General features: G+C 41.7%; 13 protein-coding genes and 2 non-coding genes across 29 annotated transcripts; 6 read left to right on the top strand and 9 right to left on the bottom strand.

Moving 5' to 3' along the window:
• Positions 1-423: 423 nt before the first annotated feature.
• Positions 424-23,133, bottom strand: per1a (period circadian clock 1a). 2 transcript variants are annotated; one of them, XM_042093271.1, is made up of 19 exons: positions 23,116-23,133; positions 11,825-12,402; positions 11,120-11,376; positions 10,649-10,770; positions 10,204-10,405; positions 9,616-9,807; positions 9,250-9,328; positions 8,964-9,070; positions 8,492-8,645; positions 7,833-8,070; positions 7,502-7,613; positions 7,095-7,254; positions 6,628-6,743; positions 6,173-6,343; positions 4,717-6,029; positions 4,327-4,516; positions 3,960-4,143; positions 3,368-3,518; positions 424-2,844 (listed from the first exon to the last, which is right to left on the bottom strand). In XM_042093271.1, the coding sequence occupies exons 2-19, from the start codon at positions 12,145-12,147 to the stop codon at positions 2,611-2,613; spliced, it is 4,305 nt and encodes a 1,434-aa protein (XP_041949205.1). In that variant the 5' UTR covers positions 12,148-12,402; positions 23,116-23,133; the 3' UTR covers positions 424-2,610. The 2 variants fall into 2 exon arrangements, with proteins under 2 accessions (XP_041949205.1, XP_041949204.1); XM_042093270.1 differs by lacking the exon at positions 23,116-23,133 and adding an exon at positions 14,048-14,176.
• A 1,350-nt stretch (positions 23,134-24,483) lies between these two features.
• Positions 24,484-35,644, bottom strand: vamp2 (vesicle-associated membrane protein 2). The gene is made up of 5 exons (XM_042093291.1): positions 35,293-35,644; positions 31,129-31,234; positions 30,608-30,766; positions 29,620-29,671; positions 24,484-29,236 (listed from the first exon to the last, which is right to left on the bottom strand). Coding segments are annotated over exons 1-5 (336 nt in total). The 5' UTR covers positions 35,295-35,644; the 3' UTR covers positions 24,484-29,219.
• ap4m1 (adaptor related protein complex 4 subunit mu 1) lies at positions 32,975-53,067 on the top strand. 2 transcript variants are annotated; one of them, XM_042093274.1, is made up of 16 exons: positions 32,975-33,174; positions 46,573-46,634; positions 46,750-46,835; positions 46,915-47,021; positions 47,174-47,270; positions 47,435-47,545; positions 47,737-47,817; positions 48,101-48,163; positions 49,535-49,601; positions 50,215-50,268; positions 50,634-50,740; positions 50,925-51,016; positions 51,121-51,165; positions 51,528-51,578; positions 51,916-52,033; positions 52,562-53,067. In XM_042093274.1, exons 2-16 carry the CDS (start codon positions 46,577-46,579, stop codon positions 52,751-52,753), a joined length of 1,329 nt encoding a protein of 442 aa, XP_041949208.1. In that variant the 5' UTR covers positions 32,975-33,174; positions 46,573-46,576; the 3' UTR covers positions 52,754-53,067. The 2 variants fall into 2 exon arrangements, with proteins under 2 accessions (XP_041949208.1, XP_041949207.1); XM_042093273.1 differs by lacking the exon at positions 32,975-33,174 and adding an exon at positions 46,227-46,382.
• On the bottom strand, positions 36,082-36,163 carry trnal-aag. Its single transcript has one exon. It is a non-coding gene; the product is annotated as a tRNA-Leu (tRNA).
• On the bottom strand, positions 38,527-38,608 carry trnal-uag. The gene has a single exon. It is a non-coding gene; the product is annotated as a tRNA-Leu (tRNA).
• and3 (actinodin3) lies at positions 38,834-41,905 on the bottom strand. 2 transcript variants are annotated; one of them, XM_042093284.1, is made up of 5 exons: positions 41,867-41,905; positions 41,372-41,448; positions 40,868-40,912; positions 40,473-40,624; positions 38,834-40,234 (listed from the first exon to the last, which is right to left on the bottom strand). In XM_042093284.1, exons 2-5 carry the CDS (start codon positions 41,430-41,432, stop codon positions 39,437-39,439), a joined length of 1,056 nt encoding a protein of 351 aa, XP_041949218.1. In that variant the 5' UTR covers positions 41,433-41,448; positions 41,867-41,905; the 3' UTR covers positions 38,834-39,436. The 2 variants fall into 2 exon arrangements, with proteins under 2 accessions (XP_041949218.1, XP_041949219.1); XM_042093285.1 differs by having other exon boundaries at positions 41,372-41,435; positions 41,867-41,903.
• A 159-nt stretch (positions 53,068-53,226) lies between the features above and the next one.
• arrb2a (arrestin, beta 2a) lies at positions 53,227-64,307 on the top strand. 8 transcript variants are annotated; one of them, XM_042093277.1, is made up of 17 exons: positions 53,227-53,501; positions 54,264-54,387; positions 54,769-54,799; positions 54,919-54,979; positions 55,109-55,153; positions 55,766-55,962; positions 56,889-56,948; positions 57,267-57,334; positions 57,491-57,626; positions 58,049-58,133; positions 58,410-58,482; positions 59,464-59,601; positions 60,699-60,782; positions 62,158-62,181; positions 62,491-62,567; positions 63,237-63,291; positions 63,863-64,307. In XM_042093277.1, the coding sequence occupies exons 2-17, from the start codon at positions 54,359-54,361 to the stop codon at positions 63,948-63,950; spliced, it is 1,251 nt and encodes a 416-aa protein (XP_041949211.1). In that variant the 5' UTR covers positions 53,227-53,501; positions 54,264-54,358; the 3' UTR covers positions 63,951-64,307. The 8 variants fall into 8 exon arrangements, with proteins under 8 accessions (XP_041949211.1, XP_041949214.1, XP_041949217.1 ...); XM_042093275.1 differs by having other exon boundaries at positions 53,229-53,501; positions 63,860-64,307; XM_042093280.1 differs by lacking the exon at positions 62,158-62,181 and having other exon boundaries at positions 53,228-53,501.
• A 507-nt stretch (positions 64,308-64,814) lies between these two features.
• Positions 64,815-69,032, bottom strand: si:ch1073-143l10.2 (uncharacterized protein LOC565165 homolog). Its single transcript, XM_042093288.1, has 6 exons — positions 68,612-69,032; positions 68,457-68,517; positions 68,263-68,350; positions 68,034-68,107; positions 67,454-67,705; positions 64,815-65,624 (listed from the first exon to the last, which is right to left on the bottom strand). The coding sequence occupies exons 1-6, from the start codon at positions 68,697-68,699 to the stop codon at positions 65,510-65,512; spliced, it is 678 nt and encodes a 225-aa protein (XP_041949222.1). The 5' UTR covers positions 68,700-69,032; the 3' UTR covers positions 64,815-65,509.
• Positions 69,033-69,417: 385 nt separating this feature from the next.
• rnasekb (ribonuclease, RNase K b) lies at positions 69,418-71,280 on the bottom strand. 2 transcript variants are annotated; one of them, XR_006032012.1, is made up of 4 exons: positions 71,094-71,280; positions 70,599-70,681; positions 70,159-70,363; positions 69,418-70,047 (listed from the first exon to the last, which is right to left on the bottom strand). XR_006032012.1 is itself a non-coding variant. In XM_042093292.1 (3 exons), exons 1-3 carry the CDS (start codon positions 71,169-71,171, stop codon positions 70,219-70,221), a joined length of 306 nt encoding a protein of 101 aa, XP_041949226.1. In that variant the 5' UTR covers positions 71,172-71,280; the 3' UTR covers positions 69,418-70,218. The 2 variants fall into 2 exon arrangements, 1 of the variants encoding a protein (XP_041949226.1); XM_042093292.1 differs by having other exon boundaries at positions 69,418-70,363.
• Positions 71,281-72,777: 1,497 nt separating this feature from the next.
• c5h17orf49 (chromosome 5 C17orf49 homolog) lies at positions 72,778-75,611 on the top strand. Its single transcript, XM_042093289.1, has 6 exons — positions 72,778-73,210; positions 73,347-73,441; positions 73,565-73,666; positions 73,944-74,170; positions 74,301-74,402; positions 75,346-75,611. Exons 1-6 carry the CDS (start codon positions 73,190-73,192, stop codon positions 75,408-75,410), a joined length of 612 nt encoding a protein of 203 aa, XP_041949223.1. The 5' UTR covers positions 72,778-73,189; the 3' UTR covers positions 75,411-75,611.
• Positions 75,612-77,099: 1,488 nt separating this feature from the next.
• si:ch73-362m14.4 (wiskott-Aldrich syndrome protein family member 3) lies at positions 77,100-95,146 on the top strand. The gene is made up of 9 exons (XM_042093272.1): positions 77,100-77,530; positions 82,816-83,019; positions 83,955-84,089; positions 85,090-85,243; positions 86,020-86,137; positions 89,921-90,096; positions 90,676-90,927; positions 91,183-91,574; positions 92,243-95,146. Exons 2-9 carry the CDS (start codon positions 82,887-82,889, stop codon positions 92,398-92,400), a joined length of 1,518 nt encoding a protein of 505 aa, XP_041949206.1. The 5' UTR covers positions 77,100-77,530; positions 82,816-82,886; the 3' UTR covers positions 92,401-95,146.
• Positions 86,721-88,281, bottom strand: LOC121709699. 2 transcript variants are annotated; one of them, XM_042093286.1, is made up of 5 exons: positions 87,968-88,280; positions 87,637-87,708; positions 87,415-87,534; positions 87,260-87,313; positions 86,721-87,151 (listed from the first exon to the last, which is right to left on the bottom strand). In XM_042093286.1, exons 1-5 carry the CDS (start codon positions 88,227-88,229, stop codon positions 86,778-86,780), a joined length of 882 nt encoding a protein of 293 aa, XP_041949220.1. In that variant the 5' UTR covers positions 88,230-88,280; the 3' UTR covers positions 86,721-86,777. The 2 variants fall into 2 exon arrangements, with proteins under 2 accessions (XP_041949220.1, XP_041949221.1); XM_042093287.1 differs by lacking the exon at positions 87,415-87,534 and having other exon boundaries at positions 87,968-88,281.
• A 2,253-nt stretch (positions 95,147-97,399) lies between the features above and the next one.
• LOC121710034 (G-protein coupled receptor 12) lies at positions 97,400-100,696 on the bottom strand. The gene is made up of 2 exons (XM_042093862.1): positions 100,149-100,696; positions 97,400-99,544 (listed from the first exon to the last, which is right to left on the bottom strand). The coding sequence occupies exon 2, from the start codon at positions 99,540-99,542 to the stop codon at positions 98,547-98,549; it is 996 nt and encodes a 331-aa protein (XP_041949796.1). The 5' UTR covers positions 99,543-99,544; positions 100,149-100,696; the 3' UTR covers positions 97,400-98,546.
• Positions 100,697-111,792: 11,096 nt separating this feature from the next.
• Positions 111,793-119,453, top strand: si:ch73-362m14.2 (Nance-Horan syndrome protein). 3 transcript variants are annotated; one of them, XM_042093660.1, is made up of 5 exons: positions 111,793-112,071; positions 115,160-117,196; positions 117,290-117,431; positions 117,565-117,574; positions 117,678-117,861. In XM_042093660.1, exons 2-5 carry the CDS (start codon positions 115,309-115,311, stop codon positions 117,729-117,731), a joined length of 2,094 nt encoding a protein of 697 aa, XP_041949594.1. In that variant the 5' UTR covers positions 111,793-112,071; positions 115,160-115,308; the 3' UTR covers positions 117,732-117,861. The 3 variants fall into 3 exon arrangements, with proteins under 3 accessions (XP_041949594.1, XP_041949592.1, XP_041949593.1); XM_042093658.1 differs by lacking the exon at positions 117,565-117,574 and having other exon boundaries at positions 111,795-112,071; positions 117,678-119,453; XM_042093659.1 differs by lacking the exons at positions 111,793-112,071; positions 117,565-117,574 and adding an exon at positions 112,090-112,372 and having other exon boundaries at positions 117,678-119,453.
• Positions 119,454-125,743: 6,290 nt separating this feature from the next.
• Positions 125,744-138,822, top strand: LOC121709085 (retinal guanylyl cyclase 2-like). The gene is made up of 18 exons (XM_042092157.1): positions 125,744-126,494; positions 127,462-127,763; positions 128,230-128,584; positions 129,046-129,130; positions 129,694-129,790; positions 130,678-130,803; positions 131,835-131,915; positions 132,227-132,403; positions 132,688-132,844; positions 133,283-133,432; positions 133,726-133,874; positions 134,077-134,240; positions 134,875-135,067; positions 135,524-135,698; positions 136,295-136,393; positions 136,526-136,620; positions 136,944-137,029; positions 137,829-138,822. Exons 1-18 carry the CDS (start codon positions 125,744-125,746, stop codon positions 137,965-137,967), a joined length of 3,381 nt encoding a protein of 1,126 aa, XP_041948091.1. The 3' UTR covers positions 137,968-138,822.
• The last annotated feature ends 1,826 nt before the right edge of the window (positions 138,823-140,648 follow it).

The raw sequence follows: 140,648 nt of genomic DNA on the forward strand, positions 1-140,648 counted from the left end.
AGACGCATGCCAACACACCAGAATTCTTTCCAGCAGTTGAAGATCTGCTGCAAATGTTAAAATATTTAAAGTATGTTTGTGCGAGTGCCATGGTAATGAGGCAAATGTGATCGTAATGAGAACATATGCACTGCAGATCAATACAGCGCTCCTGATGAGGACTTAATCTTAACATCAAAGTGCAGAGTAAAAAAACATCGCCCCCAATTAGTGTTGAGGCACTACACTGCCATCTAGTGGTAGGAACACTAATTCAGCTGGACTGATCAAACCAATGACTACACAAATCATTGGATCAAACCAGTAAAAGATCTTTTTTAAGCTTTTTCTCATTCTCTCTCTCACACACACACACACTGACATACATACATACACTTAATGCGTAAGGACCATTAAATAACATCACAAAGAACACTTTCAATGTATAGAATCAAAAAAACTTTATTTCAAAATGGAAGTCAGTCAGGAAAAAAAAGAAAAACAAATCTCAGTTTCTCTCAGGGGCTGTGTAGCAAAGTGCTACACACAATTGACGCCCCACACATACAAAAAACAACAACACAGTACAGTAAACCTTTCGAGATGCGGCCCTGGTATTGGACACACTGGGGCAGTTATCCTAGGCCTCATGTACACTGGGGCAGTTATCCTAGGCCTCATGTACACTGGGGCAGTTATCCTAGGCCTCATGCAGACACGGTATGAGAGGAGCACGTAAAACAACACAGACATCATCTCCAGTGATCATCACACACTACATGTACAGAATGGTCTCTAAAGATACCATCAGCAATAACTTGTCCAGGTGGGTGTTACACGCTAAATTAGTCACGGAGAAGTTTTACCCAGTTAAATATACATATATAGCACTGGGCGTGAGAGAAAATCACTATGACTGTCCTGTGTTGTTTATCTACAGACCCCGGGCCACGGACACGACTCTCAGCATGCTGCGCCACAGCAGGTGTCTGAATTGTGGGACACAGCAGCTACTGTTTGCGTCACGAATAAAAAGCAGACGCGTGTTGGTTTAGCTCAACCCCAGCACGTGGCCTTGACATCTCAAGCGGCTTTTCTCTTTCACTCACACACACACACACACACACACACACACACACACACACACAAACACGCACACACATACACACACACGCACACAAACGAAGTACGTCACCTTGAGAAAAGAGAGATTCTTTCTTCCATTTAGTTTTTTTTTTCCTTACTCAAGCACCGCTGTCTACTCAGCAACACAATGGCGTTACCATGGGAACGCTTATCTAAGCTCCTGAGAAATCGGAGGCTCTGTCTATTTCTGTAGTCTTGTCCCTTTGTCCAAAAATGAAAACACAAGACAAGCATGCACAAAGGCCCATCCTCTGTGATGAAAAGTACAAAAATATCATTTGAGAGCTTCAAAAGGGAAAAAAATGGAAAAAAATTACGAGAACATCTGTACAGAATCATTAAATTGCCCATATTATACCGCATCATACTTTTCTGGGGATAGGACTTTCAGTATGAGATATGGTCCTGAAATAAATAAAATAAAAATAAAAAAAACTCAGATGAACATAGTCTAAGAGATGGACCAATCCACCCTCAGGCCCACCAACTGGGCATCGTACACATATATACACACACAGATAGCACAACATTACAACCTTTACAAATGTAAATTACAATAGATTATATAACAAACACATATTTAAGATTTATGATCAAGTTGTTTTAAAGGAACATCTAAATAAAGTAGTTCCAAAAATTTCAAGCAAGCACCCCCACCCCCTTTACGAAAACATGGTAAACATGGCAGGTTGATTTTTTGTTCGAGTGTTTAACGGAATATGGAAACAAAATCTTAACCCAGTGCCGGTGCAGCATTGGCAGTTTGAAGGGGCCATGTGACTGGTTGGAGACCAGCTCCCCAATGCAATTTACTGCAACAAAGTAAACTTCAACAGGAAATTCAGGCACCCTCAAAAACTTTCAAGCAAGTTAAAACATTTTGTGTCTTCTTTGTCTCCATCTTCTATGTCTTTAATTCAAGTACACTCAAATATGTTCAGTGCACATAGGAACCATAGTAATAGTTACTGAAGACCGTATTATTTTGGCCTCTGTGCAAAGAGATTAAACTTTGACATTTAAAATCCATAGCAACATTTAGTCTTTTACTAATGAGCACACAGATTCTTTTATATTGTTTTTTAAGGGCACATCCTTAAACCTTTACACTTGACATGTGCTTTTTCACATATATTTTTACACTTTTTTGCAGACTTTTGTCAAGCTGACAATTGACTTGGTCCACGTAAACCCAGCACCTCTAAACTTGGGCTACTCTGACTCAAAAAGAACCAATCCTTCCCAGGACTTTGGATCTATAGATTTACAAACTGTAACTAACCAGTGCATTCACTGCAGGGGTCAGTATCTAACTAGTCCAGGTGGAACAGCCCACAGCTGTAATATTACCAGTCCGTATGCAATGTGGGTGGAGCTGGGCCTGGACCTTGGCTCTAGGAGGCCTGGCGGTAGGTCCATCGCGTCGGGTCACTCTAGGTTCTTGGGGACTCTGGAAACGGCGCTCACGCCAGTGCCGCGTGCCCGTCACTCCTCCGCGCACACCTCCACGGACGACGTCACCTCCAGCTCCTCGTCACTTGGAGGCCCCAGACTGGGCCTAGCGGCCCGACGCTCTGCCCCCTCCGCTGTGGTGTCTGAAGCCGTTTGGGCGCCGCTGTTGTCGACCTCCTCGGGCAGCCGGAGGTCGCTGTGGGGCTCATCCTTGTGGACAGGCGATGACGCAGGTTCAACTGCCGTGCCACTGCAGTCAATGCAGGACTGGAAAACAAAAACACACACACACACACATTTCATAAGTGACACTGTCTTAAGCTAATGATAGCAAGGCCATTTCCTGATACACTATCCTTTGGGACAACTCAAAACAACATACAGAAGACATAACAAGGCCTTGAGGTTCACCTCTCTAGAAGACGAATGCAGCCATTTCCTGCTAATGGAAGTGCTACTACTCAGAATTCTAAGAGGTGGCAATATACCTCGATCATCTGAGTATGTATGTGTTTGGGGACTCTACTTTGTTTGTCATGTGTCCCGACATGACTTTGTATGGCAGGCTATGCGGTAATACCACTGCATGCAAACTAACGGCAATTTGATTACTCTGCAAGATTACTTTGCTAATTTAATACCATGCTATTACCCTACACACAAACATGGGTGGGTCAACACCACACAAACACGGGAAGTTCTCAGTAACCGAATTCCTTTTTAAAAAAAAAAAAAAAAAAAAAAGGTCACGTTTTTTTGAAAAGTACCACGTTGCTGTGTGCGGACTCACCGTGATGTTGATGGCGTCGGGCAGGCCTCCGGTGAGGATCCACGGGTGCTCCTGACCCAGCTCCTTCCTTTGCTGCTCGGTGAAGCGCGGCTGCTGCTTCTGCAACGACTTCAGAATCGCCAGGTCCTGCTGCAGAACCGTCTCCCTGTCTCTAGAATCACAAACACACACACACACACACACAAGCGATGAAACCTTATGTAGTAATGTCAAATACTGAGTGTGCCCCACCCAATAGCCATGTCCCAACCTACTTAAAGCACTCCACCTTTTATAGGAATCTCATTTCCTTTGCCAAAGAGACGTTTTTATTGCAGTTGCAATCTGTCTGTTTCTTTCTCAGCAGGACTCATTTGATGCTGGATAGGATCCCAGTCAGGGACGGATCCAGGAATTGTTTTTTTGTTTCCTTTTTTTGGTTAACATTATGCGATAGGGCAAAACTGGCCTTGGCAGAGTGCCCTTCTACATGATGAGCAAAGAATAGCTAGTGAGCCAAGCTTCGACTAGAGCGCAGACCAGACACAGAGTACCCCCCATCCACACTGGCCCGTGGGCCACAGCCCCGTAACCATGGCAACGGCCGTCTCACCTGCTGGGCAGCTGGTAGGTCATCATGACCTTGTCGTCGGTATTGGCCATCAGGAGCCAGATGGGGTCCTGCAGGACGTACTTGATGAACTGGTCATCTGCAGCGCCCCCTGTTGGCTGCTTGTGGGAATGGGAATTCTCAGAGGAGTCCACGCTGCCAAAGTATTTGCTAGTGTTACTGCTGCCTGTTAAATCCAAGAAAGAGGGGGGAAAAAAACACATGTCAAGACATCTGCAGGATGGGTTACCATTATTTGGTTTGTCTGTGGGCTTCTTATTGTTTATGAACTGCTAAGGCTTTAACGCCAAGGTTACGGTCTAAAAGCGGAAAGCAGAGACGTGTCTCAGACAAGTCAGCGGGGACTCACCAGTTGTTGTGCCGCTCCCTGTAGTGCTGCAACCATTGGAACCAGAGCCTGAGGATCCAGAACCGGAGCCAGAAGATCCTGACCCAGAGGCGGCAGACCCGGTTCCTGAACGTGCATCCTCCTGCAGCAGTAGGTCCAGAAGGTCACTGGAGGTGGACATGGCATCATGGTTGGAGTCATTTGTTTCCACCTGAAGCAGAACAATGGGAAAAGGACCGGAGTTGTTGGTCAAAGAGTAAGTGTGATGAGTTTGCAATGTTGAAATTGCAATGTTGACTTATCACATTTCTGCATGTGCAAAGGAAATCAGAAAGATGCTTTCAGCCTGTGATGTATCTACACATAGCTCTTCGGAGCTGCATAATATGTTTAAAAAGCCGGAGGACTCACGTTATCGTCTCCTTTGGGGTCTTCGGAGTCGCTGCGGATGACGGAGGTCGGGACTCCCGGCTTCCCCTGGGAAGCCACTCCGCAAGGGGGCGGCGTCTGCCGCAGTCCAGCCGCTGAGCTCTCGGCTCTGGTGACGGCCAGCTCCTCCAGCTGCACCAGGTTGAGGGGCGAGGAGCAGCGCGAGTGGAAGAGGGGCGAGTCCGTCTCGTCTCGCTCTCCATTGGCTAGCCCGCCGGACTGGGGCGTGCAGGAGCGCGAAGGGCCGTGGGCGAACGGGACGCCAGGGGTGGGGACCGCGGGAGTTGCGTTTGGGAACGGGGGGTACATAACGTTGGGGTTGTAGAAGGGCTGCGGGACAGCGGGCATGGCAGGGTTGAACGGCATCATCGACGGCATTAAATTGGGCTGGCCAACAGCTGCTGGGTTCAGAACTGGGTTCATCGAGTTCATCTGTGGAATAGCGGTGTTGAACTGGGGGGCAAGAAAGTTCATCTGGGGTGGCAGCTGGGGTGCGCCCCCCATGTTCTGGCCGAGGTTTGGCATGGGAGCGTTGAGCTGAGGGTACATGTAGTTGGGCAGAATCAATGCCATCATTGGCGGAACCATGGGGGGCATGACTTGTGAGGTGGGCATCTGGCTGGGGTAGATGGGGTAGTAAGGCAGGCACCCCGGGGCAAACTGGGGGAGGCTGGGCGGTATGCTGGCCTGGGAGCCCACAGAGGCGGGCCAGGAGGACGAGGAGGTCTGGGGGCCCATGGGGAGGTGCAGGCTGGTGGGGAAGCAGCCATGATTGGCCATCTTGGGCAGGGCCGCGGGGGCTCGGGGAGGCATGGTGAAGGGTGGGGGGTAACTGCCCAGCTGGGAGCCCTCGGGGTGGTGCTTCCGCCTCTTGCCCCCTCGGCCTCGCTTTCGCCCGCCGGGCCCTCCCGCTGGGTAATCTTGAGAGCTACGGACACCTGTACCTTTGGCTGCAGGCGTTGTGGCTTGCCGGCGTGGAGGGCTGGGAATGGGCTGAGGCACAAGCAGTTCGCTCAGGTCCTTGAAGCGGTTGAGGAAGGCCCGCTCCTCTTGCTGCGTGTGAGTGGACAGCACCTCCTTGGTCAGGCCCACTGGAACCACACCTGCTCCTGTTCCTGCTCCTCCGCCCGGTGTGGATGCCGATCCAGTCCTGCGGTTGTCTTTGTCTGGGAGCGTGGAGGTGCAGGCCTGGGGAGGTGGCTGGAGCGTGCTGCTGGCGGCCGGGGTCGGTGTGGAGGGGGTTGGGGTTGGCGTGAAGGTGGGGGTGGTGGGAGCCTCCTCCATCATGACAATATCTACAGGAGAACAAGGATACAGAGTGTGAAACGTTAGAGCAAGAGTAAATGCAACGCACTTCAGAGTGATCAGATTAAGATACAAAAAGTGAAGGACAGATTAAAAAAAAAAAGTGAAGGACAGACGCAGAATGAGCGGTTACCTGACTCCGGAGGTTTCTTGTCTCCGACATGGACAATGGTGCTGCTGAAGCTGCACAGAGAGGTGATGGAAATCACGCTCTCAGCCTTACAATGCAGAGCCAGCGGGGTCAGAGCATGAGTAGGACCCGGGGGCTTAGACCCATCAGCTGCCACCAGCGTCTTGGCTATGCCTGTTGGAGACGAGCACAGGGAACTTGATCGGTCGGAACTTACTCAGGTCGCATAGCCAAGACGCAAGACGCACGGGGAGTTCACTCAGGGCAGCCACACTAACCATCAGTACATTACGCACTCTGGTATTCAATATCGGTTTTTAGAAGTCAGTTTAATTACGATGCTAAGAGCCTTATTGTACCTGACAAGCTCTGTTGTACCTCAAGACTGTTATGAAATTTGTATTCTACACAGTTCCATTTAAAACTGCTAGAGCCTTAACCAGTAGTGTAGTAAGTACCTTTGACTCCACCGGCAGCGTCTTGCTTGTCGTCATCAGAGGTGGAGGAGGTGGTGCAGGAGGATGAGCCACACTTCCTCTTCACCGTGTTGGGCACGTTACAGCTGTCCAGGTACCTGAGGAGGATGAAGCAGAAATAAATCAGACCCCGAATCATAATCTGTAGAATTAGACACAAAAAAAGCCAGAGGTGCATGGCTCCCAGTGGCCAAATAGCTCCCCAGTCTATAAGACCCTTTCAACAATAAAAACAAAAACAATGCTTGAACGTTCTATTTGGTTCCCAATCTACTTCCTCTGCATTAAGATAACATATGGAATGTTAAAACGGAAGCTTTGTGGGGCCAACTATGATGCTGATAATGGAACTCTCTTGAAAGGGTCTAAACGTTCAAGCATTGTTTTTGTTTACCTTGTTGAAAGGGTCTATAAGGTCACACTAGAGGAAGACACTCAAACTGGCTTACCGTATGATACTGTCCAGGCAGTTGAGCTGCTGGTACGAGTAGCTCGCAACCTGTTCCTTCCTGGGAGGGGAGGTTGGTATCTGGGGGGCTTTCAGAGCAGGTGGAGCCAGCTGGGGTCCCTCTTTGAGAATTTCTGCAGATTTCTGAGTCACTCGAGCCACTATAAAATACACAGACATAAAAAGCATTAACAACAAAGTTCAGAAACCTCTGAAGTGATATATCTCATAAAATCACTGAGCCTTTATAAAGGAAACACCATTCTCTTTTGGATGTGATTTTAATTTTAGACTGAAAGATACAAAATAAAATGTACACTTCTGGCAAATTCATCCTACACTTTACTAGGTTCACTTCTAGAATTTTGTTACTTTTAAGTCTGTTTACAACATAATAGTTGCCATTACCTGTGTTAGAATGTCTACAAGGTTGAGGTCTGTTTCGTGACTCCATAAAGACATCCTGACCATTTCTTTTTACCATGTGTATGTCTTTACACATCTGTTGGAAGGTCATCATCTGAAGGACAAAAAAGGGGCAAACAGTTTTTATGAGGGTGAGTAGACAACAACAGGCCATGACAGTGTGTGTTAATGTTAAAGTGCATATTTCATGAGCAACTATGGATGTCTCAGTCTGAGACTAAATATGGCCAATACTGCAACTTTTAGCACTTAGCACTAGACAAATAATGTATTAGTGTGTGTGTGTGTGTGTGTGTGTGTGTGTGTCACTTACGGGACTGAGCGGCTGGTTGCGGAGCTCCTTGACGGGCCCGGTGCTCTCGCTGGAGGAGCCGGTGCTGGCGTGGTGCTCGGTGCCGCTGCCCAGGCTGCCGTAGCCCTGCGAGCTGCCAGAGTGGACAGGCTGCACCAGCACGCGGTGGATCTGCCCGCTCAGCTGAGCCACGTCGGGGGACACGCTGCGCACCTCACTGCCAGCAGGGGGCGTGAACACATCCTCGTTCAGTGGACTCCTGCAGGAGGGGGAGAGACGAGTTTATTGAGAGGATACTGGGCAACTGAGATATTTGTGAGAAATGTTTTAACACATGTCCAGCATTTGAGATATCTGATGAATAGACAAGTCCACAAGGTAATTATGGGCCCCGAGTATTTTGTACAATAACTTTGTCCTTCTGCATTTCTATTTATCATTTTATCCTTTTTTTTATGACATTTTCTAAATATGGACTTATTCATTTGATTTGTAGTATTCCCATATGTGATGGTTACAAGTTTTCACAGGGTCAAACAATGTGTCAACAGATTCTGAAATTATTTGAACAAAACTGCTCCCATTGGAAACAATTCTTTTCTGATGCTGTTGATAAAATAAAAGTTTGAAGTAACCGAATGACTAATCTCACACACAGCACAAGGCGCCATATCACTCACGTTCTGACTTTGTGCCGTCCCACGATGAAGGCCACTTTGCGGCTCCAGGGGTTGATGAAAGAGGACCAGCTGGTGTCGATGTAGAGATACTCCCCACTTCGCGCACACATGCGCAAGGAGGAGTGATCAAACGGCTGGCCGGCAAACTGAAGAACTAAAGTACGGGGGAGGCAGAGGGAAAGAGGGTTCAGGACAGGCCCCAGCACAGGTCAGTCATAACAAATTATTCTTCGAAACATAAAGGTCAATCTCTTCTACAGTATAAAAAGAAACTACAAAGACATGACTGCCCCACTTACATGGCCAATTTGTATAAATGAGCAGTGCTGCACTATATTATTATTATAGCAGGTGGAGCCTGAAAATACTGTATTTTAAATCGCAATCAGTTTGCTCCAATGACCACAAGAGTGGACTCCATAGAAGCACCATGTGGCAGCCACAGGTGAATGAACAAAGAGTAGACACTCACTCTTCTTATGAATGGCCACCATCAGGGGCCTATCCTCAGGATGAAGGTAGTACAACATGGGATTGCCCACCAAGTCCTGTGGCAGGTAGCCTAGCAACGGTACAGCCCTAACAAACACACAATAAACATACATTATTAATAACAATGCACATCAGTTTCACTGTAACTCCATAACAGAACAGCAGAGGCGTGATATGATCACATGTAGTTATTAATAATCAAACATCCAGAGTGTTTGGCACAATCCAACTGCTTTGATCTGATGCTATAAAAAGGGCTCACTGACCTTTCATCGACCTCTTGGAAGAGACAGCTTGGGCTGTGGCTCGTAGTAAAGATTCTTTTATCATCAGGGATACGAGGAGCTGGAGGGAGATAGAGAAAGAGCATGTGAGTGATTAAAAAAAGAGAGTGAGAGAGAGTGAAAGAGGAAGGGAGAGTGTGTGAAACAATGAGTAAATGAATTTGTGGCTTTGTTTTGGTGCTGCGGTGTGTTTAAGTACAGGGAGATCCTCAGCTTTAAGGCAAAGAAAGCTTCCTCTTATGGGTTCAAGGAGAGGTGAAGAGAGTTTATGTTTCTGTGTGTGTGTGTGTGTGTGTGTGTGTGTGTGTGTGAGAGAGAGAGAGAGAGAGATAGTGTGTATCCTCCTACCTTCGTATCCAGAGTGCACTCTCTCTGCGATGAGGAGGCAGCAGGGCTGGGGCTGGGAGATGTCCGAGTCCCTCAGGGTCAGCTGGTACGGCGTCAGGCGGAAGGGGTGGTAGCGCACCTCAGCCTCGGTCCCCTTCACACCGCTGATCCGGCAGAACATGGACTTCTCCTGTGCACAGTCTCCTGGGGAGTCTACACATACGCACACACACTTTAATCCCCTATTCAAATACCAATTTGTTTGTTGGAACACAGTTGTTAAAGGTTAATACCCCTGCCTTGTGTTCTGAGACTTATACTCAAATGTGTAAGCTCTCCTGATTCCTCCCACTGAATTAACAGCATGCAGGTTAGCTGAGCTGGAGATGTGTGTGGGAGTGTATCAGCCCTTTGATAGAGTGCTAACCTTTAGATTAACAACACCACGTTTTGCAGCACAATGACGAAGACATTATATTTTCAAAGCTTTTTGGTATAAAGTTTTTATCTGTGTTCTAAGTAATCTGTATTAACTCCATCACTCTCACCCTGACCCATATAAAAGGCACGCACACACACACACACACACACACACACACACACACACACCTGAGCTGTTGCAGGAGGGCCAGGCAGGCAGCTTGCAGGGTGAGGTGCTGCTGTAGAAGGTGCTGACGTCCTGTGGCGCCAGTAGCTCTGAGAAGAGCGCCCCCTGCAGGTGCTCAGGCTTACAGCACAGCCGGGATGAGGCATGGGGAGAGATGTACACCACCTTGCCCGACAGGAAGGACACTGCCACTGAGAATGTGTCCTGATGGAGGAGAGGGTGAGGAGAACAGGTGGCGTAAATATCACAAGTTATGGTACTTGTCCAGAGCTCATGGGTAGAATGCACAGGTTTTGAAAATATAGACAAAACTTGTTGTTTTTTTTTAAAAAAGAGCAGAAATTTGTAAAGCACTAATAAGATACCAGAAATGTGGACCATGGATTAAGAAATGTGCATGTCATCAACCCCAAATGAAGTAGCTGATATTGGGTATTGGTTTCTCACCGTGTTTTGGAGTGTGTACTCAGAGGTGATGTTGTCCAGTTCCTCAACAGTGAAAGTGGAGAGATCCAAACAGCATCCGTGGGTCTCCTCAACATTCCACTGGTGGTAGTACTCTTGGTTTGCTGTAAAAACACAACAAGACCCAAACTTTAATGTAATAAAACATAAACAGATATAATACATGCTATGTTCTGTTTAACCATGCCCCACTCAAAAGCCGGCTCTCAACCACAAACTAGTACTGCATACCTGATACTCTTACTTCAGCATTAACACAGTTTTGAACATTACCTCCAACTTTGCACCATATTACCTCACACCTCTAAAACTATTTAATATTATTTATTTTTTTTACATTCATAAATTAAAACACTATGTTCTGGGAATCACTGAAATCCAGTCAGTGATCCCCTTTGACTACGCAGGACCTCGAGCCTTGCGTTACATAAGAGAGCATTCCGGTAGACTCACCGCGGACTTGCTTGACGCAGTTGAGGGCGTACTGGAGAGAGGCCAGCGTGCTGGATCGGCCCTTGCCCCTGTGGTCAGCGGGCATGCGGATCTTGAGCTCACGCAGGGCCTTAAGCAGCTCGCGCTGGGTCTGCAGCCGCGCCGGGTGGTCGCTGCTGCAGCCGCTGGTGCTGGGGGGATCCTGCTCCGAGCTGCCGCCGCTCAGAAGGCTGTAGGCCAGCGAGCTGCTGGGGGGAGACGGGCTCTGGGAGTTTGAGCTGTAGTCCAAAAGAGGGGTGGTGAGAGGGGGTTAAGGCCACTACTCCAGTTTGACATGTTTGCTCTGGAACTGTTTTAATTAGAAAATTATTAGTCATCAATTTCCTTTTGGTACCCACTTAAGATTGAGAAGCAATTTTGTTTATCAACAAATTGTTTATTGTGATGAATTTTTTTTTTTTTTTTTTTTAAACGACCAATAGTGGTTATCACTGGACCCAAGAGAGTCCCACAGATATATACTTCCCTCGTGAGCCAGTATTAATAAGCAAATAGTTGGTGTAATATTAATACTCATGCTAATATTTGTTCATCTAGGGCCCAACTTCTGAATCATAAAATCCCAATCAGGGAACTGGGAGTCCTACTGGCATTAAACATTTTAGTTTCAATTTAATAGAGGCTGCACTTGGAGCTCTCTGTGTGCAATTTGGTTCTGTGCCTCACCTCTTGCTTTCTGTAGTCTCCATGGCCGAGTCTTTCCCGTTGTGCGAGCTGCATGTGGAGGCCTCTCGGCCACCATGGCTCTCGCTTTCCCTCTCTGCCGAGTCATTCCCGCTGGACAGGCCGTCCGTGTCATCAAGGTTGGCTCGTCGAGGAGCCCTGGTGTCCCTTTTCCCATTGGATGTCTTTTTCTTCCCACTGGACAGCGAGCTGCCAGTCAGCCCCGGGGAGCTGGCCTCATGACTGGCATCATCGTCCTCTTCTGCCCTGGCCACCGCACTGCTGGCATTGCTACTGACAGTGGCCTCAGAATTGGCATTACTCATAATAGTGAAAGGATGAATTGGAGTCTTTAAGTGTTATAACAAGTCTCTAACTTGCTGGAAGTGGTGTATGTGGAGGTCTTTTGACTGAGCATTTATTTGGACTGGACTGGGCTGGCCTTCAGGCCAAAACGTCTCCTGAGATGACACCTCTCCTTGCAGATTGATTCAATGTGTTAGTCAGAGAAAACAAGAACGGACTGCTTGCTTTGTTGTCCTGTAAAGATCTAGACTGTTCAGACTTGGGTCATTTTCAACCTGAGGGTGAAAAAAAAAAACAATTAGTGGTGGCATGCGGTAGTGACACATACAATCTCAAGGCAGCAGAGGTAATAGTCTCAAACAATCTTATTCTTTATTATTTGAGAATTACAGTACATGATACATATGCTATAAATCAATTGTTACACCAAAATTAACTTAATAAATCTGTTTATTAATTGCATGTGCTGCGTTAATTTTTATTGTATGTTAACCAGCAAACTAACACTTGCAAGTGCATATGGAAGGAGTATTAAGGGTCACTAGGTGAGGCCAGACAAAAAATATTTTGTTGCCATATATTTTCAGGGTTCTGTCACTTGGGAAAATGCGCTTGACCCCTTCATTGATGCCTGCGTGTGGCTATGCATGCATACTTTAACCGCAACAAGACTGTCTATGAAATAGGCGTGTTTTACGGCAAGTCATAACATTGCAGTGTCCACGTTATCAGTCGGATACTGCGCGCACACAAAACAAGACCTTGAGTCCGCGAATCTTGAGAACGTTTGTTGATATTTTAGCAACTAGCAATCAAATTCATTTTTTAAAGACAGTACTGGATATGAACACCGCCGTTTTTGAGCGCACACAAAACACAACACAAGATACCGCGACAGGATTGGTTATTCACTGAGTGACTAAAAGTGCAGTGGATTAGACTTGCGGTCACTATCTTTAAGATAAACACCTGTGACTAAATTAGGACGTTTGTGTCTATTAATCAGTAAATGATTAACTGCATAAAAAGGAAATGATAGGGGGTATAGGAAATAGGGTTAACGTTAGTTGTTGTCATGTTAGATGATGTACGTGGCATTAACGTTACCACCAACCAAGCTCCGCACTGAAGAAATATATCTATTCCATATAGATATAATAATCTACGTGTAAAATGAGGAAACACGACAGACCTATTTCTAAGTTAAGGTTACATTTATCTAGTTCATCACCCGTATGTACTGTATGTAGAGCCAACATTAGCTAGCCAGCCGTAAATCGATTTAGAACTGCACAAAGGCTTAACGTTAGCGGTTAACGCACGCCACTGTTGACAAATGCATAGTTTAACAACTCGATTAAACGATACGCTAACGTTACAGCAAGTGCTATACCGAATGATAATAATCATTATGACCTCTATTTGGTTAACAAATCACATTACCGACATGATTTTCGATCGCTAACGTCAGTGAGGACGTTGACTTTAACTCGCTTACGTTAACGTTAACCACAAGCAAAGTAAAGTTATCGTTAGCCAAGTGAAGTTACCTTGTAAAATTGGAACATACCACCGTCAAAACATCACCTCTAACGTTATACACACAACCTTAAATGACATATCAGCACCACATGCGAGATTTTTAATTCGTGATTTCCAATTATCAGAAACTTCCTGATAACGCAATGTGATGCAATTTGCATTGTTAGCACTTAACTGGCTTGCGACCAACACAGATAGCTAAGATTAGAATTTACACGGATATCTATCAATAAAACATGCACGACCCATGCTTCAGCTATAACTTTACCCCACATCAACAGCAACTTTACATCTACAATTAATAGTCCATGTCTCTATCAGAAGTATCAGAATAGTCAGACAAAAGAAGACACACAGACAGAAGCGTCCAGTACTTACAGCTTGCTTGGGCGTTTCTGACACAGACCGCGAGTTCCTTGTACTAGATGTGTGTACCTACAGCATTCTACACGCATCGGAACACGTGCGGGAGGAGCCATGAAGTTGCGATGGGGAACATCATGTTCCCACCGAGGAGGGGGTACGAGGCAGGAACCACCCTCGCCCACGGTGATTGGTTTCTAAACTAGTCCATTACCGCCCAATAATATCAGACCGCGCCCAAAACCCTGCCCCAAATCCTTATTTGTAGATCTGGAGGCGGAGTTCTCCAGCACGGGGCTCAGTAGTCACGTTGCGACGGCACAGTGTTGGAGTTCTGCTTGAATCCTGAGAGCATGTACACACACTTGCCTTGGACTAATACGACTCTAACTGTATGCTGTAGATGTCACTTGTGTGCCACATACTTCTTTTATTTAGCATTATTATACATGCATTCCAACGTATTAAAGGCCTGTATGAGACACTGTAATGGCAATGAATTAAATATACATATAAGAAAAACTATAGGTTAAACTGTTATTGACTTTTTTTTGTCTGTATTGTGGTGGTGATGTCTGTAACCTGTGACTGTTTAGCCTAACTTGTTTTGCCATATTCGGCAGCATTTATCTCTTTTCAGTCTTTGCACTGATACATTTCACTATGATTGCAACAAAGTATTTATTTGCATGCACATGTTCCATGACCCTCTGAGGTGGCTTTGTGTGAACAAAGCTGATAAGGTCTCTTCACAAGCAAAGGTGGTCATGGTACACAAACAGACTGGCACATTGAAATGTCCTTTTTTCTATCCTGCACATGGACTGGATCTGTCACAACCAATCAAATCCATTCAATGACCCTCAACACTCCTCCTGGTGGCATACGCGATCACGACGGCTACTTAAATATCCACAAGGGGGCATTAGTTAGTTAGACGATAGCAGTTGCAGCTCTACAAAAATAATGTAGGCCAGAGAATGTCTATTAAGGGGAGAACTGCCACTCTCGGAAGACTTCCGGTTTCTGAACTGGTTGCAGTTCCTTCTGTGGTTCCACATGAGGGCGCTCGTCCACGAGTGCAGAATGCATGGAGGTCTATGGAGCTGTACCCCTCAAAATCCACTTTTCTCGGGATAGAATTTTTCAAGTAATTTGAATATTGTATTCGAAAGGGGAGGCAAAGAAAATACACTTGGTGGAGTATTATATTTTTTAAAGTCACTTAATTGTTCTAAAAAGCCTTTCAAACATGTCAATGATGTCACTCATTAGCACAATGCTAGCGTGTTATGGGCAACAACGACCCAAACTGTAAGAAATCAAAAGGACATAAGTACTCGTTCATTCAACTTTTGACCTATAACCCATGTTGAAGTTATACAAACTATAATCAAATCTGAGATTTGTCAACGACAATCAGGTGAAAGAGACAAATTTAGCCGTCTAGCTCCATTGACTCCCATTCATTCTGCACTCATGGAGATTGCCCCCAGTGGAAATCTGGTGGAACTGCAACCAAAATTCGGTACAATGGGACTTAATACGGAGTGGCCAGGCTCTCCATAGACGGGCTCTGGGTAGGCCCAGAGAATGTCTAATAAGGGGAGAACCTTCACTCTCGGAACGCTTCAGGTGTGGTACTGCATCTAGGGGCGCTCGCGGGCGAGTCTAGAATGAATGGAGGTCTATGGAGCTGTACCCCTCAAAATCCACTTTTCTCGGGATAGAATTTTTTTTCAAGTAATTTGAATATTGTATTCGAAAGGGGAGGCAAAGACAATACACTTGGTTGAGTATTATATTTTTTAAAGTCACTTAATTGTTCTAAAAAGCCTTTCAAACGTGTCAATGACGTCATTCATTAGCATGATCATAGCATAGTATAGCATCAATGCTAGCGTGTTATGGGCAACAACGACCCAACCTGTAAGAAAACGAAAGGACATGACTCCCGGATTATTTCACTTTTGATTGATAATCCATATCCGTTTTGCGAAAAATAAAATAAAATCTGAGGGTTTCAGTTGTTAAATAGGTGAAAACAATAAATGTAGCCATGTAGCTCCATAGGACCCCATGTATTTTGGACTCGCCCGCGATCGCCATCTAGGTAAACTCTGGTGAACTGCAGCCAAGTTCAGTTTGTATGGGATTAATAGAGAGTGGGGAGGCTCTCCGTAGACGGGCTCTGGTAGGCCTATATAGAGCATCACAGTCCCCCTCCTCCGAAATTTCTCATTCATTTCTCCCTTGACGTTTTGGAAAAATCCGTATCTAAAGAGTTTTAGAGCATGTCTTAGGTTAATCAGCTACGGCGTAACTCATAAGCATACAACATATCATTTCGATTGAAAAAAACGAAGAGAAAGTCCAAAAAACGTCAAAGGTACAAGACTGTGTACATATTTTCATTTCCGAGCAAAGGAACTATTCATCCCATAAACCACCGCGCCTCACTGAAAAATATATAAGCAGCACGAACCAGCGCGAAATCATTTACAACCTGCGACAGCACGCGAACCCTTTCCTCTAAACAATGATTTTTATATAGTTAATAGCAGTTATTTCAGGAGTAATCGTGTAAATAATAGTGTTTTGGTATTGAATGTTATATTTACCATCGTGTATTTTATATCGTGTGTGTGAAACCGGTTAACGTTAACGTTAGCAGTGTGCAGTGCTTCATATTGTGCAGTGCTTTATATCTGACTGCCATCCTGATACAAAAATGTGATATATGGCAATATATGAACATATATGTCAAATAACAGGGACTTATTATTTTACTTATATGGACATATATGTGATTCAAATATTTATGTCAAACATATATTCAAAGCTATATGTCCATACATGCATACAAAATATTTTAATTTCCCATATAAGATGCTATATATCTTCATATACTATATCCAATTATTTGTTTTCCAAATATATGGAGAAGTTTATGTGTGAATATGTGACAGACTTATATGTAGTCTCTATATATGGTGGCATACATATCCATACACTTGATTCCATTACTTATTAAATGGAGAACAGTGTGAATTTGTTTATGTCTTGGCGTCACAGGTATGATGTCGACTATGCTGCTCAGCATCTTTTGCCTTATGTGTCAATGTTTTGTGTGGAGCGCTTTGGGTTGCACTATATGCATACAAAAAATGTGTGAGGCCACAGCTACTTTAAATATAACGGATGCTTATCTCATCTTGATATGCGCATGCGCACACAGCAATACCCATCCCCCACCCTTGACTGACTTTTGAAATCCAACCCACGGTGACTTCAACCGTCACTTTTCTGTCCTGTCATGCATCTGACTGTGTAGGCTGTACAAACTCTGCTGTCATCATATCCAAGGTAAGAACAAAGATTGTTAAGGCGGAGCAAGATATTTCATCAGGAGCCAATTCCGGGAACCCGGATCGCACGAGGGGGGGTCAAAATCCCCCTTTATGCAGAGCAGAGGCAGCGACTGCTCCATTGAAGTCTATGGGCATAGCTCAGAATTTCACCACATATGCTAAGGTCTTGGTTCTATAGAGTTAGGAATGTGAATTTCGGGCACATTTTCATGATCCTCAAACCCTTCTGAACATTTCAGGTACATTTTTAGCATTTTTGAGCAATCCAGTCTGGAGAAAATCAATCTTATATCAGGTGTGCCCCGGTTATTTCTGCCGCTGCTGTTGGCCGGTTGCAACTTACACTCGTCAATACGTCATCGACACGCCTCTTTATGCAGACAGGATTCGATCCCCATTTCGCGCCCATAGACATGAACTACGACGAAGTATCTTGCTCCGCCTTAACAATCTTTGGTAAATAGGAATTAGTTAGAAAAATATTGTTTTTTATAATGTAATGTTAACCAAATCCGTTTGTTAACAGTCTAACCATCATGTTAGAATTAGCTAACGTTAATGTTATCAATTAGCTATCGATAACGTTAGCGAGCTAATATTGCTAACGTTAGCGATGTTAGCTGTTAATGTTAACTTTTCCATTAACTAACTTTACCATTATGTGAAATATCTAGAATGGTAGCTAGTTAACATCATATCCAACAAAAAGCCTGTCTGAGATGTCGTTATGAATATAAGTTTTAGTTTGAATGAAATATCAGGTGTGAGTAAGTTAGCTAGCAGCTAACCTAGCTATAACTTACATTTAAAGTGGCTGCTAATAACCATGCAGGCTAACGTGAACATTAGTAGGCCTAAATGGATCTTTAGTTTGTGAAGGGTAGTGTTAAGCCATCCTTACAACAGAACATTTTGACAAGATCTGGGAAAGATTCTTGAAAGATAATCTTTTGAGTAATGCTTGAATGGGGGCATTAGTTAAAAGACTCCAATCTTTCAAGAATCTTTCCCAAATCTTGTCAAAGTATTCTGATGTATGGATCATTAGGCTACATGTTCATCTCATAGCCCTTATTTAAGCTTACTTGTGCCAAGGCGTGTGTTTATTAAAGATGCATGTGAAGGTAGTAGTGCTTCAGTGATGGTCTTTTCATGTTCTGTGTGTTTTACAGCATATTAATCTTCTCTGTTCCCTGTTTGCAGGTGGTGATTTGTGAGGACTGCTGCCCTGAGAACACTGAGTGCATTCTGCATGCCAAATCAATGTGTGCCACTTCCATACAGGGACAAAGTTTCTACCTGGAGAGTGTAGCCTACTCACTGTTTGTGTGGAAATATTAAACTTTAATAAAAGGTTAAACAAATATTTTGTGTGTTTTCTTTGGAACATCAACAATGTTATATTTCTGAAATATACATATATTGTGACATATTTCTATAACTGTGACATAGCAGAACATTACATATATTTTGCAATATATTTTTGAGTGCAAATATAAAATATAAAATATTTGCAATATATTGGTATCCCTAGTATGCGTACAAATACATAACTTATCATATATTAACATATATGCAACTGACATATATTTGTATATCTGGGAAAATATATGTGACATATATAAAAAGGGCCAATTTTGCTATATTTTGAAATATATTTGACATGTATGTGTATATATGTGACTTATATGTGTGAGACATACATTGACATATACATAATATATGTACTTTACATATATTGCCATATATCACATTTTTGTATGGGCGACCGGTGCATGGTCTGCTCTTGGACCACCATATTCAGTTTATTAACTTGCTGTGAATTATTACACAAAATGTTCATTAAATGTACGAAGAAGTATTTCTAGATTAATGATTGATGATATGGCTCGTACAGTATAAAGGCTACAGTAGCCTAGCTAATGTTAACTAGCATTACCAACCTCCCTGCAAAGCTCACCACACAACTTCGTAGGTTTGATAGGTCTTGTCCCTCATGCTGGCCCTTACAAAACCCACAAGCTGACCCTCGACACACAACAGTCAATAATGTGACCCGATTTAAAGTGGTTTTCACCCCTTTGGACACTCTTGATTTCGTCCTTGAAACAGTGAAATATTCACGGGGGCATGGACGGTTTGCTAACCATTTTACTGCAGTGTCTAGCCGGTGGTAGCATCCAGCTTGTGCTATCAGCTAGCTAGTTCAAAGGTTTAAGTACTTAATGGGGATATACAGGGCTTTTTATGCCTCGACTAAGTTGATGTTTCATATAAACAACCATTCATATTCATAGAAACAACAAGGTCACTAAAACATAATATATTTCATACCTGTGTTGCAGCATGTAGGCTAATGTTAGCAGCATTATAATGACATTCTAATGTCTGAAAGGCTAATGATTAGCCTATCGGCTACCTGAAAAGTTAAGTGTTCAAACCAGAGCCATATAAAGGTAGAGTTGCGACAATGGGTGTTCAAAATTCGTTAAGGTCACGTGGTTCATGTAAACTTCAAATAGTTCCCGGAAGTGATTGACAATGGATTAGAATGCATTAAATAGGCTACTGTTCAATGATAGACAGAGCCACGATTTTGGTTAATTGACAGTCAATAAATGCATTGATATACAATATTTATAACACAGTGTAATTATTGTGTAACCTATGTAGTTATCCTACCATTACAACAATATTAAATTAAATTCCAGACCTTATATCTTAGCCTGCTATATAAGGTGACGTTTTTTCCGCCCTTTTACGTATGTGTCACTTAATATTAATTTCTGTACAAAATCAAGACGGGAGATTCTTTAGAAAACGCAATTGCACCCACCCCATAAGTGTATCTAAATTATCGCTATATAAAATAAATGACCTCGTACAGTGTGACTCTAAGCTGTAAACAGTGTTTTTGAGACTGCGTGTAGCCTACAAAAGCGCATGGAGCTCCTGTTAAATTTTGATTGCAACGAGAAACTGTAACACAGCTAGTCTAACATTACTTGTTTGAGCTTTCTACCCCGCGTTTCCTCTGGTAGTCACTGATCTGAGCTAATGAGCGAATTACATAGCCAAGCCTAGCCTATCGTCGCGGCAAAATAAAAAAAAGTTTAAAAGTTTTTTAACATCTCCAGTGTAATGGTGGGCATTCTAAGTTAACCGTAGCATTAGACCTACCTATTTAGTAACCCCATGGTAATGCGAGTGATCATAATAAAATATAAAACGTGATGTAAGTCCTTCGATAAATAACCAGGATATGAACAGCATTTTGTCATCGTTTGTCATTCACCGTGCTGTGAACAGCAGATGCTAGGCTAAAGAACTTGAGATTCAGACAGGTGAGCACCTGGAAATGGTGTGCATTGTGTCAGAAAATAGCAATTTGATCAGTGATCATGCATCATCAGCGCAAGCTTGGTTTGAAACTTTCTGGGGATGGGGATTTTAAACGATCCTTTATCACTGGGCTAGTGTGCCCTGCTGTGTTAATATGACCTGCTGATGCTAACAGCTGCAGCTCCCTCAAATCTAGGTTCTCTCATACATAGGCTAGCTTTTGCCAATGAAAATGAATGCAAAAAAAAAAAAAAAAAACAGTCCTGCTCCTAACTGAAGAAACGTTTACGTTACCAACAATGTTAACAACAAACTCAGTTTCACTGCTGAAGTAGGCCTACAAAGTTGGCTGTAAATATGCTTCGCCATATTTAACGAACCAGCTAGCTTTGTGATAACAAAATCTTACCTTTTATGTGTTTAGTCCACTGAAAGTTATCCACATATCAAACGATTAAATCCACAGTTATGGAGGAATTGTTTTGGGGAAGCAGTTGCACTTTATCCCACTTTTGCTGCCCTTTTTAAAATTAAACCACTTAAATCCATAGCCTAGATGAGCATTGCATAACGTTACAACTATGTTGACATGATGGTAAAGCTAAATGCCCAAGACATGTCACGTCATAAAAGTTGTAGGCTACAAACGCAAAAACTTAATGACAGCTAGTTTGTGGTGTTGCCTAGTGCTGCCTAATTGAAATGGTATAGGCTTATCTTATATTAGGTTATTATGTGTGGCACATTTATTGGGCTTTAGCCTCTTTTAATGTATTTGATAAGGAACTGATAAAAACTGAGCAGCAGAAAAGCTGTCATAGTCGATACATAAATAGTTTATTATTATAATTAGGTTATTAATACTATTACTTTACTACTATTACTGTTGTTACTGTTATTATTATTATTATTCGGATGAGCCAATAATGTAAATCTGAGTCTGAAATGTTGGCTACAAACAGTCTGTAACTGCACTGCTGCTATTATAAATTGTTAACTTTCGGGAACTATTTGAGGCTTCCATTAGCCGCCATTGTTGAAAAAAAATGGAACATTAGCTTCAATGGAGTTGTCGCAACTCTACCTTTATATGGCTCTGGTTCAAACTAGCATTTCCAGTGTTCTATTTGATGGTGTATAGAGTGTCCCAGTGACTTCCGTTTTACTTCCGCTACAAGGGAACTGTCTTTCAAAAAAATATGAACGGGAGTTAATGGAGAGATAACAATTATTTTTTGGTCCAGTTTGAATTGTGCCACGAATTTCACATATGATGTGTGTGAATTTAAAAGATAATTTTTCACATCAAGAAAGTACTGTTGTTCGATAGACTTCAAAAGTTATGTTGGTTTTGTGCGAATCCGCTCAGTGGACTACATCTCTCGTCTCGAACGATGTACGTCACCAACGTAATGAAACGATAAGATTAACATGCTAGCTGTTATGCTAGTTAACGGTTGCATCTTGCTGCCTGCTATGTCACTTAACAGTATCTAATGTACAATATGGACGAATACAACTTACCTGATGTGTTTAATCCTCTGACTCATGGTATTTTCATCGGCAAGAAAAGCCCAATTAAGATCTGTTGCTGGTATGCTTACACACTCTAGTGTGGCTGTGAATGAGCTAACGTCACTAGCGCGACTGATGGGTTTGTAGTCGTTGGAATTACGATCTTTCACAATGTTGTAATTCAATAGTTACGAAACAAACTGCAAATGTCTTTACATGAAAAATTGTCTTTAAAATTGACAAACATCATATGGGTAATTCAAGGCACAAGTCAACCGGGACCAGAAAATCATTTATTTTTCGCCATAGACTGGCGTTCAAAATTTTTTGAAAGATAGGTCCCATGGAGGCAAATGGAAGTGGCGTCACTGGGACACTCTATTGGCCCTGACTAAGTTCATGTGATATATAAACCACAATCCTTGTTGATACAAGTACCAATGTTCGTCTAGAAAGTTTTTATTCACATTAAGAATTTCGCCATAGGCAGTAAAAGACTCCGCCATCTTTGTCAATAATTTTCCCTGATAAAGTCAAAGATTGTTAAAGGAGAATTCCGGTGTGATATTAACCTAAAGTGTGTTGAAACATGATACCGAGTGTGAACGTATGTCTCATAGCCCATCTCGGGTTGTCCCCTGCACTCCAAAATCTGGCGCTAGTTAGCCAATGCTACCAACAGCTTTTTCAATGGTGGTGCTTCGGCATCGGGCTAGCCATGCAAATAAATCACTGTTTTACACCATTTACGAGGCTCAATGTATCTCCACACTTCATTGGTAGACTTCCGAGGGCCCTGACATTTAAAACGAGACATTGAAAACTTTGAAAAAAAAGCACTGGTAGTTCACTTACAAGACGATTTATACAGACAGTATCTTCACGAAGTTTAGCGTTTGCAGCCATCTTGAATTTAGTCACGATATGTCGAGCGACGAGTAAGAATGAACAGGTATGATAAGGGATCAGATTCCAAAAATAATTCAGTGGAAATGCATGTATTCCAGTTTCTTCCAGTAGCAGCAACTGGAATCCATGCATTTCCACGGAATTATTATTGGCGTCTATATGAGCATACACAATCGCTTAGTACAGCCGTAGCTGGTTTTGAGTCTACCATGTGCAGTTAAGTTTTTATGGCTAATACCCGAATTGTCAATGGAGAAATTGCATTGATTTCTTACTTCCGGAAACTCCTGTGGGCGGGACAGTGATGCTCTATTCGCCTTATTCACCCGGCGGCCAGAACGAGGCTAAAGGGTAGCCTATACTTGCCATTACACCTCAATCTAGCAGATGGTGGTGGTAATGCACTCCGTTTGCAAACTGCCAAAAAAAAAAAGCTCACCAAAAAAGAAGGGTTCACTGGCCTGTTTTTTTTTGGCAGTTTGCAAACGGAGTGCATTACCACCACCATCTGCTGGACTGAGGTGTAATGGCAAGTGTGCGTGTGACATTTAAGTAGTGTTGATAAGCCATAGGCCTACAAACACAGTGTGTGTTGTGTGATGTTATAAACGTACAACAAAGATATATAGCAATATACATTGCCTACATGTAATACATGCATAATAATGAATATCTGTCCCATGTTGTAACCATGGAAAATGGAAATGTGGCAGGTTCAAAAACACTTAAAACAATTAATTTACTTAACTTGGGCAATGTAAGTGAGGATTGGAGCAGGCTTTACTCAATGCATATTTTCCCAAACTATTTGAGTGCTGGCCTGAATAGTCAGATTACGGAAAGTGGAGAGAGGTTGCATTATGCATAAATACTTTTATTTGCACAGATGCGGTTCGGCACGTGCCTTCTTCAGTTTGCAGATTTGGGCAAGCAATCAAAACTTGGGCAAGCAATCTAAAGCACAGTGTGGGCGGCCCAAATCAACAATTACTAGTAGGGATTGGCCAAACTTGCACTTTCATTGTAAGTCAGGGTTATGGTTATTCTTATATTTTGCAACTGGTCAACAATGATTGGGTGATATGTTACTGTCATCTGCAGTGTGTCCAGCCAACAGCATATTAGGTTGGCCGGTTTGAGTGTTATTTGAGTGTGATATATTTGATATTTATCTCTTTCGTCATACAGTATATGCTCTTCATTTGTGTAAGGAAACACTAAAACAAGTGATGACCACTTGTTGATTTACCACTTCAGTAGTACAACAATTGACAAAGGAACTTTTTTATCATATATTTTGTTTATTTTAATGTCATTGTTTTCAAACACACACACATTTTGATTTTCTAACTCCGAACAATAAACACAGGTCATTATAATTATTAATTTGTCCAATATATATATATTTATATATATTTCCCATGATGTTCATCAATATAATAAGACATTGACAGGTTTACTCTACAACTGGTTTATGTATGTCTGGTTCTCAAATGGTCATCTGTCTCATTGTAATCCATTCTGTCAATCCATTGGAAACGAAGACACAATAAATATGCAAATAAATTAATGTATATAAAGGAGGATAACATTACAAGTGGCCATCCCACCTTGTCCCTCCTATAAGGCAAGATGAACAAGCGTAATGTTGGCCTTAAGAACTTTGCCTGTGTATTCCCCCCTAACTGAAATGAAGAAAAAATAAAACAAAACAAAAAAATAAATCGATACATTGTTACATCAATACAGCAAATATGGCTCTCAGTTCAATGCCTTCCTTGACATTCTGGACATTGCTCAGCATGATAGATACCCAGGATGTGGAAAAGCTCCACCTGCCTCTTTCCAGCTTCAATCAACTGTCCTCTGTCCTCCACTATCTTGGCATCATTACTCTCCGTTTTCCACTGTTCAAACTCACTTACTTAAAAATGACAGTAACAATGTGATAGGGCAGATGACAACACTCCACAATGTTCCAACACTCTAACCTTTAAGTGGATGGGCTTTGCTTTTTTTTGTTTATTACATTGTCTCATTTCAGGTATTCCAACTAACTGAATAATAATAATAAAAAAAAAAAACAGCTATCTCCCTCCTCCAACCAAAACACAAACTAGCTTGTGCCATTTTGCGACACTGTTAAGCCATAGCTAATTTTTCTTTGAAGTAAAGTACACAATGGTTTAATCAAAAAGTAAAGTTCCTGACAAGAAGATCATTTTTGAATGTACAGCCAACCCATGAGAGCTCTAAGTCTTCTTAGGTTCCCTCCTAATTTGAAAACATTGAGCAGGTCTTACAAGTTGGCATTTGAAAATGATCCTAGTTAACTATTCCCCTCCACCTATTTAAAACCTTCAGTAAAGGAAATGAAAATTATACATAAAAAGATGCAACAGCCCACTCCCACAACAAAATAATAAATAAATAAATAAAAAAATACACAAACATCAAGTTTTATTAGTCTTCTTTTTATGACCTTTACAATTTGTTGAGCACTCTATAAATTTGCCTCAAATGATTTGTCCATTATGTTGAAGTCCTACCCCCATAAAATGGTCTTAAATTACACCCACCCCCTCAGTGTGTTTGGACCTGGACTGCAGATGGCCTGATATCTGCTTGTCTCGTTATCAGGGGTTTGTCTTAATTTGCCTTTTTTCATTTATCACTGGTGTTGAATCTCCATTTGATTTTAAATATATATTTGCTTTTTAAAATGTTTCTACCAGATAACATAGGACCCCCCTTTCTCCAAGGTACACCTCCACACTACAACACCACACAATATACGGTAGATTTTTTTGTTATTTTTTTTAACAGTATTTTCTAACAGCTATACTTCAGAAGCTTTTCGTCCATGTTTTGTTTTCTTGTCAGCATAACAGAGACAGACAAAAAAGGAACAGTTGTGCTATTATTGGTCGTGGAGAGCATCAGGCCAAAGGGATACACCACAACCAGAGGGAGAGTGAAGACAGGGTCTCTGAAGCTCATTTAGTTTTCTTTTTTTCCCTCAATGTTCAGGATAAATGCACACACCTCCCCCGTTTTCCTACTGCCTACCATGTACCTAAAGTCACAGAAAAAGTTCAAATGCCACATCTTACAGGTGATTGACAATAGGGGTGAGCTCTTTGTAACATGAGGTACATCTTCTATCTCGCTAACTTGGGGGCAAATGCGTGTGTGTCGTCTCTCAATTCATCTTCATTGGCAGTTGGCAGCATAAGCAAGACAATGCGGTCTTTGGTAATTTACTTGTGAATTAGTTTTGCTCTGTTTTCAGGGTGGGATTAGGTATGACAAGGGAAGTGTGATGATGATGATGACAAATGAAATGTTCTAAGGCCATCTCTTGTTTTAATCAAAGAGAGAGTCATATTTGAAATGATGAGTTAAAGGGTGAATATCCCAGAGAAACACATTGACTTGAGTTCAGGTAAGTTGTCTCAACATGTTCTCTCAGACATACCTCCTCTGTCTGCATTGTGTGAACCAATGAAAGCTTTTGAAGGAGCACAAAAAGCCTTTTTTGTGACAGAGGTGCACACCTGAGCACTGACGACAGTCTCACACTTTCCTCTCTGTCACACCTAACAGCCAGCTCTCCCTCTTAGTCCTTGAGTGACTGTAATTGGGGCAGCTTGCCCTCACCTCAATTTTAAACGGCCTAATCTATGGGGATAAACCAGGGATATTCTGCAAGGGGCCAGAAGTTCACCAACAACACACATACACACACATACGCACAAACAAACAAACAAACATACACCTAAGAGACACACAGGTACATGTACAAGGACACACCGAATAAACTGGCCATGCAAGACATCGCAAAACATTACAATATGGCTTCCCCATCTTCTCTAAGGATTGAGGTCTTCTCATGGGTGAGACAAACGCCTAAGTCTTAAATCCGATCAGGCTGAGCTTCACACCTTCTCATTGATTCATTCAAGGCAGACAGCTTAAGTCATTAGGGAGAGAAATGGATCCCAATAGGAGAGGGGATGGAGCACGCGCAAGAGCAAACCACTAAGAGCAAACCGGTAAGGGCACAGAATAAACAACAAGAAAGTAAGACAGCAGATCAGAACAGAAGATCGAATCTCCCTAGTTGCTTGGCAGTGTATAATCTACAGCGCTTTAACTGACTGACAGACATAAAGACAGATAGGGCAGGGGCACAGTGGTTGCTGCAGAGGCAGCGCTGAGTCCTGAATGAAGCCGCCCCCCGCCCTGTCCGCTTCTTACACACAAAAATATATTTAATATACAAATATAATCTGTCTCTAAGTAAAAAAAGAAAAAGGCAGTATCTAGAGAGAATAATAGAAACAAGAAACAGAGAGAGAACCATGGCAATAGCAACAGGCTTGTACCAGCATATACGGCAGTAGCATATAAGGACCCAGTGGTAAGTGTGCTTTTGAGTCGTTTATAATATCCTTGCTAGACACCAATAGGAAAGTCATAAGAACAAATTTTAGCCATTTTGGGGTTGTCCTTCCCATGAGCGTGCCTGGGTAATTTGTGTGGGCATCCTGGTGCAGTAACCTGGTTCAATTAGCAATAGAGCATGAGTTCCTAAAGGCCTGCTAGATGGGAGCTGCACAAGGTTCTTTCTCAGTCTGAATCTGACAGTCACTGAATCAAACCAGTCAGAAAGCGCTGTCAAAAACAAGGATATTGTGCATGATAACAACCCCCCCCCCCAACATAAAAAATGTAGAAAATGGAAATCCACTGGCAGTAAGCAATACGAGCTAGCCCAGTTGTGAGATAAAGACAGCAACTTACTTAAAAAAATTTACCTCACATAAATAGTCTATTTTTTTATATTTAAACATCTACAGAGCACTAGAGCATTGGTTATAATGCGGCAATATACATGTTTGTTGGTAACTCTCATGTTTGTGCTACATTATGAGAGAATAGATACAATTCTGCAAATAATACAAGACATTAACCAATTGTCTTGGTTTATATTTTTGCCTTAACCATCCCTGCTCCTGGCTTTCACTACTCTGTATTTTGGCGATAGTATAGAAGTTAACTTCTGTAAGCCTATTTATTTAAAAATATCTGGACACACATATTGTGTGTTTAGCAATATAGACAGTATATTACTACACTGCTATGAAGGAATGTTTAAGAGATAAGACACTAAAGACATTAAAAAAACAAATCAAGTCTACAGACATTGGTCCAGCTCTACTGTGGCAGTTCATAAAAAGAGTAAGATTAAGAGCATGGCTGAAAGAATGAAAGAAAGAAAGAAAAAAAAGACAGAATTGCTGGCAGAAACAATGGTAGAGAAGAAGATATGCACAGGCAAGAGAAAGAGAGAGTAGCGAAAAACATGTGAATGCTGAATGCTCAAATTCCTCTTCCAAGGGAGGCTACTCCCCATGTGCAATGATACACTTAGACTCTGCAAGTTACAGAGAAAAACAGAAAAAATAAAGAACGTGCAAGTTATACAGACTTTGAACAATAGGCAGTAGTTCCGGTTAGAAGCATTAAGTAAATGAATAGAAAAAAAAAAAAAAAATACAAATGCACACCCACGCACACACAACCTACAAAAAACATTATATCAGAATAAAACTCTACAAAGAACAATATATATCTATATATATGTATCACATCTGGTGTACAGCAATAATTGCCGGGCGGGGTCTTTTTCTCTTTTTTTTTCTCCACATTGTTGCCATTGGCATAATAACCAGAGCTACTGGAGTTGGAGTATGAACAATATATAAGAAAAGCAAGTTATATTTACAGAGGATACATGGCCACACGCTCACAGAACGAAGATTGACGAAGGTCCAAATGTGAGGCAGTGGAGGCGTAGGGGTCGGGGGGCCAGGTAGGTGGGGCAATTTTCAAATTCTTCAGGGGGATTAGTTGTAGTGGTGGTAGTAGAAGTGGTGGTGGTAGTAGTAGTCATTTTATCCTCATCTCTCTTCTCTTTCTTTCTCCATAGAATCTTCTGGAAATCGGGAGGTCTGGAGTGCAGCCTGGGGTAGGAGCCGCCCTTCTTAAGAGCTGAAGTAGACTGTGAACAGGATGGAGTAAAGGCTTATCAAAATGGGATGCACATACAAATCATACACACATAAGCTCTATACAAATTTCCATCCAAATATGTCTTTCTCTCATGGACATCTATCATAGTGAAACATTCTATTCAACTCGGCTTGTGCTGTTGACTTACTGTCAACACTGACTGTTATCGCAAAGGATGGTGGGATTGCATTTCTCACAAACAAAGCTGCAGTGGCCTTAATATTCAGCATCGGCTGTAAACTGTAACAGCTAGCAATATGGACATTGCACAGTACATTTTAATTTGTTATCTTTTTAAATCAGAGGGGAAAAACTTTAATAAGACCTAGGTGTATATAAAAGGTTTAGTGCATAACCAGAGCTACCCCTTACCAATGATAACGATGAGGATGATGACCCCTATCACTCCCAAGATTATCATCATCTAGAAGAACACAACACAGAAAGGTTGACAATCAGCTTGGAGAGATGGAGAAAAGGACATTGTGTCATTATAGACATTACTCAGACAATTGTAAAAGTGTTCAAGGGCATTTATATGTTTTTCTTTTCTTTTCAGTGCTGGGAACATGCAATGTCTCTAAGTTAAGATATATATAGTACATCTGAGTCACTGTCAAATTTAAGAGAGGAGAAAAAGTAGGCTCAATGCTTTTACAAACATTCAAAGTTTGTTCATAATTGGTTACAACTTTTCCAATAAAAAATCTTTCTGATTTCCAAAGTGATCATTTCTCTGGACTTCACCTCATTGAGCCCTTGACAGTTATTTAGAAATAACAAAACCCTTAGTGTCCCATTGCTTCAGTTTCCCCCACTGACTGCAGTGGCTAGTTCCAAGTGATCTGTTCTGTGGCAGATAAGGTAACAGTGGTCTAACCAGGAGCTAAACTATACCAAATTGTTCTAATGACATACAAAATTATTTTCAACTTGTCAGATTGCATGGCCAGAACTGAATGTATAACAAACATCACATCATCATTAATCAGAAGCTGAAATCTAACATTTTATTGTACATGACCTTTACCTCTAAAATAACATGTAAACATTAACATTCCAAAAGATTAAAGTGCACCTCTAACTTGTTGTGCATTATTCTACCAGGGATTATTCACAGTTCATAGGATAACAATTTAATTCAGCATTGCTATTCATATATAGGCCTATCCTTAACACAACCATTTTCTGTGAGGCACAATACCAGTTCCCTCTACAAACCTCTACTTTGTTATAACACTGTGCACTGAAATAGTGTACTTGAGGAATATACCACCACAAACATAAATCTATGTTGCCTACGTCTAAAGAGGGAAAGAAGATGAGATACAACAAAATGTCTCTGATACATTTCACTTACCTTGGCATTTTTCCACCAGTACTTATTCTTGAGCTTGGCAGCACTGGTTTCAAACTGTGAGGCCCCAGCCTGAAGAGCATCAGCACGGTCGTCCAGCTCTGAGAGCTTCTGGTCCCTCTCCAGGACCTTATCGACGTTCACACGCATAATGTCCACCACCTGGGGGAGTCCATAAAGGATTGGTAGAAGGTGAAGTCAACTGCCTTCAGTTAAAACGATGACTGAAGGCAAATGTTAGTGTTTGCCTCTATCTGTACAACGTTTGCTATTGTCATACAATTTCTGCTTTGTAACCTCTTCTCACATGCTGCCCAAGTCATCAGTCCAAGGACAAGTTTGCTGATATTTCCTCTAACCACAGGGATGCAGTACAACAGAGGGTGTGTCTAGGCCTAGGGATTATTTTCACACCTGAGCAAGAAAGCTGGAAACAAACTAACACTAACAAACTAAGAAACTAACAAAGAGGTAACAAAGACTAAGATGGGTTTGATAGTATGTCTGGAAGGTGTCCCTCTCACCTCATCGACCTGAGCCTGTGTCTGCTGCAGACGGCGATTGCTGGTGAGGTTGGGAGGCTGATTCGCTCCTTCTGGGGCAGCGCCACCGGCTGGGGCTGGAGCAGACCTAGGAGGAGAAGACGGGAGGCGAGAGGGTCAAATCATGCCACCATATGTCCCATTTTGAATACCAATATTATCAAAATGGGACTTTGGTGAAGTAGACTAATGTCATCAGACACTATTTTTATGTGTTTAAATGAAAACAAAGGCTTGATATAATTCATAAATACCAACAGGTTTCAGAAGAATGATAAAAAGGTGCTTTGAAAAGATCATACATGAATATTCAACAATGGTTATACAAATATGCTTTTTGATACTAGGGTCCTAGAGGCCATGTTGACACAACAAGCAATATATATATATAGTATAACATGTTTAACAAAATGTTAAAAAACATATTTAAGAGACAAAAGTGTGAATGTATTTGTGCTAGCTAGAGGATAAAATTATTATTTAATTTTCATCCATATTGCTTAAAAAAGGGCAATGATAGACCGAAACCTCTAAAGCATTCAGAATCATAGATCAGTGATACCAGAGAATGTCTAGGCTCTGGTGATACCAAATGAATGAATAGTTATTCACAGATGACCCTGGGAGAGAAAAAGCCATTACCAGGCATTACCAAGCCTTTGCTTTTCATATTGGCACAAGCTCCACACGAATGAATGCTACTGAGGACAAAAGAGACCATGAATCTTTGTCTGTGCAAACAGTAATGCACATCTTTTCATAGCTCTCTTCAACGAGTGCCCAGAAGCTATCTCAAATCAACTCAGTCCAAGTCATGCTTAGCAAAAGCAGCTATTTCATAGATCCACAAGGATTCCAAGCAACAATTAACGGTCTGATAGTGCTGTAAATAGCACTGGTGCACATTGTAACAGGATCTCCTAACTGGTCATTGTGTTAAAACTTTTTACTGATACCTACATTTCCGACCTTACAAATCATTATTTTATCATTGAATGTGATAACCTTCACCCCTATAATGCATTCTTTAGAAATATATAGTGTGAGGAGGATCCAGTTATACATAGGCAATTATGACGACTTTTAAGGATCAGCTGAACATTAATAAAGAGGTCAGAGGGAATGACATGACCATAATGACAAGTGATTCTCTTTTCGAACTGAACATGAGCAGCAATGGCAACTCATTAATAATGAGTATAGCATAGTCGGGACACATTTATTAAGACCAGAATAATAGGTTCTGGTGGTTCAGACGATACACATCCACATTCAGTGATCACCAGTTTTTCCTGTAGTAATTTGAATTGTGATTTGAAATGCCTTCTTCTTGACCAGTTTGATGTAGTAGAAATTTAAATTCCCCCCAAGATGGTATGGTAATGATGTCAAGGTCATAGGTTCACATTAACCAAATGGCTACTGAGACTGCATGAATAACGCTGTAGTGCATTTTTTGGCAAAGCATAAAAGCACTTTAATCTATAAGGAATTGAAGCATTATGTCTGACATGCTTGTAGGCTATAACAAGTTGTGGTTAAACTAATCTAGAAGATTCTGTGACATCAACCTGTTGGAAACACAATCTAGCATCATAAAGTATTAAACTCAAAGAGTTCCTTAGAAGACAGAGCAGAGAGGCTGTTTAATGGGGACTTGTTTGCTCATGTGCTCCCTGTCACCTAATGAATCCTTTATTTGGTAGATGTCAATATGTCTGACAGGATGCCAGGCCCAGCTGTGGGACAAACGGCTTCACCGGAAGGAGACACAACTCTCAATAAAGGTCACCTTTGAGAGCGGCAGAATATATAAATCACTCCTAAGGTTATATTTCTTGTTCGTGCACTTCGTGGTTAATGTTATGTGGATGCAATGCAGACAGTACCTGTCATGACACATAGACCTATATGAATATGATGTGGATTTTCAACCGTCCAACATAGCCTGCTTTAGCAAAAGGATGTGGGAGTAAGCCACAACCGCGAAGATGGCCGAAGTCCATGTTCATCAGAAGACCTCACATGGTAAATCGAAGTTATGGCGTTTTTCTACTTTAGCCTAAATCATAATGGATCTTTAACATGACATTGTTTCCAGTTAGGTCATCTAGCATTATTCAACATATTGCTTTCACGGATAGGCCTATTAAAATGATTTAATTTCGAAGCCTTTACAGTCATGTGATGAGTGTAGGCCTAGTCTACTCCACATATTTACACCCACGACAATTAGGCCTACTATTAAAACACGGCTGTATTAATATACATTCAAATTATAATTCTGAACCGTGGTCGGTGGGGATTGGGGATATCGGTTGGAGAACATAGGGGCGAGGCCTTGGTTAGGCCTAGAACGTTGCTTCTTTGGCTAGCGCATAGACCCACATTGTCTACAAAGTAAGACCACTGTGGTTTACCTCTAAAAATGTAGGTAAAGAGTTTGGTATTTATAAGTGGTCGGAGCTGAGGACAATTTGTCGCTGAGGCGTGACATCCGACCAACTCTAGCCTTGCCATGATGGCGACGCAAGAGACCACGAGAGCCTACAGAATTAAAATGTGGATAGTGGACACACTCGCATTCAGTAACTGTAGACGACAAACGTTTAACACGATGAAAGTTTGTTTCTTAGACATACTCAGTAACATGTTTTCAATAACACCATTGATTCATTCATCCATGCGTACAGAAGATAACAGGTTTTATTGGACAACACCCCCAGGAACATACACGAACATGATGCCTGTGCGCGTGCGTCAGAGCGCGCGAGCGAGAATGTCGCGCGAGTGTGTGCGTATGTTTGTCAACCCCCTGCTGCCAAATTGTCATGACATGCATTTCGACAGTTTTCCTGAAATGCAAAAACACTCTCTAATACTCATTTTTTTAAATCGATGATTTAACAGTTAGCCTATACTTAGCCTATACGGTTTTACCATGTCCACAAGCCTGTAACCTAGATGTCGTGTTGATGCGCTGGCCTTTCCACATATCACACCTTTCTTTCAAAAGGTAAATTTTAGTAGAATCTATTCACCACATTAAAACTGTATTGTGAGCAGATGTGAAAACATATCTTAAGTGAAAACGTCTGGGAAAAGACATCCACGGCCATCTTATCGTAGCCTACAGTGAGACACCTGCGCCCTTTGTGCAAGCCGCTTGCCAATACCCTCGACTGAATAAACATGTTTTCAAATATAGTAGCTAATCATAATAAAGAGACGATCATCGAAGAAACGGTGAAGAATTTATCTGACAGGCTGGCCCATGTCTGCTATAACACGGTCGAGACAAATATGACCGCCAGATACCCCCACCCCCACAGTTTGTTGGCAATATCGTGTATCAAGATGGATGTACAAGGATAAATAGGCTACTTGGTCTTGCATCGCAATATCATGGTATTCTGTAAGCTTTACCGGCAAGCAGGATATTACATTTAGTCTAAATGAGGGATACTATGTGCTTTTAAGGGGCCAAATAGGCTATCTGCCCAGTGTCTTTTTTAACAGGGAGGTTCTCGCTTTCTACAAACTATCAGACCATTTGTTGATAATGTTGAAGGACCCGATTTTGCATAGCTAAATAAAACGACTCTCAAAATAAAAGAACATCGAATGGCTGAATGGAAGCAAACCAGTCCAATCCGGTGGAAACATACGCTTGTAGGTCCTTTTCGACTCTGATCAATGGAAAATAACATCATGGATAAAAATGTGGTCAGCTATTATACTGTTCTTAATGTAGTTTCAGTAAGGCGTGGGTTTTAGTCTATTGCAGCCTACAGTAGGCTAATCAAATATTACAGAATGCAATAGGCCAGGTGAACTGTGAAAGTATTACCAGTAGCCTATTTATAGTAGCCCGGCCATCATTTGATGAAGTACATTCATAATAAGGCTTTTGAAAATAACTGTGAAGGTCTATAACGTGTACGTTAACGTGACTGTTTAGGTCTATTAACGTGTAATAGACCTAAAATAAGTTCTTAGCGAAATTTGTAGAGCACAAGGCATGCCCTATGTCACTACATTCTGATATGATCCACAACGTGTTAGTAGTAAAATAACCGAACAAATCGTTGAAATATCATGCAGACGCGCCAACTTGCATCAAGAAATAACATTGTCAGTACTCACATTTTTTGTGTGGTTTATGTGTATGGAAGTCCAACAGGAATGTATGTCTGAATGGTTGGATGGACAGCCTTAGGCGTTTTCTCCTTTACCAATTTCTTCACTTGTTATTTCAAAAGCGTCCGAGTTCTCAGCCGGTGAGGATTATATTTATTTTGCCCCCCTTTTTTTCTTCGCGCGAAAGCTTGTTTGACGCGTTGTCTGTGCCGCGCCTCGTAAATGTCCCTTTATTATAGTGAGCGCGAGTCTCCTCGGTGTCACTATGTATCCTACACATAAAAAATAGACGCTTGGATTAGAGGAACAAAGATGGCTCGTTGACGTCATTCGTCATCCGGGAAGCTGGATGTTGGAAGGGGTGACCAAAGTGATGGGAGCGATGGAGAGGTAGCTTGGTTGCCACACAGATATAAATAAATAGGCTGACATAAACATGAGCGTCTTTTGCGTGCCATATTAACGAGAGAGCGCCATTTGGGAGAGAATTCGAGTCAATGGGCAATGTGATAACATCAGGGCAATTAGATATACCTTAACAAAATGGCGGTCCGTAGACGGAGTGGGATGTAAAACGTCGTCTCTTTCCAATACTGTGGGGTCGCGTGCAAGCTAATTGTAGGCCTAGAATGAAAGAGAAAGTGATGAAAACGTGAATGCATTCCACTCTCCATGCATCATCAGTAGCCAATGGCCAATAGAATGGAGACAGTGACCTTTGGGCCATTGTTTTTTTAGTATGGGTTTTATAGAAACATTCAAATGTATTGTATTATTTCAAATGATTAAAAGTGTTGGCAGCGGTGGGATTCGAACCCACGCCCCCGAAGAGACTGGAGCCTTAATCCAGCGCCTTAGACCGCTCGGCCACGCTACCATGTGACCCTACTGTTTACACACGATATTAAAAATGATGTCAGTAGAGATGGGATGTTTTATGTGTTTAATTTGTCTTTAATTGAGAGCAGAATATAGGCGCTAGCAAATAATGGTATAGAAAAATAGTCATACACAAACCGAAAGTTGTCCATATTGGGCGAGTCACGCAACTTCAAAGACAGGTATTTTATTTAAAAAAACAGTAGGCCTAGGCTATTCCTTGCCGCTGATCAGTAACGAATGTGTGGGGGGATCCTGCATCTGCATCGTCATGGATGGTGACCCCCTATCTTGAAGGCTGTAGGCTGAAGTAGCCTAAATCGGCTACTTTTGATGCGAGCGGACACGAACACGGGCAGGCCAACTAGATTACAATACTCTCCCGCCCCCTACCGGGAGAAAGGCTGAAAATGGCACCGAGAACATTACAATTTCTACACATTTTCCTCGGTGAAAGCGACGAGGTGGCCGAGTGGTTAAGGCGATGGACTGCTAATCCATTGTGCTCTGCACGCGTGGGTTCGAATCCCATCCTCGTCGGATGTGCGTGTTTTTAAATGTTAAACAGGCCCAATTTTAAACGATATTCGATTTCGTAGGAAAATAATCATGCGTGACTACCTAGAGTTGGGCTGCGCGTCTATGACATGATGAAGGAAATAATAGCCTACCAGAGAGATTATAAACACATGTTGCATGGAGATTTTGTGTTAATACCCAAAACATGTATGGAGAGACACGAGGCTAAGCGAACTTAAATGTTTTGTCTATACTACTCACAGCAGTAAACAATCACAGTAGACAGCTTTTTTAGCGTCTGTGTGCGCTAGCGCGTGCTCGCACATGCGTGTTTGTTCTAGACTGTATAAAATAGGGCGCTCAATTTACACGCCTTGTCATTTTCTGTTGTAGGATGAGCGGTTGTTCTTGTAAAGTTTAAATATCACTCCATACTGTTTCCTTAGATCAGAACCATATTTTCTTAGTTCAGCAGTTTAGAAGTAAGCAAGACCTGGCTCACTCTGAAAACGTCCAAACATCTTTGGATTTCTAGCTAAACATACTTTTAAATTATGACTATCTAGTTGTTTGATAACGTTTAAAACAAGTCAAAGGCATATATTTCATTATAGTAGGCCTATTATGTGCTAAAATTCCAACTATCCAAAGAACCTTTCTGCAGAAACCATAATATTTTGCAATAATAGTAATAATAATAAAAAATAATAACTGAATGCAACACATGTAAGGTGTCTTCAACATTGCGGAGGGGGGCAGGGACAGATACTACCCACCTCACTCCCCCACGCTTTAGTTATGCTTGTGAGGGCGTAACCAAGAGGCGTAACAATCGGGGCTTCTATAAAACACGCATGCACTATGCCTAAAACACGCACGCATGCATGATCTGTTAACTCACCTATTATCCAGACATCTACATGAAAACATTTAACTCGCAAGGGAAATGGACATGGCCATAGATTGCCCAAAACACAAAACAACAAATTACGTTTCGTGTGGACATCATAGTGTTAAAAACGGAGATTTAGAGCTATCCGACCAGCTTTCCAGTTTAGTGCATTATAACAGTGCACGGAGACCGTCAGGTTCTGCCACTGCCATGATCACACAGTGGTGTGCTTGCTTTGATAAATGGCGTGCTTTCTCACAAAAGCATGAAAAACACTGCTCAATTAACTGGCTACGATTAAGCATTCTCCTTCACCTATGAGGCAGCCAGTCACGTCAGTGGCACGTTGAGGTCCTTCTCATCTGCTGAGACAGCAACAGGAGAGTTCTGCTCATTGCCTTGATCAATAGCGGAGTGACAATCGGGAGTTCACGAATTCTTGGTGGGCCGTTGGCGTTTTGGGGCCGGGCTGATTATGAGCTAAAAAGCGCATGGATATATTGCTGGTTGAATATTTTTCTTTGCTCCCTTCGAGTTGCCTGCATTGTGCGACTGCAGTTCCTTTGGTTTTCAGAAGGTTCATTATATCCATAACCCAAGTATTTTCTCAGTGATTAAAAGGCATGAAAACGGCGCATGTGTTGTATATAATTGTTTCAGTATTTCTGCGTTCCTTTTGCAACTCGATTTTGGATTTTGTTTAGGCTATCTTGCTCGCGTAGCCCGCCGCTAGAATCATTGGCCAGTATAGGCTAGGACTGATTTGTCTCTGTCACTGACAATTTTGTCCGTCTTTTAGATTACAATGTGTGTGGGGGGAGGGGGGGGGGGGCAAACACCACCGTTTTGAAGGTTGAGGGTGACACGCCCTCCTGTTCACCCCCTAATAACGCCTCGGAACACGTGCAATAAATAAGTGTCTTTCTTTAGAAATTATAAAAAACGATTTATGGCAGCGGTGGGATTCGAACCCACGCCTCCAGAGAGACTGGAGCCTAAATCCAGCGCCTTAGACCGCTCGGCCACGCTACCGCGCTCTCTCTCGCCGCCAGATGGCACTAAGAATATGTATGTATTCCAGTTCTATTCAGGAATGATTTGCTCTGACTTGTGCCTTTAGGAAGTAGGCTAAGGAAAAATAACATAAATAGACGTTGTTTTGTAATGTAGACCAGTTATTTTCAGAAAGGAAGTGTCTATGATTATTGCCAAAGAGTATAAATTAGAAACTGCAAAACAACAAAACAATAAAATCTCCAGCGCTGATGGCATCAGTTTATTCATTTTGTGTTTACAAGCACTTGCAAATTACTCCAATATGAAAAACTAAGTCACTTCATTTTCAGATTAAAGTCACTTTATTTGTATTAACTCATATTTTCACAGTTCAGCTTGTTTGATCTAGAGGGCAATCTTTGTCATAGCAATGACAACAGCAAGTATAGGGTGTTGTCCAATTTGAAGACTATAAAACCAGATAATGCAGCAATAAGCTAATTGTCTACAACACTACAAAGAAGTGCCATACGTGCTTATTTTTTTGAATCAATGCTCTTCCTTTGTGCATTGACATGGAATGGTCCGTGTTGATTATCTGTTAGGTCTTGACTCAGCATTGCATACTGAGAGAGAGTTTTATTCAAAAGGGGATTTTTTTTATGGAAACTGAGATTCAGGTAGGCTGTTTGTTTAATAAGGTGATAATTAATCTCCTTAAGCGAGATCGAGCAATCCTCCTCACTGACTTACATACGTCACCATCTTTATTGCAAATCCTTTATTGCATCCTATTCCCTGTGCACGAAAGAATACTCAAATATTGTCAAACACTGCATACCCCTTTACAGTCTGTCAGGTCTTCTACTTGTCTTCAGCATCGTCTTGAGAGTAGAGGTATGGATTGAAGAGTTCACGGTGGTAATCATAAGGGTCAAAGAGTGGCTCAGCTTGGGGCGGACTATCATTTGTGAGTGGAGCTGGAGCTGTTGCTTCCTCCTCATCCACTTCCTCTTCCACTTTCTCCTCCTCCTCCTCCTCTTCCTCTTCCTTTGAGACACTGGGAGTGGGCGGAGGAGGGGGGGCCTTTGTAACTGGGGGAGGCGGGGCCGCCTCGGCTTTCTCCAGGATGGGCCGGGGTGGGTTATCGATCAGGCAGTCGGGGTCCCAGTAGGGGTCACAGTCATACTCCATGCCTTTGAAGATCAAGGCTGGTGGGGCTAGGGGGGTGTCAGACTTTTGGGGCGCGGGGGCGGCGGGCTCCTCCTCGGAGTCCTCCAGGACTTCAGGGACTTTAGGCGCCACAGGGGCGGCTGGGACGTCAGCTTCCAAGGCACCCTCCGCTATGGTGGGCTTGCAGGCTGGGTGGTGGCGGGGGTCACACAGAATGGGCACAGCGCCCATGGGCATGTACACAATGTTGGGTTTGCAGAGAGGGTCCTTGGGGTTGCAGAGGTACATGACTGGGGCGTTGGAGTAGGGCGCCGGGGTTGGCGGTGGCATGGTGGTGGGGGGAGGGGGAGTAGTGGGAGCAAGGGTGGGGGGAGGGGGTGTTGCTTTAACACCCAGGAGGTTCTGGTACTTAGAAGCGTCAGGCCCGTGTTCCAGTTCAAGGTGACGCATCTGCTGATACAGGATTCTGATCTTGTCAATCTCATACAGCTGTGGGTGAGAGAGAGATGACACACACACACCACACACACACACACACACAGAGATGGAGAAAGAGAAGAAAACAGAGAAAGATGTTGTATTTATACAGGAAGTTAGCGAAACAAAAAACAAAAAACAAAAATCTGAAATTCTGAATGTATAACAAATATTCACCATATAGTTTTACTCAGTTAGTTAGTTTTACCGCACCTAACTTCACACTGCATAAAATGACTTGTGTTCTCACCCCCTCATAGTGGCCTATGCTGTTATAGTAGCGGTAGTAGGACTGGAAGTCCGGGGTTTTGCGATACCACTTGGGGTCAGCAGCACGTCTAAGTCGGGGGCTGGACAGGAAGTCATTTGCTTTGACAGAGTCAATGCTGAGACCGTCCACAGCTGGATTGGGAAGGAGAAAATAGATCAAAGTAAGGGTTGCATGGCAATTACATGGCGTAACGCAATATGACAGCGCAGCACCATGTCACAGACTAACTAGGGTATTACAAATTTTCTGTCTGTGCACACACAGTAGGCTATGTGTATATTTTCATACGAATATGAACACAGTTTTGAAGTGGAATATGTAGTTATATAACAAAGAAAGTGTGTGGTGGATTGAGAATCGTCTCATTGACTTACCTCTCTTATTGAGGATCTTGGACAAAGAGGTGGCTTCCAGTAAAACTATAGGGAGGAAAACGAAAGTATAACGATATAATGTCTGCATTATTACGTAGGGCTGCAACAATTTATAAATTTATCTGTTTAGTTGTCAACTATTAAATCAATCACCAACTATTATTGTAATCGATTAATTGGTTTGAGTCATTTCATAAGGAAAATACCCCAAAATTCTCGGATTTTAGCATCTTGAACTTGAATATTTTCTGCTTTGCTTACTCCTCTATAACAGTATACTAATTATCTTTGGTGTGTTGACAAAACAGTGCATTTGAGGACATAGTCTTAGGCTTTGGGAAACAATAATCAGCATTTTTTCACCGTTTTATGATCAAACAATCCAGAAAATAGTACAGATTAATCGTTGAACATAGTTGCTAGTTGCAGCAATATTAAAATATTTCCCTGAATGTTGTGTCATGTATCTTGATAATGAGCCTGGTTATAAGATTTGTCTTTTACCTGGCAGCAGCACCAGGGAAAGCAGCACCACCGTGCAACAACCCCGGGAAGTCATCATCATAGTCTGAGGACGGACACTTTAACAGTTTTACACAGTTACTTGTGCACAGTCATTATTTTAGAGACATTTAAATGGACAGTCAGTTGGCTAAAGTTGATATCACAGTAAGACTGAGCTGATAAATTAAAGTAAAATAAAAGTTTTCAACACAAAATGGTACGTGTCAGACCATTACATGGAAAGCCAAACTAACTGGAAATCGTAACTTTCAGATACATAAACAAACAACGATAATGAATGAACACATCAGTAAATAACTATACAACTAGTTATGGCTCAGCAATATCTAGAGAAAGACTGAAAAAGACAGAAGCCTTAAGGTTTTTATATATATATTGTGGTCTCCATGGATACTCGGTCATTGTCCAATGTCCCTCCACTTATTTAATTTCTTTAATCCGTTGTCAGCCAACAAATGGTCAGTCAGTTCTTACCTTTACCTGCAGAATTCACCAGTCCAGGTTCAATGACAGACACAGCAGTCTGCCTAAATACTGATGTCAGTACCACTTATTAGCTTCACTTTTGCCATAGGCTGAAAACCTTGAAATGTCTCCGCCCCATGCCCATTCTCGCCTGAGGCTTCAAAACTGTAATGTAAGGAAATGCACCCTCATTAGAGTCCTATTCTGATATGACACATGTGCAAACGATTTTGGTTTTGTGGTTGGTGGGATTGAGGGCCAAACTATAAACTTAAACATCAAATGAAAGTCAACTGGCAGTAAAATATTAGGAGCAGACACCTACAGCGACCAGACACAGGCCTCTGCTTTCTATGATATATTCTACAGCTACTTTAGCTGGTCTCCCTTGAAGTGCATCTATTCGTTGCAAACTTCTATCTCAGTTTAGTGTCATGTGCATAGTCACTGGTGTTATGAGTTCTGTTCTCTTAAGAGAAATGTTGGCTCTATTCGTAGTTTGTTTTTCAAAGATTCTTCTGCAATGGTAATTACAAGAGTAGTCTTTGTGTGTTGACAATAACGGCAAGTCTCAACAGTGAAGTTAAAGGCCCCTCTAGACCAGGCGAAACAGCTGGAGTTTCTTTTTTTACTTAAACACAAGGAAGCAGTCAACCTGGTCCAAAGATGGTGTATTCCACTTGAAGTGGGCTATCTATAACTTTGCCACGTATACAGCAGCACATATTCACTCATTTGTACATGCCAGGCACAGAAATGGGCAGCCCTCATATTAACTACTATCAACTACTATAGCTGAGTAGAGCACAGATTAATTTGGCTTTCGATCAGAACCATCTGTTATTGGTGTGGTGTGTTTACTCATTGTTGTCATACAGATATTTACAGTAAGTAAAAAAGAGTTAGCAACAAAGTAAAAATACAATGTAGTTACTTGACATCCATAGAATTAAAAGTAAAAGAAAATAAATGCACATGTAATGGTTTGATGACTGGTTTTGAACAGAAAAGCTTAAGCCGGTGTGGTGTCTGGTGATGCGTTGAATTTGTGTCAGTGGGGATTCTCCGATACTGGCATTGGGCAGAAATCCCAGGAGGCGGAGATGGACGAGGAGGAGGCGTTCAAACAGGTGTGAGGGGGATGGCACAGGAATCTGAGATATGTGGGAAAATAAAAGGCGAGCGACATAGTAATCATACAGAATATGCGATAATTACATTTCAGCATCCGTATCCTCTGTCATTACCTGCCAGCTACAGCACTTACAGCAACACTTTCCAGATGGAAATACTGAAACAAAATTGTATTTGTTTGGACACTGCAGATGTGAAAAGAAATCCATGTACAGTGCCACACAATGTAACGGTAGAAATAAACATAACTGGATTGTGTTTAGGCTGTGTAATGTAACTTATGTTGTATATCACCTTTGTAGTCATATTAGACTTGAATTATTTGTTTTTCATTACTTTTTATTAAGGTAACAATATACCAACTTGGGCTATAGCTTAGATGGAAAGGAAAGGAAAATTTAAATTACACTGGGCATTTGGTGTGCTGATTTCTGGCTAAGTCTCCGCAGTCAGCGTTCTAAATTTCATAGTAGTAAGTTTTACTGGACTGGTTTTCATTAAGACATGTGCCCTTAAAATGCCTTTAATTGAGTAGGGTGCTGTAAAACCTCAAAGATCTCCGGATAAAACACAGGTAAGTATTTTCATGCAACTAAATATTTTATTGGTTATTATAAGGATGGCACTATTTATTAACTTAGGTATTGCCTTTAATCAATGACAGAATTAATGTTGCAGTGGGAAATCAAAGAACAGTGCCCTCACACATTTATTGAATATTTTGAGAATATGCCTATCCTCTGCCTTTAGATCATTAATCTACATGAAGCCACGCAGTAGCTTGCTTCTTAAGAGGGATTCAGTGTCTTGTCATTCCTTTAAACTTTGTTTGTCATATGTGCTCTGTAATTTATCTGACCCATTTGTTCTATTCATTTCTAAGTGCTGCTAAAATGTTTTAATCACAGTAATTTTCCCAAAGGGTTCAGTAATGTATGTCCTACAGTGTTTAATGAAAGTAAGTATGCAACTGATATAAGTATATGGAGTTATGGTAGTGCTATTACACCATGGAGAATCTTTGTTTTTCTGTTTATCACACTCGTGTGCGGTGCATGTGCGCGTAGAGGCACACACACACACACGGGGAGGAAGGATTACTCCATGAGACACGTTTCGAGGGCAGCTTTCTAAACTGCCAGATTAACAGTATCATTTGCTGATTAAAAGATCTGATTGGTCTTCCTTTAAGTGTTTGTTTCCTTTCCCGTGGAGGATACAGGAGGGAGGAAGTGCTGAAGAGATAGTTTTTCAGTGACCTACTGCAACATGTGCCACTTTGGACCCCCAAAGTTACAATAAGAATACGATTATTTGCTGAATATGGTTGTGCTGAGTTTCCAAAAATGACACTTATGACACATGAATAAATTATCCTAATAATTATTATGTTGAATACTTGAAAACTAATGTTTACTAAATTAATTTGACTTGTAGAGAGTTTGCAAGTGTCATCTTACAGTATTCTTTTTCAACCCCAGCAGTCTAGAGTGAATGCATCCACTATTAGCAGGGCAGACACTTCGGTCCACCATGATCCTGTTTCTTGCCTGGAGGGTGAATAGCAGCAGTACCCATGTGGAAGTGATTTGCTGTGTAGAAACAGCCTGTAGCCTATAGCTTCCAGTAGGCTACTCAGATGCTAAGCCATTGCCAAAATAAAGGACTGAGTGCTAGCAGTAAATACTGTAAACAAAAACTGACTGCGCAGAAATGGTGCATCAAACATCCTCACCTCAACAGAGTAGTACAGTACAGATAAAAGTACTGACATGACACTTTCTGCATTCTCCTCTTTGACTCACCCCAGTGTGTTTATGGAGTTTAGATCAGGGGACTGAGATGGCAATGGCCGAAGCTTCATTTTGTGTTCAGGAAACCATGTTTGATCTGGATGTTTGCTTTGGTTCATTGACCTGATAAATGATCCAATCATGACCAACTTTTAATGTCTTGGCAGAGATTGATTTCCTTTGAAAATGTTCAGGTTTTTCTTGGTGTTCATGATACCATGCACTGTAATTAAGTTCCCATGGCTTTTGGGAATAAAAACAGCCCAACAATAGCACAGCCTCTCCACCATAATTCTCATTAGGTATGGGGTTCTTTTCAGTATAGTCGTTCTTCTATGTATGCCAAACACACCTACAGTGTTTCTAGCTAAAGAGCACAATTTTCATCTGACAATTTCATCTGACAATAGACCACACTTCCAGACAAAGTTACTGTACCATTCAGTAACTCCTGCTGTTTACATTGGTAATTAAATGACAATCTTACCATCTTCCATAATGTACGTGGGGGCAAGATAACCTTGGGTCTTTGTCCAAGCATTTTGTCACATTTCCAGTTAATTGCAACCTGTTAATCATTGTTTTTACTGTAAATATAGGCATTTCTTTTTAACAACCTACCTAGTTTTTATAGACATCCCCTGACTTACAAATGTCAAAACGCTTTGTTTTTATTTAGATTCAGTGTATTCTCTTGTCTTTCCAATGTTGAAAAATTATGAGGATTTAGCCTCTGTGTCACTTTATTTTCATACCTTAGTGAAAAAAGAAAGTCATGAACTACTTCTGAAAGTTCAAAGACACTCTGATTAACTTAAATAAGTTGCTTCTGAAAATGCTTCTGTTAGTTTTTGTATAAGATTTTTCTAGGGGTGCCAATATTTGTGAGCAATGTGTTTTTGTTAAAAATATTTATTTCTTTATGAGATTCTTTATGAAATTTACTTCCCTTGCTTCCCTTCAAGGGTGGATTTTTCCTCATTGTTTTCACTGTGAGATTACAATAAATCACCAACAGATTATTTTTTTATACCTGTTTTTAGTCAACTTTACCAAAGGTGACAATAATTCCGGAGGGTACTGTATTTGGATATGTGAGTGGCCCAGACTGACTCAACCAAGGTGGGGTGGGCTTATTTAATAATAACAAGATTTACAAATACCCTACAATTTGGGTACTGACAATGAACTTCTCATTCTTTGCTCACTTAATTAATTTGCAAAACACATTATATTGTTTTTCGATAGATGCAAAAATAATGCTGTGTTTGTTTGCATATTGTAGGATAACCTATTTGTAAAAGAAATCATCTTTAAATTGAGCCCATACGAATTTTTGCTCCTGGTATCTGACAAATCATGTAGCAGATGTACTTCCTGTCCACATGGTGGCAGTAATCAGATGAAATCAGTGTAGTGTAATTGTCACAGCTGTAGAAGGAAAGAAAACAGGAAGTCATCCTGCTAGCTACTGCCGCACGTTATTATGAATATTTACGAATTTATGGGAATGTCTTAGATCATACTGGTGCATATACTTGACATTCAAAAAGAAGCCACACATCCATCATTATTTTACGTAAATAACGGAATGACAAGTAAGTGAGCATGTCTTCAAGTGTGCTAGGCAATTAGGTCGCTAATACTGTCGGTTTGACAACAGCAGCAACCCATAGCCTAACGTTAACGTTACTGTTTTGAAAGGGGTTCAGCTAGTTCACATTTCTTGTCACTCTTGGGGGGGTACCTGTCTCTGCCTGACTGCTTGCCCTTTCTTTCAAAATTCAGGACAATGATTTCGCAGGTATTCATCTTGACCTCTAAGGGTGATCATCTTATTTACAAAGACTGTATCCTTATTCAGCCTCCTGGCCCTGGCTGTTAGAAACAACTGCCCTGCCATGTACAGAACAGGAGAAGTTGTGCTACTGTGTCTTTCCTAAGTGCCTTAACTTGAAATAACAGTCCGTGGGGAAGCTGGAGTTGATGCCATCAGTGCTTTCTATGAAAGTGTGACAGCTTTAAGTGGTGATCAGCCTCCTGTTGTCATGGTAAGGTGAAATTAATTAGGACAGTGTATATTCATGTCAGAGGAGACTGGCTGACAGCATGTCAATATGTTTTTTTAAGACCCATAAAGGCATGCATTTCGTACATGTCCGTCAAGGAGGGCTTTACTGGGTTGCCTCTACTAAGACCAATGCCTCTCCATTCACCATAATCGAGTTCCTTAATAGGTGAGATTACATCATATTTCTGTATTCCAGTGTGTCCACTTTTCCATATGGTTTGGGTTTACTTCTGAATATGTTGTATATTGAGTTTATGTTTATGCCAATACATGAATTTGTGAGTACAGTCTCATAGTAAATATGTGTGTTTTTTGCAGATTAACAGCTTTGACAAAGGATTATTGTGGGACTTTGTCTGAGAAATCTGTTAGAGCGAACTTTGCTCTCATATATGAACTTTTGGATGAAATGGTGGTACGTATGGTGTTGCAACAATTTTCTTTTAATTATACCCTTCTTGGGAACCATTGCAGTGGATGGGGTCATGTGCCCAATGTAAGGACATTGACATTTTTCATGGCCTGCTTCTCCAATGATGTTCTCCACTCTGAATTTGTCACTTAATCCCTGATGCTCAGGATTATGGCTACATCCAGACCACCTCCACTGACATTCTTAAGAACTTCATTCAGACAGAAGCGGAGAGTTCCAAACCATTCAGTCTGTTTGACCTGAGTAACGTTGGGCTGGTAAGACTGATTTTTTTTCTTCAGTGTCAAGTGTTCATGTGTTGAGATACCTGAGAAAAAAGGTGTCTTCATCTCCAGCATCCGCATAGCTGTCTAAAGATTACCAGTTGCAATAAACATTTTTCATAAACAGGAAAAAATAATATGCATAATACAATAAAACAAAGTTATATGTGATCTGTTTCTTCCAGTTTGGGGCAGAGACACAGCAGAACAAAGTGGCCCCTAGTGCGGCAGCCAGTCGCCCCATTATGGCTAACCGTGGAGAACAGGTGTGTGTGTCTGTGTGTGTGGATAACTCAGGTCTAGGTCAGAGCAATGGCATTAAGTTTACAAGAGAGCCATCAGTGTTTATGTGTAGATTGCAATGTTTTGATTGCTTTGTTTAATTTATATTTGAATATGAAATGTAGGAAGTAAAACATGTTATAAACGAATGAGCTCTGTGTGGATTATAGATGATCGTCCAGTAGGCTATTGATATTTTTAAGCTGCATTTCTAGTTTTCTTGGATATGTGAACTAATAATTGCTCCCATTCTCCATTCCCCTACAGGGTGGAAAAAATGAGATATTTGTGGATGTGATTGAAAGGCTTGCCATGGTCATTGGCTCTAATGTAAGTGCTCTGAAGTAATACTTCTGTTTGATGAGTTGTTGTTGTTGTTGTTGTTGTTGTTTTCAGTGGAAACAGGGGCCTGTACTACGAAGCGGGGTTACTGGCTTATCTGGGTAACTTCGAGAGTAACTTGATCACGTGTGGCGTAAGTTCCCAATTAACCCGTACTACGAAAAGTGGATAGGTTTTAACCGAGGTTTGCTGCCATGGCAATTTACGCTGCATCTCAAACCTGCTCCGAGCAGGTTATGTTCTTGGTTAACCCGAGGTTTCTGTTAACCACACCCTTTATAAGTACCACCCCTCCACTTCGAATTCGTTATCTTTGTCAGATGATCTAGGCAGAAGTCTCTAATGTCACCCGTCATAGCAATGCCCTTACGTGGACATTCATGTTTTCCATCTAATCGGTGATGCTGAACATCTGAGCAAGAATACTGTATGTCCGAAAATAAATCGGACATAGGCCTAGCCTAGCCTACAGTATGCTGAACATCTGAGCAAGAATAGCCTAAAATAAATCGGACATAGCCTAGGCCTAATAAATTAAAATCACCATTTTAACAAACTTGTTGAATTGAATGTCATATTACTGTACCCTGCACATAAAGGCTACACATTTCCACAGCACCAGAATCCGACCGAATGCCTCCCTCAACCCCTTCCACTATTATTTGTGTTTCATTTTCACCTGCTGCCATGTGCGTTTGGCAATGGTGTTGCATCTGAAATGTTCACAGGATTAGGCATACACTAAATCAGTCAATGGGGACTACTTAAACATTCAATTATCCTATTACTGTAATCTATATGTCCACTTCTAAATTGTGTTGCATCTGTAGGCATTTCTATGAACTCAAAATAGGCAATTTAATTATTTTAACTCATTTCAGACATTCCGCAAGCTATTAATCCTCCGTAACACATATTTGAAGAACATGTGGAAATAAAACTTTTAGGCATTTAGGCTACCCGATCTGCAATACGTTGCCAACAGCCTTGCCTTGCTTTGTTCACTGCCGACGTATTTGATTTTTGTCGTTGAGTGGGTTTTAATTCCTCATAACTTGGCATAATAATTGTGCATTCCTCATCCGTAAAATAAGGTGATCGTGTCATCATTGAAAGTGGTGACTTGCGCTGCAACCCGCCCCTTTTATGTGAACGCGCACAAACTCCAATTAGGTTAACCCCGGCTCAACAAATCAACTTCATAATCAGCGTCGTAGTACCGATTAACACCACTTAAGATAACCAGGTTTTGTCAACCCCGGTTTAACAAAGTAACCCTGGGTTACATCTGGGTAGGTTAAGCTCCCTTCGTAGTACAGGCCCCAGGCCTTTTACTCCTGTTTTCTCTGTTTGAAACAGGGCATTATAATGAAAGCAGATATAGAAGGAGAGATCAGGGTGAAATGTTATCTGCCTAACTGTTCAGGTGAGTGGTACTGCAGAGGATGAGCCACTGCTAATGCAAACTAACTGTTGTTTAGCTGGTGGTGACCTTTAATTGCTTCACATAAAAGCTGCAGTTGGCAAGTCTGACAGATTGAAGGGACTTATAGCCAAAATTTTGAATGTTTACAACTGTCATGCCCCTCCCCCACTACCACCGAGCACCCTCTCATCGAGTTCGTTCCCATCAGTGCGCACCAGACTGTGATTGACAGTTAGATCTCACACAGCTCTGCTCTGATTGGACCAGAAGAACCAGGAGCTGTGGATTTTTGCAAAACAAATAACAGGCTCTAGGTGGAGGTAGAAGTGCAGTTTTTTTTCTAAAACCGGTTAATTTATGTTGTTCTGTCGGAGCATAGTGTCGGTTTCAGTGAAAATGATCCAAAAAATCTTGCCAACTGCAGCTTTAAGTTCCGTCTTTCTTTATCACACACACACACACACACACACACACACACTCTGTTATCTCCCACGGATTCCCCTCTCACAGAGTCTTCATTTTATTTTTAATGCCCTTACCCCACACCTCCTCCTACCTCCATTCTTTCCTCTTTTCTCTCTCTTTCTTTCTTTCTTTCTTTTCCTGCCTGCAGAGATGAGAATCGGGCTGAACGAGGAGCTCAGCATTGGAAAATCACAGCTTAGAGGTGAGTGCTCTTTATATTTTAGAGAGAGGGAGAACAAGAGATAAACAGATATCCCATCCGAAGACGTCCCATCATTTTCACGACTTCTCTAAAGATTCCCTTAAATCTGTGTATACTTACAAGTAACACTTGGCCTTAGGGCAAGCTAACAGTATATCAAATGGCATGGTGCCTGGCCAACCGTTTAAGTCCAGCTCTGTTGTGCAAAGTATTATGAGGATATTGTGTGTACTTATTAAAATAGCATTATAACCTTAGTAAACCCAGGCAACTCTTATCCTTATTTTATTACCCGTCCTGATTCTTTTCTTTTGACTGCAGGATGATGTACTGCTTTATTTGATCTCAAATGTGTACTTTCCCAGGCTATGGGTCAGCAGTGCGTGTGGATGAGTGCAGTTTTCACCAGGCAGTTAAATTGGATGAGTTTGACACATACAGAATCATAAAAGTTTGCCCTAGCCAAGGCGAGGTAATTATGACACACTTGACACACACCAGCACTTGATGAACCCCACTGTGGAGTCATCAACAATTTCAGCTTCTCACTCTCACCCCCCTCACCACCCCCCCCCCCCCCCCCCCCCCCCACACACACACACACACACACACACACACACACACACACACACCACAATATTATCTCTATCCTCCAGCAAACAGTCATGCAGTATCAGGTCTGTGATGACTTGCCGTGTGCGCCACCTTTTCGCTTGTTCCCCTCAGTGGAGAGGGACAGTGGGAATAGGTATGTAGTCGGGTCTGGGAGGCCTATGTGCAAGTTCTAATAGTTAAGCAATGCTTTCCATATATGCCAATATTTTAAGACTTTACCCTTTCCTCTGTCTTCAGATTATTGATGTACCTGAAGCTACGCTGTGATTTGCCTCCAAAGAGGTGTGTTGTGCTTTGTCATTCCTTTGAATTAAAGGATAATTCTGGTATTTAGCACTTTGAGTCCCTTTTCTGGTTTGTTTTGGATGAACTAGAGTGGTGGACACAGAAATGTTGATGATGGGTCCTGTCTGTGCCTGTAGCCAGCCACTCTGAAGCAGTCAAAGGCTGTTCTAAACGAGTCAAGTCGAGACAGGACCCATCAACATTTCTGTGTTCACCACTCTAGTTCATCCAAAACAAACCAGAAAAGGGACTCCAAGTGTAAATACTGGAATTATCCTTCAGGTTTGAGTAATTTCATGAAAATCTTTAAATTGATCTGAGCCGTAATTGTTTTTCTTTTGATATATTTACATTTGTAGTGCTGCTATCAATGTGTCCATCACAGTTCCTGTTCCAAAGGGTTCAGTAAGGTAAGTCCTAATATATGTAAGTCTATATGTAGGTGGTGTATCACTATTGAAATAAGTAAGATTATCCTATGCATATGGAACTGATGTATAAGCATTTCTTTGTTTTATTTTTCTGACGCACACAGACACACACACAGACAAACACACTCATGCACACCAGCTTCTTGCTACACTCTCTCAGCCCATCTTCCTGTTCCCCAGTGTCAGGCTTTATCTGTGTGTGTGTGTGTGTGTGTGTGTGTGTGTGTGTGTGTGGTGGGGGGGGGGGAGTGGATTCTTTGCTTAGGCACCTCAGATCCACTGATTATCTGCTGTGTTTGGGTGTCACCCCCACCAGTCTCTCCCAGGAACTGAGTAGCCCAGACCAGCGTGCGGAGCTTCAGCCCAAAAGTAAAGCCGTTCTCTGGGAGATCCCTCGCTTCCCGGGAGGCTCACAGCTCGCTGCACTTTTTAAGGTGAAGTTGGCCGCTGATTGGTGGACCGTAGCTTTTTAGTAGTGTTATTATTTCCTGTCTTGTCCAGAGCCTACAAATTTGCCCTACAATTTGACCTGTGTAGTCTTTTATTGTACATTTTTCATGACTTTGCACACTTTGCAACTTGTTGGTATTGTCCTGTTGTCCTGAAAACACAACACACTTCTGCTGCTCTTACATAACTTGCACCACCAGAACTACCTCAGCCATTTATTGGCCTGACTTTTGCACTATTATATTGACTGTCTATGCACAATTGCACAATTTCAACCCAATTTTGCTGCTCTTATTTCTTCATTGTATGTGCCTTCTTATTTACTTTTTATTGTTTACTGAATGTTATGTTTGTCTGTAGACTTAATTGGTAAAATATGTCTTGTCTCCACCGTGGGATAGTGGGAAACGTAATTTCGATCTCTTTGTATGTCTTGGCATGTGAAGGAATTGACAATAAAGCTGACTTTGACTTTGATCAGCCTAAGCAAAAAAAATCGTTCCATCCCGCAGCTGGAGGTTCCAGGACTCTCCTCAGCATCTCTACTGGAGGTGGGACCGGTCAGCATGTGCTTCGAGCTGCCAAAGCACACCTGCACAGGCCTTCAGATACGATTCCTCCGCTTGACCCCAACTCAGCCAGGACTGTCTCAGCGCTGGGTCCGCTATGTGACCCACTCGGACTCCTATACCATCCGAGTCTGACTCGAAATGAAAGGACACGATTGAACAGGAGTTCTCCTGTTGGTCTTGTGAAATGTTGGACTGTGTGGCTGCGTACTTTTGAGAATGAATGCTTGTTCTTGAAGGCAATATAGCCTACTACTTGTCTTGTATTATTGTATGCCTCTGGAAATCACATGGGGCCCAAATAAAATAGAATAAAATGTAACATTGAAACATTTTTCACTACAATGCTAAAAATAATATGCAGTGAATGTTTTTTATGCTCAATATCCAAGTAATATGTATAATATGAGGCAGCCATTTAATAAATAATTATTATTTATTGTATCATATTGAAAAGAGTCGTTTGTATTCATTTGTGGCACTGGGACAGATCACAATCCTCTATCTTGGTGAACAAACGTGCTTGCCGGATGTTCTTACATGTTGGCAAATGTTCTCAAACAAAAGCGCACACCGACTGATGTGTCGCGCGCACTTAATAATCTGGTCTGCATCACTGAACTGCAGAGGGGAGAGCACAACACACACTGAGGGCCACCCAAACTGATTTCAGCAGATGCAGGGCAGTCATGTCAGTGGAGGAGGAGCGAAGGAAGGGAAGTGTGGGGGTAGCACGTTCTGAAAGAAATACCGAGATAGAAAACCCGAATAGGCGTATTGTAAGCAGCACTTTCTGTTTGAATGTTTTAAACGGATCCACCGAGAAGTCGTTAAGCTCACAGCTTTAAGCTGCCCTGGAGATGGGGGACAAGGCGGGGACCAGGTAACGTTAACGATAGCTCATTGCAGTAGCGTCAACATATAATGTGGTTATGTATGCGCTGGTAGCTAGCTAGTTGAGGCGTGAACAGTCAATAGCCTAAATGGTAACGGTATCCAAGAGCAACTCCTGCTCGTTATAGTTGGCTACCAGCTGTGATTGCAGCAGGCAGAAATCAAGTGTATTGAGCATAGCAAAGCTCACATATCTGCGTTGCCACTGGAGAAATAATTTAACCATATACTGCTACGACCCAATCGCTAGCTCACGGTATTTTGTCAGGTTTGCTATTGTACGAGCGAAGCTAGCGCAAAGATCAAGAGCCTTGTTTTGATAACGTTAAGCAGCTAGCTGGCTAAGTTAAGTTAGCCAGATTGCTTCAAAGCATTTATCCCTGAAGACAATTTTGGTAATGTATTCTGTTGCAGCTGTGGACTCCTTTAACTGCACGTCCCAATTATCACTCGTATATTGCATTCAGTCTATTAACGATTTAGCCATCTGCGTCGCTGCACAAAATCAATGTCAGAATTTGCAAGCGTCGAAGTTAGCGCATACTAATATTTTTTGCATTGCAACACATATAAAATGCACCAGACGTTCTGAAGGTAATGAATGATGATGCATCAAAGGGACTAGAAGCTATTTGGGAAAGAATTCCTTTAACATTATGGCATTTTGAGGTCGACAACTACATTGTCCACATCTGGTCTGGGCTTTAGCCTATCTCGAGTGATGACTAAGTATGAAATGTAACACCTTTAGGCGAGGGTAAAATCCTCAGCCAGCAAAGACCACACCACTGATCTCAGCCATTAAGCCTGATCGGTATTGTTTTGAGTCTTGATGTTGAAACCAACATGACATCTGTGTATCCTGAAATTAACTGGTAGGAATTACTCAATTATTTCCTATTTAGGCGCAGGTGTATTTTGTTTGAATTAGAATGCACTAATTACTAAGTTGTACTTAATCACTGTCATTGTAGGCAATAATATTGATTGCCAAGGCAATTGCTGGGTTATATTTACAATGTTGTGTGTGATTGCTTGGCCTGGAATTTCAGTCAGTTTCTTGGGTAGTGATTTTGCACTTTGCAGCATAGGCTAGTCCCTGTTGCACCTGTTTGTATTTTAGTGACAGCCATTCTGTTAATCTAGTCAACTGATGTCATGTGTTTATAGATTTCAGAAGTTTTCACTTATGTATTTGCTCACATTTCACCTTACTACTTATTTTACACTGCCTTGAATTCTATTTGCCATAACAGGGTATTCAAGAAGTCGAGCCCCAACTGTAAGGTAAGTCATTTGTATCTGACTGCCCTGTCATGCACATGTGACTCTTTAAGTGGCCTTATTGTACTTCTCCATGTCTATTCAAAACCAAGGGGATAAAAGCAATGTTCGACTTCTTCTAGGTCACAGTGTACCTGGGTAAGAGAGATTTTGTGGACCATTTGGACCAGGTGGACCCAGTAGGCAAGTTGGCTCTGTCAGAGAATCACAAACACGTTTCATCTATTAAGGAGGATTTCAGAAGAGCTAGAAATAAACTTGTGTCTTTTCCTCTGTACCCACCCCCCGGCCCGGTTTCCTCTCCTTCCATAGACGGAGTAATCCTGGTTGACCCAGAATACCTGAAAGACAGAAAAGGTTTTTACCCTATATATTACTACTTCCGGGGTTTTCCTATCTGACTCAAAAGTGTTTCGGAATTTGTATGATCTAATGCAGGATTCTCCCAGTCAACACACTCTGTATTCAAGAAGTTAGAATTAGGAATCAGTCTTAGTGATCACCTTTTCAAGGTCACAGGAATAGAGGGTTGAATCTAAAGAGCACTCACTAGAATATGATGGAGGGCAGTGATCCAGTTTGCTCTTAGCCTGGATAGTTCCATCCCTTTGAGACTTCTCCAGGCTTAGGTCTGGGCTACCTGAATAGGCTGAAGTATAACTGGGCTGCAATGTTGTCAACAAAAGAATACTATACTGGTTTTTCTAGTGGATCAACATAAATGATACAGCCTGCTATTTGCCTTTGTGTAGTGTGATCATGTTGATAGCCACAGATTGTATTGTTATTTGCAAAGCTGTTGAACTGGTTAAGGATAGACCGATATCAACAGCCTATCATCTTTAGTAACATTGACAATGAAGCTCACTGCTTTATGTTCTGGGTGTTAGACTGGTTCGGTAGAACATGAGGCAAACGTGCTGAAATTTTCCAACTCCTCCTCTTCTCCTTTTTCCTTGTCCATCGCAGTGTTTGTGACCCTCACCTGTGCTTTTCGGTATGGCCGCGAGGACCTGGACGTCCTTGGCCTGTCTTTCCGGAAGGATCTGTACATTTCCACTTTTCAGGCGTTCCCACCAATCCCGGACGAGCGCAAGCCCAACAGTCGCCTGCAGGAGAGGCTGCTTAGGAAATTAGGCCAGCATGCACATCCCTTTCATTTCACTGTGAGTCCACACACACACACACACACACACTCACACACTCACTCACACACTAGCTGCCTCAGGATTTAGCTAACATCTGCAGCTATATATGGGATCTATTCACAGGCTTAACCAACTAGCGCTTCTGCAAAACAACAGGAAGTAGCACTGGTCCAAAATATAGACGTATATAACGCCTTAATTGGGTCATTGAGTGACTAGCCATAACGTGGTCCGTATTTCTTTATAATCATTAATGAAACTGACAATGAATGCTCCCCTCTGCCAGGTGACATTGGTCAGTGTATTTAGGGAGGTCATAAAGCGAAACATTGCATGCAACCACTTCTGCCGGAAAATAGTTCCTCAATTTTGGTTCACATAGGTTCACATACTATAAATGCATTTCCTGTTCTTAATGACCTCAGTAATCAAATGGGAAGTTCTTGTTTTCTTGGTTAAGGCAACTATCCAAATTATTAAAATATACCTTTTAAAGCTTCTGAATATCAGAACTGACCATGTTTTTTTCATGTTAGTCTGTTAAATCAATTAAAATTCATACTATAATGGAGAAGTGTCAAGTATAGAAACGCTGGCAGAGTTATCAAAAGAGATACAGGTTTTGACAAATGGAATTAATATGAATTAATAATCCATGACTGTGGTGGAGAAATGCATGGTATCAGTGCCTGCACTACCTTTGAACTGATGTGCTATAAACTCTAACCACAATGCCATCACCGTGGCCATGCCTAGAGAGCAAGTGGAAAAGATTATATTTGTGCAATGGTTTGTTTTGATACAATGTTTATTCTCACCACATAACCTGTATGGTTTAAATGAGCTCAAACTCAGTTTTGGTATGTGGGGTATAGCAATGTGTGTAGACTGTGTGGACGTAATGCCTGACGCTGTTGCTTTTGCTCATGTGTTTGTTCTGATAGATCCCTCAAAACCTCCCCTGCTCTGTCACTTTGCAACCAGGACCCGAGGATACTGGAAAAGTATGTACACACATACACACACACAAAGACAAATACATATCTACAACCCATTTGTCTTGTGGCATTTGCATATAAAATGCTGAACACAATATTTAATCTTATTTACATGATCGTACATATCAGGCACGCATGAAAAGCACAGAAGGATCGGTATTCCAAGTCATGTTTAATCCCATCAACATTTACTATGAGAAGATTTTCGATTTAGAGCCAAATTTATTCTGTTTAGATTATAGTTTAGAATACTTGCAGCCCAAGGACTGTTGTCCTATAATCTGTATTGATGGATGAATTTATCGTGTCCAATTCTGCCCGTAGGCCTGTGGAGTTGACTTTGAGATAAGAGCTTTCTGTGCCAAATCGGTAGAAGAGAAGATACACAAAAGGTACAGCGACGCTTTCTCTTGCCCTCTGCTATGTTCTTGTTTCTGTTGTTATTTTTATAGATCTGTCAGTGGAGTACATTCACATGTACACAAACGAGGTTTGTTTTCTAAAACTTGCAGTTTGTTGAAATTCTACTCCTCATTCACTTGATTCAGGAATTCCGTGAGGTTAGTGATTCGTAAAGTGCAGTATGCGCCCGAGAAGCCGGGACCCCAACCCATGGTGGAGACGACGCGCAGCTTCCTGATGTCCGATCGCTCGCTTCACCTGGAGGCCTCTCTAGATAAAGAGGTAATGATGGTGTGCAGACATCAAAACGGGACGCTGAACTGATAAGTGAAGCCCTACAGTCTTGACAGTCTAGTTATGTCAGTGAGAGCAAAGACCTATTTTTCTGTGTTATAAAGATGGGTAGCACTCAAACACTTGCATCATACTTCTGCACAAATATTAGTGCTGGCTTTCAGTATGGTTAAGTGTGGCTCATAGCAGTGAAGATACTCTGCAGTGGTACATGGACATTGTTTACTCTGCGGTTTGTTATGTCTGGACTTTATGAGTAATCTTCACATAGTTTTATATTAAACAGTTTTCTACCAGGAAGACTCCTTTGTTATGTCTGTGACTCACTGAAAGACTCCTTTGTTATGTCTGTGACTCACTGAAAGACTCCTTTGTTATGTCTGTGACTCACTGAAAGTTTCTGTCTGTAGCTTTACTATCACGGAGAGCCCATCAGCGTGAACGTCCACGTCACCAACAACTCAACTAAGACAGTCAAAAGAGTCAAAATCTCTGGTGAGATCATATGACCGGACCAGTCACTTACTGTGTTCTTTTACCATCTATCTAGTAGAGTCCACTGTTGTGTGTTGTTTTCATTTCTTTTTTTATCAAGACTAGAGCATACCTGGATAATTAAATCAGATAATCAAATAACTTAACCGTGAAATGCTATTAGAGACTATGATGAACGCATTAAGCATGAAATATAATTTGGAGCCATTTTTAGCCTGTTTGGTTGTTTGTGTGTGGTGGTCACTGACGTCCGACGTCCTTCCTCTTTCCTCTTAGTTCGTCAGTATGCTGACATATGCCTGTTCAGCACTGCACAGTATAAGTGTCCAGTGGCCCAGCTCGAGGCGGAGTAAGTTAAAACTTCCCTTTTTCTGTTAAAGGTCAGCCAAGCTATGGTAATACACAATGCCTGTTGTGCTATTTGTTTTTGTGTTCTGCCCAATGTGAATCGACCATATTGTGTGAACAGAACATGTGGTCTCCATGAGTGGACAGAGTTTGGGGAAGAAAAACAAGAAAAAGACTTGTTCCACTAACATTGAAAGAGTCAGTGAAAAGAGACATCCAGTCACCCAGGACAATAATCTTCCTGTCCTGGTCAAAGCATAGAGGAAGACTGTGTGGAGACTACTGAAGGGAAGGGCGTGTTCAGTCTCAAAATGACCAACTTCTGCAGGAAATGCTGACATTTTTAGTTTCACATTTTCTGTCATCTCTCTCTCTCTCTCTCTCTCTCTCTCTCTCTCTCTCTCTCTCTCTTTTTTTTTTTTTATGCCTTTGACTTCTTGAGGAAGTTATTTTTATTTGATTAGTGTTACTTATATGGATTTGTATCTTTGTGTTGGTTATATAAAGTTGTTTGCAGTGAACAACAAGAAAAGCTAGGGTTGCAAACAAACATAACTCTGGTTTAATAATCAGTAGTAGCTAGTAGTCGGAGGAGGAGGGATATTATTTAGATAAGTAGAAGTTCAGGAATTGGCCTAGCTCATGAAGATGGAATTGGAGAAATCTGAGGGTTTTTCAGATGGTGTCAGTCAGATGTCAGTTCCTCACCTCCCATCTTCTGCAGTCTAACCCGATAACAAAATGCTCCAGTGTTGAAGTGCTGATGTGTTAGTATGTTAACACCTTCCAGTTTCAGCTGAGCAGACACAAAAACACACCACACACACACACGTACACATACTGGTCATATTGCAGTAATTCAGTGTTTTGACCTTTTTAAGACACTTTATGAGCACAGGAAATGTCTCACTTGCACTTCATTTATTATTCATTGTATTTTATTTGTGTGTGTTGCTTTTCTATCTGCTTTTCACCTACACAGCGACCAGGTGTCGTCCAGCTCAACGTTTTGTAAGGTGTACACACTGACGCCCACACTGAACAACAACCGCGAGAAGCGGGGCCTCGCCTTGGACGGCAAGCTGAAGCACGAGGACACTAACCTAGCCTCCAGCACCATGTAAGCTCACCGTTATGGGCACCGCAGAACAGGGAGGCTGGCACCACAGCTGTAGACCCACCTGTTGAGTGTAGCTTCTACGCTAATGCTAATATCACTGCACTAGTTAAATCTGGGGGTCCTCACGGTCTGGTAGTTTATAATGATATGCTAGTGTGTGTGTAACAGTGTACATCTAGTCATATAGCAGATTCTTTTATTTTATTACAGTACAGGTATATATTCGTGTATATAAGAGTGTGTGTTTGTCCTCTCTGGGAATCTAACTCATGGCTTTATAAGCACTCTGCTTAGTTGACAGCCAGCTCTTATACATGAACTGGGGAGTTAACTTCCTGATTAAGGTGGATGCTTTAACACCGGCTATTAATAGTCAATTTTGTTATGGTAATATTAATGTGGTTACTTGTGCTATTTCTTAATGATGTCAGTACTTAAATGAAGGAATTTTTAATTCAGCAGTGAAGTGAATGTCAACGAACTTGGAGTGCCCCTCTATTGAGAAGTAACTTTAGGACGGCAGACATAGCGTACATTATGTGAGTCTTATCATATGTAGGCATCTAACAGGGAGGCTACACCGCACGCGTAATTGAAGCGTTCTGTTTGGCGACGCGTAGAAACAATTTTTTTCAAATGTACGTGCCGCTATCACGTCTGGTATAGCCAGTTCCATTAATCATAGTGAACGCTAATTATGGCAGCAGACGCAACGCAAATGGAACGCTTCAGTTACGCTCCCGGGGTAGCCCCCCCTATGAGAGTGAGGATTGTCTTAGGTTATTAATTAGTGATTGTAACATGGAAGCTGCTGTAAAACAGTTTGGAAATGCATCTCTAATGCATCCCCAGTGACTGTAACTAAACCATCAAAAGCATTTTCACAAACTGTTTTTTTGTTTGTTGGTGAAATGGGTCGTTCTATGCTTTTCATTTCCTGGGGAAAACACCCAGATATTATCAGGAAGTGGTAGAGCTGTGGTTATCAAATGTATACCAGTCTTGCTTTGCAAACCACTGTGGCATAAATATCAACCTGCAGGCAATAGCTTGCTGGAGCTGTGGTGCTAACTGTTTTCTTGGGGTGGGCCCCACAGTGCGAAGGACGTCAGCAACAAGGAAGTGTTGGGCATCTTGGTGTCCTATCGGGTGAAGGTCAAACTGGTGGTTTCGCGCGGAGGGTGAGCTTTGCCACTTATTTAGATGACTGCATGCGCACCAAGGCACTTAAGCTCTCATGATCCATCATTTCACTGTCTTAGACACACACACACACACACACACACACACATACTCAATTGTGTACACACAGAGACTCTCTTACATAAATATGCGCACACACACACATACACACATACACATTACCACTTGCTTCTTGCAACAGTAACAATCTCTATAAAGAGTTTGGCCAGTTAGCACAGATGCTGTCACAATCTCCTGAAATTGCCTTAAGACCTGCCTTATTGCCTTGCCTTAAGGTAAATCGCGATGCGTATGCTAAATTAACTTATTTGCATGGTCACCTCGCAGTATCTTGCAGACGGGAGTAGAAACGCCCCAAACTCCATATTCATTGAGGCATAGTACAATACATGTGAACTTGCACATTTGAAAGAAGCAATCCTCAGTGTGCACCATTAGAAGATCATCTTGCACATTTGTTTGGGGGTGATATGGAGTTTACACATATGTGTATGCACGCACACCTTTAGTAAATCGGCTCTATCTATAGTAACCTTTTCAGTATGATTGAGTGGGTGTAGTGCGGCCTAAGATGAAGTCATTGTTGGACGGCGCGTTTGCCAGTCACTTAAGTGATTAAAAACACACATCTCCTACTGTGGCTGAATACCAAATCACTGCATATGTTTAGGCCATTGCAGTGTCTGTAGGTATCATAGTGCATAGGAGACCCCAAAACACTTGCCTTACTGGCACACTAAAATGCACATTGTGGTCGGTACTGCTGTAGAAGCCATCACTGTTGTCAGAGAGTTCATGTGGACCTTGAAGCTCTCCTTAATGTTCATTCTGAATTAATCTCAGTCAAAATAACTAGTTACTCAATATGCTGACAAAGATTATTTGTCTACATTGTGCTATTAGTACCTGTAAACCTAGGTAGCTGCAAGCAACCCATGCTCGTTATTCTTTACAGAATTGGCATATTCAGGTAGATTTATGTAAATCTGAAAATGGTGCTGATCGTCTTTGTTTCATCTGAGAACTATCCATGGTGCTGAATGAGATGGCTAGAGGAGAGAGTCCACAGAGTTCCATTACTCATCCAATATACAACAGATACTTATTTCACATACATGCTCACATTCGCGTAACACCACACACACACACACACACACACACACACACACACACACAAGCTAGAGATGATGTGTATGTGCTTGGTTTTTTGGGCTTTTTTGTGTTTTAGTTCATCCCATTTCATTTCTCCCTCTCCTGTGTGTGTCTTCTGTTGATCTTTTCCTCCTGTCTGTCTCTGTCTCTGCCCCCCCTCCCCCTGTCATCTGTCTCTGTCTCCCTGGTGGGTTTCTTCAGGCTCTTAAGCGGATTGTTGGAGAGGTAATTTTACACCTGAGTGGTCTGTTTCCAAGCATCTTTGCCAAGCTCACCTGAGACGTTTGGGGGTGAACTGTGTGTGTGTGTGAGTGAGAGAGAGGAAGGGATGCCATGCTTGTACACCTTTTGGGGGTTCCCTAGTATCCAGGTCTCTTTTTTGATCCTTTTGCGTTTGCTTGTTTTTAGTTGGTTGATATTTTACAGAGATAAACGCTAATGCTAAAGTGTCCGAAATGTCTACCACAGGAACATCAAATGATTGAGCTGGGACATTGTTTGTTGCTCTCTCACCCTTTGTATTTGTTTTAACAGGGACGTGTCGGTGGAGCTGCCCTTTGTCTTGATGCATCCCAAACCCACAGACCTCCCAGTGTCTCGGCCACCATCAGGTACAAGCCTTGTTCCACAAACACGGTGCCCTCTTGAAACTCCTTCCTAGTTGAATGCGGCAAATTATGATTATATTGTATGCTGTATCTCAAAAAAAGAGGGAACATGTAAAGCTAAGAAGTGCATTAGAACTTTTGACTTGCACCATCTTGAAGAAACTCAAAGCAAAGGTTTTAATTGTTCCTTTCCATTGACCCATTTGTGTTCAGTATATGACTGTCTTAAAATGTGGTGACTGTTTCTTCTCTGTGTTGGGATGGGGCTGCACGATTTGGGGAAAATATCCAATAGTGATTTTTCTGACAAATATTGCGATTGTGGTTTGATATAATTTTTGAAAGTCAAGCTTCAGTTCAATATTCCAAATTGTGCTATTAAATTTGGTGAGCTTGATTGGTGAGCATGCCTAGTGCATGAGATGCATAGCACTCCTCTTGGGTGAGCTTCATTGTCTGCTACACAAGCAGGATGACATGAATATTGAAAACCCTAGATGTGACAAGATTAACCATTGGGATGGACGCACAGTTCATTTCAGCCTTTGTGATTAGCTAATTTCTTCAAATTGCACTTTCAATTAAAAATTAATTAATTGTGCAGCCCTATTGTGAGATTAATTTTGTATTCCGATGAAATATTTCTAGTGACGTTACTGTACATTTCCACAGCTGTCCCAGATGTGGATCCTCCTATTGACACAAACCTAATTGAGTTTGACACAAAGTAAGTTCACCATTTCTCCATGCTGAATGTCTTAATTCAATCATGTCCAGTTTGATTTAAAATTTCAAGGGGTATTGTTCAAAGGGTATTGTTATTCGGTCCATCCATCTTTGTGGATGGATGGAAGCTACTGATCAGGGGCGCGTTTCCCAAAACCATAGTTGCTATCTAAGTTAGCAACTATGTTGGTTGCAATGCCATTTCCCATTGCCAACCAACTAAGGTTTCGAGAAACGTGCCCCAGACGTACCATATGCACCATATCTTGGACCTACCACATGATCACTCACAGCTGACACAGAATGCAGATGCTGGGCTTTGGTTAATACTGCATGACTGGGGCAAGCATCTGCAGTCACCTCACTGCTCTTGGCTATTGTCATTAGCAGTAATTCAAATTAAGCGTCCATTCATGGATCCAAATCTGACCGGTGACCAGTGAGTTCCGTTGTGATTTACATGAATGATTGTGAATGCCAGAGACCTTAAAAGCAGCCATGAATCATTGTTAGTTCTGTGGCACTTGAGACCAGCATGTCACCATAATTTCCCCCTGCTTGTTCTGCAGCAGCTTCTCTCAAGATGACGACTTCGTGTTTGAAGATTTTGCCCGTTTAAGGCTTAAAGGAGTGATAAATGAAAAGGATGAAGACTGCTAAAGATATTTCTTTTTTTCTCTCTTTCTGTAACCCCTCTCCTCCCTTCTTTCTCTCCCACACACAATCTATATATCATTCATGTATAATGAACAGAGAATACAGTCTCTCTGAGACTGACACTGAAAAACCTGTCCTCCATCTCTTTGACTCATTTATTCCTGCTTAGGAGTTTTATTGAAACAAGGCAGCTTTATCATTTACAGGGACCCACCACACAGTTACTGTAACTAGAGAGAGAGAATCAAAACAGATGCTGGTGAGTTTTCACGTGAAGCGAGGCATCTGTTTTTGACCATGATGGACTCTGAGAAGAGACAAACCATTACAAATGACCCTTTTCCGCTTTTCTGCAAGTTTTTAATTCACTTGTTTGTCAAATAGCCTAACTTCTCCGTGACAGGGGGATTAAAAAATAATGATCGCAAAGGACATCGGGATCAGCATCATTTCAGCTCCCATATGCCGTCTTACTTAGAATGTGAAGATACCTGTGGAATCGTGGATTATGATGCCCTGTCATTTTACATATATGAAATCCTATTTAATAAGTGTCATTTGCATTGTGAGATCATGATCTAGATTTGAAGTGAAGTCGCAGATAAAATGATGGTGTGAAAAGGGTGACGAGAGAACACCTTTCTTCACACACCTGGGGAGTTCTCAACTGATGGCTTGCCCTAATGAGCTGCACGGCACAAGTGGAAATTGTTAGTGTTCGCTTTTGCATGAAGCTTTGACAGGTGTTAACCAAATTCAGAACAGTCTGTGCTTTCACTCCCGAGGGGTGGGGTGGGGTGGGGTGGGGATCATGTCAAGAATGGAGCATTCTGTGTTGCTGTGAAGGATTTTTTTCGTGTGTGTGTGTGTGTGTGTGTGTGTGCGTGCGCGCGCGCGTGTATGGATGTCCTGCAATGTAGAGCAATCCTGTACAAATGAATGAGACTGCTGCTTTTCTGTTCTGTTGGACACCATTGACAAAACAGAACAACGGGTTAAGATGAAACAAGCTGTTGATAATAATTATTGTTATGTTCATTTTCATTATCATCAGAAATGTGCTGTTGGCCAATTTTTTTTGTTTCAATTTCAGATTTTTATTTAATTTTCTAATTAAATGTGAGAAAATCTAAAACTTATGCTGAATGTTTTCATTTCGTTGTATTTTTAGAAAAACATTTTTCTAAGGCTCAGTGAAATGCTATCACTGCAGACTAAATGAAGAGAAATTAGCAAATAAGACCTATAACACTTAAATGCACAGAAGTGAGTAAGGAATTAGTACATTAGCATGTTTCTGACTTAAAACTAATCAAATCCATCATAAAAATAATAGTTGAGGTATCTGAAAATGAAATGAGGTATCAGCCATTTCTAACATATTCAGTAGTTAATGCACCTACTTACAATTGCAAAATTCACAAATACAAGTCCATTAAGCATGTCCAATAGCATACCCCATCCTGTAAATAAATATTTTAAAATGTGCAAACATACACAGGTAAAAACTTATTTTAAAATGTCCTGGTTATGCAACCACTACAAATTGCAACCAACTGAAATTAACTCTTCATGACAGAAGGTTCATCTTCCAGATCTTGTTCACCATCCGCTGGATGTAGCTGTTGAGCTTCTGGATGGGTAGGGGTGCCCATATGTTCAGCAAAACGATGCCACCTAGTGGATTATAGTAAGAACACAGAATTGACAGAGACTGGAAGTTGGTTGAGGAGGTTGTGATTTTTATCCATACAAAAACTCACTCACTTATTCTGTAAAGTGACAATGACAAATTAAGGGGTAGTTTGCTTTGAGTTCTAGAATATTTTATGCACAAAATAACCTTGGTGACCTAACAGTTGAATTAAAGGTTTAATGCATGTGCACCTGTTGTGGCTGAACTGAGAAGCCAAGTGGCTTATGTTTGTGACATTTTTTGGCACAACTTTAATCTTTGCCCATAAATGAGATTAGATTGGTAACTTGTATTAGTTAACTACTAACAGCATCACAGCAAATCCTAAAGGTACGATATTACAGTATTCTCAGGATATATTTGGAAATTAGTTAGCTACTAACAGCATCACAGCAAATCCTAAAGGTACGATATTACAGTACTCTCAGGATATATTTGGAAAGTACCAGTTAGCAGTCATTCTGTGTCAAGTCAGACAGAATCCAAGAAAATGCTTGCTGCACGGTCTCAGAATTTGCTCAAAGTTTGTCTACATAATGTTTAGATCCCAAAACTTGTAAGACCTGTAAAATACTATTGTTCCATTCCAGTGTTTTCATAAAAAAAAAAAAAAAAAATTGATTTATCAATTTTACACTCTCAAAAATGTCTGATCATGGCAGTTAATGTTTGGACATTAATATCTTTAAAATCTGTATTCCTAGCCTGCCCAAACTTTGTAGGATGGAAGACAAACATATTCTCACTATGACTGGACCATTAAACGTTTGCATGCCGATTAGTTTTAGCCTATATAAGGCCCTATATTGGCGGGGGGGGGGGGGGTCTCTGAGGTCTCCACAACAAATACACATGAAGTTATTAAGGATAAATCGAGGTGACGGAAAATCACAACCTTCCCATGTTTAATACTCAAATTCTTCAATCCCCATTATATGTGGAGCTCAAATATTTGCACAACATTAATCAAATATTGTATGTAAAGAAAAAATGATGATTGATACAAAATGCGCACAAAAAAAGTTATATAGTACCCGTAACGTCACTCTTGCACTTTTTTTCCAAATCTAACTCCTAATTCCTACTCCTTAAGGCCTTGTAGAAAATCAATAAGCATGCCGTACAAACTTGTAATGGTTCATTCATATTGAGATGTTTGTCTTCCACCCTACATAATTTGAGCTGACTATGAATAATACTTTTCATGATATTAATGCACAAACATTGCTTCCAAGATAAGGTGTTTTTCAGGCTGTAAAACTGAAGTAATTTCAAGGGCGGGAAATAATATGAAGACAGGATTTAAACAGAAAGATTTTACAGGCCTTGATTTTGGGACCCATTCATGATATAGACAAAGTCTAAACAAAATTTGAGATGGTGCAGCAACAACCATATCTGATTTGACACTCAATGACCCAGCTGGAATAGAGGGTGGGTGAAGCTAAACAATCAAAACATACTGAATGAATGAAGTTAAACAATCAAATACTACTTAAACTGATAATTGATGCACACTTTGGACTATCAAAGTAGACCATATATTAGTTAATGACCACAGAGCAGCAGAGCGTCTGTGTATGATCACATGCTGCCTTGGATTTAAAGATGTGGTCACTATGTATGATGGGTGAGATGAGCATGGCTTATTTTAGTTTATCCAAAAACATCCCTATCTGACCCAGAATGTTGTATCCCGAGGAATTCTGTCTCATGTTTTTTCTGTGTAACATACTAGTGGTGAAGTATGCATAGGGTAAGTTGAAAGAAAAAAAACATTTCATCAGCAAAAATACCTCCTTCATCTCACCTTTCTTGCATTTGATTGAATTTATTAACCCGGCTTGCCTCCAGTCTCTTTTCTTTCATCCAGCGCTCCAGAAGTTCCTCTTTCTCCTGCCGAACAGCAGAGAGCTCATTTCTTAGAGCCACCAGCTCCCATCTCTGAGAGGTCAGTTCCTTGGACTGCAGCTCCAGGGAGTACTCGTAGTCAGCCATGTTGGTCTTCAAAGTGGCCATTTCACGTCCAAATACCAAAGCTTCATTGCGGAAACGGACAACCCTAAGAGTCAGGACAAGATCACACTATTACAGTGAAAGACAGTTCACAATATGTAGCCTATACAACATACTGAGTTTCGTGATCAGTTTTCACATTGTGGGAATTAAGGGACCTGACAAAATACCATTTACAGCTGGAGGAAACTAAGTCAGATCTAAAACTTTGAGAATGGTGGTTGGTGGTTTGCTTGCATCTTAAATCTGCATTGTAGGCTAAATATTCTTGAAACGGACATGGCGTTGCAAATCTCTCATAAATAATATTGAACAAATCGATTTATACCAACAACAAAAAAAAACACACACACACACATGCACAGTTAACTCACTGTGCATGGCAGTACTGCAGTTCTGCCTCTTTGAGATACAAGGCCGCAGTGAGGTCTCTGAGCTGTTCTCTGAACTGCAATTAAGTCAGACACAATATGATAATGACTGACAAGCAACAAAAACTCACCACCAGATAAAGGAGATTATGGCTCTCCAATTTGATTAGGTAAATGATATCATGCATGTCTATATAGCCTGTAGAGAAGATATAGGCAAAACTGGCATGACCTTCATTCTGTCCTGTTCACTTTCCCTCAGTGCCAGCTGATGCTTGAGTGACAGATCATCGTTTGCTCCACATCCATGTCTTTCAACACTAACAAATGAAAAATGCAACAATAAATATATGCCCGAGCATAAAGTAACAATACTGGGTGAGAATTTAACATCTCCAATCAAATGATCAAAATCCTTTAACCTACCAACCCTGAAGACCGTCCAATAGTTTATCTCGGAGATCAACTTTTTCTTCCAAACTTGAAACTGTCATTAAGCAAATTTGGCAAACATATCTACTTTACAATCAGGAACTCACAATTATAAGAAAAAAATCGGGATATAACAGCAAATGACTTACGTGAAACGAATAGACCATGAAATGGATCTTTCTGAATGTAGTCTCTTTTGAACAATTCACCACGCACGTGACTCTTCCACTTCTCCATTGTTGATGTAGAGCCAAGTTGCCTGAATAGCCTACAGATTTGTTTTAGCCTCTTGCCTACGAAGCCAACGAGTATAGTCCTATATAGGCTAGTATCTTTGTAGACTCCACTCTTTTAAAATAATAGCCTGCGTCGGAAAAAATACAAGTTTTTCGCTCAACTTTATTTCGCCTTTTCGTTTACACTGTTTGACCTAGTAGACCTTCCTTCCAAGTGTAACTATCCAATCGCCTTCACTCTGCAAAATAGAAAATAGATCACCCACCTCTGCTCAGTCTGGACAGTTGTAGTTTAAAAACATGCCTTGCACATACATTTACTTTGCATATGCTTGTGTTCCACCTAAGGATAAGACAAACTACTTTGAATCAAAGCTGGACTGAATGATATAAATTCAGTCTTTTAATATAATTTCCAACACCAAACAGGTGTCAGAAAATCACAAGCGCAACGCTCATTTTAATAGAGGTGTATGGTTCACACGACAGCAATTCAGCTTCATTTGACATTTTTGATTAACTTTATATTTCGCTATTTGTTAGCTGTTGTCTTTCTAGGATCTGCTCTGTTAACATCCTGAGAGATTGAACATGTGATGACAACTCTTCAGAGTTATACAGCTAGTTTACTTGATATGAGGTTATTGTTTTTCTTTAGGCTAGTATTATTTCTAGAATTTGGGGGGACAGAAAAAAAGGCATAACAAAAAAAAAATCAGTTTACTTGATTGTTATAACCCATTCTGGACTTTAATTTGTGAATCATGTACAGTAAAGGACAATTCATTTTCGCAAAACAAACATAATATTTTTGTAATAATATATTTTAAAGAAATCCTCTACACACACACACACACACACACACACACACAAACACACGTTTCAAAGACATGGCTGCAGTTCACTCCTTGGTCTTCATAGACAGTTTCATTTTACACAGCAGACAAATAAGACATCTCAAGTATGTTTCGGCATACCCCATGGTTTCACAACACAAGACTGTCATAAAACATCGTGACCACTACAATAGTATATGATTTTGCATCACACTAGCACAGATAGAGAATTTAATGTGTGTAAACATTAACACCTGCCTTTCCTACAACTACTCTTGATCATCATTAACTACAGAGATTTGTATGTTGTGTCCACTTTGACTAGTCGGTCAGTGCGCCCTCCTGGATAAATAGATAGTCTAAGTTGTAACATTATCCAAATAATTATGTACAATCTAGCCTTTGTGTATCATACATGACAAGGGTTTGTATAAGACATAACAGGGTTTTGTATGTACAATTAAAAGTCTGGAAGGTTTGTTTTGCTTCAAAATATAGTTCACAGCATACATCCTGAAAGAAATATCATGATGAACTTTAACAAGCAGAACAGGAATGATGATTACCACAACACATGTACTAATAAATAAATAAACAAGGATAAGTGAAATTAGCAAATTCCACCTTTCCCTGCATAGAATCTGGTCTTCAATTGGCAGAACTGTGTCCAGCTTGGTGAGTGAGTTACTGGACCATGTATTCCTGACGCTTGTTCAACCTGAACTGTAAAAGAGAGACAGCCCCCACTGCCACATAGATGGCGGCTGCAATGAAACAGTTGATGCCCACTTGATTGTATAGGCCATATATTGTCCCTGGTGGGTTCTTGCTGCAAGGAGGACACAAAGGCATAAGGTTAGAGCAGCCAAATCAGAGACAGATGAGATCTTCAGCTGTTTAGCAGCAACCTTTATTTAGCTAAAGAGGTATCAAAGAGGCCATTTAGAAGTACATTCCTGAACATGAAGGGCTCTATTACAATCCTTAATCAAATTGTGTGTGTGTGTGTGTGTGTATGGGGGGGGGTGAGAGAGATCTTTAATTTAATGCCAACTTCTACTTACTCATTGCGGATATCTTCCTCAGTGAAAGGAACGTCTTCAATAAGCACGGCTGACTTTGCACTAAAGAAGATGCCCAGCATCACCTAGGGGAACAGGAATACAGGACGTCCGTCACATTACTTTCGAAATTAATTTGAATTCGTCTCAAATGCATGTACCAAGGCACAACACAGATTCAGAATTCAGATAAAATAAATGACAGGCTGCATTATAGCAACGGCTAACTAACCTAAACCTAGCTCATAGCATCACACGTCGACCAAACGAGAGGCACCTACGCCAAAACACCAGTTAACAATGAAACACATATCACACACATAACACTTCCTTAACGACTTATACGCATCAAGGAGATTCACATCAAGGAATCTGATAAAGGTTCACAGCATCTCGCTAACGCTTCTTTGCTAGCTAGCTTGGCTAGCAAGCTTAGAAAATGACAACTAGCCATCTTTAGCCAGCATTAACAGGGAAGGAATGCATACTTATTCTTACCAGCATGATAACTCCCCATATGCTTAACACGATCCCACATGCGGCCATTTTCGGACCGCAAAATAAAAGAGACGGCATTTTCTACAATATAACTGTAATTCGCTCAAATACGCGAAGAAATGACAGTCTCTCCCTATCCGAAGGACAAGTGGTGCGCGCTATTCTATCAGCTGACGCACGATTCACCAAATCGGTAATTTCCGTGAGTGTTCGGCCCATGCCATCTCGGAAGGGGACATGGTGTGTTTTGTCGCAATATCAGGGAAGTAAGAATTGAAGTTGCCAAGACATAAATGCTATACAGCTTTTATTTGAACATAATCATTTAATAACAATGCAGAAATGATTTACTGCAACTTCAAACGCATAGTAATACGCTTCCAAGAAACGAGCCCCCTCCTCAGAATTACTGTTGTCCAGTAATTCTCAGTCATGTGATGTTGATGGCACGATAGGCTACTTCTTTTACAGTCTATAGATATTTCCGATCTTTTGGAAGATACAATAAACACACTCAAGCATCCACTACCTATCAGATCATGACTGGCTCAGGGCCAGTTGAATTTAGTCGAAATACTGTTTTGAATGAGTTGCACAAACTTCAAACTTCAAACATGTAACAAACTTCAAGCTTCAAACATGTAACATATAATAGATAGATAGATAGATAGATAGATACTTTATTGATCCCCAAGGGGAAATTCAAAATGAGAATTTCAGAGAAATGTTGGTAGGCTACAAAGTCCATGTTTGTTATTATTTGCATTCTATTTGCACACACTGTTTAAATGCAGAATGTTCAGATCTCTACTGTAGAATGAGTGAGAATGTGAAGCTACTCCTCAGTAGGCTACGTCAGGAGGGAGCAGAGCATAGCGGACATCGCCCCTGTTAATACACTGCATATAGCCTATCTAGGCTATATTGTTCTTACTACTACTATAATGGTACTGCCACTACATTGCACATATCTGTACATGTTTGTTCAAACATTGTTCATATTACATAGCCATATTTATTCTGCTCTTATAAAGTTACTGCTAATACACTGCACACTGTGCTGAGTGTGTTTCACTAATTCACGGACTGGGATAAATGCAGGGACCAAGTTTCCCTCACGGGATCAAAAGAGTATATCTATTTCTACTTATATTCAATTTATAATCTAAACCACCTTCTGAAAACAACTGTATACTACTGTCTACACTGCACTATATATTTTGTCTTGTCTCAACTACTTTTTATATCACATTACACTTTTCTGCTTTTTTGCACTTCTGGTTAGACACAAACTGCATTTCGTTGTCTTTGTACTTGTACTCTGCACAATGACAATAACGTTGAATCTAATCTAATATATATAGAAAAATGCTCAAAAATTAAGGGAACACTTCACACTGGATCGGTACTCTGACACTGTTCTGAGTACAAGTAAAACTTTTGAGGCGAGTGTTTTATTTTGCAAGAACTGTCAGACATTCTGTGAATGTAGCTTGAGAATGGAGAAGAGGATTGAAGGTTTTAATTTTGTGTTCCCTTAAATTTTTTTTAGCAGTATATATATGTGGAGCAGAGGAGCAGAACACTCGCTATACACAATCTAGCCTCTAGATGGAGGTATTTTTCTCTCTCTGTTTTGCATCGCCTTGACTGAAAAAGAAGAAGAATCTTGACCAATCACTTTTTCAGAGGCGCGCAAAGGACGACGGGGAGTTTTTATTGCAAATCTTAACTTCGCGTATGCAAGGGTCTTGACGATTGATATTTTACAGCATTACTACATTTTAAAAATCAAAATCTTTCCTCAATTAAAAATCATTATAGTTGCATCTATCTAGCAGCCTAACTTGCAACATCTAAGTGAACCTGAGTTATTGCTCAGGAAGCTTGAAGTTCGCTTGCTAGTTAGCATAGCCATTGTTTATCCGCGTATATTGGCTCTCCTCACTTCAGTGGCGCTACCAATGGGTCCTGCATAGTGCGCTAATCTGCTGTTTGCTCAGCATATTGTGTTTACATTTTTAAGGGCATTTGCATTTATCATTTTTACCGACGGAGTATTCCACAAACCCAGTTCGAAGTAAGCACGAATAAATATGACTTCAGCCTCTGCAAAAGTAAGTGTGTAATCTTATAACGTTAAAGGTTGTCATGCAAGAAACATCGACGCATATTATGGACATATTAGTAGCTAACTAATTGTATTGCTTTGACGTTGCTATTGACGTTTTATGTTTTCTCGTTATCTCTAAGGTTGGCGAAATCTTCTCAGCGGCAGGTACTGCCTTCTCTAAACTGGGCGAGCTTACTATGCAGCTGCACCCAGTATCCGATTCTAGTCCTGCAGGGTGGGTTATGGTCTTCTGTTTATTCGAGATGTTTGTAATGAATGGTCAAAACTGTGGAACAGAAGTATCTTTGCGCTCTTTCAATCGTATTTCACACATATTTGTTCTATCTCTGTACATCAGAGCCAAATGGACAGAGACGGAGATAGAGATGCTTCGTGCAGCTGTGAGGCGTTTTGGCGATGACCTGAACAACATCAGTTCAGTTATAAAGGAGCGTACAGTGTAAGGACCTCTCAATTAACTTTACAGCTTTGTTAACTTCCCTGCAAGTACACTTCTCATCTCATCATTTATCAAGCAATGATATTAGACATTTTCGTAATTGTGTCAACTGTCAAGGGCTTTGAAAAATGTAGACGATTAATGTCATTGGTGTATAGAAAATGTGTTAAATGTGTAAGCCCATGTGTAATGTAGGTAATAATTGATTTTGACCCTTTGATATTACCCAATGGAAATAACCACTGTTAATATACAAGCCTGTTTTTTCCCCTGGCAGTGCCCAAATTAAGACCACAGTGAAAAGGAAACTATATGAAGACAGTAGAGTTCCTCTCTCACCTGAATCTCCTAAAAAGACGGTGAAGAAAACTGTGGCTTTGGCTGCTGCTCCTGCTTCCGTGGCTCCCACAGTCATCACCGTGCCAACGTCACAGGTTGTTGTGACCACGGGCCTCCAGAGTCAGTCCCCCATGCCACCCGCAATCAAAAAGCAAAAAACAGCAGGTGAGGAAACGGAACAGTTTCACACATCACAAGGTCTACATGCTTGCTGGTGAAATGTTATGGATTGTATTGTTTGTCCAATTTGAAAGGCCTGGCTCAGTGGCTCATGCATGTTTCTCTACTCAAATAGATGTTACTTTGAGTGCTCTGAATGACTCGGACGTGAACAGTGATTTGGTGGACATTGAAGGTCTTGGAGAGGGTTCCACCAAGAAGTTGAACTTTGATCAAGGTGAGGCAAATTAGAGTGCCCTTTTAAGCAGAATGGTTTTGTGTTACTATACTTGATAATTTTGCATACACTACCAGTCAAAAGTTTGAAGACACTTAGAAATTTCCATTCCACTCCATTATAGACAAAATACCAGCTGAGATCATTTGCTTTGTTTTTTTAATCAAGGCAGTAGTTTTCAGATTGCATTATGTGCTTACATAATTGCAAAAAAGTTATCGACTGTTGTAGAAAGAAATGGCTGATCTTAAATGCAATATCTACATTGCCCATTATCAGCAACCATTCATCCAATGTTGCAAAGGCACATTCTGTTTATTAATCTGATATGATTTTAAAAGGCTAACTGAGAAAACATTGGAGAACCCTTTTGAAATTATGTAAGCACATAATGTAATCTGAAAACTGATGCCCTGAGTTAAAAAAACAATGCAAATGATCTCAGCTGGTATTCTGTCTATAATGAAGTGGAATGGAAATTTCTAAGTGTCTCCAAACGTTTGACTAGTAGTGTAGTTAACTATAGCATTGGTGCACTATATATTTTTTATATATACTCTTTACTAGTCTTAAGTTGCACATGCATTTAATAGCTGCTAGTGAGTCATCAGTATTACTTTCTACTTCTAGTACATCATTTCTTGTTGAGCATATGTTCACCTATATTCCTATATACTTATATCACTCTACGGTATAAAACCAGCAGAATCTCCACTACCACAGAATGGGTGTGCGTCACAAATGATTCGTGGTGGTTTAGATTTCAGACATCTGAGACACAAGTCTTTGAACACTGAAACACTGCAGGCAAATATGTTTTAAAGATGCGATCTGTCATTGGTTATGTCTTGCATGGAAAATGTCCATGTGACAGGCAAAAGATTAAATCTGGTTTATAGTGTACATCATTACAACTCTTGTCTACCCCTTTGTTTTTCTCCAGAGAGCCTGAATTTGGACTCGAGTTTGATTATGAATTCCAGTGATCTGCCCCTGCTTTCACGCTGACCCAACCAAATCTTCCTTTGCCTCCCAAGCATAGAAGACCGTCAGGAGTGCTGGGCTTGACCAAAGTCAAGTACCATTACTCATATTTTGTACAGTACTGTGTCTTTTTCAGATTGTTAGATGTGTTTTTAGTTATAGTCCCTTTGAGAGAGAAAAATGCACTCACCAAAATAAATGCCTCATTCAGGGTTTCTGACTGTTTTCACTCTCTTATATTTTAAGGTTATATTATAGAAACTCAAAAAATGGTTGCACTCCAAAATTGTTTCTTTTTGCTAATTTATTTTCACTTTTAGCAGCAGGGCAGGGGTAACAAATGTTTCAGCCTAAACACTTGTTACCCCTGCTGCTGAAAGTGAAAATAAATTATGAAAAATAAACAATTTTGGAGTGCGACCATTTTTTGAGTTTCTAAACAGTTTTTTGGATCATGCACATACTGAGAACCAACGGGACAGCGTGGTGTTTGGAAAAGGAAAGTTATATTATAACAAGTCATGTGACGATTAGCAACAGTTTAAAAATCTGTGAATGTGAATTGTTTTTTCAAATAGAGATAGAGAGCTATCTTTTCTAGTAACTTTATTAATTTTTGGAGACTGAAGCGTGTTTGATCCAAACTGGAAAATGAGTGTTTTGTTGTCCTTCTCAGATGATATCAGGGCAGACATGGTGGTGCATCTGTGTGTTTTTTTTATTTTTTTTAAACAAGTATTTTATTATAATGTGAAGTAAGAATAGTCTCTGCATGGACACTGTTCTGAGGTATCAAAATAACAAACTATTTTTTTGATGACCTATATAGGGATGCCATTCTTCTGCAAACTGTTGACTTCCTTTATTTTCAATTTATAAATATTCTACAACAGCACAACTGGGTACTCATGTATACACAAATATAATAATTCCGCTAAATAATGACATACCAGCAGAACCAAAGTCATTGAACATTTCCCTTTTCCTTCACATTACCCCCAAAATACTCCTGACATCCTCCCTTCAGATGATCAAAATATGCTCTTTATACCTTCGCATTATTCAGGTGGATGCTACACATGGGGCATTAATAACTTCTGTTTTGAGATTCATGTTAAAGAATTGTCTAACTCCATCCATTCATGACTTCTGTGTATGACCACTACTGAGGGGAAAGGAATTGGCCCACTGGTAAACACTGGTATCTGAGGCCAAGTTAGCAGGAGTATCCAGAGAGTTTATGAGTGCTCAGATTGACATGGGCAGTACAATATTAAACCAGAAAACTAACATCCCCTTTTACTCTGGGGCGTTGATTACTGTTAGTAAAAAGTCTACCTTTGGTGATGAATATTTGATTTATTTAATTGTATCAAGAATGCCTTACACATGCAAAGACTAAGATGCAGACAATGTATCTTTTGAATAGACTGCTTTTTTCCCTAGTCTCATTGGGTATTGGCAACTTCTTAAAACTGCCTTGGCTTATGATCATCTAGGTCTAGGATATGATGGAAAATGAGCTTTGAGTGTACACTTTCCAAAAGGCTAAGGAACAAGAGATGCAATGTATTTGGGTAGAAATTTCGGATAAACTACAACAGCAGTCTTCCCTCTACTAGGGAGACATCTACCAACAATGACACACCCCCTTTCTTGGTTTTCAACAGTGAAATATTTTTGCAGAAAATCTCTGCCTGACACAATATGGGTCGGGTAGATTAGTCAGTGAGGATAACAAAACATTTCGGATGCCTCCGTCACGTGGATGTGAGCGGTCAATTTCACCCCAAAACAACTATCTTCCTCGCTATCTCGTAGTCATGCATGCCTGGTTGCGTCTTCAATGCCCTGGGTGGTGGTCCGTGAATCATGCAGACGCATGCGCTGTGGCGTCGCTGCTGCAGAGCGCTCGCCGAGCAGACTACGCTATCAAGACAACACTCATGCAGACGTAGAGCCACTATTTCAGCACCACGGCTGTCCACCATTGCATGTCTGTGTTCAATAGGTCATCGATTATGGAAGCGCCGTGTGCTAACGCACTTGGTCTCTGACGTATGTCAAGGTTCGCAACTTATGCTACTAACAGCTTGAGGGCGTGCACAGACTACAGAACAAATCAAGCCAGATAATTACCGCTGGTAAGTCCATGCTGCACACTATTTTATCTCTGAGCAAATGACAACCACGTCTATGCTGGCAGAACATTGAAACATGGGTCAAAACATGGAAACACAATATCTGGTTCAATGTTAGGGTAACTTCTACAGAACGGTGATACCTTTGCATCGAGGGGAAAATGAGAGTTTGGAGAGATGGCGGGGGCGATTCGTAACGCCAGGTCATTGTTAAGTGTGTGAAGCGGATTCATTGCAACTGTTAGCTTTTTTTCATTGTATTTAAATTATCATAAAAGAACAGCTGATTTACGGATGACTTTCATAATTTTGCACAGTTTTGTCTTGTGGAATATGCCAGTTTCGTTTGCACTTGTGGTGTGAGCTTACACCTGTTCTCGACGCAGCTCTTTATCACATGGATGCCTGTACAGTAGGAGCGAGTGACGTAATGGTAATAGACCCTACTAAATGCACTGATTCTTGTCAGTCTAACGCGCCACCACCACTAGTGTTGTCATTCTAACTCACATCTTCACTTTCAGTGTAACCTGGAGAAATGTTTTGTTTTTTTGTTATTGAAAATAGCCTCTCTTCTAAGAAAAGGGGTATGGAGTAGTTTAGAGAAACCTGTTCTTGGATGTAAAGCAGCTCATGTAGCAATTGCAACAAATAATTAGCAAAATAACAAATGACTGACATTTATTTTGACTGACATTTATTTTGATTATTGTGTGTGTGTGTGTGTGTGTGTGTGCGGTTTTCAAATTCAAATCTTTTGCAAATTGCTGTGTGCCTCAGGCACTAAAAACTGTCTATTAATTTGCAGAATACTGACTGGACTGAATGTTAATGTTATTTATTTGCTGTTTTATAATGTCTGACTGCATAAACAATGCACTGAATCAGGAGTCGTTTTGCTGGTGTATCAACCCTCATTGAAGCACACATAGTCAAGTGGATAATCAGGAAATAGTCTTAATTTTGGGGCTTTCATAAATATACTTTGAGCAATGTGCATTTATCTTCAGGATATATATGTAAGCAATTAGCAAAATCTGTACATTAATTTTTCATCTCTCAAAAGATGTGTGCTTTCTTCAAATTGACCCTCATCTGATACCCACTTTGAACTTATCATGTGACAACACAGGGAAATAATGTGATCTCCTTGAAAAGCCTCAACGCTAAACTCTCTCTTGTTCCTAAATCTCTAAATTAGTTTGAACAAATACAGAATATTATAAACATACTGAAGCAAAGATGTATCGTTACACTTTGTTATACTTCAGACTCATCTAAAAATTAAATGGGCCACTCGAGGACTTTCACAGAGTTTTCCCGAAGCCACTCCAGTGTTCTCTTGGCAATAGGCCCATGCTTCGGGTAGTCGTCTTGTTGAAATGTAAATATTCGCCTCAGCCCGAGATTGTATGCACTCAAAAAGGTTTTCACTCAGGATCACACTATTTCTCTTCATCCATCTTTCCATCCTGACTGTTCTCTCAGTCCCTGTCACAGAAAAACATCCCCATAGCATGATCTTGCCACCATCACATCTGACTATACGGATGGTATTAACGTGTTTGAGGCACGTGCCTGGCTGATGCTTGGGTTCCACCACACATACCATTGAGAATTGTGGCAAGAGTGTTCAATCTTCATTTCATCAGACCATCTGGATTTCGATTCTTATGGTCTGCGAGTTTTTAAAAAATTATTATTAGCAAATGTCCAGTGGGCTGTCATGTGCGGTTTGGTGAGGAATTACTTTTTTCTGTGGTTGCTCTGTCAGAAAGGCCCAATTTGTGTAGTGTTGCCCTGACGATTGTCACTCTGTAAGGCCGTCTTACCTCCACAAAGGAACTCATTTGAGTTCACAAAGACATTTTAGTCTCTTATTTTTGATAAATAAAAACAAAAAAAACACTTTAAAAATCTGTTTTTGCTGTGTCATTGTGGAATAGTGTGAGTAGGATGTTGAGTATGGTATAAATATAGTTGGAAACCTTTCACAGTCTGTTGATTGGGCAGTGTTGTCTCATCTGTGCACTCTGGGGAGCTTTATTTTCCAAATTGTCCAGTCTGTTTGTCCTAATCCAGAGCCATCCACTGTTTACTCTCTCACTTGCATTCTCTCAGAAATGAAGCTCTAGAATGAGGCACTGGAAATAGCCTTCCTCTTCGTTTTCTAACGGCAGAACTAAAAGGGTTTAGGCAGTACAATGCCACATGGTGGAATGCCATCCCTAATTCACATTCCAGGATCTTGTCCTGTGTAGAGATTATGTAAAACTATTTTGTAAACGAGCCAAGTTCGTTGTACCACCAGCACAGCCGAACTGTTGCCATGGTTTCCTTTCATTAGTTGGTTGAGTCCTCTTGACTATGGAGGCTGGATGTGTAGCTCCCAGTAGACATGATGGTTTCTCTCTCTCCTCCTTCCACAAGTGTCTCTCTCTGCAGCCTTGTCCCCCTGTGAAGGGATTTGATTAAAATCGTTGAGAAGTGCATTTAAAATAAATCACCATGGAGGCAAATGCCTTCATTTGACTGGTACATATTTTCCATGTTTTATAAAGGTCTATAGTCTGACTGAATGATCTTAGTAATCTTATTATTCATGGGACCAGCAAGTATTGATCTTAAAACTTCAATAACTGTAGTGAATTCAGTTTAGTCCAGTGTTTTGTTATTTATATAGCACCAATGCCAATTGAAATAGTCTCAAGATGCTTTATACAGAGCTTGAATTCCCTAAACAGTAAGGCGATGGTGGCAAGGAAAAGCTCCATTTTAACTGGAAGAAACCATGTTCAGAAACTGTCTATAAGGGGAGCCCTCCTGCAGTGATCTAAATAAATCAGCGGTCTTCAAATTTAGGAGGCGGGATTTGAAAATATGCAGTCCTAGAAATGTCCAAAACATCATAATCACAATTTTGTCAAGCGTAACAACCATAGACTGTATATATAGAACTGGACAGTGTGGCTATATATATACAGTCTATGGTAACAACAGAACTTGCTGTTTTTGCATAGTCACAAGTAGTTTTTTGGATATGCCATAATTAACATGAGGAATTTTGGGCAAATCAGTTCCATCCATTTTACATAACAAAAACTGTGCCAGTAACACCTACCAAATGACCGCAGTAGCATAGTGATACAATACATGCAGGTACACTCGTCACCCAGGGTTGTTTGGACCCTTGTATGTTGGACCTATTCAGATCCAGGGCAGGTAATAACTCTTGTTGTCATCAGTATCTGCTGGCATCCGTGGCATGACCGCTGGTTGCTAGGTTACGTCTCACCATGCATCTCGATGGCCTTAGAGGCAAAGCATGAGGTCGCCCTGTCACATGCGCCTCCTCTCTCCTCCCCTGCCCTGGGTGATGTCCCCCAAGGCTGTTTACGCACATTCAGATGCAGAGCGATGCCAATTTAGCGCCAGTCCAACAGCTGCAGAAAAGGAGCCCATCGCCCAGGGGAGTGTTTTGCCCTATTTACTCTATCTGTCCCTTTTTTCAGAGAAGAGCAAATATCTTAGCAAAGTGTTTGAAGGTCCCTTGATACTTGCAGAATATATATATTTTTTAAATAGTCCTTTTCATTTTTTTCTTTCTATTTCTGTTGATAACAGTATATGGATGTTTTAGCTTGTGTATGTAATATTGAACATCTCATAAATCAGTTTGACTGTCTGTGTGTGTGTGTGTGTGTGTGTGTGTGTGTGTGTGTGCGTGGTGATCTGATGCCTGTAGACAGAGCTACTCTACTGAAGCTCCTCGTCTCTCTTCTCCATGGCGATGGGCACGGAGGCATGAGGGAAAGGGCCTGCGAGGTTGCCATGGCAATGGCCTCTAGACTGGGGCTGACAGTGCAGTGTTTCCCGCTCCCTCTCACACAAACACACACACACACGCACACGCACATGCACACACACACACACACACACACACACACACACCTTTTGCCTCCTCTTCTCTTTCCGTTTGTTCTAGAGATAAAGAAAGAGGGAGAGACATTCACATTCACTATGCACACAACACAAACAAGTCCACAACTGCAGCAGTTTTCAAATATGTACGCATGATGTACACATAAACATAACATAGATTTAGAATTAGTTTAATGGTGACTCAGTAAGGTTGTTTGCTTAGGATTGGTTGATTAAGGATGGCTACATATTTTGCCTATAGAAAATGCAATTTCTACTGTCTGTAGAAGATGACTCTATCGCCAGACTTTCGGAACCCGTGACAACGATTTCACTCTAAACATCTGCTGTTTTTCAATTACGTAAAGTGCACTCAGAATTAATTACAACATATGTTTTGTTATGCTTACGTAATTCCTATTTTGTATTTTTTTGTCATTTTGTTTCTGTAACCCTTAAAAGTCAAACCAACACAGTACAGACTGGTCAGGATGTCCGAGTTTACTGATTGGCAGAGTGCGCAGCATTGTGCGGGGGTCAGTGTGCCAGGCTGAATTAAATTTGTGTGGGGAAAGCAAGAGGCTGGACAGTCATAGCTTATTAGGCTGATGTACTGAGTTCATCAGAGAAACGTAGACAGGCGCACACATATGCATACACACTGGGCACATACATATGATGTGTACGCACATTTGGATGTTCACGCTCACACAGAGACACATGGAGATGCACATGACATAGCCTGCTTGAATTTGCTTGCTCACATGGACACACGCCTACACACGCGTGGGTGTGTCTGCACTCACACATAGACACAGACACAGGCACCCACGCACACGCACACACACGCTTGCACACAGAAACACAACACACACACACACACACACACACACAATGCCTTTTCCCAGTTCAGCAGGGGGTGATGCTTGACCTCATATTTCACTGGGTCATCTTCCATTTGGCATCAACCGACCCCCAACCTAACTATGCCGTCATCTGTCTCTTCGTTACACTCCACCTCTCTACCCCCCTCTTTGTCTTTCTGTCTCTCCCTTGCTGTCTCTCTTTCTCTCTCTCTTTCTTAACATGGAAGCTTTCTTTTGTAAACAACCTTGACTGAAATGATTACTTCACTAGTGGATATCACTAGTGGATGATGCAGAACTTTGATAATTTATGAGCGTTTTTCAACATGCACAAATGCAGTGGGCAGATTTAGGCATGACGACCCCACTCTTTTCTAGTCTGTCACAATATGTACACTCTGCCACTCATCTCTTTGAAGGATAGACTGGCACAGTCACCCTGGATGCTGACCCCTTCACCTTTGAACTCTGACCTTTGAACTGGTTCTTCTCTCTTTCCAGGTGTCCGCCCCCTTCTCCTGGCCGTTGTTAGTGTGTGTGTGTGTGTGTGTGTGTGTTCAGAGGGGGCAGCCATGCCTCTGGTGAAGAGGAGCATCGAGCCACGGCACCTGTGCCGACGGGCCCTGCCGGACGGGGTGACCAGCGAGCTGGAATGCGTCACCAACAGCACCCTGGCGGCCATCATCAAGCAGCTAGGGGGTCTGAGTAAGCAGAGCTTTATAGGATATAGTAGGATAAAGTTGAACTACACAAGGCTAAATTAACTTGTTTGGATAATAGGGCTGAGGCCCTCGATCCTTACAGCCTTTTACATTCTGTGACAGACAATTCCATTTCAAATACGACTGAAACCTCCATTCTTTCTGCTTTTGTGTTCTACCTATTGAGCAGTTGAGCTCAATTGTAAGCAATCCAAAGTTATTTCCAATCACGATGAGGTGACACTGTTATATCATGAAGAACTACCTCAATTAAACTACTACTACCACTACAATACTTTTTATTTGGCCTATGAACATGGTTTCATTGTCCACCCTGTTTTGTACAGTGACTAGTTTGTAATAGGGTAGGTACAGCATACTTTTGCATGAACTTTTTATGCAATTGATTTAGTATTTGACCCACTGTTATAATCTTTACTTTCTGTTGGTGCACAGGCAAAATGCAAGTATGGGACAGATACACACTAGTATATGCAGTATGCTGTAAACAAACATCTACAGCATTGTAGTTTCTTAACATTACTTTTTAATCCCTCATAGATATTCAACATGCAGTACAAGATACTTGAAACTTGAAAATGATTCATTCATTTTCACCACTGTATCCTTTGGAGTAGTTTAGTGCCTTAAGCAGCTTGGAGGTCTTCAAGTGTAACTTAAACAGACAAAGTCCCAGGGCTCATTTCCTGCTATTACGTCAACAGTCAGTAGAACCCACACACTCCCTTCAATATTACTCCTGAGTCAGGCAGACTTCAATGATAAATAGTCTTACATAGTCTTACATGCGTATTACTGTATACTTATGCCCTAAGTACATAATTGCTTTTGTGTAAATACTTGCTACTTGTGTGTAGCTTGTACTTGTGGTTGTTGTATATTAATATAAACTATATTTGTGTATGTTTGTGACTGCAGGTAGACATGCTGAAGACATATTTGGGGAGCTGTTCAATGAGGCCAACAGCTTCTACATGCGAATGAACAGCTTACAAGAGAGAGTTGATCAGTTGGCCGTCAAAGTAACACAACTTGACTCCACAGTGGAGGAGGGTGAGTGTGTGTATGTGCGTATGCATGTGCGTGTGTGTGTGCGTGTGTGTGTGTGTGTGTGTGTGTGTGTCCAGACTACAGGCTCTTGTATGGATAGTCTATCAGTCTAACATGTATGTAAGGCTGATTGTGTATTTGTGTGTGTAGCCTATATATGTGTGTGTGTGTGTGTGTGTGTGTGTGTGTGTGTGTGTGTGTGTGTGTGTGTGTGTGTGTGTGTGTGAGTGAAAGTGAAAGTGAAAGAGAAAGAAAGAAAAATAGGTATGTTTTTGTACCCAGTAACAAACAATTCATCATATAAACAATTCAGCCAGATGCATATAGTGCATAAAAGCCCCTGTATGTTAGTGTGTATCATGTGCTCACACTTGTGCACACTACACTCCACATGCGTAGCCTGGCCTTCCTGGCACAGTGTGCTCCTCAGCAGAGGTGAGCTGAGCGCGTGTCAGTGAGCTGAACTAATGGGCACTGTCAGAGGCATCGTGGCCAAACAGAGGGAGTATCATGGAGACATGTATTATTCAGAGGCTTGCTGCTGAGCGTCGCTCCCGCGGTGGTGACGCTAGCTGTAGTGGTAGCGACGGATGGGGGCAGCTGCCGCTGAGAACGTGTCTGAGTCAGGGCTGAGTCATAGACACACACGCACACACACACACACACACACACACACACACACACACACACACACAGAGGAAAGCAACAGCCCTGCAGGGTCTTAGTGCTCACCTTCCAATTTGTACTGTACCTGTGACTCTCATCCATAGACATTTGACCACATGTGTCCATAAGGTCATTTAAAAGGACATGGTCAAATAGAATAGATTGACCAAAATGTAATCTTCCACATTCCAGTGACATATTGTGGAAAAGCCTTAATAATAATTAATATGCATAACAATACTTATTGTCTTAGCTTCATTTTCAGCTACCAAAGTGCACCCTGTGATAAGGTGCTCTATAATAATTATGCTACGTGAACTATGCATTTCTTATACAGTGTCGCTGCAGGACATCAATATGAGGAAGGCCTTCAGGAGCTCCATCATACAGGACCAGCAGGTGGTGTCCAGAAACTCCATCCTCAACTCAGTCCTGGAGATGTACCACCGCTGTGACAAGCCCCCACCCCTCAACATCCTCACCCCTTACAGGTGAGACAAGCCCCCACCCCTCAACATCCTCACCCCTTACAGGTGAGACAAGCCCCACCCCTTACAGATGAGACAGCCCCACCCCTCAACATCCTCACCCCTTACAGGTGAGACAAGCCCCACCCCTCAACATCCTCACCCCTTACAGGTGAGACAAGCGTCCACCCCTTAACATCCTCACCCCTTACGGTATAAGTATAAGTATATATACTCTTTTGATCCCGTGAGGGAAATTTGGTCTCTGAATTTATCCCCATCCGTGAATTAGTGAAACACACACAGCACACACTAATCCCAGCGCAGTGAGCTGCCTGCAACAACAGCGGCGCTCGGGGATCAGTGAGGGGTTAGGTGCCTTGCTCACTTCAGCCGTTCCTACTGGCCGGGGTTCGAACCGGCAACCCTCCGGTTACAAGTCCGAAGTGCTAACCAGTAGGCCACGGTTGCCCCAGGTGAGACAAGCGTCCACCTCTCAACATCCTCACCCCATACAGGTGAGACAAGCGTCCACCTCTCAACATCCTCACCCCATACAGGTGAAGTAGATGTCTGAGAGCTGAGCTCAGAAAGGGTGGGGTCGTTTCAAAGACTTCATCCTTTGCTTCCTCTGATGTTGCTCTGAGACATTTTACCTGTTTTATTTTACCACTTTATCTGTTTTCCTTCCACGTTGAAATACCTTTTGTTTTTACCATGATGGATGAATCCCATTTCGCATCCTAAATTGCATTATAGACTAATTGATTTGAGACTTACGAGGATGTGTTCTTTGCCAGGGATGATAAGAAGGATGGCTTGAAGTTCTACACAGATCCCTCCTACTTCTTCAACCTCTGGAAGGAGAAAATGCTGCAAGCCACAGAGAACAAACGGAAAGAGAAGAGGAGGCAAAAGGTGTGTGTGTGTGTGTGTGTGTGTGTGTGTGTGTGTGTGTGTGTGTGTGTGTGTGTGTGTGTGTGTGTGTGTGTGTGTGTGTGTGTGTTTGTGTGTGTGTGTGTGAATCAGAACATGAACTGTCCAGTCCAGGAAACATGTTTGTGTGTGTGTGTGTGTGTGTGTATCAGAACATGAACTGTTCAAGCCAAGAAAAATGTGTGTGTGTGTGCCTATGTGTGGGTGTGCACTCATGTGTACATGTATGTTGTTGACTGTGCACCTGCTAATTTATCCCTCCCTGTAAATAAAGCTGTTCCCATGCCCTAACCCCCCCCCCACCTCTACCTATCGCCCATCTGTCTCTCTCTCTCTCTCTCTCTCTCTCTCTCTCTCTGTCTCTCTCTTTCAATCTCTCTCTCTCTGTCTCTCTCTCTCTCAATCTCTCTCTCTCTCTCTCTCTCTCTCTCTCTCTCTCTCACACATAGTGCACGTACAGCACCCTTTATGTTTATTATCTCCCTTGGTGTAGTTAAGTAATAGGAGGTATTTAAAAAGTCTCTAGTCTCACAATGAATACAAATAAGAAAAAAAAAATCCATCCTTGAAGGAAAGCAAATTTATTCTGATAAAACAAAATACCCTTTCAAGAAATAAGTATTTAAAGAAAACACCACAAAAGTGCCACAATTATTGGCACAACTAACAAAACGTATGAAAATACGTTTTTGTACTTCTCTTCCTCAGTGATCAGTGTGGCCTGCGTGGTTGCATTCTGGGTAGTGAGGCCCTTCCTCTCGAAAAATCCTTGCAATATTTTCCTCCTCTCTTCCTCCATCACATCTCTGTTCTCAGGGGTGTCAGCCGTGCACCACACACCGGGCTGAGGTGTGGCCTTCCCGACTCTAGGTTGGTCCAGTTTCAAACGAGGCACAGGGCTCGCTCCGTCTCCATCACCGTGCAGCAGGGAGGAGCTCTTACCGCCCTCCGCGTCCAGCTGAAGTGTCCCGTGGTCTGCAGTTGACTTGTTTAGGACTGTGGAGACAAGTGCAATTAGTTAGTCGGACAACTGCAAAACGTAGGTGTCCATTTCTACTCTAATCAACCATCTGAAAAAGTGATGCAGTGGAAATGGGCTCCTACCATCCTCCTTGTCCAGCTGAGCTGTCCCATGGTCAACAGATGACTCATTTGGGTCTGTAGAAAGAGATGAAATGATGATAGTAATTAGTAAATCTGTATGTACCTGTAGGTGTCCATTTCAACTCTATTCAACCATCTGAAATTACGATACTTACTGCAGTCCTCTTTGCTGAACTCTTGATCACCATTTCCATCAACATGCAGTGGAGATGGGCTCCCATCGCCTCCCTTGTCCAGCTGAAGTGTCCCGTTGTCCATGGATGACTCGGTTGGGTCTGTGGACAGAGATGATTGTAATTAGTGAGTCTGTCAACATTAAAATGTAGAGTAGGTGTCCATTTCAACTTTATTTAACCATCTAAAAATATGATACTTACTGCAGTCCTCTTTGCTGAAGCCCCCCTCATCCATCTGAGGTGTCCCACGGTTGGCAGATGACTCAATCAGGTCTATGGAGAGAGATAAAATAAAGATTCTAACCACACGCTGGCGACCCGGGTTCGATTCCCGACCCGTGGTCCTTTCCGGATCCCACCCCTGCTCTCTCTCCTATTCGCTTCCTGTCACTCTCCACTGTCCTGTCGCATTAAAGGCATAAAAGCCCAAAAAATATACTAAAAAAAAAAAAAAAAGATTCTAATGAATGAGTTTTACAACATTAAAGTGTATGATACAGTGTATGAGAGGGCCTAGCATCAGTTAACTTACCATGGTGGATAGCGATCACTGCATTTTCACCTTCAAATCTCACTGCAGGCCCATCCTTCACCTCGTCCAGAGACACTACTACAGTCTCCTGCACCTTTGAGATGTCCATCCTAAGGTCCTCCATTCTCCTCCTACCTGCCATCTCTTTCTTGAGGTGCTTAGCCTCCTTTTTTAGCTTCTTCTTGCTGGTGTCAACCCTCTCGTTCTTGTGCTTCTTCCTTCGGACCGGTAGACAGCAGCCGAAAAGTTCGCTGAGCTTCATTTTTGTCCCCTGTTCGCTTTGAAGTGTCTAATAAGACTGAGCAGATTCTTGGAATTCACTGAAAATTCTATTTTGTACATTTTGGAATGGAATCTTCAGAGTTCTGGAAATAAACATTCCAAGTTGTCACAGCGATAAATCTGGAGCAGCAACAAAGGATTTAGAATGTTCATTCTATAGAGCCAAGCTCACTCATTTTGATTTTCTTTTTGACAATCGGTTATGGTTATAGTTGGTTATGGTTATGGTTCCTGGCAGATGCTTTTGCCCAAAGTGGTGTACAACAAACACACACACTTTTGCTTTCTTGCTACTGTACTTTCCTCTTTTCTCTTCATTGTGTGCTTCTTCTGAATTCATATGCATTTTCTCTGCATTTTCTCTTCTATTGTGCTCCTTTAAATTATTTTCCTCTCCAGTGATTTTTTCAGATGCTGGTGGAGCCCCCTCTCTTGCCTGTTAACAGCATCAGCATTGATGCTTCGCTCATTTCCAGTCTTCCAGTGCAAGAACCTATAATCCTGCTCTGGGCAGATTTCACAAAGGACAGACTTATATAGAGAGGGAGGAAATAGTGTGTTAATACATTAATACTCAAATGAGAAAGAGATTGGTGAAAGAGATGAATTGAAACTGAAAAATAATCCTGTCTGCACTACACCTTCCCCCTTTCTCTCTCTCTCCCTCTCTTTCACTCTTTCACACACTATATGACATGCCTACCTTCCACTAGCCCTCCCTTCCCTCTTTCTCTCTCTTTCTCTCTGTCTCTCTCTCTCTCTCTCTCTCTCTCTCTCTCTCTCTTGCTGGGTCTGCATGCATGCATGCATGCAGCATGCTTGTCTTGGTTGCATTCCCCGTGTTGAGATGTTAGCAGGTGCAGATGGTATGGCAGCAGTCCTCACCTCCTGTCACATTTTGGCTGTGTAGCCGTGTGTGAGGCAGCAAGTCTGTTGTTTTGCACATGGAGGCATTTGGTCATCAGATTTGCAATGACATTTATATAATTTATTTGATGTACTCAGATGTCAGCCTACATCAGTTGTAGCCGTCACATTTATTTTTTTGCCCAGTCAGAACTGAAGCCACAGCATTGACAAAAATACTATTTTCTTATAGTGGTTGCTTCAGGTTGTAATTCATTCAAATAATGTTGCGGATTTACAAAGTGTGCAATGCAGTGTATATGTGCATTGAATGTTCCGATGGAGGAGGATTTGAGTCACACCTGCAAAGAGAGCAGACTTTTGTCTAACAGACCTCTGACTCAGCTCTGCCATTGTTCTTCACAAAGGGACTTTTGTGTTGGTCTAGAAAGAGGTGTATTTACATCTGGACCGTGTTATTAAGTGCCTTTTCAGTATCCCTTCAGTAGCCACGTAACGTTAATTATGCGTTAATAAACAGGAATGCTATTACCAAGAGATATTGGAAACCTTGCATTCATGGATCTGTTTCATGTACCTGTACAGCTTCATATCAATGATACTATGATGTTTACCAGAGATGAAAAATTCTATTGTAAAATAAGTGAATGGAAACTGACTGTGCAATGTAAATGAAGAGGTTTCTCATTGATGAATTTTAACTTAGTCCTAAGTGCTATAATGTAATGTGACTATGTATAGACTTCCTTGTGGCCGGTCTATACCCGGTTGGAATCTTACATTTGACCACTTGGAATCCCACAGCAAGAGCAGAAGCACCAGGAGGACCCTGGCCGTGAGGTGAAGAAGATACGGAAGGCTCGGAACCGCAGGCAGGAGTGGAACGTGTTGGCCTATGACAAGGAGTTCCGCCCCGACGCGCGCCTCACTCCCTCGCCCTACCACGGCATGTCCTCTGAGGGCTCCCTCTCTCCAGACAGGTGAGCTACACCTGGCCCAGACTGACCGCACTCACTAGGGAAACAATATGGCCTCCTGTTGTTTATGATAGCTAAATGACCGTCTTCATATCACTTCATATCACTGGACAGTATATTGCTTATGCTGTGGAAAGCACATGGAGTCATGTATGTGTATGAGTAGCAGTATTGATGAATGAAATATTACATTATATCAGATATGGTGTTAATGTGCTTTGTGGTACTTCTGACTAATTCTGTCACTGGTACTACTGGTGTTGCCACCACTGCAACAATCATTTTGAGTTTTTTACTTAAACTGCCAGTACTACATTTGTGTTGCTATTTTACTGCTGTACTGTATGCTAGCTGAACTAATCATCAAACAATACAGAACAAGCCCAGAAGAGCAGCACCTCTCTTCTCTCTGCTGCCCCCTATTGGAGAATGAGAACTCTGCAGACACCACAAAGTGTTCTATGTTTATGCTTATGGTATTTGTTTAATGTTGTGCAGCTTAGTACATTCTAGAATTTAGCACTTGATTAATAATTTTAGATCATAAAGAGGAATATTTATCGATGTCTCTCCCTCTTTCAGGTCTGGCATGTCAGATGAGCTCTCCTATCCGGCCAGCCCCAACCATCCGCCGGAGGGGAGCGGCCCCGGTGCAGACGGGAAGGACTCGGGTCCTACGCAGACCCAGTCTCTGGATCGGGCCTACCGACCCCCTGCCTCGGGTGCAGCTTCGGGCGCGGCACGTCAGCACTCTCTGGGCCGTGTGCCGTCTCATCCCCCGCCCACAGACCAGGCACTGAACGGGCCCAGACCCACCGCCGCCAAAGACTACAGGTCGGTACTCACTATCAGAATATCAAGCAGACTATTTGTGATGCAGTGATTACATGGGAGTCGTTACTACTAGGAGAATGAGTGAAATAAAAAAACTAAGAAAAAATATTGAAAGCTAAATTGAGAGTTCCTCTCAAGAACATGCATTGCATACAAATACAGGCAGTACTGTTCTCCTGCTAACCCTACTGTTCTCCTGCTAACCCTACTGTTCTCCTGCTAACCCTACTGTCACTCTGTGTTGTTGTCCCTCAGTGGTCACCAGATGCCCGAGCACTTCGTCCCGCCGGCTCCCCCTCCTCCCCCACCCCTCATCCCCTCCGCCCAGACGGCCTTCGACAGCGCGGCCGGCGGCGGCCCCCCGACCCTGGCGCCCGGCACCGTGGCGGCCATCTCTCGTCCCTACAGCCCCTCCCCTCCCCCCGCGCCCCCTGCCTCCTACGTCCCCTCCCCCTCGCACCCGGCCATGGCGGGCGGTCCCCCCGTCGCCCCTCCTCCACCCCCTCCGGGCGGTCCCCCCACCCACGGCCCATCTCCTGCCCGCTTGGCCCACCCAGCCGCCGGGGACACGCTGCCCAGGAAGGGCCAGGTGCCACTCATCCCGATGAGCGACGCCCGCAGCGACCTGCTGGCCGCCATCCGCAGAGGTAAGGGTGGGGCGGGCAAGACAGTCAAGTCAACTTTATTTATATTTTGCATTTCGTACACAGAGGTCATTCAATGTGTAAATAAACACAAGCTAATAAAAAGCATAAATAAAAGCACAGAAGGGCAATAGTCAAAGAATAGTTTAAAAAGTAAAGAATAAAAAAAGAAAACATAAAATACACAAGATAATAGTACATAAAAACATTAAATGGCAATAGTTTAAAAGTGTTTTAAAAGTAATAATTAAAACACATAAAAAACAACATAGAATGATTATACTAGTCAAGCACCCAGTGAAGAGCAGCACTCTGGAGATTCTTGAAGTAGTCCCAAGATATAGGGATTGGTGAACTCGGATGGAGTATACAGTTAAATACATATGAACAGAAATGTGCTTTGATGTGTTGCACATGGTCCTTATGTGCTACACACTCCTGGCGTGTGATGAAATGCATAGTCATGGCACAGCTGCACACTCTAAATGCACATTGTAATTGTCTTTGCACCGATTTTGAGTGACATTAATACCTCTCATCTAAATATGATGCTTACACCTGTGATGTTAATATGTGCCTCCATTTTAAAGGTGCATGTGAAAAAAAGAAGAACTATGTTTGCTCTCCACTTGTGCTGTGAATGTGGATGTGACACCCGTGCTGTCCCACAGGTATCCAGCTGCGTAAGGTCCAGGAGCAGAGAGAGCAGGAGGCCAAGAAGGAGCCGGTGGCCAACGATGTGGCCACTATCCTGTCACGACGCATTGCTGTTGAGTACAGCGAGTCCGACGAGGACTCCGAGCCGGAGGAGAACGAGTGGTCAGACTGAGAAGGAGGAGAAGGAGGAGGAGTAATGGGAGGAGGAGAAGGAGGAGGAGTATTGGGAGGAATGCGGGGAATGGAGAGGAAGTCGGAAGAGAGGAGGATGTTACCGAACCTACACACTGCTGCTATTTCAGAAATCAGACATACACTGCACACACACACACACACACACACACACACACACACACACACACACACACACACACACACACACACACACCAACATTCATATACGAGAAGAAGGGAATATGAGAAAGCACATCAGAGAGTTATAGAAAGAGAAAAAGAAAGGTAGAATAGATGATGCAGACAGAACAGAGTTTACCAGACCAGTATAAATCCTGCATTTAAATTAGTGTAATAGTAAAAAATGTATATGTGCATTTTGAATAGTTTATCTATCTATCAATTCCCAAAGTTAATATATTGTATTTCAATCATTAACATAGAAGTGGTCTTACAATGAAAGATTGAGTGATGAGAGAGAAAGAGATGAAGAGAGGTGTGCACTCTGAAAGTAAGCACAGAAAGGCAGTCTGCAGTATCTGCATCAAGCAACTATGACAAAACATTCATACCAACTGTTTTATTCCTCAGTTGCCAAGAATATCTTTGTTCAAACGATGAGTGTGTGTTTGACTTGATGTTTTATTTATCATTTCTTTTTTGAAAACTGACACTGCCAAAGCTTTGTGTTCTCCTTTATTGGTACCCCTCCGTGGTCCAGAGTCCAGTAGAAGAAATCCGAAATGTCGGATCATTTGCACAGGTCAGTCCGTGAACACATAATGTGCCCTACTGTATTTGCTTGTGGTCCAGCTCTTGTGATATAGCGCTACCGCGTTGGGACCCTAAATCTGTGACTACCGGTACACACACATTCACACACACACACACACACTCACAGTGACAGCTGCAGACTCACCCTCTGAAGTCTGTTGGCCTCCTGTTAAATGAAAGGTTTGGCTAGCTCAGCATCAATCTGTCAAATTCCAGTTACTTCAGCTCTAGCAGTATTATAAATGTTTGAATGGAATTGTCTTCACTTTAATTAGGATAGTATATACCCTTCACAAGGGTGATTATCCTTAGTGAAAATCAAGACAGACCAGATCAAAATGGAGAAGAGTATTTCACTGAGATGTGAGAATGAAGCTTGTGTTCAAATAGCATTTCATTGTGTTTCTGGGTCTCTCTGTGATGGCAGACGGGTGGGCTTGGCACCGTTGGGAGTAGACCATTAGTTCTGTTGCATTCAGCAGTCTCGTCCATCTGTACAAAAGACCAGTGTAGGGCAGTTGCCGTACTAACGCAGTTGGAGCCCATCTCTCGCATTCTGTGTAAAACCAAACAGGTGACGTCATATCAGTAGTACATATACCTCAAACCCTGTGTGATCTCTTCACTATACTGTGAGCCAGGGAAGCTTCTCACACGCCACAGCTGCTCTCACTGGTCTGTGCTTTCCTTTGGAGTGAAAAGTGCAAAATAAAGGAGACAAAGTGGCCTTCTATTAACATCTACCATATTTTCCGGACTATAAGTCGCACCAGTCAAAAAATGTGTCATGAAGAGGAAAAAAACATATATATAAATATATATATGTTGCACCTGAGTCACAGGACCAGCCAAACTATGAAAAAAGTGTGACTTATAGTCCGGAAAATACGGTAATTTTGAAATCATAATTATTACATAATCATAATTAGCTGCAGCCTTAATCAGTATTAGTTCAATAAGATATATCTGCTCTATGTAAAGAATTACTATGAGAGTGGTTTAAAATGATTAATATTTCACCAGCATCACACCAGTGAACTTATAAAATATAGTCTATGTGCAATATATCTGTCTTAGACGAAAGGCGATTTAAATGTTATTTGGGCCTTTGAAACCATTTATTTTGGACTTATTCGATATCTACTCCATTGTTGAATAATATATTGCACGTGGTTGATGTTGGATGGGAGAGGCAGTAGTGTGGCTTAGCTACCCTTTGGCTTTTATGTAACACACAGCGATTTGTAGGGTTGACTGTTGACTAACTCATACTATAGCTGTCAGCCAAACACCTCCGTTTCTTCTGTTTTTCTTTATGAAAAAAAGGCTTTTTCGTTTGTAACTTTGCTCTGTTGTTGACAGTGTTGTGGTGAATATTGATACCCTTACTAACAGTGAGTAAAATCCTTTGTTGTTTTTTTCTCATAACTCTATAAAAATATGGTGGATAGTGACTGTATGGGGAATACTTTGCCATGTTATTTTATTACTTCTGTAACAGTTGATTTCTCCCTTCAAGCATATACTGTGTAGACAATAGATCTGATCCCACTGTGTGTGTGTGTGTGTGTGTGTGTGTGTGTGTGTGTGTGAGAGAGAGAGAGGGAGCATGTCAAACATATTATACGCATCAGTGTGTATTTGTGTGTTTGATCTCTAAGCCTCTATGTTTTTTTTTTGTTTTCATTTCCATTGTGTGCCCAAACACTTTATTAACTTGGAAGCTACACATTGACCATGTGTTCAGCCCCTTCAGCTGAAATGTGAGACGTACCCTGGGTACAAAAGAAGAGGCCCTGCATCTGAGTCTGTGATGAAGAGTCATATGTCCTGTGGTTTATAAAGTACAGTATCGATGTGTTTTACAATCCATTGTTGTATAGATTTTTTGTAACACTGCTTGTACAATGAACTTGGGCATACATCAAGTGACATATCTATTACATGAAATCAGATATGCTTTCAATCAGTATGCATGTATTAAAATGAATAAAAATATGAAAGATATAACGTGTTGACTTTTTCCACATCATCTCTTAACAACTTTTGGACTGGATTTTTTCTGTAACGGGGCTGACTGGCACAATTCAATCAAGTAATTTAGACATACATCATTTAGCCAATAGACCTCTATCAGATGCTGATTTGTTTGTTTGAGTCCTTGCCTTATTCCCAGTGATTCAAATTCAGGGCCATCTGGACTTCCTCAGCAGCAGGAGCCTCCTATGGGTAGGACCTGCAGGAGGGATTAATTAACCTTTTATCTATACGGAGAACCTTTTATCTATACTGATGTTGAACAGGCCCTCCTTACGAAGGCCTTGCCTTTGATAAACGCCAGGCAGAGTGCATGTTAGAACACAGCAAACACCTTCAAAGAAGCCTTGGAAGGACACATAGGGTGAAGATGACTTGCAAAGACGTGAGGTGCTTGAGGTAAATCAGCTGATGTAGAACACAATTAAAGACTTATGGTTGTCATTTCTCTATTGCACAGGTGGACAACAAGGTTTATTTGTGTGTTTGTGTGTGTGAGTGTGATCCTGCGTGTATGCGTGTGGGTGTGTGCCTCAGTTTGTGTTTATTTCTATGTATCTCGCAGCAGAGAGGAGGCCAGGAGGTTGTCTTTGAAATGACCTAGCGTCGGGTTATTTTTTTCTTTTTTTTTCCCCCCAACCCCTCCCATGCTAAATCAGAGCCGGAGTCCCAGACAGGAAAAGAAGCCGTGCCGAATCCTGTTTGTCTCCCTGTACCCACCCCACCCTCCCCACCCCCTCCCGCGCCTGTGACATCACATGCTGCCTCCATCCCTGAGTCTCCATCTGTTCTGCCCACAGACGGCCAGGAAGGGACGGTGCCATCGCCGTGCCCGCCAGGCATCAGCTGACACATAGCCACACAATGCCACATACCGGTGGCATTTTTTTTTTTCTTCTAAAAAAAGCCGCAGCCAGGGTGGTTGGTCAGTTTAAGCTGTGGACCTTGTTGGCATCAAATATTGGTTGGTAAGTCAGTACAAGGCCAGTGACATTCCAAGCTCAAATTGCCAAAAAAAAAAAGTATTTTCAAGAATACCCTAAAATCCTGATTTAGTTTAGTAAATATGTTTGCCACGAGAGTGAATTTTAGATGTTGCCCCGAGTGTGTAGTTCTTCATGATGCAAATGAGATGTGTATCTCATCCTTCTACAGTATATGTACACAAATAAGGAGCCACACATTGACCCTGCAATCTAGTTTTCTTTTTATGTAAACATCATTCAGTACATACACTTTGAGCTCAATGCAGTGAGACACATTGAAGTTCCTTGGTTAAATATCAAGTGAAATACAAAGAAAGGTGACACATCCATGATATTTTTAAGCCTTTCTAGATGTTGCACTGATGTTGCACTGAATGGTTTGCATCCTTTTGATACCTAATTGGTTGGTTTGCTAACAAGTCCCCCAATAGAGTACCTGCCATGTAGAAGTTTAAGCAGATGATGATGTTAAGAGTTGCTAGGTTGGCACAAGTTATGGCAACACTTCACTTGAAACTGTCACATAACCTGTCAAGGGCATGGCTGGATATTAATGACAAAACAGTGACAGAATAGAGCATATCAGCAGACACATCCTTGTTAGGCGATGTAGTAGTGTATAGACAATCTGACAAGTCAAGCTCATTAAGACATGTATGCAATGATGCACCATTACAAAGCGAACAATGGAGCTTTAAGTCATAGCTAGTTAGGCATACGAGTACCTAAAAAATAAAAAATACAAAATCTTCAAGTATATCAGATTCACTGCCAAAAAATGTTTTTGACACGAGAAAACTGCACATCTTCTTCATTGAAACAGTTGCTCTAAACATCAAAGTACATTATTGACAAAGATTACATTTATCTTTTCAAGATTAGTATACCAGTTACACACAGGCTCCACAGTATATTATTGCCAGTGACAGTAGATAAGGCAAAACAAAACATTCCGTTTGGTTTTGTGTTGGACCAGGTATTGACATTTTATATTCTTACCATGTGGCCATTGGTTCTGTGCATAAGTGTCATTCAGTTATCCATAAAAATATAAAGACAGTATAAAACTATGCTACAAATAGGTACAAACAACCAAAATTATATTTTAGAAATCATAGCTCTGTTGAGGTCATCCTCAAAGAAACTTCCTTATAAGATAGTGCTATTGTACGTTTTTACAAATACAAGTAATCTAAATTGAATATCCATCAGTTTTTTTTAAAATCCATCAGTTCAAAATAGGCTCAAGAAAACATTTTGCAATGCATCTTGCAATACAGGGCAAAACTGGGCGATGATGATTCAATGATTGCCAGGCCTGCCTAACATGTACTGTTAAAAGGCCAATATGTGATAGTTTTTATACTCCTAAATTTAGATGTAACTTAGTTGAATATACAGAAAAAATGCACACGTTATCTTTGCCAGTGTTTGTGTGAAGCACTGCAACTGTTCCACCAGAGAATGGTATGATCGCCAATAATTGTGCAAAACTTGTAAAAAATGCATTTGGTGACACTGCCTGACTATGTTTTAAGCTGTTTTAGTCGGCTGCGAATGAGCTGTTTCCCCCTTAACTATGAATTATTGATCAGGACTGCTGCATCTGGCATTTCCTTGATAGTTTCTCACCAGCTATCCTCAGTGTGAGGGGAATACTCAGCATCCAACACAGGCCTTGAGTGGTAACTGTATGCAATCCGCTGTCCATGGTACTTAAAGATTTCTTAGGCTAGGTCTTAGTTCACCACTAATAGTCTGAGGTTGTGATTTATCTAAAGATATGATCAAGATAGTGCTTATTATTCATATTTTTTTTTTACTTCTACTTTTCCCATGAAAAGGCCATTTTATCCTACAATATCTTTATCCACTCATAGCTGTGTGGAGAGACACACACAATCATCTTTTGAATTATCGCCTATATAATACACCTATATAATAAAATCACCATCATCTGTGGAAGATAGTCTTAAATATCTATGTGTGATGAGAGAAGCAAGTTGATGTGCAGCTCCATTCACAGTGATATGTGTACTGACCACCAACTACACCAACAATGGGGGTCTACATTACATTCTTCACAAACCTTGGGCTCCGAGAAGACAGCGCACATTAAAATCAAGTAATATTTCCTAAGTAAACTCCCAGTTCCTGTATGGTGCACAATGGAAAGTATGCAAATGTACAAAACTAAAAGGTGACTCTGATACATAAATACATTAAATATTAACCATAAAACGCAGTTGGAATCATAACCAGACCTATGCATTCTCGTTTCCAGTTACAATACATGGATCATTGAAGGGTGTGTGTGTGTGTGTGTGTTTTAGAACAGGTTAGATATCTACACATCACTTGGTGTCCTTGGGCGCATGGTGAAACTATGGGGCAGGCATCCACAACAGGCGAGTCTCAAAGACCGTTGGATGTCTGGGTTTCTGAATGCGTATATAATAGGGTTGATGAAGGAGTGGCAAATGGCAGGGAGCGCGGTGAGATACGCGTACATGGCAGGATACCTGCTGTCTGCCACCAGGGAGTACATGGCGAAAGGGACCCAACAGAGTGCAAACGTCCCGAGGATGATGGAGAGAGTGGATACCCCTTTGGTGGTGGAGGACGCGTGAGAGGTAGTCATAAAGTGCTGCACCGCTATTTGTTGTGCGTGCCGGAACGCGATCTTACAGATCTGCAGGTACAGTTGCAGGATGAGCGCGAAGACGAGAAGGAAAGACACCGCCAACGCGGCGGCGTTGTTTTTGTTGATGGGCCGGCAGATGCTGCAATTCGCCTCATCATCCAGGCAGTTCCATCCAAAGATCGGCAGCGAACCCAGAGCGGCGCTAGTCAGCCAGATGAGAATCAGCGTGACGTAGGTGAAAGTCACTGTGCGCTCCGTGTGATAGGTGAGCGCGTTGTAGAGCGACAGATACCGGTCCACGGTGATGGCCAAGATGTTGAGCACGGAGGCAGAGAACGCGGTGATGAGCAGTCCGGCGGACAGAAGCGTCACCAGCCCCGTGTCCAGCATGTAGGTGACTACGAAATTCAGGATGAGCCCCAAGCCCGCGAGCATGTCTGCGAATGCCAGACTACCGATGAGCACGAACATAGGCGCTCGCAGCGTGGGTGTGTAAACTATTAAGGCGATCACTACCGCATTCTCGAAGGACACCAGCGTCCCTGCCACACACACGACAACGTCCCAGGGGTTGACAGCGACCGGCCGCAGCTCCGTCGTGAGGGTGGGAGAGTCGTTCCTACTCTCTTCAACAGTGAAGATCAATGAAGAGGTGTTGTAGAGTTGGTTACTCATTGTTGCGGCATGAGAGTGAATCATTGCTGTGAAAGGTGGAGGGGGTAGAGAGGGAGGGAGGGACAAGTAGGTGGAGGACATATATATTAGACGAAGTCTGCAAGAGCTTTTAGCTTAACGTCTGACTGATTTGTAGACTCATATATTTACCCTGATCACGTTTAATGGAGAGATTCCAGAAAGAGACATCAACTACAGCTACACACGCTCTCGTTCAGTAAACGAGCGAATGAGGGAAATTTGGAAACAGCCGCTGAAAGTCTTAAGAAATGCTCATACCACCGGCAAAGTAAGCCCTGACACATTTAATAGGTGGATTGCACAACCAAAAATAGCGAATCAGGGACGTCAACGTTCAGGGTTCACTGGGTCTGACAGCATTCTATTGTTGGAATCGATTTCCATTTTTAGCCCACCATCAGGCACAAGCAGAGACCTGTGGGATTTATGTCACTGATCGTCCTATGCACTTTAATTCTCTCCAATCACAATAATAATAATAATAATAATAATAACATATTATTATTATTTAGGTATCTTAGATCTATTTCCAAAATGATATGATAAGCTATTTTTACGCTGGTAAATTAGAGCAGCACACCCAAGAAGATATGAAAGCTTGCCACCAACCAGAGCTGCCGCGCGAGCCTCCATGTCACTCCCATCAAGTGGCGAAATGACGGTCTTTCAAAGAAACCCCTGTGCATTCCGTGACAACCTCTTGGAAGGAAGATGGAGTCGCAGAGAAAGGGAGAGAAAAAGAGAGAGAGGCACGCTCACAGAGGCGGAACGAAACGAATCTCCGCCACCTTATCCCTTCAAAGCACGTCTTTGCCCGTTGTTGTATTAACTGATATTAATGTTGTTTTCATCTCTTTCTCACGGGAGGAGCGCACAGCCTTGGGCTGTCGCTATGCTGAGGATATTGGTAGTCTATAGTCTGTGTCTCTTGGTTGTGCCTACCCTATTGGTCCTGAGGTTGCATCTCACAATTGACGTCAAATGTTCTCCTCATTCTTGAGCGGCCAGATAATTCACAGCCTGTGATCTTCGACATGTCCTGAAAGATATAGAGGCTAATACTGACGACTGAGCCTAGCAATATCGATCAGTCAAAAATAGAGTGCATACAGCTAATAGAAATGCCTAATCGACTCAAATTAGAGCTAGAATGTAGACAGGTAGCCTAATGTGTGACCAAAGATTTTGTTGTTGAGGTGCCTTCACTGTCGTTGATGTCACATACTATTTTCCACAACACTTAAGACGTGGTTGGAATGTTTCCAGCAAGAGACTTCCAGCAAGAAACATTCAGAGTAATTGATCACTGATATTGATGACTTGGTGATTTCACCTGATCTCTCAATTGTAAAAAATGTATTGTATTGCCTTTAGATACTGATCTCTTAACTTGCAAAACCCATGTATTTGTAGGCTACTTTAAATGTAAGTCTAGTCCCAGACAAAAACATGCACTTTGACCTTTTCTGTTGGGCCAAAGATTAGTCTCCACCTCATCACGGGGAGTAGGTTGATGTCCAAAAGATCTGGAGAAAACAGAAGAGCTCTATCTAAAACAAATCCTTATCAGGGAACATGGATGTGAAATGAATCTGATCTGAATGAATACCAGTATCATCTCTCCTTTTGTCTGATAATCAAATTGTTTTGACTGAAATGTTCCTTAAACATTTTAATCAGTGAGTAAGGCAGTAGACTCAATCAGTGAGGCACTGAGTAGGTCCCTACTTTATCACAGACCATGCCAGCAATGCCCATACCACATGTCTCAGTATTTTCTATTCACGTTGTGCTCTATGCTTGAAAAGTGCTATATAAATAAATGTTAAATAACATTATTAAATAATATTATTATATGAAATAATAAAAAAAATAAACAATTAAATATCATTATTATTTATGATTTAAATTATTATTATTTCACAATGCTTATGATGTAACTGAAAACAGAAGCTAACCCATAAACGTAATCCTTTAATATAATGTAAAAAGCCTGTATATGGTTGCTATTTTTGTTCTGTGCAAATACTAGATAGTGTGTTTGCATGATGTGTTGAAGTCTGCATGATGTTATGTGTTTGTGTTTTGTCTTTTTGAGTCAGAATGACAAACAGGATCTGTTGTCCTGAAACATCACAGGAGAACTGTGGAAATAAATACTACATTTTGAATTTGCATGAAGCCATAAAACATTTGTATAATGAAAGCTCATGTGCTGTTTGTGTGGAAACTCAGACACTCAATTCAGCCCCCTAGAACTGAACTTTTCTTGGCATGAGCAATGGGAAGTAATGAGTTCATATGGGAAGTAACTAGTTGGGGTTAAGATGGGAAGTACAAATACTTAAATACTTTACTTAGCAGTTTTTTTAGGTAGCCTATCTGTACTTTACTGGAGTATTTATTTTTCTAACAACTTTTTACTTTACTCCCCTACATTTTCACAGAAGTATCTTTTTACTTCTTACATTTTCAGAAGTCTCTTCAATTCATGTTACTTTTGTGCATTTGGGGCGAGTTATCAATTATTTTTATTTGAGGTCATTGTGTGCTTTCCCAATATCAAGACTGATTTCCAGAGGTGGAAAGTAACGAAATACATTTACTCACATTACTGTATTGAGTAGTTTTTCTGTGTATTTTGTATTTTTTAAGTAGTTTATAAAATCGGTATTTTAAATTTTACTTGATTACTTTTTGAGTGAAGTATTGTACTTCGCTACATCAAAAATCCCATCCGTTACTTGAGTAAAAAAAAAAAAGTTAAGACTAACTGAAACAGAGCTGGATCACGAGATGCATCAGATTAGCCTAACCTATGAAAGTGTATTTTCCGCTATTCCAATGGGTTGTCTCAGTTTGTTTTATCACCAATGATTATTATTATTATTGGAGATATTCAAGCAAACACCATGGGATTTCGTGTTTTGACGTTTGTGCTCACCTTTCTTTGGAAAGAAGTTTATTAGCAGTTGTTTGCCCTCATTTTGATGTCTCTCTTTTTCCTGTTTTGGCTTTTGTTTTTAGTAACTTGACTTGGCTTTCTTGGAGAAAGACATTGCACCAGCAGCACAACAATTAGCGGTCCACTACTAGCGACGCTCAACTAAATAAACAAAAGATAGACTACCTTAATCGTGCAGGCGGACTAAACCATTTAGCTCTTTAGCAAGGGAGAGTGAGAGTGACCTTAGACAGTTTTCACTATGTTTTGTATACAAAATCCAATCAGTCAAACTTTACATTTCGTCTGACATTCATTTTTACATTTAATTTGGAAGTTAAAATATTCAGTTAAAATAAATATATGGTGGAAATAAGTATTGAACGCTTAATTTTTTTCCAGTAATTAGCCTAAACTTCCAGTGAGTCTATTTGAAATTTTCACCACACATATATTAACACACATATAAAAAATCCAAGCATAAAGAGTTTTGTGTATTAAAGTGAAATGACACAGGAAAAAAGTAGCCTATTGAACGTGCCTACTGAAATTTCTTCAATACTTTGTGGAAGCCTTTGTTTGTAAAGACAGCTTCAAGACATTTCCTGTATGACAAAACCTATTAGTCGCAGTATTAGGTGTGATTTTGGTCCATTGTTCTAAACAGATTCCAGGGGTCCCTCTTGTGAATCCTAATCTTTAGTTCCAGATTACTTCCAGAACTGTTTAATTGAATTGAATTGAATTGGCTGCCTTCAAGTCTTTCTGGAGCCTTCTCCGAGTGGTCCTTGGCTCTTAGAATTGACTATCCTTCTGACTCCCTGGTCAGAAATATTGCAAGGAGATCCTGTGCCCTGTGCCGGTTGATGATGCAGTGATGTTTCTTCCACTTGGAGATAATGGCTCCCATGCTGCTTACTGGAAGATTCTGACGTTTTGAAATGCATCTGTAACCAGTTTCATTGATATGTTTTGCAACAATAAGGTTGCAAAGGTCTTGGGAGAGCTTTTTGCTTTTATCCATCATGAAATGTTTCTTGTGTGACACCTTGGTAATGAAAAACCTTTTTTATAGCCCATCAATATACTAACCAAGCTTATATTAATTTGCACAGATAGAAAGGATAACTACTCTCTAACTACTTCCAGCTCGTTCCTTCCCTTTCCTTGCCTTAGTGCTTTTTCTTAGCGTGTAGCATGTGTCCCTGTGTTATTCCACTTCATTACACATGACTGATGAAAGTGTTGTGCCCCCTGTATTCCACTTTTCAAGGGCCCTTTCCTCCATTGCCCTATACTTCCCACTTTCCCCCCCCAGTTCGACGCCCTTTAATCTGCTGAACCTTCTGCTCGTTTCCAAATATAAAAAAAACTCTCTGCAACTCAACATTGGCCTACCTGCCTCAGCTGCTTGTGAGGGGCTTTTCAGTTGTGCTGGATGACTGTTCACTGCAAAGCGACCCAAGGATGAGTGCAACTAACTTTGAAAATCAACTACTGCTCAAACTTAAAGGAGAACTCCGGTGATTTTTCACATAGATCTCCATTTCTCAACATCCTTATCAGGCAAGTACCTCCACTCGGCGGCCATATTGCAACACTTTTTGGGCACTTATCGTGCATCTATTTCGGCAGAAATGCGTGTGGGTAAGGCTTCACGACACCAATCTTGCTCCAGCAGCGAGATCACAACAGATGATTGGCACGATGTCTTCACAGCACACCATATGATTGGCTCAATGTATTTTACAACACACCACATGATTGGCTCAATGTATTCACATGTCAACGTTTTGCCGCGGAAGGGTTGTGATATGTGTAGACAACTGGCATATTGGCGTTACAAACTAACCCCATGCATTACTATGGAGGATTTTTTGAGTGCTGTATCTCCTCATTAGAAAGTCTCTGGTAAAACTGGTTGTTCTGGTATCCCCCCCCCCCAAAAAAAGTAACTAAGTAACTTTTACTTTAAAGTACATTTTAAATGAACTACTTTTTACTTTTACTTGAGTACATTTTCAGATCGGTATTTTAACTTGTACTTGAGTAATATTTCATCAAGGTATTGGTACTTTTACTTGAGTACAATATTTTCATACTTTTTCCACCTCTGCTGATTTCAACCTAAATCTATGGGACAATAGAGATGCAAAAAGGGGATTAACTTTGCAACTGTGCCACACCAAAACAATGGTTACATGATAATGAAAACATTTGCTGAATGCAATGCTTTATTACAATATGTACAGACATCAAAACATCATATTCTTTGTTTGCATTTCCTTCTTAAAAAAATGTTGAATAAAAATATTCTGCCTTTTTCCTACTAGGCCTATTCTGCCAGTGAGCTTACCTCAAACAGAATGCTTGTTTCTCTGCAAGTACATACCTGTGGTAGTAGGCAACAAGCTTGCTTGAGTTTTTTGTGATATGCCATAGGGACAATGAAATAGTTGTTAAGGAGTTACAGGAATATACCATTGGAATATACCATTGTAGGTTACAGTCCGCTTCTTTTAACAGAAACAACTAGTAAAATAGTCCTTCAAAAAGGCTCGGATACTTTTTACTTTTATACTTTAAGTACATCTCAGTGTCTGTACTTTGTTAGTTTTACTCGAGTAAAGAAGCTGAATCACTACTCATACTTTTGCTAGAGTCTTTTTTTTCTGTACTTCTGCTTGAGTATGGAAATTGTGTACTTTTACCATCTCTGCGTGAAACCAATAATAAGTTGTGTTATCTTAACTTATCCTTAATTTATCACACACATGATTCTAAAGCGAGCTGTGCTGAGTGTCTCCTTTTTGCACTCATTTTGAGCCAGAACATGCCAGCCACAACAGTGCTAACACATCAAATCCCAATTATGATATACACATGAAACACGTAAATGTTCAAGTATGTTACACATGGCACTGTTAAAGCCTATAAATAGCACACAGGCACGTTTGACAGTTTTTTAAGTGATTGACTGACTCGTGTCTATGTGTCTGTTCAAAGTTCACTTTTTCGTAACACTGCATAACAGCACAGAGAGAGAGTGACCAGTCATGACGTAAAAAGGACAGAAGAAACTGTAGGATGCATATAGCCCCCACAACACACACACACACACAGAAACACAAAGAGACACACACAGACACAGACATGCACACAAACACAGACAGACACACACACACACAACACATAGCCTACACACACACACACACACACACACACACACACACACACATTCACAACCCTCCCCTGTCGGGACCTCATATTTGCCTATATTTGCCTATTGGGGGGGGGGTTCTTTATTGTGTCTCCGATGTCCGATGTGTGAAACACGCTTTATTAGATTAGATTAGATTCAACTTTATTGTCATTGTGCAGAGTACAAGTACAGAGACAACAAAATGCAGTTTGTGTCTAACCAGAAGTGCAAAAAAGCAGAAAAGTGCAATGTGATATACAAAAGTAGGTGGTGCATAGACAGGACAAAAGATATAGTGCAGTGTAGACAGTAGTTTTCAAAAGGTGTATAAATTAAATATAAGTATGTGCAGTGTATTAACAGTAACCTTATAAGAGCAAAATAAATATGACTATGTAATATGAACAACATGTACAGATATGTGCAATGTAGTGGCAGTACCATTATATTAGTAGTAAAAACAATATAAATATATGCAGTGTATCAACAGAATATATTACAGAAAAACTGAATAAATATGGATATTTAGAATGAACCATATAAACAGATATGTACAGTATGTACAGCTATGCGCAGTGTGGTAACAGTACCATTGTACTGGGGGATGTCTGCCTCCTTGTTGTCCCTGTCAAGGCTGCCATGGTCGTGGACACCTCAACAGGCACAGGCAAAGAGGGGGCTTAGTTCGTTGGATGCCACCGGGATGCAGAGCTAGAGTTTAGTAGGCTGACAGCCGCAGGAAAGAAGCTTCCTCTGAACCTGCTGGTTCGGGTGCAGAGAGACCTGTAACGCCTCCCGGAGGGGAGTGTGGTGAACAGTCTGTGGCTGAGGTGAGAACAGTCTTTGATGATGCTGCACGCCTTTTGAAAGCATCGCTTGCTCTGGATCATGGGCGGATTATGAACTTTCGGGCCCCTGGGCCCAGATGTATTAAGGGCCCCCCACAGATTTCACAACCCTCTGCAGTGCTTCCTGGTCATGGGCAGAGCAGTTGCCATACCAAACTGTGACACAGTTGGTGAGGATGCTCGCAATGGTGCAGCGGTAGAAGTTCATCAGGATCTGAGGAGACAGATGGACCTTCTTTAGTCTCCTCAGAAAGAAGAGACGCTGGTGAGCCTATGAAGCCTTATGTTTCATGTTAGTATTATCCCATTACTATCCCATTTGAGAGGGGCTAGATATACAACACCTGTTCACCATCAAAGATTTATTTACAAACTTGTGTGCATATAAAAGTATTGTGCAAAATAAACAAAAATGTACAAAGTCAACAAGATGTCTATAAAGACAGTTTGCAGAGTTGGCAAGTGTGCAAGCTGTCATTGAGTAGACAATTTCAGGGTTAAGTGCCATCCAGAATGGTGGCACAAATCTATTTAGGTGTCTATTTAGGAGTAATCTCCATTATGCAATTAAGAAATTAATCCATTAGGTAATTTATTAGGGTATGCAATGCAATGGCTGCAGTGCACTGTTGGTGGGGAAAAGCAGCAAGGTCAAATGTACTGCAAAAAAGGTTGCAATTATGTTTCTCTTTGAGATCTCCTGAGATGGACACTGCAAATTAGGGTTTAACTTTCTTTTTCATTTTAAATTTTAGAGTGTACAGAAAATAAATGATTACATATTCTGTGTTAAAATGACAGCTTCAAATCTCATAATCATATCATAATCATAATATAGCAGTTCCGTTTGAGTTTATTTTTATACTGGCCACCAGAGGGCACGCTTGCACCCGTTTAAAAATGTAAATGAATGTATTACCATCCATATTCTGGGGGTGTCACTGCAGTTTGTACTGCTACCTCACAGCAAGGACAATTAGTCACTGGCTTGACTGTTATATTTCTTTTATGAATCTGAAAGCAAGAAGAGGATACAATGCCTTCAAATCTTTAAAATGGCTAATGTTAGTGAAGGTCTGGATTGTGCACCACACAGCTACAGCTGTGGCCTTGGTCAGCCTCAGGTCTCAACTCCAAATGCGTGCATCCCCCAAATACCCAGCACTGGGGACACACATTTGTCACAAAACTATTTTGCTACAAAAATAACAAAATAAAATACAAAATACCAATGTGAAAAATGTATTTAATTAAAATACAAGTATTTAGTAATTTGAAAAATACAAAAATACCCACACATTAATTATGGTATACCAACTTTTTAAAATAAACAGGGCATATTATTGAAAATGTATCCCCAAGACACAAGAAATACTATTTTCTGATTGGCTGGCAGAGGGCTAGTAATTCTGTACATTGGGGCTGAAGTAGATCTGGTAAAAAATGTAATCAGCATCCCATGTCAATGTAAACGATGATTGAACTGACAAGAAGCAGACTTTGCAACAGGAATCAACTGTAACATAGCAAACTACCCACCATTATTTCCGTAAGCCTTTTTTTAAACTGAACTGCATTTCCATTTTTGTGCTATAAATGCATGCCTATTGCCTACATGACTGGCAAAATGGGGGGCAAACAGAATAACATCCTGTAAGGTGTCCCGATATACAGAATTAATTAACTTGATGGAGAAAACTCTTTTCGCATCGGGAAGGTCTTTGCATCCGTTTCCTCCATTATTTCTGCATACCTCGGCGGATGTTGTCCCTTCATGTCCTCATGTCAAATCAATTAAGTGGTTTTAATACTGTACTGTAGTGGGGATGAACATCAGCTATTAGGCACTCAATGTCATGGGGTCAAAGGTCATCATATGGGATCCATGTCCTAATGTTCTCCCCAAGTATCTTATCTGTATCATTTTTAAATTGTAGTCATCAAGGAACACCATGGGCGCAGCAGCACAATGCCAATCTCTAGGTATGATGAAGGGTATGTGATGATGATTTTAATTCCAAAGGCCAAGGGAACTTTATCAGGATGCATAGTATCCTGGATCCATGAAATAACTGGCCTTTAAAAATAAAAATCTGCCTGCCTCTATGGGAATTTAACATAGGGGTGCCAATACTTATGACCCCTGTATTTTAAGGAAGAACATTTATTTATTTATGATACATTATTCATTCTAAAAGAAAATTGGTGTCATTAAAGGTTGGATATTTCTTCATGTTTTTACTTAAGGCATTAAGATCAATTTCTAAAAGATGATTTTATGTTCCTCTTTTTATTAGTCAACTTTAGCATAGGTGCCAATAATTCTGGAGGGTACTGTAACATGGTAGCCTGGCGGGCCATCCTATATCATTGACATGTACAGGCTGAGCAAATTCATTTGCTGCCGCTAGGGTGCGTCTAGATTTCTAGGCTAGTAACATGGTGTTCTCGTGTAAAATAAGGGGGTCGACATAACAAATGCTGCAATAAAAATAAAAACATACGGAGCACACGGAACAGGCTTTTGGTGTATACTTTTATAGGCCTGCAACATAAGTTGTAAATGGAATGTTGAAATAAATAACAAGTTCCTGATGCCGTAAATTATCATACTCACTTGCAGTTCTTTCTAAAGAAGAAAAAGTGACTTACGGTTATGTAATATTCTGATTGTGCTGTGAGTCTCTGAGATACAGTTGTGGTAGAACTGCAGGGGGCAGAGGTACAATGTGTTTATTATGCAGCAGCTCAGTGCACACTTTATTCATATAACCCTAAGCGTTCACAGCCAGGCTGCTACAACCACCGTGGTTCCCACACTTTGCTCAGCCTACATACAGTATACTAGAACTGTATGTTGAACGGTGGCTGGATTTCATGTCCTTGTTTTTTTTTTTCTTTCTTTCTTTTTTTCCCCCTCATCTGAAACATGTTGGGTGTTGGTACCAAATTTTAAGTACTTCTGTTTTTCCGTTGATTAATCCGATGCAGTCAGGCAGGAGCGGCACCTCAAACTGCATGGAGGAGCTCTCTGCTCTTTAGTTGCCATGAAGCTTATGACCTCACACCTTGCTGTCAACTTGTATCTTTTCTGTGTAATCAATTTCTTTCTCTTAACTTTACATCTGGTTTCCTGTTACTGGTGTCAAACCCCTCTACTTCCCCTATGCTAAGGGAGGAGCTGGTATTTGTGGGTTTTTTGGTTGAGCGGTGTTACAGAGTCACCTACAAGGGAGGTGTAGTGGTGTGTGACAAAATAGAGTGTGTGTGTGTGTGTGTGTGTGTGTGTGTGTGTGTGTGTGTGTGTGTGTGTGTGTGTGTGTGTGTGTGTGTGTGTGTGTGTGTGCATGCACGTGCGTGCGTGCGTGCGTGTGTGTGTGTGTGTGTGTGTGTGTGTGTGTGTGTGTGTGTGTACAGTATGTAAGGGGGTCCAGTTCACCCATTGGGACCTGAGCAGAGGACACACAAAGCAGTCTCACCCCACAGCATCCCTGGCACCAGAGAGAAGGACCCAGGGAATCCAGGCTGCTGCAGGCAGGTAAACGGACGCCTACGCTGCGCTCTCTGAAATGCCTTCCTCAAATGACTCCACCACAGAAGAGGAGCTGTGAATAATTGATGAGGCTAGTAATTCACGTCTATGATATCCAAAAAAAGCCCAGACAACAGAGCAGTATGTTTATGTAAAACAGGATAATAATCAATATTATTATAAACAATGGTACCCTTGCCAGAAAACAGCATCAGATGAAACGCTATATTCATTGTAATTGCAGATGTTTAGCTTTTAGCTTTCATTAGAACGGACCTTATATCCAAACAGAGCTTTTATTCCACTCGCATTCTAGGCTTCATATTAATCCAGAACAGAACACGCGTTTCAAATCCGCACAAATATAGCCTCAAAGGACCTGTGCTAGCAGCTCTGGTCAAGACGCAATTTACATAAAACGAGTCCTTCTGGCTGTCCTCCATAACTAATATGAAGTAGCCCGTATGAGCCAAATCTTCAGCATTCACTGTCAAGGGTCTCTGGTTAGTGAGAGCAGAGAAATCCATCTGAACACTCAGGTTCTAATGCTGTGAGCAAAGTTATATATACATGAGATAGGTTAGTTGCATAACTGGATTATCTAATATCCAATAATGCATTTTGTGTTGTGTTGAGTGTTCTGGTCAGGTGTTTTTCCCCCTCTATTTCACACACTAGCAGAACATCTTGCTCAATATAACAGGGTGGGTCTGTTTATTTCGATCTCTCTTGCTCTTTTCTCACACCATGTGTTCTTATCTCTCTTTCTCTCATCTCGCTCTCTCTCTGTCTGAGCACAGTGGTCAACATTATAACACACACATGTGCATACACCAGTCTTGTAGCACGCAGCTGTTGTTGTGGCTGAGTAGCAGTTTCATAAACATTTCAGATGTCGCTGAGTTGTGACTATCAGGGGTGACCCAGAATGCACTCCGGTATCAGATCCTCAATTTCTCACACTGTAATAGCAAACACGCCCTGTATGTACGAGAAGTGTGTGTGTGTGTGTGTGTGTGTATGTGGGTGGATATTCAGTACGTATGTGTGTAGGTGCACAACATGTGACACAAGCACTGAATAGATGTAATTACTTTGACTGAGGGTGTGTTAGGTTATAGCTGTGTATATTTATATTTAGAAACAATGCACATAATGTATGGCCAGGGATTTCAGGTGGACAAAAGCACAGCACCACAAAGTGCTATGTCCAATTACCATTGATGTATATGTATAAAAACAGATCTCTTTTCTCACTATAGATTACATCTATTTTCATCCACATATTCATACATTACTGAAATAGCCATGACAATTTAACTCCCTGTGTAATTTGTTTTGATTCGACTGTTTTCTTTGATTCACTGTTTCCCTCAGTCGAGAGTGATTATTATGAACAATTTGGATCCAGTACCTGAGATTTAATTATACAGCATTGTTTTAGTGCACCCACTGCTAATGTCTGCACTGTGCTGTCTGCTGGTGGGGATTGAGGCAGTTACCTCAGGCTCATAAATACTGAACATGCATGTTCTTCCTGGTGATCACAGCACCACTGTCTTCTCTATTCTCCCAGAGGATCAGGCTTATGTAATCTACTCTCTTCCTCGCTCTCTCTATCTCTCTCTTACTCCCTCCCTCCCTCCCTCCTTCCTTCTCTCTCTCTTTCTTTTTTCTTTCTTTACATCTTACTCCACATCTCTCTCTCTCACCCTCTCCATTTCTCAGCATCCAGCGAACTTGAACTCGGAGAGGAAGCGAACAGCCCACTTCCTATCGTCATGGTAACAGCATATGAATGTGCTGGGCTAGAGCAAGGGGCTGTGTGAGTGAGTGAGAGATAGAGAACAGGAGAGAGGGAGAAAGAGAGAAAGAGAGAGAGAGTGAGAGAGGGAGGGAGAGGGAGAGAGTGCAGAGCTGAGCATGTTTGTGTGTGTGTGAGAGAGTGTGTCCGTGAGAGAACTGCATCAGAAGGCACATTTTGAGTCTCCGTGGCCAGCAGCAAGGTAGGGTCGACAGGGGGGCTCGCTGGTGTGTCGAGAAACACAGCCATTGGTGTTTGCTGTCGTTCGATTTGTCCTTGTTGTTACTCGATGGCTCGTCTCTTTGAACCCTGTCAGATATGCCTCTGATGCCTCTCTGCATCAAATCTCTGTTTTCGGTCCCCGCTTGGCACTTGAGTTGGACTCAGAGATTTTTTTTTCCTGTTGCATTTTCCCTCTTTTCACATCCAGTGGATTTGCATCTGTGTGCTCTGCGCTTGTTTATTCTCGCTGTCGGTTCTCGTGTTCGTGTGTTGATTTTCAGGTTTGTTTCCAAATGATGTCATTGTTTTCATGATGTCATCTAGATATGTTTCTTCGGTGTCCCTTAACTTTAAATGCCATGTTAACTCGTCAGCTGCGATGCTGCCATGAAATTGCTTTCAGAAATGTGTAGGCAAATAGCTTAGCCACAGGTGATTTGGATTTCATTAGGATGAATATATGCTTATGCCTGGATGTAATAAAGTGGCTGATCTGCCATTGCTGTTCTGCCACTGCTTTAAGTTGATCTATTTATTTGGGAAGGGGAGGGGGGTCGTTTGCCGCTATTCTATTTATGCAGATATTTTTTAATCTCTGCTCAATCTTCAGAAGTACCTTACTCATAAATACCTGGTATGCTGATAATATGCATGAATTGTGAGGTAGTCTATTCTGGGAAGCCTCTCAAATGATGTGGGTAGGCAAGGCAGGAAACATTTTAAGCAGGTGCATATATTATTCCTCCATTTAGAAAAGTGTGCGTGTGTGTGTGTGTGTGTGTGTATGTGTGTGTGTGTGTGTGTGTGTGTGTGTGTGTGTGTGTGTGCGTGTGTGTGTGTGTGTATGTGTGTGTGTGTGTGTGTGTGTGTGTGTGTGTGTGTGTGTGTGTGTGTGTGTATGTATGTGTGTGTGTGTGTGTGTGTGTGTGCGTGTGTGTGTGTGTGTGTGTGTGTGTGTGTGTGTGTGTGTGTGTGTGTGGCTGTCTCTCTGTGCGCTTATATGTGTGCAGATCTCCATCTCAAGTAAGAGCTCTGAATTAAGTGTTATCCCCGTCCATCCTCTGGCTGCCTCCATAGTGTGTGTGTCCCCTCAGGGATCTCTTCGGAGTGAAACACTCCTAAAGCTGACCCACCCCTCTCTCTCAGTTCTCACTACTCCCAATTCCTCCCGGGGGACTTCACTTGCTTTTGATTGGGGGTCCAGTGAGATGTGTGATTTTTCTTTCTTTCTGAGTTTAGTTGAAACTCCCACTGTCTGCTTCAGTGGTCTGTGAAGTTGCCTTGTGCTTTGGGCTTCTCAGTGTTTGTTTTAAACTCTTAAAGCCGCTCGCTGTCTCTCGGCAGAGGAACGCTGCTAAAACACACAGATGTTCATATGGGTTTGCTGTCACATTCTCAAACTGAATGTAGAATAATAGTCAGATCAAGCTGGCAATTTATTTATACTCTGGCAGGCTTATGGTGGAAGTGCTGAATTGTTTGTTCTTGTACGCTGTGCTCAAGACATCTTGTCACTTTATTCAGATGGTATTTAAAAAGTTGAAAAAATGCTGAATGTAATATCTTTACAAATGATTGTCACTTACGTCTGGAAACCATCTTACCTCATCATACTTATATTTTTTTACATATGTCCATGTGTGTTACATATACCGGTATGTGTCTGTATGTGTGTGTGTGTGTGTCTGTGTGTGTGTCTTTTTGTGAGCACATGTGGATGTTTGCATTTCTGTTGACTGGAACAAAAAAGCGACACATGAACACTGAACCAAAAGAGGAAATGACTGGGCATTGTGTGGTTCGAGGGAGGGGAAGAGGGCAAGGAGTTCACCAGAGAGTGAGTTCAGGAAATGTACAATATAAGCAGTTCTGAGATAATGAATACCAAAAAAAAATGGATTAGATTTGATAATAACCATAGTAAAAAAAGAACTAAATAAGAAGGAATATAGAAATATTCTACTCTTTAATATGTGCTGTACATCGTCCTCATTGGCCAATCTTTAAACATATTTCACTTTGGAGACACATGTCCTGTAACCACAGATGGTTAATCAACTGTTCTGAGGATATTTGCTGTAACTCAACCAACTTTAGTTATTTTACACAGCATGCATAGTTATCTACAATGGGCCATAAGTTATGTAATACCATTTGATACTGAATAGTAAAAGTAAGAGCAGACCAAAATAGGTTTTGCTGGCACAACTTGATTGCAGTTAGCAGATGGAGTTGGATTCCCACACTTGCCATATTGCCACATGTGTGATATTTTGACATCCTTTCCATCCTGTACGTTTTAGTTTCCTAACCTCTGGCCGAGTACAATTTCTTCCTGTACCTCGAATTGGCATTTCACCTTTCCTTTATGCAATATCCTTCTTCTTTTGTTTCAACATTTCCTCACTAAATATGGCTTGCGGGACTCTGAATTCTCAAGATTCCTCCCTATCTCTCTCTCCCTCTCTCTCTCTGGATGCACAGGTAACTGTTACCATAGTGAACACCCACTCATATGTCAGACACTCAGAGAGGGGCGGACATGCTCTCTCATTTGTTGCCTGCAATTCAGCCAACTGTGGCAGTTACGCACGCTGCATTGCTGTACTGATAACAACATTGACCGATTTGAAAAGCTACAGTCACATGTTGTGCTGCATCACCTCCCACCTCCAGGTCTAAATTTGTACATGCCTGCAGTCTGTTCTCAATGGCAACACAAATACACATTAAATATGGATTTATTGTATGCTACCACATGTCAACCCTGACATGCTCCAACTAACAACACATGTTTGGATGATATTAGTAAAATATGTAAAAACAGAAGTATCCATAATTAATAATGAAGAATAAAGTCTTCTGCAGGTAAACTGCTCATGTGGTTAAGTACAGAGGGATAACCCTAACATTTCAGGCCTCTCACCTCTCTGTGCAGACATCATATGCAAGGTCTTTTCAGGCTTTCATCTGTTGTGTGAGACAGCCATCAAAATATTGTCATGTTTGCAGCGAGAGTGTCTGTGTGAACTGCCACTCATTTCTCTCTCTCATTTTCTTGATCTCAGATACCCTTCAAGTGAGAGCCGGATGAAGATTACACACTCAGAGATGGAACAGACAGACACAGGCTCCCACTAAGAGGCTCGTCTGTCAGGTACTCGTCTTTATTCCCTTTGGCTTGGTGGACACACCTAACGCGTTCCAGAGCCTGTCCATGGACCACACTGGCCTGTTCTGTGCGACTGCGACCCAGTCCTGGAATGGACCCAAAGGCTCAACATTCTCCCCTGACTGGAAAGACTCGCTGACCTTCCTGACGCCCGACGTCATCAAGCCTCCACTGCCAGCCAACCAGCCCATGATGGCAGGTCTCCATCACCCGCACGGAGTGTTCGTCTCGGCCTCTGGGCCCAGAGTGGGGCCCATGGATCAGAACCAAGTTGCCGCCATCATGATCGAGCAGAGCTACGCCACAGTGCAGAAGGATCGGCGAGGCCGACCACTCAGTGCCATTGACCCCCACAGGCGTTCCCAGTCGCTGTGTGCGGCCGCCGCCGCTGTGGCTGCTCCTGATACCGACCTGGTGACCTTGCGGCGCAGGTGTGAGAGCTATGCCATGGCGTACCCAAGCAGCAGCTCGGACGACAGCGGCAGCGACAGCGCCTCCACTAGGAAGGGCGAACTCCTGCTGCCGGACGCCGTCCCCCGGCCCCGGGCCCGCAGTATAATCCTGCGGAAGCCCAAGCAGAGGCCGGCGCCACCGTTGCGCACCGTCTCCCTGGGCAAGACTGGCGAACGCCGCTGCCAAAGCCTTTACATCCCCCGGGACCTGCACAGCACCCTGCTGCCCGACCTCATCCCCATAGGCACCAAGCTGGAGGATGGCGAGCAGAGCCCCCTGCCTGTGGACAGTGTTGCTGTCGCTAAGCTGAAGACCTCGGTGTCTGTGTCTGCGTCGTCTATGCACTCGAGACCTCTGAACGAGCTGAGGTCCAGTGAGCCGTGCAAGTCCCAGCCGAGCTCTGTTCCGCCGCCGCCGCCACCGGGTGTTACTGCTAGCGAGACGGCCAAGACCCCGAGCAGCTCGGACTCCCTCACCTCCCCAACCTCCTCCTCCCGTTCGTCCCCTTCGCAACCGCCCGCCACATCCCCCTCCAAGCCTACCGGCTCCACATCGCCTTCCAGCGGCTACTCCAGCCAGTGTGAGACGCCCACCAGCTCTGTGCGGACGGCGGCCATCTTCGGTCCTTCCCCGATGGGCTGCCGGATGCGGCCTAAGCCTGCGGGCCAAAAGTCCAGGGCCAGCAGGGTGAGGCTGTCCCTGCAGCTGCCCGAGACGACAGCCCCGCCCGCCGTGGACGAGTCCGCTGACCCAGTCAAGCCTAGCCGGCGGTACTCTGACTCCTCGGCCACAGTCAAGACCAAGCAACGGTGCCTGAGCATGCTGCTACCAGTGGTGACCCAGGAGGACCTCATGAACGTGCGCCTGCGCTCCGTCTCCAGCTCCGACAACGAGGGCGGCCGCTATGAGGGCTTCGCTGAGGCCATCGCCGAGGAGGCGGAGAGAGACACCCCGACTCCTTCCATCGAGAGCCCCAAGAACAAGCCGCCAGTTGCGCCCAAACCTGCAGTGTCCACATGGCAGCCGGTCGTGACAGCTCAAAAGGACCAGCCAGAGACCCGGGAGCCCCAACAACACAACGGCCCAGAGAGGCGACGTGCTCCAATCCCCAAACCCAAGAGGTCTTCCCTCTCGCTGTCAGGCAGCGGCAGTGGGGAGCACCACACCCAGCCGAACCTCGGCAGGTCGCTCTCCTCCAGCGTCTCGGAAACACAACTCCCAAGCAACACCTTCCTGAGACAAAACACAGACTCATATTTATGTGATCCTAATGACAAGCGCAGAATGGGGCCACCCCAAGTTGCCAAGAAACCTGAGGTGCTCATACTGCCCAACGGCCACGGTGTCTGTAACAAGGATGGGATGACCGGCCACATACCAGCACATGCCACTCAGGACCAGAGACTGGTTAATGGTGGAAACATTGCAATGCAACATTATATGTCTACAGGACACAGGCATGGCAAATACAATACCATGGGTAAGGCACAGCGTGCAGAGTACACACTGTCTGTCGTTGACAGCTCTAGTCTAAGGTGTTGATGATTAATGAAACACCCCCTTTGCATACTAGGGAGAAACCCATCAAGTGAGAGATATCAGCACGGAGTTTCAGACCCACGCATGATGCAGGGGTTTGAAGAGGGGCAAGATGAGGTGTTTGCCAGTAAGACAACATCTCGTACAACTGAGGACCTGTTCACCATCATCCACAGGTGAGCTTTAACTTTTCACAAACAAAAGAAACTGAAACAAAAATGAAAAAGACAGAAAATCTTGAAATATCACAAATGTCCAAGAATTATCAATAATTTTCCCCATGTGATGCTTTTGTATTTGCATACTTAGCAGTTTTCAGGTATTTATATTGCAACGCCAGTCCTTAAAATATTGCAATACCAAAACAGCGCTGTCTTAGCAAGTCAAGCTAATGCCTCGTCACAATCCTTTCACACTCGCAGGTCAAAGAGGAAGCTCCTGGGGCGCAAGGACTCCTTCGAGGGCCGTCCGAGTGATATGGGCATGCTGACCATGGGGGGCACCCCTCGGGCCTCCTCCCAGAACGACAGCTTCATGGCCCTGCTGCGGAGGACCCGGAGTGCCAAGGCGGCCCCCGGTGGACGGATCTCCGCCACAGAGCTCCTGAAGAGCTCCAAGCCCACCACCGCCGGCGGTCAGCCCTACGACGCCACGCGGCCATGAAGGGACCACACACCTCTAAAACGTCTCAGCCCCACTTTATATTAAGTGTGCCTATCAGAGTGATCTTACATGAATAAATAATAGCACTGTGCACTTTTCCTGTAAGTATATATAATTACATGTTGTTATCCCAAACCCAAAATATCACCCTCCTTATCCACAGTTCAGCGTGTAATTGCATGTATTTATATGGAAAGCACATAAAACTCATTAGTTAAAAAATATGTACATAGAACCTACGTACACTTCATCTAAAGTGGGGCATTTTTCTTCCATTTGTTTTTGTTTGGCTTGTTTGTTTTGTCTGGTAATTTCTTATTGTGTTTTAACTATGTGAATTAACAACAAAGTTATGTGTCATGATGTTGCACATTTTCAAGTGTATGAAAAACGCCATAAAACATAACAGAACACAACTTCAAGGCCGAAACAATGCCATAGTACAAAAAATATAGTGTTTTTGTTGTTGTGGTTGCTGTTGTTGTGTGCCTTGCCTGAGAGTTGCTCACCTGTGTATGCCAAGGATCTTTGCTTCGGAGTGAATGGCCTGTAAATAGCTTCTATCTACTACTGCACTGTGGCTCAGTAATTTGATTCACCAAAGGGGAAATGTATCAGCACTTTACATTAACCTTCCATTAAAGATACAGCCCGCCATTCTGGAAAAAGAGTGTTGATATTTGCCAGCCAATGACATCCTAGCCTTTCCCCCAGTGCTCCTGAGGCACTGTGTCGGTTGGAACAGTTAAAAGCAGCAGGACTGTGCTTGTATGAACACCAGTGGTTGGGATCGACAGCCTGTGAGACAAAAAAATAAAGTTGTGTGTGATGAATTAGAATTGCGGACTGCACCTTTAATTAACATTAATTCAATGCAGGAGTTAGAACTTATTAAGTATTAACACCATCGATAATTACCCAGTTTGTTGGTTTCTGCTGATGTTTGAGGTTTGTTCATGATAGCCAATAAGCTGAACAACGTAATTCATTTTATATTTTCAATGTTTCATTAATTAAGACTTTGAATATGACGTCTAATTTATGTCCTAAATTACCGGTGATCATACATTTCAGCTTTTAATGTTAGCCTACATACAATTAACTGGTTCTAATGTTCATGGTTTATTTAACAGCCAATTATGCATTAACTAATATAAGTTAAAGGAATGTTAATGTAGAGTGTTACCAGCAATGCTTTCCCCCAACCACGTATGTGTCAACACCCACTCAAATAAAGCTGGGGTAGAGAGAATGATGTTGTATAAGACTGGAGTAAACTGGAAGACCAACCTGAACTGCTACTTGCTATTTAAATCTATCTCTGTACATGACAATCAAAACAGAGCTCCTAGGGCTAGAAAGACCCGAAACTTTGATGTGATTTGATGAGAATGGGGTTGGGGGAGATGGGGGGTGGTGAAATGCTTTTATGAAAAATGTGAATAGAAATATTCTACAGATCTATCTTTAAGATAATCATATAATGTGCAATTTGAGTGAAATTCAGTGCTCTGATCAAAGTAATTAAAAACATTTATTCACCCATACACTCTGCTGCCATTATTAGAGGTCCAAGATTGATTTATTGATTTATTTATTTTTTCTTTTTCGCACGGCCAAATTTCCGTCAAGGATTCCCGGGACACTGAAAGACCGGGGGACACGGAACTTGGTGGGCATGTACCCCCACATGGGTAGGATGGAACCATCGTTTTTCGTTTTCATCTGTAGCCCCCCCCCCCCCCCCCCCTCCCCCCTGCGGGGAGGGCAGACACAGTTTTCTGTGAATATCTCAAGAACCGTAGGGTTTAGGAGGACCACCTTTTTTTTTGTATGTTGATCTTAAGGGGCCATGTCAACCCATTCCATAACCTCATTTCATGTATAGCACCACCTAGTTAAAAACACAAAAGTAAAAATGAGGTGTTGTAATCGCAGGTATCTGTGACCTAACATGGTCAAAACTGCACGAAATTGGAAGTGTAGGATCATTATGACACCCTCTGTATGCACGCCAAGTTTCATGGAATTCCGTTCATGGGGGGCCACACAATAAATTCATTTATGTTACTGTACCCCAACTGGCCTGTAGGTGGCCGGAGACAGTTTTCTGTGAATATCTCGAGAACTGTAGGGCCTAGGAGGACCACCTTTTTTTTGTATGTTGGTCTTAAGGAGCCATGTCAACCCATCCCATTTCCACTTATTTCATGTAAAGCGCCACCTAGTTAAAAATTAAAAAGCAAAAAATTAGGTGTTTTAATCACAATATCTCTGGCTGACATGGTCAAAACTGCACGAAATTGAAAGTGTAGGATCATTATGACACCCTCCGAATGCATGCCAAGTTTCGTGAACTTTCGTTCATGGGGGGCCATACAATAAAATCATTTATGTGTACATTTAGTGACCATACACCAACAGAGTTTTCTGTGAATATCTTGAGAACCGTAGGGCCTAGGATGACCAATTTTTTGCGTATGTTTTCCTCCAGGGGTCATGTTAACCAATTCCATATGCACACATGTGCATAAACAGATGTTCACACACATACATTCACAGTAATCATACGTATGCCACATACACACACAGTAGATATATGTACGCATGCATGCACATGCACACACACAGGCACATCCAGCACATGCACGTACGCACACACACACACACACACACATTGACTTTGCTGAATTACTGAATGCTAAGCAGGAACAAAGTAGGAAATGAACACAATTTGCCAAGTGTGACTTATTTTTGTGGAAAAAATGTGCCGGACTGGGCGGCGGTCATATTTTGTACCGTTTTTTAGCTTAATATGCAAGTTTTTTAGCTTAATTTACCTTAATTTACCAGCCAAGCTTTTTGGGTTAAACGTAGAGGTTTTGCTTCGTCTTGGCCGAGCGTCCAAACGAATCCTGTAAACGCACTGCCCGAAACCGCACTTTTTTGAAACCTGATCCCAGAGTGGAAAAATCTGAAACCCTTTTGAATTCGCTTGGACAGCGAAACCGCACATCCTACTTGCGTATCGATGATGTCATCGCCACACCTCAGCTGCCCTGGACTTGCACTTATAGTATTGCCTAACAATACTAGTTTTCATACATGACATTACCTACGATTACACTCCGTAGGATAAATATCACAACTGGTGCTGCGCAGCGCCGATAGCTTATGACTTGGTGGACTGAACACTGTTTTTCACGGTGTTTTTTTATGCATTCTAGCTACTGTCAGTGACGCGAGAGAACTTAAATTTTTAGGGAAGTGCGGTGTAAGTTTACATTAATTTGTGCGTAGTGCCGGTGTCATTCATTTATTTTACATGTCTTACAACATAAATAAATGCATTCATAGTGAAGTCAGATATGAGCATACAAAGACGCTTAGAACTCATGTTAAGCCTATAGATGCGCACTAAATGCGAATTTGATGCAAGCAATTTGATGCAAGCAAAAGTATTGACTGTTACTAACAAAGGTATTATACATAATCCACATTTATAATATTATATTATAAATATGGCGACGGAATAGCCTAGAACTTGGGTACGCCTAGCCTTTGCACTTGCGGTGATAAACAAAACTAATGTGAATCGAGGACTATCCTACAAATAAAGAAAGTAAAGGAGATTATTTTTACCTGCGTTAGCCAAATAAAGGACGGGACTGCACCCTTCACAAACCGTAAAAATTAAGTTTATTAGTTTTACAGTTGACTACAGTTGACAGTTCACTATAAGTCCACACAAACAATTCTGGTTTACTTGCACTAGCCAGTTTTGTCGTAGCCTACTCTGTCTGTTGTATGGCCTACACAGCGCGCAAGCTTTGGTCAATTTCTGTAACAAACAGTGCCACCTATAGGCCTGGGATATGAAGTAACGTGTTGAGTCGTGTTGAGATGGATCCGTTTGGACGCAAATATTCTTGATACGGTTCCAGGGAAGATGGAGGAAAAAAAGGTCGGTTTGGTACGTGTGGACTAGGCCTCAGTGTCAGGAAGTGAGTCAGGAACGAGTGTAACGAATTGCTTTACTGCATTCAAATACACATACACGCCAGGCACCGGCTAGAACAAGGTAGCGATGGAGTTTCTCAGACATTCATCATGACAGAGCAAGCGAAAAATAAGCAAAAACCGAAAAAAAAAAAAAACAGTAAGGAAATTGCCAATACTGCATAGTTTACCTTTAAAGTTACGCGTCAATCAATTTTGGGGCCGGGCCTATAATGATTCTATTGCTTATAAGTTATATTGTATAGGGCATGGGTTGGAAATGACTGCTTTTCAGCCACCTGATGCTAGTGTAGTAGATGATAGGCTACAGAAAGTAAAGTGTAGCCTATCAAAAAATATACAAATATTAAATCAAATATATTTAAACTAGGCTCTTAAAGCTGCCTGCCTGAGTAGGAGAAAAGCAAACAGGAGTAAAAGGGAATTGAAGGGCCATTACCGGTTTTTTTTGGGGGGGGGGGGGGCTACGACGTGCTGACGTAATTAATATACAAATTAGCGCGTGACGTCATCTAGCGACATTTAGCGACTTTTGGAGCTGGCTTTAGCTACTTTTCATTCGAAATAGTTGGCAACACTGGCGCTACAGCATAAAACATAAAAAAGTTAAATTTGGCTCACTTACACCTGCGGTCATTTCATATTTCCTAATCTGTAAACTGTTCTTCAAAATGGCCTAATCTGTAAACCGCTCTTCAAAATGGCCGCCAACAGCTAATCAAATTTCAGTTGTCAATATTTGCCATTGTACATGACCGATCATCATGAAATTTCGTAGGTTTCTTCATGGCACAGAGAAGCATATCTCTTGACCCAATTAACACACACACACACACACACACACACACACACACACACAAAATGGGTGTTTCTTCAACTCCGGGCACTTTTGGCCTTTCAACTTTTAGAAAAATAATTATCTCCAAACACACATTCAAAATCATTGATACACTCATTAATATGTTTTGAAACAAAGTATGATACTAGGCACAATTGCATGACATGGAATATTGTTATTTTTTATCAGTTTTCTAAATCGTAAGGGAAAAATGTAATTTCCACCACACCTCAAATTATGTCCTTTATTTGCAGATTATACAATATAATTCATTATGTTACATTATATATCAGTTACCATGTCTATGACTACCTAATCATACCACATAACAAATCCTAAGACTTTGTGAACTAAATGTATATTGCTTGAAGTTGCTCGGTACAATGAATTATGTTTTTCATAATCAAAAATACTCTTTATTTAAAGTATACATAAATTATTAAAGTCACTCACATGTTTTTCTATTAATAATGAAGTATGGATTATAGTTTCTGAAAATAGTATAAGTCTATGTCACCTGGAATTATGTTTTATTCCCTTAAAACATATGTTGTGATGGTCATTTCGTGGTGGAAATGACATTTCATCACTGTCTTGCTGACTTTGTGGTGGAAATGACCTCACTTTGTGGTGGAAATGACTGTGATGGAAATGACATTCTCACAGTTTTCAGCCATATATAATCACATTCCATCGCCATACCCAGATACTTTTGGAGATAGGGCACAATGTATCCAAAATACACACAACTATGCTTTTTTTTCACTTCTTTTGCATATTTTGACAAAGTTACGGCTGTGGTGGAAATGACGTTGAATAAAAATACTCTATTCTCAAGTGATGGTTACAATGATTTTTCTTCAGTTTCTGATCTCCATATGTCTCTGATATTTGCCATCAACCTTCCTCTTTAGTAACACTATGTTTTCCCCTGGTAAACAAATAAACATTTTTAGGTAAAAAAGTATATATTACTGGAAATAGTTTGTGTGGTGGAAATGACGGAAAACCTGGGGACACTGATGTTTTCCCTAAAAAATAGTATAAATATATTATTTGCATTAGAAACTGAAATGGTATGTGTTTATTTAACTCTTTCTTGCAACAAACATGGTACAAAATCATCTAGGTTTAATTTGTCTTTAGTGTATTTTAACAGTTAAAGGTTACAAGTCTGGGTTGGGGACAAGCTCAAAACAGCCAAATCCACTGATAAAAGCCCCTCTAAGAGCAGTAAATCAGAATATATAGGTATGATTAATTTTTTATAGGATGCTGGTGATCTGGCCTTTGCAAATTGACATGATTGAAACAAAAATATTATATTTTTCCACAAAAACAACCACAAGGACACAAAAGTGCCTGTAGTTGGAGAATCACCCATATATCTCTCATGGTATATATACACACATTTTACCATGAGAGATGCCCAATCGCTACCAGTGTTAGCATTGTGGAAGCATCGGCTAAAAACAGGCTAGTTTAGAATGCATCAGATTAGCATTTTTTTGTTCCCCAACGAACGTTTGAACTTGTTATCATGCTAAGCATATCCAAAATCCATTTTACACTGGATTTCCTTTAAGGGCAGGTCTTGCAATTTTGCTTAGACCCCGATAATTACCGCTTGCAGTTATATTTATTATTATTATTATGATTATTATTATTATTATCAGCAGTAGTAGTAATAGTAGTAGATCATTATCTTTATTATTGCTATATATCTAGAACCGGTCCACAGACTTTAACTAAGATGCATGGCAGGATGTATTCATTCCTGATATGAGTGAAATTAAAACCCTGACAGATAAAAGTCCACAGCAGATGAAACAGCAGTGCCTGTGGGGTACCCATGGTTGATACCTCCAGAACCCCCTGATGAATGAACCTGCGCTGGCTCCCATTTCTGAGAGGCGTCACTGGCGAGCATTGGAGGCGTGAGTGATGGACAGACTGGGATTAATAATATAATCTCCGGGTCAATCTGCAGTGCTGTCATAGACACCTGATACAGTTTGACTTTGAGAGGATTATATGCGTAACATGTAAAAAAATCTTGGGTCTCTTGGCGCTATACCTTACTTTTTGTACTTACATTTTTCGGCCAGAACTACTTTTTTATTATAATCACTCTCAATAGGCCTTATAGTGTGCCTGGATATGGATGGGATTACACAACATCCTGTATAAATCTGGGCAATGGAAAGGAGCTACTCAGCAGCCCTAATCGTATCTAGCATGGTAGGTGCGGCATGTCCTGCAACTCTCTTTATTCATTTCAATGAAAAATAAGACACATGTTTGACCATCAAATATATATTTTCAATAGATGTACCATTGAAGTAGTATAGAATGAGCGGTGATGAGGTCTGGAGGAGTTTAATGGTTTTATACTATTATCATCCTTCTTCAATAGGTTTAGTAAGAAGTAATATGTGTCTAAAATTTCACAAATATTGATGATATTATTGCACCAATATTAGTGATATTTTACAGATATTGACCTTTTATAAAACAAGGGATTTTTAGATTCATTGCTTGTTCCTTGAGAATAGCTGGTGCAGCCAGGGCTCTAAGACTAAGGCTGAGGAGAACAACTTTCTGATGCTTGTAATGCAACATATAGTATACTCTTACTAAAACTGATTGTATTATTTATTTTGTACTGTACCCCATGTACAGTAGGCGTACAATAAGGAATGTTAAATTTGACTTGACATTGTAATACCCGAGCTGTTTCCGTTCACACTATTTTCATGTCTGTTGGTGGTATATAAACAATACTGACACCACTGTTTCATCATCCTCTTAGTCACTACAGTGTCTTGGGCCTGACAAAAAGGCAGAGCAGCTAAAGGAGGAGAACTGAAGGGCCTTGTGGAGAAGAGAGGGATGGAGAGAGAGAAAGGTGAAGAGAGTGAGGAGAAAGGGAGGAGAGAGGGAGGAGAGTGGACCAGTTCACCTGCCATGCAAGGACAACTCTCTCTGCTCCATGTGCTCGTGCCCAGATGGACGCCCTCGTCGGTGGACGGCCTGAGAGGACCAAAAGTCCCCTTCCCGCCCCACGGGGCTTGGCTCCTCTGCTTCCTGCTGGCCACTCTGAGTCTGCCCTGCGTCGTGGTGGCCCCTCAGACACCGGCCGTCTTCCGCGTTGGCGTGCTGGGGCCCTGGGCGTGTGACCCCATCTTCGCCAAGGCCCGGCCTCGGGCGGCCGCCCACCTCGCTGTGCAGCGGATCAACCGTGACCCCAACCTCTCGCTGGGCACCACCTTCGACTTTGTGGTCCTGGAGGAGGACTGCCAGACCTCCATGGCCCTGAACAGGTTCATGGGGCTCTACTCCCACGCCACGGCCCTCGTAGGCCCCGTCAACCCCGGCTACTGCGACACAGCCTCCCTGATAGCCAAAACCTGGAACAAGGCCATGTTCTCCTGGGCGTGTGTAAACTACGAGCTGGACAACACAGCGCGGCATCCCACCTTCGCCCGCACTGTGCCGTCCCCAATCCGGGTGCTACTAGCCCTGGTGCGGAACTTTCGATGGGCAAATATGGCCATTATTGCTTCCGCTGATGATGTGTGGACAGACACAGCCAATAAGGTGGCTGACGCCCTGCGAAGTAATGGCTTCCCAGTCCGGGCAGTGCTGTCCGCTGGAAATCACCCCAGCAGCATGCGCCACACACTGGCAAAGATCAGGAAAATGCGTGAGATTCGCAGTAAGTTTTACGCATTGCCAAGGAGTAGCAAAGTGCATCTTGTCTGCTAGGAGGGAGATCAATTTAAAATAATTTCTTAAAATATAGAATTTGTTTGTTTCTTGTGTACTGGAGTTTTCTATATCTTAATAATTGAAAAATCACAGTGGACAAGCTGAAGCTAGTGTTTGAAAACAGAGAGATGAAAAGATTTCTCCACACTAACGCCTTAAACCTCCTGAGAACTGAATTGCTCGATTTGGACTTGAGCTACAGACATCTTCCACCTTTGATCCTATTTTTTCTAAACACTACCACTTCAAGATGTGGAAACATGTCAAGGCTTTCAGGCCTGTATAAAACCTTTTAATAATATCAGATACAGAATATTGGATAAAGCTCATATAGCTGCTTCAGAAATGGTTGTGGGACTAAAGATGAAATGTCCTCAGTAACTCAGAAATATACTAACCTTGACAGTCTGTTTCTTTTGAGAGGCAGACTCCATATAACATCTAGGTCAGACTTCAGCTGTACAGTATGTGTGCTTTAGGTCCATTTCATCAGTTCTTCTTTCTGATGCTTTAAATCCCTGTAAGAGTAGGGAAAATAAATCCGCTGATTCAAACAATGCTAGAAAGTTCAGAGGATTTAAAAATTGGCCTGTGTAATATTCTAAGTCTGCCTCTGAATAAATCTTACATAACTCTCAGCATGTCAGAGCTTGCTTGGTAGATCAGAGACTGCCAAGTCTCACAGATCTTCGAGATCCAAAGAGATCAATAAGACACTTCTTTGTGTGATTCTGCTTCTGAGTGTGCTCTCTCTCATTCTCTCTCTCTCTCTCTCTCTCTCTCTCTCTCTCTCTCTGTCTCTGTCTCTCTCTCTCTCTCTCTCTCTGTCTTTCTCTCTCTCTCTCTGTCTCTCTGTCTCACTGTCTATCTCTCTCTCTCTGTCTCTCTCTGTCTCTCTCTCTCTCTCTGTCCAGTGGTCATTCTCTGCATGCACTCCGTGCTGATTGGTGGTGACACTCAGAAGTTGCTCCTGGAGACAGCCATGGATATGCACTTGACCGATGGCTCACTGGTCTTCGTCCCGTACGACACCCTCCTCTACAGCCTGCCCTACCGAGGGGTCAAGTACCCACCGCTGCAGAAGAACAGCAAACTAAGGCGGGCGTACGATGCAGTGCTCACCGTCACCATGGAGTCGGTGGACAACTCCTTCCACCAGGCCTTTGAGGAGGCAGTCAGATCCAATGAGCTACCTGTGAATATGCAGCCACACCAGGTCACCTGTGCACCTAAGTTACATGATTGCTAGTTAGAAGCATGCTGCGTGTGTGTGTGTGTGTGTGTGTGTGCGTGTGTGTGTGTGTGTGTGTGTGAGTGTGTGTGTGAGTGTGTGTGTGTGTGTGTGTGTGTGTGTGTGAGTGTGTGTGTGTGAGTGTGTGTGTGTGTGTGTGTGTGTGTGTGTGTGTGTGTTTATGAGTAGAATTTGGGTAAAATGTGTCGATGTGTAGAATTGATATAGAACCACACCAACTTCAACAGCTTTACAATTATATGGCAGGCTGGCCAGACTTGAAATCTGTGTGTCCATTCTCCAGATTTCAACATCCTCGGAACCTTTTTAATGCCTCCCATAATCAGATGGTGTTTCACTGTGGTTCTTCACTAGGTTCTTCACAAGGTTCCTCACAATTAACAAATAACAATCCCTTGTTTATTCATGCATCTCCCCTCCTTACCCCTAGGTGTCCCCGCTGTTCGGAACCATCTATAGCTCCATCCTCTTCCTGGCCAATGCCATGCAGAGCGTGCGCGACTCCAAAGCCTGGCTGTCGGGGGCCTCGCTGGCCCGCCACAGTAAGAACATGGCCTTCTACGGCTTCAGCCACCACATGCGCACCAACCACTCCGGGCACGGCTTCCTGGATTACGTGCTGCTGGACACGGATGGCCTGGCATGGGAGCTGAGCCCCACCCACCAGGTGGACCTGGAGGCAGGCATGGTGAGGTTCCTGGGCCGGTCCATTCACTTCCCGGGGGGGAACCAGCCCAAGGCCGACTCCAGCTGCTGGTTCACCCGTGGGTCGCTCTGCACCAGAGGTGAGTCATCGGGGAGCTGTGAGGAGGAGAGAGAAAATGAGAGTGAAGAGAAAACATGGCAGTGAAGCAATGTACCTAAGTAATGATCTGAATCATTGAGGAGGACTAGAATATAATTAAGTCAGAAGAAAATATATAAACCAATTTAGCCTGTCACATTTCCCCTGGATCCTCAGTTGTTAGGACTGCATAGAGTTTTGAACATATAACTGAATACCTACAGGCTGCACAGAGTAGTGCAGGTATACCATAAACAAGAGGCTCCAGTGACTCACCCATGGGGGGTCGGTTTAATTTTAGCCAAAATGCTGGAGATTGAGAATGGAAAGGAAAACACAGCGTCACTATGAATGAGTCACTTTGAAGTGCCACCGAGGGCTCTTTACATTACAGGACTCAACAGCCTTTTTTTTTTAACCGTTTTTTATTTTGTTTTGTATTTTTCTTCTATCTGAATACAGGTGTGGCTCCCGTTCTACTGATCACAGGCTTCCTGTCAACCGTGCTGTCCATTGTACTAGGCACGGCATTCTATTACTGCATAAGGTATGTGCTGAAGTTGAGAACTGCAGCTGATCCTATTGGGTCAAATCCGTTCTATCCTGAGATTACTGATCTAAGCTTTAGATAGCGTGTTGATTGCCTCCCTGTTTGACCATTATGGTTGATCATGCTGGTTGAATATAATAATAAAAAATAAAAAATGATGTTCTTTTTTCCATCACATTACGCCTATAGTATGGTTGGGCCCTAACAAGCAGAATCACATTGATGTACTGTAATCAAGTGAAAACAGAGAAACTGCACTATCCACTGTATGTCAGCTGGATCAGTGGTGGTGATCTATTGATAGCCGTTTATGTGATTATGTGATATGTGATCTCATTCAGCATTTCCACTCGCATTTGTTTGATTTATGGTGCTACTTGTTACTTGTTATGGTGCTACATTTTCTGACTCACTAAGAAAACCAATAATCCCATCTGCTCAAAACGGATTTTGCCAAGCTAAATATTAAATGTTGGTGTTAATGATGCCAGATTGCTTTAGTTTAACTAAGTAAGGCTGCCTCTGAGATGGGTCTGTGTCCTCTCTCCCTTCAAATGCAGACGCCGCATCATCAAGTTTCGACTGATGAGGGGGCCGAACAAGATCCTTCTCACCCTCAACGATGTCACTTTCATCAATCCGTCACTTAGCAACAAGGTTCAGTATTTCTGACCCCTGACCCTTTTCTTTCGAGGTTACCTGTAATTATGCTTTCGAGAGAAAATAATCCAAGTGCTGAACACTAGCACTGCAATTTGCATGGGACCCTGCGTGAAATAGTTAATGGCACACAATAAAGCTTAGACAGATTTCAAATCACACCACATCATTTGTCATCCTATGAGCTAAAACAATGGGAGCCACACAATATGTTAGAAATAAACTTGGGAAAGAGAATTTTAAAAACCTGGTTTGTAGAGGCAGTTTGCAGAGATTCAAAGGATTAATTGCAGTGCATATTGCCTGGCTCTGAAATGAAAGACCTTGCTATTCACTGGCTATGGCATTGATATGGTAGTCAGACATTGACATTACAACGAAACATTCTCTGAAGTACATCTCAGCTCGCCTGGAGTGTCTAGTCACGCATGACAAATGCTTGCACAAACATGAAAGAAACTCACACGTTGTAAATCTGGGAAAAGATAGTCTTCACCACTTTGTCAGCAAAGAGTGGAGGGCAGCCAGACAGACAATACAAGTCTACAAGCTTAAAAAACATACAACAAACTGAAGCATACAAGATACATTTCATTCATTTTATTTTTTCAACATATAACCTATATGCTAGGTTTGCTGTAGGCTAGGTTAACTGACTTCATGCTCTTAGTATTATTACTCAATACAGTAGAGAACACTGCAAATGACAATGAACACAAAGACATCACAAGGGTAATTACTATACACATGAAATACACAAGAAGGGTTATAGTTATACTTATCATACTCAATAACTATACTCATACTACACTAGCGGTTTAGTGACAAGAACAGACTAAGGAGACGTCCAGATAACATACTGTTTCAATTTCTTTTTTCCCCAGAAATTAAGCTTTCAGAGTGACATGACCACAAGGCCATCAAATGCAGATCAGAGCGTGAGAACTCCCTCCACAATCTCCAGCCTCACCCCAGCCACACATGAGAACTCCAACATAGTGATATTCGAGGTAAGCTGCCCCTGCAGTGGTATTTTTGGTTGGGATGCCTTTCACATCATAGGGATGGCGGAATAATCACATTTTGCGTGTTTGACGACTAGCGGCGAAGCAGCAGCAACATCTTGTGGTCACACACCCCGAATAGGAGAATGCTCACCGAGCTGATGGACGCGGTGATGTGCTATAATATGATGGAACTGTAAGAAAACACCACCCATTAAATAATGCAGCTGAGCCTCCCATTCAAGCTCAATCATCTTAATTTCAACTGATCATATTTTGATGTCAAGGCATTTTTACAGAAGATAATTCCTGACTTGTACTGTACAGTAGGTTAAGGGGTGAATACCTGATACTCTTTAACTTATTGCATCAATTTCACAGCTCTTTCTGTAAAGCACCAGGAGATTTTGGCGCTCTCTTTAAGTTACTGAAGGACTCACATATATCCTTGTAGAGAATTTCCTTAACCTCCAACTAGAATTCAGCTTCTTTTTCCGATTGAATAATACACATTTTATGCCTGAGGCATCTCATCACCCTCTCTGTCAGTTTTGATATGTGTCTTGAAATATATAAAACATGTGGCTTTAACAGTGTATGCTGCACTTCAATTGCATTTATTTGAGCTATCCTCCATCACCTTGGTGTATCTCAGCTTTCTCATCTCCACTCTAAGTAGAATTGAACAAATCTAATTAATTGTAACACGGCACAATATGCCATTGTGTTATGTGTTGGAAAAAAAAACGGTTCTCCAATGTTTTCTCAGTTAGCCTTTTCAAATGATATCAGATTAGTAAACAGAATGTGCCTTTGGAACATTGGATGAGCCGTTTCTTTCTATAACAGTCGAGAACCCTTTTTGCAATTATGTAAGCACATCATGTAATCTGAAAACTGCTGCCTTGATCTCAGCTGGTATTCTGTCTATAATGAAGTGGAATGGAAATTTCTAAGTGACCCCAAACTTTTGACCGGTAGTGTATGTGCTTTCTTTGTTTATTTATTTATTTGTTTGTTTATTTATTTACTCACAGGGTGACTGGGCCTGGCTGAAGAGACTCCCAGATGGAAATTTCGGAGCCATAAATATTCAGACCAGTGATGTCTTTGAGCTAGTGGGTTTCTCCCTGATACAAAATCATACGGCAGTTACAAAGCACTGCAATGTTGAGGATGTTGCAAAGAATCTTGCAACTATTATCTTAGGCAACAGCATTGACTAAACTCTTATAATATATAAATGCATCAAAATGTGTAAAAGTAATAAAAAGCAATAAACTGTACAGATCTGTGAACTGAAAGTGGAAACATTGCATTTATGGCCACACTGTCTTAATACTGTATGAAGAAAAGAGAATATTTAAAGCAAAAAGTAGCTTATGCTCTGAGATGCTGTGATGGCTCATGTTGAATCACCTCCCTACAGATGAAGGACATAAGGCATGAGAACATCAACCCTTTTCTGGGGTACTTCCTTGACTGTGGGGTCTTTGCCATAGTGACAGATTTCTGCTCACGAAGAAGCCTGTATGACCTACTTCGCAATCCGGATGTGAAGTTGGACTGGATGTTTAAGTCTTCACTCTTGTTGGATCTCATTAAGGCAAGTGACATAATCTGGCCTGCGTTTACAGCCTCACATGGGCCAACCGATAACCAGACCACTTGGTTCTCAATGGGGGCTATGGAGAGATCATCGCACCATTCCTTTCAGAGATTTGATGTGACCACAATTGAAGGCATTGACAAAATGAAATCATTAAAGGCAATTGTTAAATCTGTCATAAACAGAGCAGAGGCAATTTACATACATGTCATAGTTGACAGTCTATTCCACTAATATAATAAATAACATTCAACAAAGTCTTCAATGGGGTTCTTCCACAGGGTATGAAGTACTTACACAATCGGAATGTGTGCCATGGGCGACTGAAGTCCACCAACTGTGTTGTGGACGGGCGCTTTGTACTCAAGGTCACTGACTACGGTGTTAACAAGGTGCTGGAGGCACATAAGTTTCCTTATCAGGAGCCAAAGCCAGAAGGTGAGTACAAGTTTCATTAAGGAGTCTTCAAGTGTACAAGCAAAATATGATAAGACGAATACCATATATCCATCCATCTACATTCCAAACTTAGTTGCTCAGCCATTTCCAGTCAAATGAGTTATATATTTGCAACTGATTGCTATTTTGCTGTATGTTTATACTGTATGTGTTAGCTGTGAGCATGTTGTAGTCTAGGTGCGCTGTCCGTGGTGCTGAAAGCTCTGCAGGCAGAAACCTATGCTAATTCTCTTGGCCTATAGCAAAATTATAATAATGTGCTATTTATATACATATATATATAAACAAATAAAGTAATATGAAAGAGAGTGATCATTTTTTTATTCTAAATTTTCAATCATGTTTCTCTTAAGTGTTCACTTGGACCTTGTTAATTCTCAGTTGATGGTAGAGTGCACGTGTCCATGTACCCCTCAGACCTCCTGTGGACAGCCCCTGAGATTCTTCGCAGCCCTCACCCTGGAAGTAGAGGTACCAGAGAGGGCGATGTCTACAGCCTTTCCATTATCATGCAGGAGGTGGTGCTCCGCAGACCCCCCTTCTTCATGCTCAACCTCACAGCTGAAGGTGAGAAGAGCCTCCACCAGCCTATCAGCTCCCTTATAAACACACCCGGGGGGGGCATACATTAGTACTGGGATTACATCACTCTAAACAAAATTCCACTCTTTTCTGCTGAGATTGTTCAGTTTAATATTCAAATATTTTACAATCAAGGGCACAAAAGGTCATAAAATAAATGGACACATAGATATAAAACAGCATACAAGTGCATATATAAAATCTATTTGAAATCATTCATTTATATAGTAATAGACACATGTCAATAAGGTATGTTGTGTTTGTAATTTTGTCAACAGAGATCATTCAAAGAGTTAAGAAACCACCACCTCTGTGCCGGCCTGTAGTAACGCCTGACCATGCCCCCCTAGAGTGCATTCAACTCATCAAACAGTGCTGGAATGAGCAGCCAGAAAAACGGCCGCCCTTTGAAGAGATATTTGACCTGGTATGCCCACAGAGACACACACACACACACACACAAATATATATCATTTATGAAAAATATGATTTCATTAGACATGACTAACCCATTAACTTGCATTTATATAGTACTTTATCAAGGCACACAAAGTGATCATTTAAACATATGATCTGGCATATAATCTTTCATTTGAAGTAAGACTTTCATTAATTGATTCTTTTCTCAGTTTAAAAACATAAACAAGGGCCGGAGGACCAACATCATTGACTCCATGTTGCGCATGCTTGAGCAGTACTCCTCCAACCTGGAGGAGCTGATCCGGGAGAGGACAGAGGAGCTGGAGATCGAGAAACAGAAGACGGAGAAACTGCTCACACAGATGCTGCCCCCGTGAGTACAGCACTGGAGCATGCAGCACACACACACACCCACACACACGCGCGTGCATGCTCACGTACACGTACACACATGCGTACACACACACGCACAGCCACACACAGAGCTGCAGGTAAACACATGTCTATACACGCAATGGCACATGCACGCACGCACGCACACACGCACACAAATGCGTAGGCGCACACACACACGCACGCACACACAATCACACTCACCTACACACTCCTCATGCATGAACAGACATATGCACCCCTCTCGAAACACACACACACGCACACGCACACATATTCTCAAACTTCACATTTCACCCTTTATGAAATATTAAATCATGATCTAAAAATATCCCCATGCCAAGCACATTCAAGGGAAGGCACTCTCCAGCTTTCACTTCTGCTATGTCACATCTGTTGCACCACACCCAGCAATGATGTGGACTTCAGAACAAAAGGCAAGGACCCCATGTCACGACAACTGAATGTACACTTCATTTCATGTGAATCCTCCCAAATTTACATTCAACACATGAACACCCCCTGCTGGGTACTCTATCCCGCTGGGTCTTGACAATGCAGCATTCACAATCAGTGAGCCATGGATTGCTAACGACTGCACTTTGCTCCCTCAGGTCTGTGGCAGAGGCCCTGAAGATAGGTGGCGCTGTGGAGCCGGAGTACTTTGACAGTGTGTCGCTGTATTTTAGTGACATTGTGGGCTTCACCACAATCTCAGCCAACAGTGAGCCGATTGAGGTTGTTGACCTGCTAAATGACCTTTACACGGTGTTTGATGCCATCATTGGAAACCATGATGTGTACAAGGTATATGGTAAAAGCATTCTCTGGATGTTTTCAATACAATGAGTAGTACATTTGAAGCATTTTTGCTGTGAATTTCAGCGTATACTGTATTGAGATAGTCGACAGCAATTCTCTGAAATGCATGGGTCAATGAAGGAGTCAGTGTTAAAATTCAATCAAATATTTGTGTTTAACTGTAGGGCAGTGTTACAAAGTTTGTGAAAAAGCACAAATATCAACAATTGTGCCTGTAAAACTTACCTTTGCTTAGTACAGGAAGTACACACAGCAGCTAGACAAATGTTCACAATATTCCTATTGGCTGGCATCCCTTTCAAACCTATGAAGTACACAGAAATATAGAAAAATCCTCTAAGAAGTACTTTGTCTTGAATGTAGCCCATTCATTCTCTGTACTATCTGACTAGTTTTCATTCAGATGTAATTACGATATATCATGGATTCTGATGTGATTAGGTGGAGACCATCGGGGATGCCTATATGGTGGCATCAGGGGTGCCTGAGCTCAATGGTAATCGGCACGCCGCTGAGATTGCCAACATGGCCCTGGACATCCTCAGCGCTGTGGGAACCTTCAGGATGAGACACATGCCTGAGGTGCCGGTGCGGATACGCATAGGATTGCACACAGGTCAGTGCCTGGGCCACAGCGTCCTATAGACCCTTTCAACAATAAAAACAAAAACAATGCTTGAACGTTCTATTTGGGCCCCAATCTACTTCCTCTGCATTAAGATAACATATGGAATGTTAAAAAGGAAGTCTTGTGGGGCCAACTATGATGCTGATAATGGAACTCTCTTGAAAGGGTCCATTGGCCAATTCTGCACTGGGTGCCACAGGTTTCTTTAAACATTCGCAAATGAAGGCTCAAAATGTCAGATTGTGGTGTTGTTAAAAAAAAAAAAAAAAAACTAATTATAGTTAAAATCACTTGGTGAAAAAACTGATGTGCATTTATCTACATTTAAGCCTGATAATCCAGTCAATGACAGGCACACTGCACATTCACAACATCCATTTCAACAACATAGTACTCTCACTCAGGCAGGCAGTAAATAAAACTGACTCATGGGTGCCATCTGGTGTAAATGAAACACATGCAGCTAATTCCCCTATACTGAGTCAGCCTCATAAGATTACTTGTAGCTGCCAAGCAAGGAGCAAGTCACACCACAATGTGCAATAAATGCCCCATTGATGCTTAAATGTATCTGTTGGTTCTAGGCCCTTGTGTAACAGGTGTGGTTGGCCTCACCATGCCACGGTATTGTCTGTTCGGTGACACTGTCACCACAGCTTCTAAAATGGAATCCTCTGGAATGCGTGAGTTCATCCTTCAGAAGCACCAAATACACTGTGATGAATATGGCTACATTAATCATTTCTGAATTAGATACCGTTCACCCATTTTGACTCATTGCCACCCCCGCCCCCACTCCCCCAATCTGTCAACAGCTTACCGCATTCACGTGAGTCAGAGCACTGTGAATATCCTTCTGGAACTCAAAGAGGGATATCAAATCCAAGTCAGGGCGAGGACCGAACCAAAGGTACAATAAAAAGCAATACATTTAAAATGTCATCAACTGCAAATGCTGGGAACCCTGTAATACCCCTGTGGAAGTGTGACATGAGTCAGGATGAGCAAGTGTTCTCATCCCCATTTCACACGTATTGCTAGAATCTGTGCAATCAATCAGTCAAAGAAATATTTTGATTTTGACATCACCACCATTTAGTGCTCAACTGAAGACAGAAGCATAAATTATATCAAACAGTATTATATAAAAAAAGAAAAGAAAAGAAGTTTAGAAGCAAAGAGAGAAACACACCCTTTACTGGAAGTGTCTAACTTCCATATTGTTCTTTCCAGGCAAAGGGCGCTGAAGATACCTACTGGCTGGTCGGCAAAGTTGGCTTCGACAAACCACTGCCTATACCTCCAGAGTTAAAGTCAGGGTAAGGATTGCCTTACCAGACTTGCACAGGGGTGACTAACCTTTATCCTGGAGGCTCAACAAAACCAATCTGACAGATGTAAACTAAATCTGACTAAATGGACATATCTGGATTCTACTACAACAACAGAAAAAGCATACCCATCATGCCCTAGTTATTTCTTTCAAAACAAGTGGAGAAGGAGAGAGAACAAAAATCAAACCTCCTTGGAATTTGGTTGGCCACCCCTTGTCTACTGTTAACATGGACTTTTCTGATGTATCTTTCAGGAAAGCGGCAGCCCATGGCCTGCAGATGGAAGAGATAGCTCGACATAAACGGATGAAAGCAGAAAGACAACTTGCCGAGAAGAAAAAATGAGGTAATGTTATGCATGGAAGATGTATAACATTACATAGTGCTTGTGGCCATGGTTGGCGTCCAGTCCAACCATCTCTCTCTTTCTCTCTCTCGCATAACATCTCTCCCTTAAACATTTCTGTGTAAAGAACATCTTATCAAACCCTGAAGGAAGTCTGCTGTCCACTAGCACATGCAACGGACCAGTGGTGATCACAAAATTTCACCACATTGTCTTTCAGCAAAATCGAGCCATGGCACTCGTGGCATTGCCATATTTAACCTTTAACCCCTTTATTTTCTCTCCACATCCATCCGAAGAAAGATGTTCAGAAGTGTGCAGACTTATTCTGAGAGATCATGAGAAAAATTCATAACAAAGAGATATCCCTGGCGAAAATCAAATAACAAACAAACAAACAGAAACTGACTGTTGCTGTTCATCTTTGCTGTGTTTCAGGGTACTCAAGGAGAAGGAGATCAAAGACTTCAAGGGCATCCTGAGAAAAGCAGTTAGGAAGCTTTCAGCTGTCCGGCAAGTGGTTCAGTTGCACACTCTGGACAATGATGAGAACATCATGATGCACCATCACATTTGAGCCACTTATTCTGACTGATGGACAAAGTCAAGAAGGAGGAGACTTGTTGAGGGACTGTTAAAGTCCTCTTCCTCTTATCCTTTTTGGCCTACATTGCTGACTGCGCACATTAGGCTGGCTGGACGTTGAGTAGTATGAGCATTCTGTAGGCTACAGGGAAATTAGTCAACACTTGGTGTAAAAAACAAACGCAAGGCTTGCTTAGAGGAGCTGAACAAAGGTCTATCAACAGCACAAATTGTATGAAGGCATGCACATTCAAACACACACACACAAACACACAAATACACACACACACACACACACTCACACACACACACACACACACACACACACACACACAAAGAGACCAACAAAATATACCTGGGACCACAGATGACCAAAATGAAACCCTAGGAGAGGATGATGCAATAGAAGCCAACTGAACTTAGCACACAGAGATAATGAGCTATTTTAGTGAGTGGGTCTCCTGACACAAATTGGACTCTGGAGATTATAAATAGCTAATGTGGTGCTAAAAAGACGTTGCTGCAGAGGAAGCCATGATACCATATTATGAAGTCAAGTGTAAAGAATGTACCGTATCACGTACATTTAAAATGAGAGTCGTTTTGATTCAGTTCCCAATTGTAAGTGTTTATGGGCAGTGTTAAGCTCTATGTGATAATTAAATGAAACAAGCAGGGATGCTTCTGTCAGTATGATCTGCTTGTTTGTACTGTGAATTCTATACTGGACATACAATTATGTTGAAATAATTAACAACCCTCTTCTTTACGACAAATGTCAGGAAAAGCAGAAATGAATATCAATATATCATGTTCTTATCATAAGGGAGCTTCATGTAGGTGCAAAATGTATATTGTGATATGTTGTATATTGTATAGATGTGTATGATGTACATGAAAGTGATAATTCACATTGTGTTAGTGTCCTAAAAGTCATGGTGTTTACATGATTCAGACAAATAACCAACTTTCATTTGAATAAATACAAATATGTGTAATTTAACATGCTGCAAAGTGTGCTGTTTCTGTTTCTGATTGAGGAGCTGTTGATAGAGTAGATTTCTTGCACAAGAGGAACTCTGTCTGCAGTGTATTTAGAAAACTAGTTCCAGGTGAGTCATGAAGACAAATGGTCATACCTGTCAACTTCAGTATGGGTTACAGAAAATGAGGTCAACCCTCTGATAAGAGAGTCCTACTCCTTGGGAAGACAGAAGAGACATCATGGCCAATATGTCAGCTCTAAGCATACACCAGTATCCCAATTCTGCAGTTCTGAGCATAGCACATGGAATAAAAAAACATTTAGGGGTGAAGGATGGCAAGATCCATCATGGCTATCTACCATTTTTTTATTTTATTTTTTTAGCTTGTTTGTGAATTTTCACATACCATTACAAGTCTATTGCCATCTGTCAAACTCTCTCAATGTTGTCTTCAAATGTCGATATATCAAACTTTGCACCAATGGCATGTACCGCAAAAGAATATACAGTTTTGAGGCCTGTATGCTTCAGTAGGCCTACTGCATGACAACACTACAAGAGACTATATTGTTAACTCACTCTACATGTATGTGTATATGTGGGTGGTTGATATTTTAGGCCAAAACAAGTTTTTGAAAAGAAATTCAGCTATTAAGCATGGAAATCACTTACAGTAGTCCTGTTGTACTGACTCTCCCATTCCAAAAAATATGTATGGTCTTTTAGATTTTGTATTGGAATTCATATTTATTCACTAATTTGTTGAGGTAGTGACTAAAATTGTCATAAGGTGTGACATTAAAGTTATTGTGTATAAAATTATAATGGGGTATATATTTTTTTAATGTGAGTCAATGTATCATAATCTTTTATCATTATTTCATCAAGATCTAGCATTTATTTGCCAATTTTTTCCTCAGGCATTTGTCCTTAATCTTTCAATAAACTTCATTTTAATTTTTCCATACCTTGATATATAAAGAAAGAAAATGCCTGTGACTTTTGCTGACCTTATTTCCTATCTGTTCCATTGAGATTTGTATGATTTAGACCCCAAAAGCCTTTTTATTTTCATAATTTCTTGATGTCACATGAAATGATATGGTGTCACGCCATATGATAAATCTCACCACATAACAATCTGTTAATGCAAAAATGTGTATTATAAGTATTTCACAAACAACAAAAGACAGTTTAAGACCGGTATATCACGTAAAGATTCACTTTTAAAAATCACAACTGTGTAAAACAGAATGCCACCAAATATTAGTGCTTGGGTTCCCTGAGGTTTCTCTTCTCAATGGGCTTCAATCTGAATGTTTGTAGTTCTACTTTGAGTTTATTCTCTTCATATCTGTTAAAAGACAAATTCAACAATGTATTCAGATCATTTAAAAACATATTCTGCATTATAATCAGATTAAATTGTTGCAATTACAGTGATAAAGACAACATTAATATTACTGTTTTCTTTAACATCAGAATTTATTTTCTCAGACTACTATTGATATTTAGAATGTCAAATAGCTTTTGCATCCAGATTGAGTGAGTGTGGGGTCATTTCTGTGTTTTATGTGTGTGATTCACCATACATGTAATAGGTGCACATCTTAAATAATGTTAAAAAATGTTAAATATTTTACTTAAATATATACATGAAAAAACATTATTTATGAAGGAAAATGCA

This window comes from Alosa sapidissima, chromosome 5 (genome assembly GCF_018492685.1).
Source record: "Alosa sapidissima isolate fAloSap1 chromosome 5, fAloSap1.pri, whole genome shotgun sequence".
NCBI lineage: Eukaryota > Metazoa > Chordata > Actinopteri > Clupeiformes > Clupeidae > Alosa > Alosa sapidissima.

Bases quoted from the DNA above. Each gene is read 5' to 3' on its own strand.
- per1a (XM_042093271.1), bottom strand. From the start codon at position 12,147: ATGAGTAATGCCAATTCTGAGGCCACTGTCAGTAGCAATGCCAGCAGT. The intron at 4,517-4,716 runs GTGAGTCCTCCG...GTTCTGCTTCAG, and splicing joins ACCCCAAAGGAGACGATAAC to GTGGAAACAAATGACTCCAA. The intron at 2,845-3,367 runs GTGAGTCCGCAC...TTTGTTTTCCAG, and splicing joins CCGACGCCATCAACATCACG to TCCTGCATTGACTGCAGTGG.
- vamp2 (XM_042093291.1), bottom strand. The intron at 30,767-31,128 runs GTGAGAGGGACA...GGACTCCCCCAG, and splicing joins CACAGGCTCAGGTCGATGAG to GTGGTGGACATTATGCGTGT. The intron at 29,672-30,607 runs GTAAGTGAAATG...GTGTTCTTCTAG, and splicing joins ACTGGTGGAAAAATGCCAAG to ATGATGATAATCTTGGGAGT.
- and3 (XM_042093284.1), bottom strand. From the start codon at position 41,432: ATGATGATGACTTCCCGGGGTTGTTGCACGGTGGTGCTGCTTTCCCTG. The intron at 40,913-41,371 runs GTAAAAGACAAA...TCCTCCCTATAG, and splicing joins TTCCCTGGTGCTGCTGCCAG to TTTTACTGGAAGCCACCTCT. The intron at 40,235-40,472 runs GTGAGAACACAA...TCTCACCCACAG, and splicing joins GCATAGGCCACTATGAGGGG to CTGTATGAGATTGACAAGAT.
- ap4m1 (XM_042093274.1), top strand. From the start codon at position 46,577: ATGATTTCGCAGGTATTCATCTTGACCTCTAAGGGTGATCATCTTATT. The intron at 47,546-47,736 runs GTAAGACTGATT...TGTTTCTTCCAG, and splicing joins ACCTGAGTAACGTTGGGCTG to TTTGGGGCAGAGACACAGCA. The intron at 52,034-52,561 runs GTGAAGTTGGCC...TCCATCCCGCAG, and splicing joins AGCTCGCTGCACTTTTTAAG to CTGGAGGTTCCAGGACTCTC.
- arrb2a (XM_042093275.1), top strand. From the start codon at position 54,359: ATGACATCTGTGTATCCTGAAATTAACTG. The intron at 54,980-55,108 runs GCAAGTTGGCTC...CTCCTTCCATAG, and splicing joins GGACCAGGTGGACCCAGTAG to ACGGAGTAATCCTGGTTGAC. The intron at 57,627-58,048 runs GTAATGATGGTG...TTCTGTCTGTAG, and splicing joins AGGCCTCTCTAGATAAAGAG to CTTTACTATCACGGAGAGCC.
- si:ch1073-143l10.2 (XM_042093288.1), bottom strand. From the start codon at position 68,699: ATGGAGAAGTGGAAGAGTCACGTGCGTGGTGAATTGTTCAAAAGAGAC. The intron at 68,518-68,611 runs GTAAGTCATTTG...GCTTAATGACAG, and splicing joins TCATGGTCTATTCGTTTCAC to TTTCAAGTTTGGAAGAAAAA. The intron at 68,108-68,262 runs GTCATGCCAGTT...ACTTAATTGCAG, and splicing joins GTGAACAGGACAGAATGAAG to TTCAGAGAACAGCTCAGAGA.
- rnasekb (XM_042093292.1), bottom strand. From the start codon at position 71,171: ATGCCGTCTCTTTTATTTTGCGGTCCGAAAATGGCCGCATGTGGGATC. The intron at 70,682-71,093 runs GTAAGAATAAGT...CTGTTCCCCTAG, and splicing joins TATGGGGAGTTATCATGCTG to GTGATGCTGGGCATCTTCTT. The intron at 70,364-70,598 runs GTAAGTAGAAGT...TCCTCCTTGCAG, and splicing joins GAGGAAGATATCCGCAATGA to CAAGAACCCACCAGGGACAA.
- c5h17orf49 (XM_042093289.1), top strand. From the start codon at position 73,190: ATGACTTCAGCCTCTGCAAAA. The intron at 73,211-73,346 runs GTAAGTGTGTAA...GTTATCTCTAAG, and splicing joins TGACTTCAGCCTCTGCAAAA to GTTGGCGAAATCTTCTCAGC. The intron at 73,442-73,564 runs GTGGGTTATGGT...TCTGTACATCAG, and splicing joins TCCGATTCTAGTCCTGCAGG to AGCCAAATGGACAGAGACGG.
- si:ch73-362m14.4 (XM_042093272.1), top strand. From the start codon at position 82,887: ATGCCTCTGGTGAAGAGGAGCATCGAGCCACGGCACCTGTGCCGACGG. The intron at 84,090-85,089 runs GTGAGTGTGTGT...TTTCTTATACAG, and splicing joins TGACTCCACAGTGGAGGAGG to TGTCGCTGCAGGACATCAAT. The intron at 85,244-86,019 runs GTGAGACAAGCC...GTTCTTTGCCAG, and splicing joins AACATCCTCACCCCTTACAG to GGATGATAAGAAGGATGGCT.
- LOC121709699 (XM_042093286.1), bottom strand. From the start codon at position 88,229: ATGAAGCTCAGCGAACTTTTCGGCTGCTGTCTACCGGTCCGAAGGAAG. The intron at 87,709-87,967 runs GTAAGTTAACTG...CTCTCTCCATAG, and splicing joins AGTGATCGCTATCCACCATG to ACCTGATTGAGTCATCTGCC. The intron at 87,314-87,414 runs GTAAGTATCGTA...CTCTTTCTACAG, and splicing joins GTTCAGCAAAGAGGACTGCA to ACCCAAATGAGTCATCTGTT.
- LOC121710034 (XM_042093862.1), bottom strand. From the start codon at position 99,542: ATGATTCACTCTCATGCCGCAACAATGAGTAACCAACTCTACAACACC.
- si:ch73-362m14.2 (XM_042093658.1), top strand. From the start codon at position 115,309: ATGGACCACACTGGCCTGTTCTGTGCGACTGCGACCCAGTCCTGGAAT. The intron at 117,197-117,289 runs GTAAGGCACAGC...TTTGCATACTAG, and splicing joins TGGCAAATACAATACCATGG to GGAGAAACCCATCAAGTGAG. The intron at 117,432-117,677 runs GTGAGCTTTAAC...TCACACTCGCAG, and splicing joins CTGTTCACCATCATCCACAG to GTCAAAGAGGAAGCTCCTGG.
- LOC121709085 (XM_042092157.1), top strand. From the start codon at position 125,744: ATGCAAGGACAACTCTCTCTGCTCCATGTGCTCGTGCCCAGATGGACG. The intron at 132,845-133,282 runs GTGAGTACAAGT...TGTACCCCTCAG, and splicing joins TCAGGAGCCAAAGCCAGAAG to ACCTCCTGTGGACAGCCCCT. The intron at 135,068-135,523 runs GTATATGGTAAA...TGATGTGATTAG, and splicing joins GAAACCATGATGTGTACAAG to GTGGAGACCATCGGGGATGC.